The sequence below is a fragment of the Centroberyx gerrardi genome, chromosome 4 (assembly GCF_048128805.1).
Source record: "Centroberyx gerrardi isolate f3 chromosome 4, fCenGer3.hap1.cur.20231027, whole genome shotgun sequence".
Taxonomy (NCBI): Eukaryota; Metazoa; Chordata; class Actinopteri; order Beryciformes; family Berycidae; genus Centroberyx; species Centroberyx gerrardi.
Genome location: NC_136000.1, coordinates 32,005,080 through 32,111,417, shown reverse-complemented (window position 1 = coordinate 32,111,417; position 106,338 = coordinate 32,005,080). Strand labels below are relative to the sequence as shown.

Genomic DNA, 106,338 nt, shown 5'->3' with positions numbered 1-106,338 from the left:
TGATTATTTTGTTTGCTTCTGGTAAAGGTTTTGTGTCAGCCTGTGCTAGTTGGATTCCCTCTTTGTGAAGCTGTGTCATACATATGGTGTTTGACTGTGTTGCCAAGTCAAGGTTAGCCTGCTCTTTGCTACTTGGCTGTGTTGTGTGTTGGTTTTCTCTCTCTGATGGCAATTTGTTGTCAGTTTTACACGGTGCGTCTATCCGCGGCAACACTACAGCATCTGATTCTATTGACAATTCAATATTAGCTTGTTCTTTGCTAGTAAACTGTGTAGATTTAATGTGCGAATGTTCTGCGGGTGGGTTTTCTGTCTCAGCTGGTAATTTGGTGTCCAGTTCAGTCATTACTGTATGTGACTCAACTAATAGTTCACGATTAGCATGGTCTTCTCTGATCAGCTGTGTAGATTGTTGAGTATATGAATCTTCTGTAAGCTGGTTTACTGTCTCAGTTGGTACCTTGGTGTCCTGTGCTGATCGTGGATTGTTAGCTTGCTCTTTGCTAGTGGACTGTGTGTTTGCTAGCCGTTGGCTCAGTTCTATGTTGGCAATGGCTGATGCTATGGCTACAGTTACAACTGCTACCGCTGTGGCTGCTAGCTCTTCAGTGTAGCTCTGCCCTTTCTCTGTGTCTGTGAGGGGAAACTCCTCACATCTATTCTCCTCACTACGTCTAAGCACTTCCCTCCTCTCCTCTTTCTCTATGTGTGCGCAAGACAACTCGTTGCCTCGTTTCTCCCCACTCCCAATCTCTTCTTCCCTCTCTTTTTCTCCACTCCTCCTCTCCCAGCTCTCAGTATTTGTGGTTACTGGCACTTCGCTATGCCTGTATTGCCTCTCCTCCGTTTTCTTAGCGTCTCCCTTTTCCTCACCCATTTCCTCTTCACCCTCTCTCGATTCCTTTTTCTTTTCCTCACTGCTTCTCTCCTTGGTCTGCTGTTCTCCAAGGAACTCCGAGGCCAAACAATGTTCTAAATATTCCCTTGCAGTTGTCTCGGCGCTTCCTTCCTGTATTTGAAGTGGTGAAACATCCGCTGTACCTTCAAAAAGCAGACTGCTAGCTTCCAAAAGGTCTGTACGTCCCACAGCTTCTGCTGGTTGTACAGATCCCATAGATCCTATGGGTTTTCCCATAGACTCCAAACAGTCCATAGATTCTACAAGTTGTGTATTCTGTTCAGGAAATTCCAGAAGACCCAAATCCTCTGTGGATTTGGTAGGATCCAAATGTTTGAGAGGTTCCTTTCCTTTAGAAAGTTCCTTTAGATAGTTAGATTCCACCAGACCAGTCAGGTCCACTGATGCTATAGCTTCAACAGCAACAGTAAAACCCTCATTTTCTAATAATTCGGTAGACTCCATATTGTCCACTGGTGTTCTGAGATGGACAGGTTGGACCAGCCCCTTTGATTCCACAAGTTCTGTAGGGTCTGACAGCTCCTTTGTTTCTAATAGTTGCAAAGCTGTAACTTCAGTAATTTCCGTTTTTCTGATGTCCGTTTGACTAAGTTCTGATGCGATGCCACTAGAATCCAGGTTTGTAAGGTCACCATCAGGTCGATGAGAGTCCATGCTCTTGTCCTCTGATAATTCCTTTGTTTCTAATGGCTGTAAAGCTGTAAGTTCTGGAATTTCTGTTCTCCCGAGGTCTGTTTGATTAAGTTCTGGAGCGGTATCACCAGAATTTGGGTTTGTAATGTCACAGACAGTTCCATGAGAGTCCCTGCTCTCACCCTCTGTCTGGCTGGGCAGACGCATGGTGCCCTTGTCAGCTTCCTTTCTCCAGACTGGCTCAGAAGCACTAGGAGACTGGACGTCAGCCCTTCCTGTTTCAGCCTTGGCTTCTCCCTGCGTATCCGACTGTCTTTCTGTTTCTGACTGCGTATTTTGTTCTGCCACTTTCTCTCTTTGCGGCTGTATCTCTATCTGGATCTGGGACTCTGTGCTGGAGCTAGAGCTAAGCTTGACCTCCGCGCCTCCCCTCTTCCCCCTCTTTTTCCTCCTTTTCTTCTTGCCCTTCTCTCCTTTCTCTTCACTCCCTTGCCTCTCGTCTTCTCTCCCTTCGGTCTCTGCTCTTTCGCCGCTCTCTCCGTAGTTAGACTTCTCTCTGTTAACAAACTCCTCTCCCTCCACTGCTCCCTCCTTCCACTCCTCCCCTACTTCCTCCTCCTGCTGTGATCTATGTACTTCCCGTCTTTGTGCACCAGGCCCATGTGACGGCAGTGGCTGTATTCCAACGGCATGGGACTGACAAAGAGCTGATGACAGTTGACAAAAACTAAGACCCTGTTCTAACAGCTGTGGAGGACTAAGACCAGAAGCTGGCGGCGAGCTCAGAACACGTTCTTTATGCTCTCTCATTCCCTGCTCTAGCTGTCCATTTTTTGTCGGATCTGTTGTGTCATTGTCATACCAAACTGTCTGCGAGACTTGCTCCTTTCCTCCCGAGTCTATTCTGGTTCCCTCATTTGGACTCTGGTCTGACTTTTCATCCTGATACCACACTGTATTAGGGACTATTTCTGATCCATGTGGGGCCGATCCGATTCCAGTTCCGATCCAGCCTCCGTCCCGCCACAGCACTCTCTGGGGTTTCCTCTCCATGGGGCTTGGGGACTTGGGGCTGCCCCTGTGACCAAGCTGAGGGCTCTGGTCCCTGGAGTCAGGTTGGCCAGGCTCCCCTGGGTCTGACTGGCTGTCCTGGGGGTCCTGGGATTGTTCCTGGCCCATGGTTGCTGAAAGAAGAGGGAGGATATGATTAAATGAAGTTTGTAGTCCACAGAAGAAAGTCATTTTTTAATGTATTTTTATTTTTATTTTGTATTTTGTTCTGTTTGAATTACTGCCTGTTGTATTTGGTGTAATGTACAGCTCAAGTGCCATTAACCACCAAAGTGAAACAGAAATGGGAAAGTGAACCAAAGCTAATGCTTTTCACCAGTGTGATATGGATATATCACACGTGATTATGAAGCAATACAACTGACTAACATTCTGAGTCATTATTGGCCTCCATATTAAAACATATTACTACAGTAACACTAGCAAAAAAGATGGTGTTGCACAGTGTCCCTGTACTTAGTCTTTTGACTAGAACTGCCCAATAAATTGAAAACATACTGAATACTGATATTGATTTCACAATCCTATTTCCACATCACAGGAAGGTGATTTTTTTCTTGTGGGTAAAGGAGTATCAGATTACATCATGAACTAGGTAGTTTAGTGCTGGGAAAAATCCCTGGCTTTCAATTTAAGTTGAGTGGCAAAACGTTTCATTTTATCGAAACTGAGAAAATTCTAAACATTAGCATCACATTCCCATCCACTCCCGTACCCTCCAATATTTTGAGCATATTTTGAACCACTGAAAAATTCCATGTTACAACACATTACAACACATGAATTTTCAATACTCAGCAATAAATCTGTCAATATAGTGCAGCCCTACATAGGGCTGCACGATTATGGCTAAAATGATAATCACGATTATTTTGCTCGATATTGTGATCACGATTATTTATCATGATTATTCATCCATTTTGTTTTATTGCACTTAGTTAACCGAAATGCCTTCACATTCATAATGTATTTTATAAACCTATAAATAAAAAAACATTCAAATGTACAAATCTTTGAACCTGTGATTCCGGTGCACCGGGTCCGTTGTTTTTTTTTCCGGGACCATCACCTCTGTAGCCTTAGTTTTTGGGCATTTGTATTCTAAGACACTTATTTTGTAAGAAGTCTATTTGGGTGTTTGTGGGCTTTTATTTTGAAGTTTCCCATAAGGACCCGCGGGAGAATTAGTGTAAATAAGGAAGTAGTACGTTTGCCTGTGTACTGCTTCTCTGGTCGGAGATTAAAAAGGAAATATTTTACCCCGTAACCCGTGCTTCATTGTATACTACACTTGGATCCAAGCTAATGGAAGAGTTTATACGCACTTTGAAAGGTCAGCGGCAAACTGGGTCAAAATTCAAGTAATTTGAGTTTTGATTACGTTGACTAACTGTTGCAGCCCTACACCAGAGCAAGCTAAACCCAGCGTGAATAATCGCCCGCGGCCACAATCAATTAATTGTGGAAGCCAATATCGACATCGCGATTAATATACGATTAATTGTGCAGCCCTAGCCCTACATTTGACAGTATAATAAAAACTCACCTGTTTTTTCTGTTAATGATCCAGAAGCTAAGTCCGAGTATCTTTGCTTTGTCTCTGTCAGTGTCTCTCTCTCTACCTCTCTGTCACACGTCTCCAGGTCAACTTCCCAGTTCGCTCCTTCCTGTTTTTCTACTGCGGTGGTAACCACTGCAACTGCACCGTTGCCAGCCCACTTCCCCTCACCACCAGGCCCAGACAGCGGCTTTATGGGTAATGGAGTCCCTTCTCTTCCAGGACTACTTGGATTTTTTGTGGATTCCCCCTTGCCAAACGTAGACGCCGCCACTGGTTTTACGGGTAACAGGGTTCCTTCTGTCCCTGGTCTGCTTCCTGTTGTCTTTGTGGGTTTCCTTGCAGTTCCTTCAACAGCCTCTGCGGTAGTTTTGTTATTTCCTGGAGTTTTTGTTGCATGTGCTCTGGCTTTTGCAGTTCTTTTTTTGTTTTTTCTGTTACGAACAGCATGCCAGTTGGCAGCAGGTGTACCTTCCTGCTCTCCTCCTGCTTCCTGGCTGTGACAAAGACTTCCTGTGGTACAGGATGTGTGACTGACAACAGCGGAATCCTCCCCTTGCCTTCTGTCCTCCAATGAGGGGGGACTTCCTTGTTCCTCCGCTGCTTTGCCACAGTTCTCTATGACTGCCACGGCCAGACCTGCGGCGTCCTTGCTCTCTGGTTGGCCATTAGAGCAAGGCCACGCCCAACAGGCAGGGCTGCCGAATTCATGGTTGGAGGGGAGGGGTGGGGAGGCAGGTGTTGGTGTGATGATACCACCAAAATCTGAGTTTCCCTGAGAAGAGAAATCAAGATCCAACATGTTATAGAAAAATGATATACACAACCACCTTATTAGCAGATGTCTCTCCAAGTAGTCTCTCCAAGTATTATCCATCAATGCTCTGTATCAATTACTAGTCATTTGGGAAGGAAATTAATGGTATCCTATTTATCTGGACATAATGATTTATTTTGGTGTCACAGTTAATGAAATTATTCATTATAATCCTCTCTGGACAAAAATCTCCACCAGCATTCTCAAGGGCAATGTATATTATATTAGAAAATGACCATACATTTTCTACATATTACAAAATGACTGTAAGGCAATTTTTGGGCTTATCTTATTGGTGCATTATCTATAGAACAAATGACAAGTCCGATATATTTGGGAAAGGCCAACATCAGCCAATAATGCTAGTATCTATCTGTATGCGCTATTATCCAGCAGCAGAAAATACGTGCTGCCATAGAATAAGTCAGCATTTGTGAATCTCACATTCCACAATCATAACTGAAAATAAAACAGAGTTAAAAGCAGAGTGAGATGGCACCTGTTATCAACAGTGGGGGTAACACATTACTCTGTAACGTGTTAGAGTACTCAGATTACTTTTTTGTGGTAACAAACGCGTTCGTTTTTCAATGTATGTAATCGGTTATTAATGACTTTCTCAAACGTACTTTTATTTTCCTTTCAAATGGTTACATTGTTGGTGCAAATTAAAAAGAAAAAAGTATTACATTACATGATGCTATTAAAGCAGACTATGCAGTAGGCTGCGGTTGGCACGTGGTGGAGGCTTGTAGGCTCTGACTAGCTTTCAGAATAGATACAACAATATTCTGCCGAACTTATATATTCGCATATTACATTACATATTCTCACTACTTTGAACTGATTGAAAAAAGGATAAGAACATTATTGTTAACTATAAGCTTACCATTCACTATAATAATGAAGATTGAAATATTGAAATCACTTGCCAATGTGTTGTGAGCACAATCTGCAGTTTATTTTGAGACCAGACATGATCAATTAAGATACTTACTATAAATAGTAACTATAATCAAATAAATGAAAGCTACCTTGCCTTTCAGAGGTTGAAGTTTTCTTTAGGTAACAGTAGAGTGTGTACTCAGTGATGATTTCTATACAGTAAGAGTGAGGACATCACCAGAAGACATATTTTAAAGGCATGTTTTTAAGTGGGTAACTTGAAAGTACTCTAGTGAGACTAACTTAAAGTAAAGTAACTAGTTACTATTTAGGACCAGTAAAGTAACTAAGTAGTTAGAAAAGTAATGTCCCCCAACACTGGTTATCAACATTAGGTGTTAGTAATCTACATGGCAGGTGACTGCCATGACAGCCAATCTCAAGGGTTATAACCCTTGAGATTACAGCTGCTGAACAAAATGAATTACAATTACTTAGTGGATACGGTGATTGCATATTAAATGAAGCAGATTGGAAGTTTAGTTAAACATTTCTCTGAGGCAGAGCTGCTCTAGAGGCAGAAAAATAAGTTAAACTTTAATGGGCGGAGCCAAAGAACCAGTTCTTTTCAGAGCGCACATTAGCTGACTCACAAACTTAAATGGCAAAGAAGAAAGTCAAAATACAATCAAAATCAAATAAGAAAATATAAATGGCAATGACTTCATTTTTAATTCATTCATGAACGTAGTAGTCACCATCTTGGAAGATCAGCAGGCTAGCCAACTACTGTAAGTTGTAGCTATGGCTAGTTTGAACTTGGCCAACTAGTTAACCATTTAATATGACTAGACTGTATTTTATCAGTTATTAGCAAGAGCGCTGGGCTTCATAATATTAGTTGCCAACTCTCTCCTAAGGAAAGTCCTTAGAAGTCCTCAGATGACACCAATGCTAATTTGCACATGAATGCATTTGCTAGACCAATCCTGCTCTCCTCCTGCTCTTACTGAAGGAGCATCAGCTGTACCAATTTGTTATTGATGAGTCAGTCAAATTTATTTCTGAAGTTGAAAAAAGTCCTTAGATTTGTCGCTACTCACTGAAAAATTAAGTCACCAACGGGGTCTGAAAAGATGCTAAATCTAGCGGCAAATTTGCCAAGTTGACAACAGTGTATTTAGCCAGAAGATTTGTGTTTCTTTGCCTCCGGGTCACTGAGATTTAACTCAACCAATAAGGTTATTTCTGCGTCCATAGCAGCTCTGCCGCTGAGAAATGTTTGTAGAACTAAAACTCCAGTCTGCTTAAATAGTGCAGCTGCAGATCTACTCCAAGATCAGTAAAAAAGTTATCAGTTGTTATTGACTACTAATCGACAGGTACCATTTAATTTACAGTCACAGTGTCCACTAACCACATTCATTACAGTTATTAATGGACTGTCTAAAGGGCTACTCCACAGCCAAACCACAAGCAGTGTTTACAGCTGTGTAATACAAATCCATGGAACTTTGTTAGAATGCTATGAATAGGGAAACAGCTGTTTAAGTGACTCCAGGCGGGGGAAAGTACAAGACTAACCATTTGAGCTGGTGAAAGAGGGTAAAAGAGTAAATTACAGGTGCAAGAGACTCATTCTTCAACAAATGTGTCTTTGATGCATATTCCTGAACTCTATCTAAATTTAAAAGGCAGGGCATTAACAAAATAATAACACTATTCATTGGAGGTTTTCTTGTCTATTATTTATGGACATAACTTGGCTACATTAACAGCTATGTATTACACAATAGGGTACATTCTGCCAAGGACACAGTCACGCGTCAACAAGATCACACAGAATCATGGAAATGATCGCTGTTGACTTGCACCTAGCCATTTAAAAGATACACCTTAATTAACTAAGCATCCATTTAATTAAATAAGGTTTACATAAAATCTTAAACCCATACCTCAGAATTTTTAGTTTTTTAGAATGAGAATTACAGTTTTTGAGTGTACCAACTATAGATATGTAAACAAAGATTCTTCAACTGGCTGCTGGAAAATTATGTCTTTCCCACAACAGTAACTCCGTCATCTGTCCAAAAAAAAATCTACAAACAAAATCCACTGGACTTAAAATGAAGAATGAAAGAATCGTGAGTTTTCACACCTTCGACCGATGTATTGCATGACACGATTGAAAATTTCACTCTAAAACAACCCAGAATAAATGTGAGTAACACCCTTCCCCTGCGTTAAAATGTAAGCTATTTGGAGGATTATATACATGTTGAATTTATCAGAACACCCTACCAGTTAGTAAAAAAGTCTCATGTGATATTTCCAATGTATGTTTTCTGTCGATGAGCAAGGCAGAAATAAACTGCCAGATTTTTTAACAGAACTTGGCCTGACATTCTCTCTGCAAGCTGCACGGAGGCTTTAGCCGTAACAAAGGCTAACACTGACCAATAACAAAATAATGAATTAGAAAACATGGACATTTTTCTAGGCTAGCTAACATATTCAGTAATGATGTAACTGTTATAAGCCACTTGTTGTTGCTACTGGTTAGCTAGAGGGCTAACTTGTCGAGATAGCTGCTTAGATAAGAATGGCGATAACACGGCAAAAAGGCCACGCCTACAAAGTGCGGTACAAATGCAAAACTCTATTCAATTTCTATGAGCAAAATAGTAAATCAAGACTTTCTTTGTTTACGTTTTCTGTGTAATATGTTACCTTTTCATGGCTGTCAAACAACAGCAAGATCATTAAAATGTTTTTTTCTTCAAGTCTCAAAATGCTAGCATGACTCCTCTCTTGAACGGACGTTTGCACGGAAGTTTGCTAGCTTGTATAGAGATAGAGTGGGGCATATCACTTGTACTGCACTTTGTGGGCATGGCCCAATTGAAACGTCGCGCTATTCTTGGCGGGGGTGGGGGTAGGGGGGGGTGTACAACACTGTGGTAGGAGGGCCTTCAAACAACAACAACCACACAGCCTCGCCCCGCTCCTGTGTTTTTGAATGCAGAAGTCTAGCATTAATTCTTTAGTTTTGTTTCACAGTGTTAATATATTGGATTATTACTCCTAATGTGTATATATATATATTTTATACTTATCATAGAGTTCAACATTTTGAGCCCTGTAAAGCATAGAGACTTAGGTAGGTTCCAGCTTACCTTCTTGCTTCTGTGAAGCTGAATGAGTCCTCTTAGCTCTTTCACCTCTTCCTGTAAGCAACAGCTTATACTGCTCTCTGTTTCGCCTCCTCCCACACTCTCCTGGTGGCCAGGGAGTGTTAGAGTATAGGTACCGAGACTTGGGTGGTGTTGAAATGCTCGGCCTCCTGGGTAAATGTGCAGCCGATCCTCCGGCTCCGCTTGGAGATCTGGGGATGACGTCTCATACCTGCGATGAAACAAATGCACGCCTGTCTGAGAAACACTGAAACTGTAGGACACACACACACACAAACACACGGAGACAAAGACACGGATTCAAACACTCAACATGTACAAGCATATTTTAAGACACACATACACACACGCACCACTCCATAGGGCTGTAACTTTCCTGTCTTTGTCACAAATAGATACACATCCTTATAACTCACCTCCTTACAAACATGCACGCATATTGTAGAAAAAAAATCTGAAATACTTGTTGAATTCATCTCAAACACACACACGCACACTTGACCTCTTAAAGACGTGGTGACAGTTCAAAGAAGCTCATCTTAAAACATTTTCTCACCCGTTTGCCTTGTGAGTCAATCTAAGGGAAAAATGATCACTGCTGTCTGTGAACACTGCCAGTGAGTCTGATTAATAAAAATCTAGAATTTTGAATGTTCTTACTTGTTTACTGAATGCCCAGAAGCTAAAGCAGAAGCAGGAGTGACTTATTAGAACCAAAAGAAGAAGCCGAGATTCAAAAATTCCCTGTAAAACCCAAATATAGCACTAACCTGTATGCCGGAATGGACAAGAGGCAAACCCTGGCAAGCATACAACACATAAACAAGTCTGACACACACACACACACACACACACACACACCCCGTTGTGGTGGATGACATCACATCACTCATCCAGACTTTCTAACCACGCCCTCCTCAAATCCACCCACACCCTAAGCTAGGATCAACTGAGCTGCCAATCAAATGAACTGAAACTCATTTTGCCCAACATGCCACAACATAATGTTGGTAGTGTAGCTCTCTGGTACACACCTGTGGTTTGTCAAGTACTTCCACCTGAATTAGCAACAAAAGAAACACAAACAAAAGAGCCACATCCCATCGATAGTTGGCTCTTATACTGTGCACTGTACAGACATTTTCTCACTCACTCACTCACTCACTCACACACACAAACACCTCCCCAACCACCAATGTCTGTTGTAAACCGGTTTGACTTCATAGTCACGGCATTAACACTGCAGTGATGAACATACACTAAATCACAATTGAAGAAATATACCAAGTTTCTGTTAGATGTTAGATTGTCCTGTTGGTCAATTTCTCTGTTAATTTATGAGAACATAGACACCAAAATCATACACGTCCCCGGTAGATCATTGGCTCCAGTGCTCCATGCTAACACTTTAGCATACACCATGTTGAGTGATAGTAGGCTCCATGCTAACACTTTAGCTTATACTATGTTGAGTGATAGTAGGCTCCATGCTAATAAAGCATGCACTATGTTGAGTGATAGTAGGCCACTAGCATTATCCAAAGTAGGATGAATTGTCCTATTACACCACATTTTGGCATTTCACTAGCCTGATATTCAGACTGAATGGCCATTTCGTTCCCACTCCATTATTCAGTCTGACATTGCTTCCATGTTAGCCGTTTTCTGTTCCCCGAACCAATCACAAGTGACTGATGTTTCCAGTCGCTCTGATGTTATTTTCAGTTACACTGGTACTGGGTGTATATTTATTAACTTTACCAAGAATGTCGGTCGTTTTTGACAAAAATATTGTCTTTGCAAAGACAATATGTTGGTTAAGGAATGATTTCCACAAATATTATTATGCTGAAATGGCAATGAAAAAAATGTTGCACGAACGATTCAAACTTACGTCCCGCCCACAAAGGCACTAATTGGCCCGATCGTTTTTCCGATCGAAAAATCGCCTTTGAATAAAGCAACACCAGACTCTCTGAAATGCTTGACCAAATCTGAAGAGATGTGGTCTTGCTTTCGAATTCTTGATATATTTGGGAAATTTTTGGAGGAAATTTTCTCTTAAAAATTCTATATTATTCAGATTTCACCTTAGGGTCTCTCTCTATGAATAAGACCAACACCCCTCTATCTGCCTGTGTGTAATGTCTCTCTCTTTTGGATAACAGCTATATCTAACAGCATTGTTGTGACTGTGAAGGACTGGTTTATCTATCTATTCATCTTTCCTCACAATTCCCCACCCCCTTTTTTTTTCCTTCCCCCAGTGAAGGAAACTGACCGGAAACTGGCTCAGTGCCTGTGATGTCATCAGTGTGAGACAAGGAAAGGAGGGGAAGAGGAAGGAGAGGGAGGGTAAGAGGCTATAATCCCCTCTGTCTATGAGATGACTCAGTATCTCCACTATTAGATTAGCACACACACCTCAGAACACACACATAAAGACATTTGTATAACTATACTTGGGAGGGCCTTCCATTGACTACATTCATTCCCTAACCCTAAACTAAGCTTAACCCTTACCCTAACCTAAACGTCTTAATCTAACCATAACCCTAAACCCAAGTCCTAACCACACACACACAAGCACATCACATCACAGAGCTAATCAACCTCTATACTCTGGGAATCATACTATCAACATGTGACTAGTCACTGATAGCAGCACAATGGACCATGAATTAGTCAGTATCCTTGAGGGCTGTAATCACCATCTCATTAATATGTCAAACAATCAGTCTGTTCATTTCTTTAATAATGCTATGCGGTACAAAAAGCCTGGAAAGTAACGTTGATTCAGTTCTGGATCTTTTTTGAGTGTATATGCAGCTATACTGAGAATATACCCTTCACATACCACATCACCGCTGCAGTTTACCCATCTCCCCTCTGCCTTATATAACCTCATCAACTACCACTATGCCATTGGGTCATCATTCATAGAGAACATGACTAGTCTGGCCGCAGGGGGTTAAAATGCGGCTCAGCACCAAATAGAGGTTTCATGTTTCATGGGGGAACAGAGATTTGTTCTTCAGCTCTGGAGCTGGTCGACTATCAGCTCCATGTTTTTTTCTCTAAGCCCTTTGCTATACCGACAACTTGGCCTTCAAGTCAAGTTTATTTATACAGCCCTTCATCACAAGCCTGCCTCAAAGGACTTTACATAGAACAAGCCAAACTAGATCTATCTATCTACAAAACAAAGTGATGCAATACAGTAGGCAACAAAATAAAACACAAGGGAAAAAACCCAAAGTCCCAAACTCCCAAGAAAAATGTATTAGATTAAAAAAAACCCGGAAGAAACCTTGGGTGGGCCAATTCAAAGAGTGATCCCCCACCAGGACAGCTGAGCATGCAATAGCTGCCGAGACAAAACAATAAAAATGGACAATAACATGGACAATGAGATAAGAAAGCCAAAAATATGATATGATCTCTACATTTGACACCAGATACAACCATTGTGGCATTATTCTAGATAGGCTGCAGGCTGCAGAGAGTTGTGTGAGGCAGGAGTAAAGGGAGTTAGGGAGTAAGGATCAATTTTTAAATAATTCTTCTTTGCAGAAAGCATGACTGCACAACCCTTTCAACCTGTTTGTCAGAAGTTAACATGGAATCAAGAAACACCCCTAGGTTCTTTACTACGGGTTTCACATTAGAAGCAGATCAAATTCTGAGGATCTAGGCAACCAAAAAGAACAATTTCAGATTTACTGTCATCAAGTTGAAGGACGTTCTTGAACATACATACTGCAACCATGCAGACTCTCAAGACAGTTAGGGTTGCTGGGCTTTCAAGGGAGGCAAAGCTGGATGTCTTCCGCATAGCAAGGAAGGACACATTATGCTGGTGGATAATATGACCAAGGAGGAGCGTGTATAAGGAGAATAGGATGGGGCTTAGAATAGAACCCTGTGGGACCCCACAGGTTGTATCTTAGGAGGATGTGGAAGAACTACCTATTGAGACATTGGATCTTATATTAGGCAGATAAGAGTCTAGGTGCTGTGAGACAGTTGAGCAGAATTGATCAATCCACTGTTGCAACCAGATCTAAATAACTAAAATTGCAGTCTCATGCATCGATTGTTAAAAAGTAATTTGTGACCTTCAGGAAAGCAGTCTCAGTACTACGAAGTAGTCTAAAACTAGATTGGACTTTTTCTAATATATTATTAAAATTCAAAAAGTAAAACATTAGTTGAGAGAATATACAATTCTCAACAAATTTAGACAGAAAAGGAAGTTTTGGAAAGGGGTTGAACCAGCATGTGCTTAAAACTGGATGGGAAAATTCCAGAGGTGCAGACACAGCTGCTAAAATGTGAGGTCCCACAACGTTGAAAACGTCTTTGAGTAGTTTGTAGTGACAATATCAAGAGGGCAGGTGATAGAGATGCTCCCAAATCCGAATACCATATTCGGCAAAGCACAAATAATGTGTTTGACCCAAATATTTTCCACCATCCACCATCCCCCTGCCCCCGCAATGTTTTTATATGAAATCTACATTACACTGTAGATGTGTCAACAATAAAAAAAAACGTTAGACCAACATTAGTGCAATGTCCCAATGCTTAGACTATTGACTGCATATAATAATACATTTCCACTGTGTAGTTTCCTCTGTGTATTTCCTCCTGAATTTCCCCAAGGGGATTAATAAAGTGCCATCTTATCTTAGTACTTCCTCAATATTGTTTGAGATTCATATTTATCAAATAAACAAATTTGGCAGATGGTGAAACTTTACTGTTGCAGTGTAATGTCCAAACAAAGTTAGACGCATGTTTCGAGTGTATTACTTGTAGTGTTGTGGTGTGTGTGTGTGTGTGTGTGTGTGTATCAGATTCTGTCCTTGAGACTCGATCTAATCAGTGTTACACTTGGCACCCCACACATACAGTATTTCAACATCAGCACATAGGCACAAATGCACTCTGCTCACATTCCCATAAGACAGACAAGCATTAATTGTAGTGAAGAGTTGCTCATACATCATCGCCTATACAGTTAAATACAGCTGACATTTTGACAGCACATCATTTGGTTGTCAGACTATTGTCAATGATGTAACTCTCCCTGACATAAATACAGTTCTGACAACACTGTGTCCCACATAACACTTTCGGTAACACTTTGTATATGGATGTATAACAGTGTAGTTTACATGGTAGGCCTACTATACAAGTAGCGAGTATGAAAAGCATTCACACGCATGACAAAAAATAAATAAAATGCTGAAACAAGTACCTGCAATTACACATTTCCACGCATCATTATACTATTACATTTCGTTTAATATAGATCTTGAGAAAAGAGAAGGAAGGTAAATTGCAAATTTTGTTCTAAAGAAGAGCAAAAAATTTAATTATTTTCTTCTAATGTTATGGCATCATTGAAGTATTTATTTAAGGACCTAGTAGACTTTAACACATCAAAAGGTTCTGATTAAAGCATTTCAGTGACACAAACATCTTAATTTTAATTTAGAACTCTAATAAAACGATGGTTTTGAATAGAGTGTTGCCATCATTTTTTAATGGTACCACCTCTAATCTAGTTGTTTGAGCACAAACTTTCTCCTTGAAGCTACATCACATGTCCAACTACAGAAATTATTCCAGTGGTGGAGGATTTTCCTCAACAGTCTGTAAAACCTGCAATGAAACCTGCCTCACCCTAACTTAAAATAGCTGCTAACCCACCTAAAATAATTTCAATAGTATGGCTTTCAATAGAGAGTTTTAGTGTCCCATGAATAAATAAATGCTAGTAATAAATGCTGTTTCAGAGGCTTTTCAACCCTGAAAAGATATTCAATACTGGGAAAAAAACTATTGGTTCATCAGTTTGACCCATATCAGTGGAACCCTAGTATCAAGTACTCACTCTGTGAAGAGCTCTGACACCTGCTGGTGTCCCTTTGTCTTTGCCAGACATGCTGGAGTTTGTCCCCGAGCGTCAGTGAGCCTCAGCGCCTCCCTCCCTCCCGGCTGCTGGAGGAGAAACAACGCCACTCTCCTTAGGCCGCGACTGGCTGCCAAGTGGAGCAGGGTGGACTGCTGCTGGCACTGGGATAGATCTGGACAGGAGGAGAAAAAAAGGAGGTGAGGGGGGAGGAGCCAAAAGATAAGTTAGAATGGAACAACGTGGACACCTCCTGGTGAAGAGAGAAATGTGGGAGAAAGGAGAGGACACAACAGGTAAGTTAGAGTAGAAGAAATCCTAGGTCAGACTAGGGTTTGACCAATGTTTGGTCAAACCCTATGATTTGATGTTATATCAGCCCGATATTGACCTTTCATTATATATCGGGTATCGGCCAGTTATGTGGTCTACTAGCGATATTATGGAGGTTCCTCCCTGACCACAGCTACATACAAAACAGTCAGTAATTCTTTATTTTCTTTGCACAATTGCTCATTTCATTGTTGAAATCTATTTTTGTAAATTAATTAAAGCCCAAATGTATCCCAGAGTTTCCACTACCACTGAGTAGGTGGGGTGGGTCATCTTGCCTTAGATTGATTGATTGATTGAGTTTATTCAATGAAATCTTAAAAAGCACAGTACATGAATATATAGGATTCAGCCAGAAAATAAATTCAAGTACAGTTTAAAAAGAAAAAAAAAAACATCAAGGATAACACAATAGCTTTACTGAGAGCTGCTAACCCTAAAATAATAGTTTCAATAGAGAGTTTTAGTGTCATATAAATGTCTAAATGCAACACTGAATACTTTTTTTGGCATGAAAAATGGTCAAATTTAAAGGTATTAAATATGTGCCATTCAAAAATTTGTGCCATTCAAAAATATTTTCCCATTCGGCCAGAGCAGTTGACTGTAAATACAATTACAAGGATAACTTTGACGTAGAATTTTGTGTGAGCTGTCCAGTATTTTTCTATTTTATGAGATTTATTCCTATATAAAACCTTATCAAGAGTGGAGCAAGTGGAGTTTACAATCTCTACTGGTAAACTATGTACGTGTAACGGCCGTCAATGTAAGTCATTACCGTTCCAGTCCTTAAGAGGGAGTGATTGACTGTTTTCTAGCTAAAGTGTATGTCATAGTTGATATGTCTCTCTAAGTCCATAATACACCTACTAAATAGTTTGCAGTAGAAACAGACAAAACCTATCAACACAGTACAGAAATACACAAAGCAGATCACTCCAAAACAAAAGAAAACTTTCAACACATACAATCAGTTTCATATACAGTCGCCTCAGATTTAATAAAATCTCCCCCTCTTCCTCTCAATAGCATCACAAATCTCGTCCGTCCACTCTAGATGTGCAGAACTGCATGTCCAATGTCTTGTTCTGCGGTGCTCCAAAAAGGACATTTGAATGATCGACAATACCGCGAAAAGTGGAAAGCAAGAAACAAATCTCAAAGTTGCCCAGCTGTGCGATATATCCATCAGCACTGTGCATAGAATTGTCGTCATATTCGTCATAATGTTCTAATATGTGTTCAAATAGCTCCTCAAGGGCATCTCTCTTCTCAGCTACAGTGCCGACCCATCTAGAGCAGTGGTCCTCAACGTGGGGTCCAGGGACCACCGGGCGTCCTTGAGGGGATCCAGGGGGTCCCAAGCAAATTGATGAATTGTTAAACTTCACCATTAATAACACAATTAGAGAATGAAGAACAATGACTATTTTGGTCATAGTTTCACTGTTATCTCTCTACCTACAATACAGATAGTCATGGAGTTCTGGACAAAATCATATCTAACAATAAAAATATTCTCAGATTTGCATCCAATCTCATCAAATGGGGGTCTGCGGCCCTAATGTGTACTAAATTATGGGTCTTTGATATGACAAAGGTTGAGAATCAGTGATCTAGAGGTATAAAGCCGCCTTGTTGGTGCCACACAAGGTAGTATACAAATTTCATCTGGCAGCTGGGTGCACTTAGGGGATCTTGGAAAAAAAATGCAGCTAGGCCATTGAGAGTGAAGAAAAATATCTTGCATTCTCTAATCTTGGAGGTATCCTTCCGTGCTTTGGCGTCTAGCCATTGCCCTGCATACACAGGCCAAGGTGTGTAGGAAACCCACCCAACTCAACAAAAATTGGTTAAAAATGTTCGGTGTAACAATATCACACAGAGGCATTGAGAGATTGAAGGAGAGAATCTCTGAGAATCAAGAGCTGCTGGACAATCAGATTTGTCAGTGTTTTTCTCATCTCTTCTTCCCTTCACCCCACATTTTCCCTCATTAACACTCTCCTTTCTCACTTCTCATTCCCTCATTACCCCTCTCTCTCTTTTCTCTCCTCCTTCCTCTCCCTTAATCCCCTCACTACCCTTCTTGTTCTTCTTTGTTGTCACCAGTTATTAGTTAGTTAGCTATCCAAGGAGAAGCTCCAGCAGTATCTGTTCTGCTGGGAGCAACTTGGTCATGGTCTCAGTATAAGACTGTTGCAGACCACAATACACGAAGGAAACACCACTCAATTTAAGTTTCACTCCTGTTCCCTCTTACTACATAAGAGGCTTTCGGCCAAATGCAATGCCACTGCACACTGACCATCACAAATAAATAACTTCCTGTGTGTTACATCATCATAATACAAGCTCTAATTTGCTTTTCAGATATTACTAGATTTAATAAAAATAAAGAATCTTTTCACTCGGCCCACACTTTGGACAGCCCAACTTTTAACTTGTCTCAATTTTTCATTACAGAACAGAGGAGAACAGCTGGCCTCAGCCGTCAATAAGGGGAGAGAATGATGTGAGCAGGAGCTTCCTCAAGGAGAGGATGCATGCAGAGAGAGAGAGAGATGGGAGGGAGTAGTCTAACTGAAAATGTAATACTGCTACCACCTGTTGTACTCTATAGAAGGTGACATCACCTGGCACCAAAGACCAGCCAATAACAGATGGCCAGTGCAGTACCCTACTTTTCACCATTAGATGTCAGGCTTCACCACAGATTTGGGTTTGGGGTTCAGTTACTCTTTAAACTTAGCACTGGTATCTAAGTCAAAATTCTGGTATCTCAACAACACTAGACAAACGGATGGATAGACAGAGTGCTGCCTTTCCTGACCACAACACTGGACCACTCAGAGTCTTACAACCTAATACTTGTATTGCAGGAACATATCTTATCTCAAAGGATAGCATAGGAAGCCAAAACAATCAAAGCAGTCTGACAAAACCATATAAGCCCATTTTGAAATGAACAGCGAAGGAACTTGTAATTGCCCAAAGAGGACACAACCTCCACTGTTACATTTTAGCAAACATTGAAAATGCACTTCCTATACTTAGGAAAGGGTATGAGCACAGTCAAAAACATTTTACCACCAACATTAGGTCAGTCATACTGAGTTCAAGACCTTCTTGAGCTTCATTCTTGCTAGAATAGTTTCATATGCTGTATATTTCTCCCCTTCTCTCCATACTTATTTTCCTCCTCTGTCTCCCCGTTTTTCTGGCAGCACTGATATTTTTAGGGTCCAACAGAAACAATTAACAACACTGATACCAAACCATCACCTTCATCACAATTCTCTCCAGACATTTCAGCCAGTCAGCTATGTTAGCAAGTCGGCAGCATCTCCCAGCATTATACAATGATCGCATAAACAGGGGAAAATTGCCAAGCTGGAAATTGAGTGGGAAAGTTTGTTTTTGGCATATTTGACATAGCTTTTCCTGACTTTATATGGCTGCCGATTGCGGAGATGAAAACAGAGGGGAGAAGAGGATGAGAGAGAAAAAGAGAAAGACAAAGTCGAAGACAGATTAAGAGAGACGGAGAATTCATGCAAACATTTAAGCGCTTCAGAGACAGGACACAGGCATTAAACACGGTAGGTGCCAAGGAGAATCAAGGCTTTCCATGGACCATAACAGTGGTCAAATCAAGACACTTGGCCAAATCCAGACGTAGGCTAGCTGAAATACTTCCAGCATATATATAAGTTGCAACTTAAAACTTACACCACCCCCTACTAAGTCTTCTATAAAATAGCTGTTGGCATGGAGCGTCGATTTGATCCAGAGGAACAAATACAACTCAAATTACATCGGTAATGATGAAGAACCAAAACACTATTTTTTCTACTTATAAAATAATGTTTTTCCACCCATGTATTGATAGGGAATTGCATTAAGACTAACTAGATAGCTTTTACCCTGGTGAAATTAATAATTCCACCAATTGATGTCAATATTGTTGTCTACATTAGTTATATCTAATACCTATTTGCTAACATATGGTGATGTTAAATTAGCTAGGATTATCCTCTTTTTTCAAGTTAGCTGTATTAACTTAGGCTACCATTAATTGGGGCAGGAGAAATTGATTATGGCATGCACATTATTGGCCACAGAAGGTGAACACATCACTGTCAGCATAAGCATTTTGGTTAGTGGTCCCTTTACATGTTACTAGTTCAGATGTACCTTAAGTCTCCATGGTGCAACTAAACAAAGAGACAACTTTAGTGTCAAACTAATTAGTTTCAACCAGAGGTGTGACCAAGTCACCTTTGCTCAGGTCCCAAGTCATTCTCAAGTCTTGAGGCACAAGTCTGAAGTCAAGTCCCAAGTCTAAATGTAGAACACCAAGTCAAGTCAGAACAAATCAAGAGTCCAGTATCAATTTAATATCTTAAAGAAAACTAAATATCTAGGACTTTTCAATGCAATATGGTTTTAATAGGATAAAAACTTGGTAAGAGCATCATGAGTTTGATTTCTATAATCAGTTTCAACTTCAACATATTCAATCATTCCACACAAAAGAAAACAGAATTTAAATTCAGTCGTCTGCTGGAACAAATCTCATCACTTTCAATCTAAGTCATTTACACAAACACAAGATCTCAAGTCAAGACTTTAGAAACCTTTTCAAGTCATCAAAGTACAAGTCAAAGTCAAGTCCCAAGTCACTAGAACCCAAGTCAAGTCAAGTCTCAAGTCTTCTCTTCATGCAGCAAGTCAAGTCTCAAACAATTAAAACTGTGACTCAACTTGAATCCAAGTCATGTGACTTGAGTCCCCACCTCTGGTTTCAACGTAACATTTAGTGTAGACTTTACACCCTAACTTACCATCGCATGCATGTCCAGCTGGTGCAACAGGCTGCTGGTCTATTAACTGAAATTTTTGGAAGCGCTTCTTGCCGAAAGGCAAATGATGTGAAATCATATGTATTTGAGAAGATATCAAAGATTGACTGTTAAGATTTGGCCACTGTAACATTAGTGCAGGGAACAGAGTGATATTCAAAATGAAATAATTTCAACTCATTCTCAGACTCACCGATGCCGTTCTCTAGCTGTGTGGAGCCGTCCATCCATATATTCAGGTGTGTTTCTATCTGTTCAACATGGTGTCTGTCTATGCCAATGTGTGTATTTGTATCCGTTGCTGTATCAGTTTGTGCGACTGTTTGCTTATCCATCTGTCGGCCCATGTGTGTGTCTATGTGAGCTTTCAGGTGCACATCTGTCTCTGTGCGTGTGCTACTGAGTGTGTGTGTAATATGTGCATCTGTGTGCGTGTGTGTGTGTGGTTCTGAGGGTGTTCCCGGTGCAGTCCGTCGGCAGGGCAGGGTGAGGTGTTTCAAGGCCAGCGCGAGGCTCTGGTCCAATCTCTCACACTCTTTCAATGGAACCTGACAAACAGACAAATATGGAAAGGTCGAACCGCTGCCAGTCTTCTTGTCACACGTCGTTAAAGTTGATCGTACGATATCGTTTGCCAAAAAAGGACATCTAAACCAGCATTTCAGCGCTTGTGTAACACCACTGATGGGAGTTAACTCAGGCTGGGGACACACTACACAACTTTTAGGCCGATTATAGCCACAATTTAGCATCATGAGCAGCATGTAGTGAGTCCCCAGCCTAAGTAAAATCCATCCCACTATCCCCTCACTGTGGCCCCTCCCCCTTACCTGCTGGTCATCCAACAGCAGAGCTTCCTGTGGCGTTGTGTTGTTAAGCAGGAAGTGGGCCATGTCCAGAGCTAAGTCCTAAACACAATGCACACAATAATACTGACATCAATGTCCTGAAAAACACAAAGCCTTTTCAGACAAACTTGGAATAAAATGTCCACAGAAATCTTCCAGGCACACTGCACTTTTTATTGTTATTACAAAGATTATAAATCTCTTCACAGGAAGAAGAATAATGCTCAGCGCTCTCAATCTTGTGGGAAACTAACTTTTTCATCCAAAATACACAAGCTTTTTTCACAATATGACCAGTCAAGCATGGTTTTAGAAATAGTTAAGGCAATCCATACAATGGCTGGTTACCGGTCAAAGTGGCTGGTAGAGTAGACTAACTTACCAGCCACTTCACCTATTTTGCCAGCCAACTAGATGTTTGGAATGGAGCAGGACTCCAAATGATGGTTGGTTACCTAACTTACCAGACACACACAAAAGTTAGTGGTGATTTCCCTGTTTTCAATTGTGTTCTATCAATCGATCAAAACTGCTCTACATTCATCTACAGCTGTACATCACAGATAAAAACATTTTATCTGAGCAAAGCCCTACACTTTACATGGAAATGACATATGGGGAGTTCTGCTGCCATCTGACGAAGCGCATCATCTCACTAAGCGTTAGCTGACTGACTGACTGACTTGATCAGTTACTGTCTGCAAATGGATTAAGGCACATATGATGTAGCCCAGTGATTCTCAACCTTTTTCATATCAAGGATCCCTAATTTAGTCCACATTTGGGCCCCGGACCCCCATTTGATAAGATTTTGTCTCTCAGACCCAAATCTGAGAATATTTTTTATTGTTAGATATGATTTCGTCTAGAATTCCATGACTATCTGTATTGTAGGTAGAGAGACAACAGTGAAACTATGATCTAAACAGTCATTCTTCTACATTCTATAATTGTTTTAACTTCTTGTAAATTAAATAATGGTGAAGTTTAACAATTAATCAATTTGCTGGGGACCCCCTGGAACCCCCTCAAGGACCCCTGGTGGTCTCCAGACCCCACGTTGAGAACCACTGATGTAGCCTACTCACAATATCATGGCTTTTCCTCCAATCATAACCTTTCTTACATGTCATGTCCCTCTATTTCTATACTATCTAATGAGGCACAAATGTTGCAATTAGTCTACACAAGGCTGACCTAAAACTACGACAGAGTGCCCTTTTTTACTGCAATAAAAGGCTGGTGTTGGTACCTGTACAAAGCAGAAGCTCTCCTGTGAATGCGGGTCCACCGGTCCACCGGGCCGAGCTGAACATAGCGTTACCAGGACCTGCTCACAGACATCATGGGCTGGACAGACGGGGAGACAGGGAAAGACTTTTTATGTTGTCTGATGAAACATCTAACGACACAGAGGGAAAAGTCACTAAAAACTCCTAAACTCTCCTAAACAGCAGTGAGCAGCACTCTGTCCAGAGAAAGCTGAACTCAACATTACATCTTTTTCCTCTCTTGCCTCTTTGGTATCTTTGGTATAAAGCATCACAGACCAGCCAGGTTGGTAAGCATGAGCGTGCCGTGTGCAGTTTACTGACATCACCTTACAGGATTTCTGGGTACAGAAGTCCTTTCATTTCAAACAGTTAACGTCTCGCTGCTATTTGTGGCTGCCAACCTGCGAAAATTTCAGGGTGCAGCTTTAATTTCCATTGCTAACACACAGGCCCAAATGGAATCTGCTGACATTTCTTCTATTTTTCTACGGTTATCTTTGGCTGAAAATCTGCGGAAAAATGTGTGAATCCTAAGAAATGTGGCTCATTATTTTTATTTTTAAGAATACTACTATCATTTACTGACATGAAAAACATGACAGCAAATGGTTTAGTTAATAAGTTCATGAAAATGGAAATATGACCTCTATAACTGGAGCAGAGATGGATGGAGTAGCATGGTACCACACAAACACACACACATACTGTAAGCACAGACACAGAGTTTTAAAACAGATGCAGGCTTTATGAACATTAGAATTCATTTGATGACATGGGTGGATGTTCATCAAGAAAAATCGAAATCTGCATCTCATTGTGTGTGTGTGTGTGTGTGTGTGTGTGTGTGTGTGTGTGTGTGTGTGTGTGTGTGTGAGTGTGTGAGTGTGTGTGCCTGTGTGCGTTTGTACCCAATGCTTTCAGGAGCTGTAAATGTTTAGGTCTCTCCATCCATCTAATCCATTACTGCGGAATGTGTTAGAACTTCAAACAGAGGCTGTTCTGCTCTTAAGACGCGAAGTGGAGCAGCAAGGTTCTGCTCTGGAGGAATCGAAGCGGGGGAGGCAGGGACAATGTGGACAATGTGGGTGGGAGACGTGAACAAGAAATGCCCTCCCTCCCTCCTCCTCTGCCTCCTTTTACACAATATCTGACAAGAGGACTGGCACCAAAATCATCTCTGTGTCTCTGGTAGATAGCTCTGTCCGGTGCGCTTTAGCATACAGTACGATAAGTAATCATCACATTATCCAAAGTATGAGGATAAATGGCCTGTAGATTCATAACAAAATCTCAGTCTTCATCATTAGCGGAGTCCATTATAAATCAACAGCGCAAAAAACTTAAACTAGTCTGGCTAATTTCACTCACTCCCCATGTAAACAAAACAAGTTATGCTAGTGCCTTCTTTTTGTTGCATTTTACCTCTGTTTTACCAATCCCCCAAACAAGCCTGGCAGGTTTAGACGTGTGTCATTTAAATGAACTGACCATCCAGCCTTAGAGCTGCTACAAGTTCTCATTTTCTCACTTTTAGGATAGGCTAACATACTGAATGCTAAAGCGTTAGCGTGTGCGGCGGACAGAGCTATCTGCCAGACACACAGACATGAGGATGATTTATGATTTTTTTTTTATCCTGCCTGTGCTGGAACCAAAACAGCTGTCTTTGATTCGTTGATGTTTTCTACCCGCCAGCTATGGCATCTATGTCTACGGTTGTACGCTAATTTAATGTAGCCTTACATTCACAAGAGGACTGCACCTGTCAAAACTTCTCAGTTGACTCACGTTGTTGGTATTTGCGCGGCGGCTACATTAGCTAACAGAGAGGAGACAACATCCCGGGCCTTTAATCTACCACAAAGCGTCTTAAATCAGCAATGTGGGAGCATTTTCTATAGCCTACCTCAAAAATGACCAGAGGGTTGGTGAAGAAGATTGATATCCAATTTGCAAAATCAAGTCAAGGTAATTCAAGAAAGCTGAAACGTGTTTAGCTTGGTGGCGAGTTGCTTAATGAAACGTAAAGCTGATGGGGAATTAAATATATCATAGTAGCGGAGAGTAGAGTTAAAGTCAATGAAGAGGGAACAGGAGTATTGTATTGTCCATCAGTTGCTTTGCGTTTTACAAAGCTCATCAAAACGGCTGTTATCTAGTGCACTAAGTCCAATCCATTATTTTCTGTTTTCAAAAGGCAGCTACTGTGAATTCAAAAGGCAAAAACATAGCTACTACTACTTTTTCCGACATACATTTTTTCAATATAGAGTATGTGTTTTTTTTTTTTTACCATTTGATGCTCAAAATAGTAAATTAGGTAATGAACAACAAAGTAATTCATGAATATATATATTTATTATAATACATTTTCAATGATTTTATTGGTTGAATGATATGGGGACAGTGTAGCGCAATGAATAATTTCAGATGGGATATAAAAAAGATGGAAGTAGTGGACTATCAAACTAGTTATATTAAGACAATCAAATTTTTTAAGTGGTCCAGCTCCTCAATTTAGTCAATGGCCTTAGTGCCCCAGCAGATGGCCTTAATGTCCTAAAAAAAGGTGAACTTCAAGTCCAAATGGCCTTGCCCCCAACATGATGAAACTTGAGGCCTGGTGTGAGCTTGTTGGCCATATTTCGTGCTGTTGAAAGATGAAAACAGAGAAAGGCAATATTCTAATTCTAACTAATGGTTAAACAACCATGACAGAAATTTAGACATTTTAGAAACAACACGTATGATATTCTGATGTACCAACTAATGGTTATCCACCACTATGGAGACTTACATATGTTAGAATCAACACACATGATATTCTAATGATCTAATGATTCTTGTGATGTTAAGGAAACCTTATCAAAATCTGCCATATTTGCCACTTTTTTTCTAATTCAATACGTCACAATTTGCATGCAGTCACTTGGATAGAAACCCAGCTAATGATGATTGAACATTGCTGTTTGGGTGTGCGCGTGTGTGTGAGAGTTTGTATGTGTTATACCTGGGCACATAGCCTGCAGCGTCACATGGCTGACTCGTAGCGTGCTGGTGAGATGCCGCTGGCTCGATCCTGAGAAGAGAAGGTAAAACTCCACCTCCTCTTCCTCTTCCTCTCCCTCGGCACAACACGCTTCGTCATCGTCGAGGTGAACGGTCAACACGCACTCTCCCTGGAGAGGGACAGAGGTAGAGCGTTATTAACATTTAACACACACACACATCAATTATTTTTATATTATAAATATAGCTGTATTTCTATCTATTCTTATGCCAAAGTCCCCACATGAGTTAATAACGCATACAACAGCGAAAATAGTGTGTGATACTACACACACTATTTTTTTATATGATGTATATGATCTCGTATGTGATGTAGTATATGATGTATGGTATGTATATTATGTAGTAAACAATGTATATGATGTACAGTATATGACCTAGTATAGGATGTACAGGATGGATATATACAGTTTATGTAGTATGTATATGATATGATATGATGTATATGATGTAGTACGGTATATGATGGTATGCAAAGCCCTTTGAGACTTGACTGTGATAAAGGGCTATATAAATAAACAAGACTATAGACTGAACTTTGATTTGTTTTTTCTTCACCAGAAAAGATTTAATATTTGTTCCTTAGCTTGCCGCTGGCTGTGCCCCTTGCTTTAGATTAAGAATATTAAAAATGCTAAGAAGACATTTCGGGAGCCTATACGGTGTGTATTGCTCTGTTCGCAGCTGATTTCCTTCTATTCATGCCCCGCCCCTCTATGAAACAAGATACACCGCATACACACACGATTTGCTGAACACGCAGTTACAAGCCTGTTAAAAACCCCACCCACACAAACACACGCACACACACAAACACACAGTCTAACAATAGCACACAGGAATGTTTCAGATCACTCGCACTCACGCAACCAACGCGCACACACATCCAGAGAGACAAGCCATTCCCTGATACACACAATTCAGATGGCCACGCAGATTATTACCATTAAACTCATTCTTGTTCTTTCCCTCTTCCCTCTCCCTCTCTCTTTCTCTCTCTCACCTACGCACACAGCGATAAAGTGAAGATAGGCATGGTTCATATTTCCTGCTTGAGCAGTTACAGATGCTTGGCTGCTTGTGAATAGAGGAACATTCAGACTAAACCAACACAGTCAACTTTGTATTCAGCTCAGGTGCTCTGCAGGGGGAAGATGAGGACAAATTTAAAGCGGACCCGCTGACGATAGATGAAAAGCTCAGAAAAATCTCTCTGTCCCTCTCTCCTAGATATATGTACATTCCTGTAAAATCCTTAACTGTCGGGACGGCAACCCACTCCATGTTTTGAGTGCGGCTGAAAAAACAGACCTAAAGAGTCTGTCTATGTTCATGGTTTGCAGAGTTTCAGGAATGCATGTACAAATATAAAAAGACAATTTTAAATGATGGATTACGTTAGTCAAGGCAGCAGTATGTCTCTGGGCTGTTTGTTATGGATTCTTGAAAACTATGGGAGCCCATGACTTCCGGAAGGTATTGCAAACCTGCAGCAGAATAGACAGTTGCAGCTTCTGACTAATAATAATAGACGAATAATGGCAAAAAATTAATTCACACTGGTATTATCCTTTAAATCTGGGGATCCAATATCATTGAACAATTATTACCCTATCTCTGTCGTTTCATGTTTCTAAAAGATTTTCGAGTGTACAACAGAATGCTGAACATCAGTATGGATTCAGGAAAAACTACTCTACAGATATGGTTGACATGGTTAATAAAATTCACACTGCTTTTAACAACAATGAATGTGCCTTAGGAATATTTCTTGACTTATCCAAAGCATTTGACACACTGTAAATCATGACATTCTACTCCTTAAAGTGTCACACTATGGTTTTAATGGACTCACTCATAATGGCTTCTTAATTATATTGACCGACAGCGATTTGTAACTGCAAATGGGTGGACATAGGGCCATAAGAGCATGCGGTGTCCCGCAGGGTTCCATTCTCGGGCCCCTTCTATTCCTCATTTACATCAATGACCTGGCTCTCGCCCGACTGTTCAGCTTTGGTCCCGGATAACGATACCATGCTCCCATGGTCCAGCTCCATCACCACTGGAGGTGAACCGATTCCCACTGCTGCCTTCCCGACCCTAAAGGATGACGTTTGGCCCAGCCTTGGGGCTAAACCCAAGACTCAAGCCTGCTCTACTCCCTCCATCGCAGAGCCCTGGGTCCTGGTGAAAAAAAAAAACTCAGCCTCCAGAGGCACACTCCTGAAAGTCCTTCAACTGGGGAACAAATTCCAAGCCCTGGAAGAATTGAACTGTCCACCATCTCCAGTACATCCCATTCCGATTGGCTGTCTTTCTTCTACCTCACCTGCTGCCCCCGGTTTGTCCAGCTCTTCCCACTTTGCTGTAACTGGCGATGCTGTTGCACCGCAGCCTGCTAAGCCCGGTCTCAGGGTCACCACCATGCAGCGAGTACAGGTCCGCTCTCTGCCACATTCTGCCACCCAGGTGCCCGTGTCCAGGACATAAACACCACTGTTCCTCGACTCTATGGCAATACCACTCTTTTGGTGAAGTAAAGTTTAGCTGTCTGCGCCAACTTCACATTTGGCTTAATGGCTACTGCAACCAGTCTGAACTTTTCAAACATGACAGTCTTCACCCTTATCAAAAAGGATCATCAGCATCAAACTGCCTCTACCCTCCTGTAGGTCTCTCTGACTCCCCCACTGTCCTAGCCAATGAGCCTGCAATATAAAAATGCAATATAAATAAAGCTTTACTTATACTTTACTTACTTAAAGGCTTAGCTGATGAAGACTGTGATATACACAGATGGTTTGACTACTGTTGTCAAGATGCACTTATTGTAAGTCGCTTTGGACAAAAGTGTCTGCTAAACGATGTAATGTAATGTAATGTAACGTCATAGTGTATACTAAAGTGTTAGCATGGAACCTACAATCACTCAACATAGTGTCTGCTAAAGTGTTAGCATTGGGGACTAGAGCCAACGATCTACCAGGGACACATGATTTTGCCAAGTGATTTTGCTGTCCATGTTCTCAACAGGAAAATCTAGCAAAAATTGCTGTATTATGTCATTTCAGAGTATAGACCCAAAACATATATTAAAATAAATGCAGAACTATGCAAACAATTTTGTATTTCTATATTTAATGGAGAACATGCAGTCTGTATAGCCTCTAGGAATGGCGCTGTTTTGTGTTCCTTCATTGAAATATCCCATCAATATGGTGCTGTGTAATTTTCATGTGACCAAAACAGCTTCTTTAATTAATGGTTGAAAAGAACCACAAATATGTTGTCATTTTCTGCTCTGACTTCAGCAGCATGTCCACACACACACACACACACACACACACAGAAAAAATACTTGTGGACTCATCGGGGTATGGAGAGATGAAACTTGAGCGGATGTTGAAATGTCCTCCTGTTGTCCACACATTGTGACATGTATCCCAAAGTTAAAGATGGTGCAGTAATCCATTTAGCTAATTTCAATCACTGGTTCTCAAAGTAGGGTCCGCGGAACCCCAAGGGTCCTAGAGGGAGCTCCAGGGTGAGGGGTCCTCAGCAAAATGTGGAATAGTTTCAATTTTGCTATAATTTAAGTCATTAGAAATTATCCCAATTGTAGAATGTATAAGAATGATTATTTTAATCATAGGTTTTACTCTCACTACTCTCATTTCAATGTACACAATTCAACACCAAATCAACAACTACAATCTTCCCATACGGGTCCCTGGGACTAAATCTTATCAAGTAGGGTCCATGGGTCCCTAATGTGTGTCTATTTGGGGGTCCTTTATGTGAAAACATTTGAGAACCCCTGAATTAGAGTTGTCTAGCATCCTCAATGTGAGAGAAGAAAGAAAATTGTTCTGCTTTAGTTTCTGACATGTAAAACAAAGTTCCTAGAAGTGGATTTTGAATATCAGATACCCTGTTTTTGCCGGGTATTGCCCTGTTTCTCTATAGCAGCTGATAGCAGTATCATTACCAATGCGTACCTACTTGTACATACCTGTATGCATCACAAGTCGGGTTAGACCAATATGTTGGGCCGATATTGGCTTTGTGTTAAAAATCATATACACTGGTTGTCTATGGGAGGCCAAACTGATCCTAATGTGACATTTTGATGAGATTCCACAAGTATGCATGTAGTAATAGTAATAGTAGCAATAACAATAGTAATAGTAGTAATAGTAGTAATAGTAATAGTAATAATAGTAGTAATAGCAATAGTAATAGTAGTAATAGCAATAGTAATAGTAATAATAATAGTAGTAATAATAGTAATAGTAATAACAGAAATAGTAATAATAGTAATAATAATAGTAGTAATAGTAGTAATTATTGTTGTTGTTAATTTTCATAAGCTGTTATTAATTTGATCAAATTTAAAGATACTTAATATTGGCACACTGATATCGTCTATCAGCAGCTTCAATCCAAAAACATTAGTATCTCTGCCTTGAAAAACCCATATTGGTTGAACCCTCATCACAAGTAAACTACTGAATCCAAGATGCCCTATAACTGGACACTGTTGAACTCCTGTATCTCCCACTGTTTAGGCTAACTTATCATCTGCCCCACATCTCTCCAAAAACAAACTCATGCATGTTGCCCACTCTCTGATGCTGCAATGTTTTACTCTCAGTGCAGCTTGGCAGATTGAAAGACAGAGAACAAAACAACAGTTAGGATGAATTACCATTTAAATTTCCAGGCAAGGTTCAGCTCGTGGTAATGTTTACCCGCAAAAAAACAGAATAAAAGCAAAAGAAAACAGCTGTTATGGCAGTAATGGAGTCAACGTTCCCCACCCTGCAGTAGGCCATCGCATAGTGTGGAGCTGAAGAAAATCACCAACTTCTATATACCGACCACACCTAGGTAAAAAACCCATGTAAATGCAATGCACCTGGAGAATACGGGTTATTATGGCGCTGTGAGATAATGGGAGATACTTACATAGAGTGGAGCTTGTTGGGGATTCAGTTTCATGGCTCTGGACTCTGGGAAGAAATGAGAGGGTGAGAGAAAGAGATGTGAGCATTCGTTCCACAGGAGTAAATATGTAAGGGATAGGGTTAGGGTTGTAAAGCGAGCCGGTCATCATCGCAAAGTATAAGTCCCGACAGTGTAGAGTTTACAATTTAGGTATTTGGATAAGAGCAGATGCTCCTCGGAACGCCTTTACTGGCCAGTCAGAATTAAGAATTCAACAAAGCTGTGTGTTCAATCAAAATAGTAATTACCCCCAAAAAACTGTTGAAGGCCCTGATTAGGAGAGGTTGAGCTCTTATTTACAAGGTGAGGAAGCTTTCATCCATTGTGCCTTCCACTACCATCAGTGCATGTGTTTTCAGCACGGCTAGAAGAATGTCTGCTTTTACTTAGCTGCCAAGGAATCCTTCGCCGGAAACGGAGATTCACAACAAGACGCTGCATAATCGCTGCAAGACGAGGCATCTCATGTGCGTAAATCACCCGCGGGTATAATTGGCTCACTGTTTAAATGACATTCTAATTAGAGAGATGTCACGCAGACTGTGATCTAGGGTCACAACCACGCTATTGTAAATGCTGTGATGTGGTTGGTCCATTCACAGGCAGGAAACAGGAAGTCGGAGGAAAACAGAGGAGCCTAACAAGTCTGGCTGACGCACACACACACACAGACGGATAGAGCCAGACAGAAGCACACCCAAACACACAGTCAGATGGGCATATGCCTGTTTGAGTTGCTTTAATGCATCTATGCATATACATGAGTTGAGGGGGTTTTAACAGCACATCGTCTAAATGCTGGATCACAAAATTCATTGACTTTGGTTTTAATGGAAATGGTCATCCGCTACAGCAAGAGAACATGTCTCTCTGCTGTACACTTTGCATTTTGTAACAGTGAGATATAATCTCTGTATCGCTGATGTAAGAGACAGAAACAGACACCCATTCACTGTGTGTGTGTGTGTGTGTGTATATGTCATTCTTTGGAATTGCACACTGGGCTGTGAAGCACTGTGCCCACTCGCACCTGGGTGTTGCTCTGTTCTAACCAATGCGCATGACTACACACACGCACACACACACACAGATGTTGGCTCTGTGGCTTGCTGCTCTATGGCTTGCTGCACGTTTATGTTCATTGCTGCTACCACAACGGCCTTGTTCAACACACACCCACACACATACATGCACGGCTGCACAGACACGTGATGCGTTATGTTGATGTGGAGTATCGTGATTATTTTGCATGATGCTCTTGAAAATGTTTTTTGAAAGAGTGCATAGAGGTCTCAAAATTGCATCTTACAAATGATTCATAGCTTTTTAGTCTAACTGATTTTGGCATTTGATCACCCTAAGTCTGTAGGTGTTCATTCCAGCAAAACACTACAGCAGCTGATTTCACTGATTAGCACAGCTTCAGCCAGAGAGGATGAACTAATCAGTAGTCTTTGGTGGAATAAAAACCTGCAAAATCTTGGCACTCCATGGCACACGACTGCCTATCACTGCTGTAGACATTCAAACGCCATGCAAAACTCATTACATGTCTTCACTCTCACTTGCTGTCAGTCTTTGTATCAACGCTGACCGTGGAGCAACAGGGGAGCGCTATACTGCAAGAATACAAGCAAGAAGGTTCAGTAAAAATAACTAAAAGAAAAGTGTGTTCAAGAACATTAAGCATGAGGCAATACATTCACAAGAGTTTATAGCATCTGATCCTCTTGTCCTGCTGTCTGTCTGGCTGTGGAGGTAATCCCCACCCACCTGGTATAATGCATGTGTGTGTGTGTGTGTGTGTATATGCATGTGTATGTGTGCATGCTTCTTAGCCCAACCCCCAACACCCCTCATCCCTCAACAGGGGTTCAGTTTAAACCAATCTGCTTAACAAAGCCCATTTACACAATTGAGACCCTGCAGTCCAGCAGGAGCATAAGAAAACACAGCAGTCACAGCCTTGTCTCATGAAATGTTGTGAAATGATCACAATGGGCCTCATTTATCAATCATTTTGTAAATGTGGAAGTTTCCTCATGCAATACACTAGGGATCAAACCAGCAACTACTAGGCTGCCTCCCTAACCAACCTGTTGCAACACCTCAAAAAGACTTAAAAAAACTTCAAAACATCACTTGAATAGCTCAAACTCAATGAAACACGCAGAGCCGTTTGATGTGATGTTATATTAAAGAGGTGTGTAGAGAGTCTCAAAATCCCATGTTTGAGTCACAAGCGAGTCTCGCTTCTGTAATTGGACATATTTCCGCTTGCAACAGAATGTTCAGGCAGGACATAATACAGGAACGAACTCAAAAATGGGCAGGTTAGACCAGAACAAACCTGGAAAGTCCTTTAATAATCTTAAAATCTAAATTCTGGATTCTTCAGAATGAATAAAAAAACATCTGCGATGTATTACTGGTTGGAATTTTTACAGTATGTACGTCTACTGGTACGCCATGAAGTAACCACTAAAAGCATAGCATTTTCCACAAAGTAAAAGTACCGTGATTTTGATATGAATATATAAGAAAATATTTTTAGGGGACATTTTTTTGCAATTTTTGTTGAAAAGGTGTACATTATGATATGGAGAGTTCACCTAACAAGGTGAAAAAGTCATTTTTCTCATTATGACTTAAAAGGTGTCCCTAAGTGACACCAAGTTAAGTGGCCACATGACAAAAGCATCAGTAGCTTTTAATGAGTCTGGATCCTGGTTGGAAAAAGCTGAAAGCCAGTAACAGTGTCAGTGTTTCAATAGGAGGCACTATATAACAGTTGCTGACTGCAGCTTTAATATTGATGCTGATTAAGCCTCAAAAATTGACAGTCTGTTCCTTTGCCCAATAATCACCATTTAAGTGACAAAAAGAAGAGACAATATTTAGCTCCAAAGAAACTGACCAAATACTTTGGCTACTAAACTGCATGTGTCATGGCTTAAGGCTGATTTATAGTTCTGTGTCGAAGTATCCGGTTGATATCCACCGATAGCGAAGACAATGGAGCAGATCGAAGAGAGACTAGCTGAGGAGATTTGCAGATATATTCATTTGTACGACACCTAATCTCCAAATACTAAAGACTACCAGATGTCACTGAAATATCCCAGAACATGAGTTTCAGAGAATGTAAACACTACTAGTTCTATTGTGTTTTCACAATTACTTCCGTGTTAACAAAGCAGGTACAAGGAGTGGCTGACGGAGCAAAAATATGTTATTGCTTTTTGGTTTTCTATATCAGCACACCAAAGGCTATCTTGTGATATTAGCTGACTACTAAACAAGAACACTATCAGTTTAGAGTTTATGAGCTTCTTCTCTTTTTGGATCTGAGTCTAACAGCTGTCTGGCCGGCGATGTTACCATGCAGCCAAAACGGAGACAGCCCTGACACCAGCAGTAACCATGGAGGAAACAACAGTTGCTATGTATCCAGAAGGATTAGGATTTTTACTATATGGGAACAGAATTACAGACAGAATGAATGGAAGTCAATCAGCACAACACAAACCTTAAAGAGCAACTAAACCCCAAACCCAAATCTGTGGTGAAGCCTGACATCTAATGGTGAAAAGTAGGGTACTGCACTGGCCATCTGCTATTGGCTGATCTTTGGGGCCAGGTGATGTCACCTTCTATAGAGTACAACAGGTGGTGACATCACCTGGCCCCAAAGATCAGCCAATAACAGATGGCCAGTTCAGTACCCTACTTCACCACAGATTTGGGTTTGGGGTATGGTTACTCTTTAACTTCAAATGGTAAATATTTCAACATCTGTTATTAATATCAGCTAGGTAGTTTATTGACACTTTGACACTTTCCTCAACTGTTCGCTTAGCTCCAATACGCAACGTTCTCTCTCTTATATTGAGAGAAAGTGATGCTAAACTCCATCTAAGACTCTTGTATTGACGCCTTTTTCATTGGATATGGATACGATGCAGCTTGATTACACAGAGGCTTTGCATTTGCATCACAAATCTCCTAGCAAAACACGTCTGGTGCCATCATAGAGGTCCAGTAGAGAATTTGGCACAAAAATGCATGTCAAATTTAAAGATATTGACTACCGGCACAAAATATCAGCTGTCAGCATCTTCAATCAAAAAATATCAGTATTGGCCTTCAAAAATCCATATCAGCTGAACCTTGATGTAAATATCTACAAGTGTCTCTATATGACTGTCACCCTGCCAACCGGCCAGTCTGTCTGTGCCTGTGTTTCATTCAGAGTGACAGTAGATGGGATGTTGGCATATTTGCTGTGTCAGTTGTTTTCTTATAACTGTGACAACACTGGGAGCACAAGCTGCACTTGTCCAGGGAAAGACATAGACAGCACAGCAGTCAGTAGTCATTAGTCAGCATTTAGCTTTCATTGATAGCAAGGTGACTTAAAGCTGCACTGGGCAACTTTGCATGCAGACTTCACCTTCAAATCCTGTAAGGTGATGTCAGTAAACTGCACATAGTACACTCATCACCGACCCTGCTGGTCTGTGATGCTTTATATCAAAATTATACCAAAAGGGATGAGAGGGGCAAAAGATCTAACATTGGTGAGTCCAGCTTTCTCTGGACAGAGTGCAAAGCAATGGGCCCTACATTTCTAGAAAGATTATTGTTCTAAGCCAGGCAAGCAAAAGCAATGAGACAGATACACAGACAGACAGACAGACAGACAGACAGACACGAGTCCAACAGAAATAGCTTTAACAGCTCAGACTCTAAATCTAGAGCTGTAAAGGACTATAAAGGGGCCCTTCTCAGTGTTGTGTGCAAGTTAGAGGGGCAAAAATGTTTTCCCATTTCTTTTTATAAATGGGGGACAAGGTGGTATGAGGTTAGGAGGGAGAGATAAAAAAAAGAAGAGTCAGATGGTAAAACAGTAGGGGAGAGGTGAAAGGTAGGGCTGCACAATATTGACAAAAGAATCGCTCTGATTTGTATGTTAGACATTGCGATTGCTAAAGCTTATTTTTCAGCGCTTCCAAAAAGTTCAAAATAAGGTTCATATTTTACTGAACTTTTACATGATGTGCTGTTGTTAGTAGAAGATCTGGGTAAAACATATACTTTCAGACTGTTACAACATTATCGGCCCCAAAAATCCTGATCAGATGGCAAAACGCACACATATGTCAAACACATACTTTACATTTTTACCTATGTGGGATGGGATGTAATTAGGCTCATAGTAGGGATAGGACAATATCAAAATTCAATATTTCGCAATACAAAAATGTGACAATAAGTATCGTGTGGCAGAAAATGAATTGCGATATTAGCTACATTTTATTCTGCTGTAGAAATCTTAAATGAGATGGCTTGCTCTCCATCAAAATTATATTATTTGCACTTTGTAATGACATTTTTACATTGTTGCTGTTACATACTGGCAAGCCAATCCCATTGCTAGAAAAATGTGTGACTTAGAAATAAACAATTCTACCGCAGTCAGACTTTGTTGTCATTTTATTTATTACATCGTATTGAGTTTGTATTGAATCGTGAACCCCATATCGCGTATCGAATCACATCGTGAGATAAGCATATCCCCTCCCTAGCTGATAGGGTGGTGAACGCTACAGTATATGGCCCACTGGCACCTCATCAGTAAACATGGTTTCAGAAAACACTGCTTGACATTTAGCCTAAGCCTGCCATTACCAACCTTAACTCTCTGTCCCGATGCGAGAAGCAGGTGGACGACTACCACACAAGGACACAGAAAGGCTACACAGCAGGCCATCTGAAGTGTGTGTGTGTGTGTGTGTGTGTGTGTGTGTGTGTGCAAATGTACTAGTGCAACTGCAATTATGTGTGTTTGTGTGTTGGCATCTGCATGCGAGAGCTAAGTAAACTCCAGGGCAGCTAAAGTGGCACGATAACAGGCGGGCCACTTGAGATGGCGCTGCCCATCGCCTCAGCGGAGAGACAGGTACTTAAGATAGCCTGGAGAGAAATGAGCTGGAGAGGAGGAGGAGAGGCTTCACTTCAGCTTTTGCACGCATGTGGAGCAAACTGTGGTTCAATACTTAGATATTACAGGATGGATACAAATACAAATAAACTTCCACAAACAATATGATTTACCCGGTAATTTGATCAAATGCAGATTAAACACTTTTTATCACATTTTTGGGGCTAAAAATATATTATGAAAAAATATGTAAATACACTTCAACAAGACACAGGCTGCTGCTGGGAACAAACCTGAGCCCTTCCGGTTACGGGACGGTCTGTCTAGCCTCTATACAACACTTCTGCCCTACTGCAACAGGACAGTGAATAGTCATGCCGAATAGAATAGACACACACCACCATTATATGTCTGGCGTACACATGCACACACACGCGTGCACTGACTGGCACACACATACACACATACACGCACACACTCAGTTGCGGTCAGAAGAGCAGAGAGGGGGGCTATGTTTCCACAACTTGTTGTAATTATGTGTTCTACAACTAAATGCTGACATTGGCTGTTCTTATACGGAGAACTACAGCAAGAACCTGGAGACTAACTCAGCTGGTCATAAGATATGTCTGGTATGGAAGGAATGAGAGAGAGAGAGAGAGAGAGAGAGAGAGTGAGAGAGGGTGAGATGGAAACGGAGAAAGGCAGAAAGACAGAGCTACAGAGAGGAAGATAAGGGGAAGTACAGAAAGAGATAGAGGAACAGAGTGAGAAGGGGCTCGAGCGGGGAGACAGAGAGGCGCAGCGGCAGCTAATCCAAACCGACCTCATGGGTTAGTTCTTGCATAGCAGCCGTTCTGCTCTGCTGCACAGAGAGCTGCAGTGTCATTCACTTCCATTGGCTGCACACATGAAGCGGCAGAAGGCTCTGGCCTTGTCAAAACAAGCCACTGCAGCTAGAGGCGTGGTAAAGCTATTGTTGGTTTACAGCGGTGGCCATGGTAGAAGACCCCGATCCTGCATCTACTCTTTCTACTACAGTGGCATCTGTATGGGAATTCTTCCTTGAATGTTATACACTAGTATTGTCACAATACCAGTATTTTGACTGCAATACAAACACTAAGTTTAAAGGAAAAATCCTCCCTAAAACCCTTTAACACTGTTTGAAAACAGCTATTGGCGATGTACCATGCATTTATGGTCCCATTTTGGTGTTTGGTGTATTTTTCTTATACCCGCAGATAGGCTAACTGACCAAACATAGACAACGTGACATCTATCATATTAGGCCATTCCCAGCACAGCTACAATGGAGTTTGAAAGCAGAAAATGTTTCAGCTATCTAAAACATCAACAGTGTCAGTCCCTCAGAATCAAAGAGTGAGGGGTTCTCTCGAGAGCGGCCATTTTGCACTGACGTTCAATAATCATACAGGGAGAAATCCATCGTAGAAGAAGCAGAGAGACCAATTTCTCCACAAACAGTAGTCTCAACAGACCAGAATGCAATGCAGCCACAGCTTGCTTTTTTGCAGATCTGTGGTCAATAGCGTGTGAAATACAACGCGCTCGTCAACAGCTTTCTATAATTTGGACAACCAGCCAAACTGTCCTCTCTCCACTCTCACTTTTATTCGACTGGAGAAACATACTACGCAATTGCGCTTGCTCTCTCCACCTACACATATACAGTACAGAGAAACTCTTTCTCTGGGAGTTATCGAAAGGCATTCTGGGAAAAGTGTTCACTAACTGAAGTAAAAGCAGACGAGGCAGGTTGAGGGAAAGTGGGTACATCAAAAAAAAAAATTACAACACTTCATCACAAAGTAACTCCTGGAATGCACTGAACATCACAAATTGATGATATCTCACAGTAGTAGTATAGGAGTATCTGTGGGTGTATTTTTGCTTTATTATCAAAAAATGTAATACTACTACGATACCACAGAAAACAAAAGAAAACGCAAACAATGCGATACCACACTTCACCTCTGAGCTTTGTAGCAACTTTTGCGTAGGAGTTTTGATCTTGGTTGGGTGTCCATCTTTATTTACGCAATTTTGGTTACTGTGACGGGGTTAGCCCCTAACCCTAACCCGAACAATTATACATCAGGTCAAAGCCAAAGTTGTGTAACACAAAACCCATGTCTCTCCAACTGTTGGTTGTCAAGTCCAACCTACAAAACAACCAAATTTGAATTTTGAATTCTCAGGTGGAGCAACAGTGCAGCAATAGTGCAGTGTACATAGGGTTTAAAGTAGTACCAAGGCTACGTCTGGACTGAACGTCTGTACTTTTTCATTACTATTGTGTAGTAAGTCCAAAGGCCAAATCTGTAGACCCCTGGCCTCATGTTTGTGGAACCTACTGTTCATATCCTGTCATAGCCCAAGGCAAAGCCCATTTCTCTTGTCCTTAGTTGTGGACCAGAAATGTCTAGGGCAGTGGTTTTCAGGCATCGAGTTGAGGTCTCTTTCTCTTATTATTTATTACCTTCAATTTGTTAGAAAATCCAATTACATTTTTTTTGCCTAATATTCTGACCCCATGTTCTTACTCTGAGCAACTTGGTTGATGGATCACTCTATTCTGACTGTGTGCAGTACGAGAGGCTCCGACTGCATCTATCTAGTGGCAGGGCTCAAGAGTGCAACCATTTAGTCGGCCACTAGGGGTCAGATAGGCTAACCATGAGGATTTGAGTGAGCAAGTTGCTTTACAGGTCCATGAGTTGCTTCGCATCTAAAAATAAACAAGAAGAAAAGACCTTCTGAGTCGTTCAGTAGAACACTGAGGCATCACTAGTCGCTCACTGAATGAGCTTCTGAGTCCGTTAAAAACACTGTGTAATGGATGGCCTTCAAAATACAGAACTGTTTTTAGTTTGGCCCTTGTTCTCTTTTCTACAGTGACCTCAAGTGAGTCTGGGGTAAGGCCAATCACTGGCTTAAATTACTCTATGGGATAAAATTACTCTATACAGCTCTTGCAGCATAATCCAAGTCTCCTGAAGCCAACGATCGCAACGTGAGTGAAAAAGACTGATATCGACACCATTATTTATACCAAATCTTCACTACAGCCACTTCACTTCTCTCAGACTTAACGTTACCTTTTTGGTCTTTGGTCTGTTTCCTAGCTGTTGTAGCTTCTCTCCCCAGCGCCGATATTTAAAAAATGATCTGAGTGAGAGGTCTTCCCAGATGGTTCAACAGAGAGAAGTCTGTGAGACTCCGTGACCGGGCATCATTGCAGAATACAACTTTTCACAACGATCCGGCTAATGCCTGGATGTCAATTTCTCCGCTAAATCCTTACGTGTAGTCCGGCTGTGTAATGAACCGTCTCCTCAGAGGATTACCGTCCAAACGTCCAGGGAAGAAAAGTGGAATTACCGCTTCTGAAGCTGACTGCTGTGTACGACGCGTGTGTTTACACTGGGGGGAAACACGGAAGTGGAGGACATTCACAGCTGCAAACGGCAGCAACCGTTTTTCGCAATTCTCCCCTCCGCCTCGGCATTGAACCACCAGAGCCCGCAGTTGAGTCATTTGTGCCTTTATGGCCGCCAGAATTGTGTCAACTTTAGCATCAATAACCTTCGTGATGTTATCGGATATTCTGTCCATTGCCTGAAGAATATTCGGGTGGATGTTACTGCTAGCATCTTCACGACCGGTCACTTCCACGATGTCAGCATTCTGCAGTCCCTTGTCTTTAGGGATAGTCTTGGTCGAGTTTTTCTTGACTATGGGCATATTCTCGGGTGTTTTCGAGAAATAGTTGTCAGGAGTCATTGTAGAGTTACTCCCGTGGTTAATGATGATACTTTCGCCAAGCGAATAAGTAAAATAATCAGATAAATTGACAAATCTCACCGGAGCTCCATGAAGTGTGGTGTCCGCTCTACGACAGCATCTTTCCACCTCTTTTCATAGATTTTGACATTGTCAGGTGGAACTATTGTTCATGAAATGAAATCACATCGGTAGGGAAACAAGGAAGCGTGTAAATCTGATTGGCTGTTGAAGGCCGATGACTGTGAAGACTTCAGCTGTTGCCAGCTTTTCTTGGCCAACAAGCATGTTGGCTGTCCACACATCACCCGAGTTTCCCTGGTCACTCAGGTCTATAGGAAATGAATGGACCTCTGGTGACTTGTTGATTGTGTTGCTCATGAACGCATGGTTACTGTTTCCTAACTAAATGATATTACAGTTTACTCCTTGGCCAGGAGGTCCTTGTATGCATTGCCTTCTTCTCGTATGATCACAGTAGGCTTTACAGCAGTGGTTTCCAAGTATGTGCCACCAAGAGCCATGTGCATGCAGGTTTTTATTCGAACCAAACCACCAGCTGATTTCACTGATCAACACACAGGGAAACAGAAATCAGTTGCCAGTGTTTGGTTGGAATGAAAACCTACATGGCTTTCGTTGGGACATGGTTGGACAACACTGCTTTGCAGTATGTGACATTATGTGACATGATTCTACAGTCTGTAATTTTTTTGTATATTTTATTATCTTTATTTTATTTATCTATTTTATTCTGTTATATTTACTGCACTTTAAAACCATGTTGTTCTGTTGTGTTTGCTCCATTTTTGTAAAGCACTTTGCAACTCTGTTTTTGAAAAGTGCTATAGAAATAAAGAAAAAAAGTTTATTTCAGTGATTCAGTGTTTCTCAGATTGAATAGTTGAGTCTCATTTACTGGAGGTATAATACAGCATTAAAAACGTTGAACCACTTCTCTCAGCCCATCTTCCTGTCTGTCTCTGTGCCAGTGGCGGTCGTTGTGATTTTAGGGCTGTCAGAATGGGTTTGGTAGCAGACAATAGAGATATAATCTCTCTGTCTCTCTCTCTACCTCTCTCTCTCTTCCCTTCTCATTGGACCCACATCATTTTTTTGCCTGACATTTCTGTGTTGTGAATTAAGTGGGACAAGACAAACTTTGTGTTGCACAGTGATTGCACAAGGATTGCACTGGCTTTCAATCCTGCTCCTGTAATGCTGTCATTTTTCTCTCTATCACATGTACTAAGGACACTGCTGACAGTGACCAACATTAAATTCATGGCTCGCCTATCAAGGGCTGGTAAGCTAAAAAAAAATGTAATCATTTTTACCGTCCAAAATACCATCCAAAATATTTTGTATACATTTTTCACAGAAATAGCCTATGTTACCATACCTGTTTTCAATGCTATTTCATATATAGAATCAGGTACTCTGTTTATTCAAAACTTGCCCGCTCACTTAATTCATCATGAAGAGCAACAGAAGCAACAGAAAGATTTGATTTCCTGCGGGTCAGAGAGAGTGTACAGTGTTCACCAGGGACAAAGTTTCAGAACAGGTAGGGACTACAGACTGGATATAAATGAGGCATTCAAATGTTAACAAAGTCACCAGCCAGTGTGCAGGTGACTTATTGATTTATCAACCAAAGCATTTCTTTTCCCACATTAGGCACTTGGGGGCGGTTTTAATTTCGGACCCTGAGGACCGACATGAGTTCATGCTAAACGTCATGACTACCAATCTGATGTGCTATTTACTTTCATTGAACAATTATAGACTTACATTTGTTTTTGGTCACTGCCAAAAAGGATGACTGAGGTATAATGCATTTTCTCCATGACGGTGATCTATGATCCTTCTACGACATGGAATCTTTGATATCTAAAATGTTAGGCTACTTACTGGATTTTAGTATTAGGAAACTTCCCAGATGCCAATGCCCTTTGTCAGCCTTATATATACTCACTGTACAGCGCAAAACCCAAGGGATGACGACACTCCCTGGAAAGTTTGAGCAGGTTTCTATGTATTACCTCATGAAGACAGAAGACATAACAAGCAGTGTGATAAGCTTAATAAGTAGAGCAATGCACTAACAAATAGGCTAGCTGCGGTTTCTCTGGTTGGAATGTGTATACTCTTTCTGTGCACGCTCGCCCATTTGACAGAAGCGACGTTTACTGTTTTCTGGGAGAATTTTAATCATTGTATGCAAAACAAAACGTCTGTTGCTGACACTTTTGGATAAAACTGTTGCAAAAAGAACAGCAGTAAACTCTTGACACAGGTCCATCTTAAATACATAAGCCCATGTTAGAGTGCTGGCTTCTATATTTTGCACATATTAGGAACTTTTATTCTGATTACATACTGTGGAGCATGTAAAGCACCCATGCAATCCTTTTATTTAGCACTCATGTAAACACTTGTGGGGGAATCGTCAATCAAAATGATTTCACTCAGAATGAAAAAATATGGCTCATGTAACAGCAGCTAGTGTTAGGAGTTCAATTCAATGTGTAGCTCAATGGGTAGAGCGAGGCACCAACACTGCCAGGGATAGGGGTTCAGTTCCCACTGGGGCCACCCATTCTAGAAATCTATACAATCACAGTAGTATAAAGTACTTTGGATAAAGCTGTCAACCAACCATACTATATAATGCTGTTCTTATACGACGTTCTGCCCCAGTGTGCTACCACAGGGGACATGCTGTAAACCCTCTGTTATCTAACATCTTCTACAGACAGGAGAGGAGAAAAGATATCATTAGCACTGTAGGAAGCACTTAATCTCTTATCTGTCACATTCACAAAGCTGAACAATCCCTGTTCAGCGACAATCCTAAACCTAGGGTCGTAAAACGACGCGGTGGTATTGCCGTCTCTTACCTGAAAAAGAGCGCCGGCCAAAGGAAATAATGCTGTCATACTGTAAAAAGATCCCATCTCTACCCATTATATGCCGTCATTAGCCTGTTCTTGTTCAACATAATGTACAATCTTAGCCATAATAACTAGAATACAGACAAGAGAATGACTAACACCTTCCCCTCACTCAACAGCTACTGCTGTGGTGCCACTAAAACCCCAACTGCACCAGTGGAGTGGCTTAATCCAAGAGTAGAAGACTGTGGTTGTGAATGTGTGGACCTGTGTGAATGTGAAGCAGGGTGGTGATGAAAAAGGCCATATGTGCTCAGTCAAGCTTTCCTGGGTAAATAAAGGTTCAAATAAGAGTAAAACACGAAGACTGTTGATGAGAGAAAAGAACGGTCTTATCATCTCTAGGAAGCCGGCTATCGCTGGTGCCGTCCGACTCATAACAAGGTCTATTGTACAGAAAGGAGACACTGTGCAGAATCAATATTTGTTTTCCTCTTTACTCAGCACTTATTCAGCATGGTCAGACTGAGCAAGATCGGTGCACGAACAACTGCTGCCAATAACTGCTGTTAAGTTATTTTTCCCCTCTGAAATTCATCCATTCTATACAGCGAGACATCCAGCACACACTATGTAAATAGAGGGCAGTTAAGAGGAAAAACTAATATTGATTGGACACACACAGTCTCTCCTGTGTGTGTGCCATGTGCCTGTCTGAGACTGATCAATACCAGTGGCTGCAGATAATGTGGAATGGATTACTAAATCAGTGGTGAGGAATAATGGTGCATTGGTCCTAGTGGTGGACAGTTTTTCATCTTTTGAATACATATTTGTGCTTTTGTTATGTTGGGACCGTAGACTGTAAAAAATAATGTCACAGTTGACTCATTTCAGTCAAATTTGATTTTTGGGGGAAACCAACGGCCCTAATTGTCAGTAACAGTTTTTAACAGTGTTTAAGTGTTTTAGAGAGAGAGAAGAAAAATGGATAGAGAGATCTAGCCATTCAGCCAAAACAGCCTTTGTACTTCCAGAAGGAGTGTTTACAGTAGATGGTGATATGCCACGCAATTACTGCTGCAAACAGAGTTACACACACACACAAGTCCCTGTGGGATGTGACTAATCGCTGAAAGCATCTGACAGCAGCCCCATGGTCCATGAAATAGTCCCCACAATTACAGATAATTGCCGACAAAGCCAGTGGCAAGAATGGCACTGCGCTGCTCACTCTTCTCGGCTACAAAAATGTAACAATGCTCTCCATAACATTACCACGGTGAGACATTATGAAAAAACTAGAAAAGGCTAAATTTTCTAAAGAAAATTTAAGTGTGCTTGCCGCCCTTGCAATGCCCCTGCCCTTAGACTTGGCGTTCACTAGCTTTGCTAAGCGGTGCAGCATTGCAATTGTTAGCATTTTGACAGACTAGACTCAGTAAACAGAGCCAGTTGCGTTCAAAGGCACTGGGAAACTTTTCTCATCACTGCACAGCAACATGTTTGGTATCGAACGAACCTACAGATTCCCAGCTTTCCAAGGATCCTAAACGCATCACAAAGTCGGTGCCGAGGCTGACAGAAAGCCCATGTGGGGAACTCATGGTCTCTGTCGCCATCTGCTGGCTGTGTCGAAGCACTGACATGAATGAGCTCGACCATTTCATTTCATGTCATTTTATACAGTAAGGTCAAGTTATAAAAAATGCTGTCATCACATTGAAATGGTTACTATGAGGCCATATTTAATCACACATGAATGCAATTGGGCTCTTTGGATTCACAAGAGTCTCAGCTTTGTAGCCATACCCAATTTCTACAATTCCATGACTGTTTAGGTACCACAGTGTGCAGAAATAGGGAAAGAAAAAAAGGCGAGAATAACATCTTTTCACTGCATGCAGAACACTGTGTCTTTAGTACCCTGGAGCTCATATACCCTATGTAGCTGACATATGTCAGATATGGCTGTAAAGCTAAGACTCTTGCGGTTCTAATGAGCCATTCAGATATCTTGATGTGAGAGGTCAAGGGACCCGTTTGAAAATAGTCATGCCCATTTACCTTTGTCAAAAACTTCGCCGACTTTGGAGCTATGTTACATAACATGGCTGGTACCTACGTATTCATCTGGATGTCTAGTTTCCGCTAATAAAAAAAGCTCCGCTCTAGCTTAAAAACTGAGCTCGTGAGAAGCTCCGTTAAGCGTCGGCCGACGCGCAGAAACCACGATACTCTGTGTGTGTACCTTAGCTTCAGTTAGATTCAGCTACTGTGTGCTAACGTACCTCCCGATCTCCGCAGCGCGGTCCGTCTGTCCCAAATGCATCAAGCCAGCCTGCTGTAGACTTTTAATATACAGAATAAAAGGCCAAATACATCCATACTGATCTGATTCTACCTTAGCTTCAGCTACTGTGTTGGAGCCTCCCGATCTCCGCGGAGAAACAAGGACAAAACCAAACTTCAATTTCTGGCTCTGTGATCCTGTGATTGAGTCCACACGGTTCTCAGGTTCTCATCCTTTTACAATGGGTGTGTATTGCGTCTAAAAATGCCATTTAATCATTCATATCTCAAAGAGCTTATGATGGATCTCTTAGAAAAGTAATAGCACACGATTCCTCAATGAGCCGCACATTTTGATGTCTAATATGTCTATGTACTGTAAAAACTGTAGGAGGAGATGCATCCTAAACTTTTGTCCATAAGAAGAATAAGAATAAAAAGAATAATAAGTATGCAAGATAGTAAGAGTGTGCTCTGCCTACGGCAAGCACACTAATGACAAAACACTTCATTTGTACCATACCATCACAGAGCAGGATTGTGGAGCTAAAATGGCAAACATTAAACAAACTTTCGATGGCTGGGAATGAGAGCAAACAATCTTACATTTCTAAACAGCAGACAAAGCACTGACATACCCAGCAAACAGCTTTTTTTTCAGCAAAAGGAAGTGAAATGCGGGCAGAAAGACACACATTTATCCCCAGTGTGAAGAGAGTCTGGTTAAGAGAAAAAGCTATTCCCCCTAACAATCAAAATGTCAACATTTCCATCGAAGGCTGTGAAACATAACAGCGATTAACCAAATCACAAGAAACAGTCTATTTGAATTTAAACATTTCTTAGGATTTACATGTAGGCTATATGCCAAATAATTTTATGGTATGCCACTAGAAACAGCGTGTTGTTGCTTTGTTCATTTTTCCCATTCACAAAATGGAACGAATCCTTGCGTCAGTCATCAGGAATTGTATCTAGACGAATCTTGCTGCTTGCTGCCATTGGACACAACAATGCAGCCAGTGTAGCAGAGTGTAACAAATTACTGCTCCCAAGGAATAAGTAAAGTAATAATATTACTTTTGAAATGAGTAATATAACGACTAATGAGTAATATATTATTAGGATTAGTATTAGTATTCTTGGACATAAGAAATGTATGTAATCAATGTCAAGTGCTGAGGCATCTGTGAAGCAATATTGCCCTTGCACGTTGCCCAGTGTGTCACAGTTCAGGGGGCAATGATACATAAGCAGCATTTTGAGACAACATAGATAGGCAAAATTGCCTTCAGTGGGATGGGGACTCGTAATTCAGAGTTCAACCAATATGAGTTTTTGAAGGCCAATAAATACCAATATTTTTGGAATGAAGCTGCCGATATGTATATTACTCTCGTAAGGGTGGAAAAGCCTTGGAAACAGGATTTAGGCTATCATGGGACACAAACTCTCCATTGAAAGCCAGACTAATGAAATTGCTTTAGGTGGGTTAGCAGCACCTTAAGACAGGTTAAGGCAGGTACCATTACAGGTTTTCTTGGAAAACCGTTAAGGCTGAATGAAAACAAGTATGTGCAATTGATTTCTGTTGAGCCATGGAATCTGAGGGAAAAAAGAGTTACTGGCTACAAAATGTAAAGTTACACATTGCAGCACCACCATCTGGCTGATTGTGATTGGCTGTCCGCCATCTGGCTGATCCTGGCCAAACAGTTGGCCTTGATGAAAGCCGATCTGTGAAATCTGAGGCATGATGTATGCAGCTCTATCATGTTGTGTGCAAAACGTGGTGTAAAACTTGACTGACTCAAGTTTGTTGGAGAAATTCTATTTATTGCTAAGGTTGGCCTGAAGGTGGTGCTATGGAGCACAATCAAATGCGGTCTGTCACACCTCGGGGTTAATCCCAAATATGTATCTGGCATTTGCTCTAGCATCAAGCGTTAAGGAATTAGGTGATATCACATGATAGCTGTAGGAAATACATATAGACAGAATTTGATTGAGATTGGGTCGCAGGAGAAATAGAAAAAAATAGGTTTTACATAACATTCAATTGTCAGAAAAACTAGTATATATATACGATGGATTTATCTTGAGAGAAGGAACCAGAAGAAAAAAAATATATATATTCTTCTTCTTATATTCTAGCCTGGCTCCAGATTTTGTCAAGCGATTCAGAGAGTCTGGTGTTGCTCGTCATCGGCAGAACAGATTTGTTGAAATCACCCCGTTAACCAACATCTCGCTCTCTCTCTCTGATGCTCAGCTGTCTAGGCAGCTTCCTGCTCATGACTCGACAGGACTCTGAATAGAGAACAGAATGCAAAAGGATGTCAGAGATACAACTTTCTATACCATTTCTTATCAAAGTAGTGGGAATTGGTCCACCAAGGGAAAGTCGTCTTTTCTACCATTTCTCATCAAAGTAGTGGGAATACTTCCACCCAGAGAAAATCAACTTTTTTGCCTTTTCCAATCTAAGCAGCTCAGTGTGAGGCAAAGGAATTGAGGAATGGTGGTGGAATATAGTTTTTGGATAACTCAAGTTAAATGCGATATTTATTGCGGAGGACAGCAAAACTCGTAGTCTGTTGATTGGTAACTGTAACATCTTTACTGAAATTGAAATACTAATTCATAACCCTTCTCATTACTGGTTAAAGTAATATTACTGTAATGCGTTCCCATACAGGACTCCTACTAGAGTCCTGTTGTCTCCTAGCAGAGCAGAGTACAATACTTAGCATATTAACTCAGCGACAGAGCAGAACAGAGGAACACATTGTCAAGCCTACAACGAATCGCTGGGCAAAATCTGACAGGGCAAGTGAATGCATTCTCTCTCCTCCCTCAATAACTAGCTAACTGAATAATCTCCAGCTTTTTCATATCAATAAATGTCCGTTTTACGACTCTCTATGGACTATTGACACCATACAATAGTGATTCAACCTATATCCAGTTCATTTACATTTGCTCTTGTGACTGCAACCTCCCAAGAAGGGGCATGAACTTGTTCCAATCAGTTGTGGAGAGAGCAATAAAGATAACATAGTAAGAACCAGAGAGCAAGTTTTTCACGCCCCTTACTCAAAACACGTCTTGTGGCTGCATTGCATTCTGGTCTATTGAGGCTACTGCCGGTGGAGAAATTGGCTTCTCTGCCTCTTGAATGATTGATAGGGTTAGGGTGACGATGTTGAAGGTCGATGCAAAATGGTGGCTCTAGAAAGAAGCCTAACTATTAGTCAACAGATTCAGAACGTTGTATAAACAGTTGTGTCTTTTTAACTAGGTCGACTTAAACTAAAACTAATAACCTTGAAATCAGACAAATTAACACCATTTACACATGTGAATGGTGAGGTACTGGACTTAGCTGTGCATGGCATCGTGCTCAAACAGAGGTGGTTTTGTAACCTAAGTGGGATATAACTCATACATGATGTATTATGTATCCTGTCGTGATTGTTAGGTTCCCCATTTTCTGATCACTGACTGTCAGCTGTGTGTTGCACTCATCATTTCCCCTTGGGCATTCTTTGTTATTTAGAACTTGGGCCGGGTAATTCTTCACCCCCCACTGGCTGCATTTATGCAGGTATGATGATTGTTTGGTTACACTGGGTAAGGAGTGGGTGCCAGTGCCACGCTGTATTTACAGTGGTAGGTTTATTTTATCTTTTCCTTCTTTTCTAGAACAAGGTAGGCAGTTTTCAAAAAACCCCACTGACAGAAAGATTGTTTTGGTCCATTCCTATATGAAGATCCCTCATTGTAAATTTTGTGAGTCATATGAATATTCTGCCATCTGCCTTGGATTTGAGTTCATGTTATCACCTTTTATTTGAGCTGAGGTCCATCCCAGCAGCAGGGGTTCTGTTCTCTTTACACGTCAGCCATTTTTATTTATTTATGTGGTAGCATGCAGTTAAGTCGTGAATATATCTTTCTACTTGAAAATCTAAAGTTTAAGTATCCAAGTAATTATTTTTGTTTTATTTTGTTTAATTTATTTTATTTAAACAAAACTATTAGGCTGCAAATTAAAAAGAAAAACTCAACACCTGATTAACGCTGCTGCTAGAACTTGAGCCTCTTTATTTTAGGTAAGAAAAATATATAATAAACATATATTACAACTAATAACATTTTATTTTTGGATTTATGCCGAGATAGAATCTCTGTGTAAAGATATCTTAGAGTTCCAAAAAGGGCAAAAAAATCATAAAATTACTCCAAACAGCTTGTGCAGCATAATCCAAGTGTTCTGAAGCCAAACGATTGCACTGTGGGTCCAATATTTACCTCATTATCTCTTAGATTTTCTGCACTTGTTCTACACTGCCAATCCGCCACACAGTCACTACAGTACCAAGCCAATACTGCCTTCAAATGCTATCGGAAATACTTTAATTAGGAGTAGAGCGTGCTTGAAAGACCCAATAAAGTGATAAATACAAAGTCGCATTTTACATTTACACGATGGCCAAGATGCCAAGATATGATATTCTCACTCTGTTGAAATTTTAGGTGTCCTACATATACAACTTTTAGCCAATAAACTTATTAAAATATCAAATACAAAACTGATGCAAATATTTTCCATAATTGTCATTGCAGCACAAAGTAGCTCTGTACAACTTGGTTTCTAAAATAGTCAGAAAAAAGCTACTTTTGTTTCAGGGTCCGTTTAGTTATATCTTGAATACACAATGAGTTGCATTTACAACTGTCAAACTCAGAAGTACGAGCTTATGAGGAGGACATGAAGGCAGCAAGACTCTTCCATCAGATCGCTTACAGCCAACAGGAATGCAAAAAATATTTTTTTCTGTTGACTCGACTGTAAATAAAATGCATTTGTTGGATCATTACATTCGGTTTGTATTGTTTATTCCTATTTAAATGTATTCTAGCCTATTTAAAACATGTGTCCAGTAAATGTTCTCCTATCTTACCAGCCATGTTGGCGGAAACCCTGCAATGATGTTCAGTGTTTTTGAATGGGTCTTGTCTGCTGTATGTTTAGCTTTGCTGTTCTTTCTTTTCTTACTGCTGTCCTCCATTGTTGTTGTTGTTGTTGTTGTTATGACTTCCCTGCTCTGTGGTCGCTAGTCTCACCTTGATAGCCACAACCAGCTCACTGTTGACCACACCCGACCCGCCTACAGCAAATGGTATACACCCCAAAACGTCCCGACATCATTGAAAAGCCAATTTCAGGCAAAAGGGGGGATTTAGGCATGAACACACAGGGTCACAGACACACACAGATTGATAATGTGTTGTGTATTTGCCATTTTAATGTCAAAAAGTTGCACAGCTTTAAGCCCCCAGTGGATCAACAAGAAGTAACGTTACAAATCAAGAAAGTACACACAACACAGAAGAAATGGTAGCAGAGAGAGACAGAGAGAGCATGACTCAACACTAAAACATCCAACATTGGTTAGCCCCCGCATACCACTGCTTATTGCTGTGTGTGAGTGTGTGTGTGTGTGTGTGTGTGTGTGAGAGAGAGAGAGAGAGAGAGAGAGAGAGAGAGAGAGAGAGAGAGAGAGAGACACAGACAGACAGAATTAGGAGGAAGAGAAAGACAGGAGAATAGAGGGTGTGTGTACGTACATGTCGGTGTGTGTTTCTGCCTTACAAAGAGACCAAGAGACGTGAGATAAGAGAGAGAGAGCTATAAATAAATGTGTTTGACAACTTCCATGTTTTCACCGTTGCCTGTCCATCTCCCCCTCCCAATCTCTCTCTCTGTCTACATGTCTGGTGGTCCTGGTGTTATTGTTCTTCGGTACAGGAAATGTGTTCTGTCCTAACCACAGTTCTTTCTTTCTCTCTAAACATAGTTCTCTCCCTTTTTCACATTCCCTTTTCCTTTTAACGCTGGATCCTGAAACGATCACACACATCCTGAAAATCAGGCTGTGTGGATTTTTGTCCTAACTCAGTCCTTCACACAGTTTAACAATATAGTAGCCAAGCAAAAGCTCACAGTCCCTTCTTTGGCCTCATAGTCAACCAAGCATCCGTTTCCATCCAACTGTCAAGCGAATTTTAAACACGTTTTTGAAATGTTGCAAAAAGTGAAATGCTAATTTGGTGCATTTCCATCAGCTGGAATGAGGTGAATAAGTCAGCATCCTGGTTATAAAACTACAACAACAACAACAACAACAAAAACATTCACCCCCCAAAAATGGAAAGGGTCTTTCAAGAATGATTAGTATCTTTAGATGTCAGCTAATAATGGCCATATTTCATGCAAAAACAAAGAAATTGCACTTTGCAGTATTCTAATGTACCAACTAATGGTCATACAACCACAATGAAGAATTCTACGTTAGAAACAATACTTATGATATTCTAATGTACCAACTAATGGTCATACAGTCACAATGCAGACACACTGTATATGTTAGAAGCGTCACGTATGAAATTCTAATGTATGGTCATATGTTCATACAACCACTTATACATGGATGTGACAGTGGGTGCTTATCTGAATGACAGAGTGACTGTTGGCTATGACTGATTAGCCAGCTGGACGATTGGCTCCCTGAAACTATTGAACTAACTGATCGACTAATTGGCTGACTGCCTGTTGTCTGGTTAAATCTCTGGCTGGCTGGTTTGCTGAGTGGCTAGTATGAATAGCAAACATCTTCTCTCTCTTTCCAAGCCTTTGAAACAGGAAAAGCTGGTATGATTGGAATTATGACCAGGCTGACAAAGCAGCAAAACCACAGAGAGAGAGAGAGAGAGAGAGAGAGAGAGAGAGAGAGAGAGAGAGAAAAGGAAACAGCTGGGCAGAAAAGAAGCAGATTTCCAGCATCTCTCTCTCTCTCTCTCTCTCTCTCTCTCGCATCAGGACACTTAAAGGGACAGTTTGGTTTTTGGGGAATTTATCTATTTTTCCTATTTACCCAGAGTCAGACAAACTTGTGGATGCCTTTTTTATGTCTCTGCATGCAGTTTGAAGGTATGGGAACAGTTAGCTTAGCTCAATTGCTGGAAGTCTAGGGGATCAAGTAGCGGTTCCTCTCAATAGACCTTTTAGATTATTATTATTATATTATTATACATTATATCAACTTTCTCATTCCGGGCCGGACTTCTGGTACGTTAAAGACAACTGGGAACTGCGCTTCCGAACAGGAAAAATCCATTTGAGCGGCCCTCCACCTTGTAATTCCTTGGTAGAAACTCAGGACTCTTCTCTGAGCTCAGGTTCCCGCAAATATAATACTTCCATGGTTCCCATCTCAGCAACTTGAATGCTCTGAGGTGGGAAGTACGAAATTCCAAGTGGTAAGCTTCCCAGCTCCCAGTTGTCTTAAACGAATTAGCCATGTAGCCATCGGTCTTTGCGATCAAAAGTTAGCATAGGCTAATCATGTCAGTCTTTGAGGAAGACCAGTATGTTTCATATTTATTTGAGCCTGAATATACTGAGCAGGTCTATTTCCCTACTTTTGAAAGCAGCTGCTACTTCAATCCTGTAGACTTCCAGCAATTGAGCTATGCTAACCATTCCCATTCCTTCAAACTACATGCAGAGATATAAAAAAGGCATCCACGAGTTTGTCTGGGTGAGTAGGAAAAATAGCTAAATTCCCCAAAAACCAAACCATCCCTTTAAGGCCATGCTATACTTGCTGTGGAAACAAATTTCATCATGTTCATATGGACAGAAGGACTCATTTGCAAAAAAAAAAAAAAATGAAGCGCTGCATTGGCTTTGGTTGTGTTGCCTAGTGGAAAAATGTCTCCATTTCCTTTTCCAGTTCATTGCCTTTGTTTCCATCTCCATGCTAACATCTCATGGTCAAATCCACCTTGATGATTCAGGGTTCCCACATTCACTTGGACGTCAAATTCAAGAACTTTTCAATAACTTTCACTCAAAATTGGCATGTTTTTTTTTTTGTGGGGAAAGACATGACATTGGTCAAAATTAGACATCAGAGGGGCCTCATTGTTTACTCGTGATCTTGTCATGTCAAGAAATCCCCACCTGGTGAAATAATTCACCACCTACTGCTGTGTCAACTCAAATCTCCATCACAGGGTTTTCCTCAAGATATGAAGCGTTGATAGGATGGAGAGAGATCCAGAGAGCTGAGACTAGCTGTTTTAATTTAAACAATCAAGGACTTTCAAGGCTATCTATGGATTTTCAAAAACTTTAAAAGGCCTTGTCATTTTTTCTCTAATCCACAAACGTTCAAGGATTCTCAAAGCCTGTGGGAACTCTGGTGACTGATCAAACAGCTTCTAAATCCTCCGATTCCCTCAGCCACCTTTGTCGGTCTTTCACCCATTTCAGCCATTGCTGTTGTTGCCTGAGTTTTTGTCATTTCCGGTCTCCCCATGTTACAGTTACATCTTTAATCTTCATGCACCCCCACTGGCGTGGATTGTGAATAAACGAACACAATACAAAGCCGCAGGAAGTATACACACATTCGAAAGCTGTGATGCGTTTGACTGTGTTTCTATTAAGTTTCAACTTCGTTATCAGTACACTGCCTACCTTTAAAAATGATGTGGGCATAAACCAGTTTCTCTCACTTTCCGAAAAGATGAATTTTCACAGCGACAGTGTTTCTACAGGACACCGATGCTCGGTGTGTTTGGAGGAGGAAGGGAGGGTGGGGTCCCGAACTTGTACCCAGGAATTTGTATGTTATGACTATTTCATGGCTGTTAATAATGTTCACTCTCTACTCATTTCATGCTAAAGCGGAAACACTGTAAGTGAGGAAAAAATGTTTAACATGCACGTGCTAGTAAGAGAGAACAAGCAAGAGAGAAAGAGAGAGAAATATACAACCCAAACAATGTGTGTTGCATGTATGTGTTACTACCATGTTCTATGTATGCAAGGTAGAGCAAGGCACTAACACTGCCAGGGTGAGGGGTTCAATTCTCATAGACCATCCAGCAAATGCCTATTATATAATGTTGTATTTATATAATGTTCTGCCCCACTGTACAGTGCTAAACCTAAGTCTAAGTCTTCTTTTTTAAAACCTAAAGTCCTAAACCTAAGTCTAAGTCTTCTTTTTTAAAACCTAAACTCCTAAACCTAAGTGTAAGTCTTCTTTTTTAAAGTCCTACACCTAAGTCTAAGCCTTTTTTAAGATCCTATGTTTAGATTTCTGAAAATCAACGGTCCCTCCTAGTGTTTGAACCAAGCAGAGAGCCAAGATTTCCCTGATGAAATCATCAAGGCGAGACCAACTTTGTTGAAACGCTGACAGAACCATGGCCGGTATTCCTTAGATATGAAGACATGGATACATTTTCTGGTTCATGACCGCCAGCGCTACAGTGAAATAATGCTAATCTGGATGTCAAGTTAGTCTCCATTGCCAATAGAGCAGCTGTATACTTGCTGTGGAAGCGAATTTCAGCAGGTCCATAAGCACAAAGGGACGCTTTGGCAGAACTAGTTGAGTTCTTCATGCACACAGCCCTCAGTGACCATCTACAGTTGACCTGTCACGTGATTGGTTGCCTTGTGGAGAAGCGTCTCCATTTCCCTTTCATTGCTTTTGTTTCCATCTCCATGCTAACATCTCATGGTCAGCTCTTCACAGTGAATGGTTTGGAGGCTTGCTGAGCTTGTCAGAGGATATCTGCACCTTTGTGTTCAATCAAACGCCATCTTAATCCTCATATTCCCTCAGCTGTCTCCGTTGCTCTTGCCACCACTATTTCCGGTCTCCCTCAGTTAAAGTTTTCCTCTGGCGTGGAGTGGAAATAAACAAACAATATGAAATTTGAGTGTGGCGCCGTGTTCAACTGTGTTTCTATATATGAAATTTGAGCGAGGTGCCATGTTGGACTGTGTTCTATTTCAGGCAAGTTCAACTTTGTTATTAGTATGCTGCTCCCTGAGGGTGATGTCATGCTGTAAGAAGTAACCTGACAGGAGATCAGCCAGTCTGTCCCATTCTACTGGAATTGAGATATTGGGATCCAACTGGGGGGGCGAAGAGGTCAAAATCCACCTTGTTGGCAGATATTGTCAAAGGCACTCCCCTGCTTTAACTGCATGTTAACGTCCTGTGTGAGAGGTAAAAGGTCTAGCTGCCCACCATTCTCTTATCAAACCAGTGGTTATATACCACAGAAATCACAGACAAGCCAGACTACTCCACCAGACTACAGTAGCTGTGCTTCACATGTAAGCACGGAAGCACCTGAACTCAGTTTACCCACCTTTTTATTAAGGTGATAGATATTACCCACTGTTATAGCCTGAAATAAATATTTATGAACCAAATTAATGGTATACCCTTGTGAAAAAAGTACTTTCATAAAATGAATAATGATAGCATAAAAATACAACGACAAAAATATGTCACTATTGCACCAGACAGACTTTAAGTTCCTACAGGAATACTATAGGGAGCATTATAGTAATAACATAGGATATAAAAAATAGCAGAAAGGCCATTATAAACTCACTACTTAGTAACAGAGACATTATAAGTCCCTATAGAAATATTATATGATTTTCGTTAGGATACATCATAGTAAGTAGCATCAAACTGGTAAGTTATATCGACCAATACATCACTGACTAGAGTAAAACGAACTTTCCCAAACTCAGACTCGTGTTGTTTGTAGCTGCTACGTTGTAACACATTCTTGCACCACATAAAAAATTAAACAGATAAAAGGGAAGAGCAAAAGCCTGCTGTTATCGAAGTCTTGCTACAGTAACTATCAGACTGGAAATAAGTGGTAAAATATTTTTTGTCGTTTTTTGTCTTCTTACCTCCTAGTACTGACTTCTAGTAGTGAGTGCACTCCTTTTCTCCATGCATTCCCTTCCTCTGTTTCACACCAAGTGACGCCAAGTAAAGCTTCCAGGATTTCTAAAGCACATCTCCCCTTCTCCAAACGCGTAACCGTGATTAAAAAAACTGTTACATATTTCTTTTCTTCACACAGAAATCCTTTTTCGGCGTAATTAGCTGGTTATACTAAGTCCATGCTGAGAGTCAGTCTGAATCACAAACGTCAAGCTAGCCAGAATTATAAAACGACACTTCCGGTCAACATCGTAAAAACAAAACCCTTATTGACAAACACAATTGCGTCGCATGCTGAGTAGCACCAAAGTGAAAAAAACAAAAAAACAATATATTCAAGGAATATTATTTAATAATATTTTATAAACCCCAACACGTAATTATTCAATTTTTTCTAATGTGGCAAATTTTATGCCTTTATTTTGAAGGTAAAATCGCCGTACTTTCGGTATTATTCTGGCTAACTCTGGCATGCTTGACGCAGTTGGATGAAGGGGCGGGCTCTATAGGAAATATGACTCTTGAGTGGACTATTTTCCCCATCGTCTCTCGTGTGAGGTCTAAATAGCTGTCAATCACTCGGCGCAGTGGAGCCTTTCAAATTTTTGTTTTTAGTTTAGTTTAAGTTAAGGTTAGTTTTAGCGGTAATGCACCTACGCTGGATGTCAGCTGCCTTAAAAACTAAAGAAGAGGAAGAAGAAGAAGAAGAAGAAGAGGAAGAAGAAGAAGAAGAAGAAGAAGAATGGTTTCAGTTCAGATTATTGTAGTTTTATTTAGTTCAGTTCAGTAGTAGGCAATTCCTAAACCCAAACACAGACCAACATTAGTTTTGGCTGCATGTGCAATTGAAATTTTAATGATAAAGCTGCTGATTTGTTTCTGCAGTCAGCATATTGCAAACAAATCATGCCTTCATTGATTATCACTTTCTGCTGGTGAGATAATGCAGCCAAATCTCCATGCCAAGAATCTATTCTATTGTATGTTGGACTTAGTGGTTAAAAGGGAGGAGGGTGACCTCTAGTGCACCAAGAGGAAAGTACAGCCTAAAGCAGCACCAGTGAAGCTCCTGAAGATAAATTAGAAGTCCATCATATTTCTTAAAAAAGAAAAAAAAAAAGTGTTGCTATAGGAGAGCTGGATTCATGAGAGCTAAAAGAAGTGGTATATTATTTATTTCTGTGTCCTAATTTAAACAAAGCCATCTTTCCAAGTACAGTGGACAGCTTAAATCTCACCTTTGGAAGATTTTAGAATATTCTTTACTTGTGGGCAGTGGAGTATAATAGGAGGAGCTACGCCTCACTACCCACAGTGTGAGTTTTACTCTACAGCAGTATCTCCACTGAGAGCCTAAACACCATCGATAAACCAAACGCCTTGTAAAAGACTTTTGTTACTTCCCTGTCTGTGTCTCTCCAGCGATTATCTTTTACCTTTTCAATCGTTTTTTCCTGTCTTTTTATACACTGTGTCCCAACCCCCTAATGTATTTGGTATATTGTGTTTTTATATGTGTAGTTTTCACAGACTTTCTCTAGCATTAAAGGACTACAATATCCGGGTGATGTTATGTCATTTCACCAGGTGTTCACAGGTGCATATGGCTAATTACATGATTGGGAGGTATGGCTGTGCTATACTTGATGTTCTTGATGTGTTGATGTAGTGCAGATCAGGCACTTCCAGGTTCTTTTTGACCACTAATTTGAAACCAGCAGCAAAATGACTAAAATCATGTGTTTGCCAGTGCAAGTAGAAGTTTTTTTTCTGAAGCAGGCAAAAAAAAAAGCCTGAAGCCTGAAGAGGCTGATGATTGGAATTGGGAAAGACAGGACGACTATTAAATAACTGTTTGCGGAAGACACTGTCACAAGTAAGTAAGTAAGTTAGTCCTCCTCTCATATAGTCCTAACAGTTCCTCACATAATCAAATAATGAATATTCATGTGAAATAATGAAAAGCCAAGCATCAAAAAATGAATATTCACATCAAATAATGAAAGCCAACCATAAAATAACAACATGGATTAACAGCTTTATCCAATTTTTATGTTAAGGTGTGAGTCTACTGTTCACCGCTAGATGTCATGATTTCATTATTTGACACTTATTTGATGCTGTGCACCTGTCAACTGTCAGTGGTGGGCGAGCTGAAAACACACACACAGAGCCTGCACCACGTAGTGAAATGAGTGATAATTTATATATTTGTATTTTAGACACAGTTGTAATGCTGTACACCCTTTGCCCAGTAACGTTAACGTTAGCTTTCTGACAATGCTCTAGTAACATTAGCAGGCAAGTTCATACTAGCAAAGACTTCTATCTAGTAACGAAGCACAAGTCAACTGAATTACGTTACAAATACAAAGTACGAAGTTGTTACAACACATTTTTATAACAAAAACTTCATATCAAGTAAAATCAAGTTTTATTAAAGGTCCCATATTATGCTCTTTTTAGCAGTTTAAAACATTTCCCAGTGGTCTTTAAAACAAGGTTTTAAATTCTGTTGCAAAAAAACACACCAATCCAGCCTCTGTGGTGCCTCTCCAGCCTCCCAGTTTCTCTATGCGCTGTTCTGAGTGGGTGGGGATGCTATGATAATGAGGCGCTGCTCTGATTGACCACCTGATCAGCTGGTTCAGGGGGGAGGGTGCAGACCATAGACTGTAAAAAAAAGATGGACGTAGTGAGTGTGACGTCACCCATTTCTGAAGGGCTGTTTTGAAGCCAAAAGTTACGGTTCACGAGCGCCGCCATGTTGACATTTTTTGGAGCCGGAGCAGCCAGAGCGAAGCCGGGGGTTTCCCGCAGCGCCGCCTGCTATTGGTCCGTAATCGGCGACCTGTTGATCACTGGACAGGCAACCTGTCAATCAACTCATATCCCGTTAATGATGCAAATATTTTGAAAATCGCCATACGGACATATACTAGAAGAAGTAAAATTAGCTACTGAGACCATAATCTCTTGTCGAAAAAAATTATTGACTTGAATGGAGTTGGGCAGGATTTGGAGTCTTTTTGGAGCTGACCTAGTGGACATTAGAGGAACTGCAGCTGTCAGCCACTTCCTTATTGGCTTCAACAACAAACAAACAAACAAAGAACAATACTCTGTGACAGAACATGTAAGACCGTACATGTTTGAGCTGGAATCTGACAACTAAAGAAGAGGAGGCAGCTGCCGAAGTTTTACAGACACAGTAGATATTTTTGGGTGAACTATTCCTTTATTAGTGCAAACAACGCAATATAACGTATACTACCATGACTGTGTAGGTCTTGCTGCCACTTCCGCGCAACTTTCAACAATGGGTAGCTACTTTCACTCTTCATGGGCCTGGAAGGATGAGACCATAGCATTTCCAGCCAGTGAGCGCCATGAAAACTCAAGTATTGTGCTCCTGTATTTCTATGGTATGGAATATCCAAACATGAATATCGACAGCTATTCGTCAGAGACACGTTTTTTTCAGACAAAGCATGCTAAGCAATGCATAAACTCAAGAGTAGAAGCCTGCTGCCAGCGAGCGACGTAAATTATATGCGCCGAAGTGTTTAGCTTGTTGCTAGCAACAATACTGCTTAGATTTAAAAACGGTTACAGAAATCAACGAACCCAGTGCCATTAGAGATAAATATACGTGTGGTAAAAATGGTCAACCTTTGAAAATCATGCATTAAATGTAGACAGTGACATGTGAAAACCCCATTCATTTTCCCCATAGAGAATTTGCTGTGGAAGCATAAGTTTATATTTGGGCAAGGCTGAGTCATTCAACTTACGAGGTCTATAGTTATAACTGTGTCCAAACTGTGCTGATACACCTTGATGAGAGCAGGCTGAAGTTAGCATTGGTGATGAACAACTTGAATTTCCTTACTTTTGAGGTTTTTGAGAAATGCTAACTCTTCACTTAAAAAATATTTTTTTGTCATTCATTTTGTTAATTTTTACACCTGCAGGTGAACTTCTATTATTTGGTAGATATTTCATTATTATGAATAAACTTGTTGTGTAAGGAAGCCAGTTATGTTCCCCACTGCACAAGACTGTTCATCAGGAAGGAGCCACATTCAGGTCAGTCAACCGGTGTTAGGTAGTTATGGCTTTGCAACTGTGGTAGCTAATCTATGTGTGACAAAAAATATATTATTTTTGCTGGTGTACCAGATGCGTGTTGCACTGTTACATTCAAATCTGAAACCTGCCTAAAGCACTGGTGCCAGTTCAATGTAAAATGTATTTAGAGTTATTTCAATGTTTCAATGTCTATTATGGTTTCCATGGTTGCTTCTAGGTTAAATAGCTGAACACTGGGGAAACAAGCCACACCGGGGTTGTATCCCCCAGGTGAGTCTATAGTAGTCTACCCATAGTCACTATAAATCTATTTAAAATCACCATGTATTGTATAATGATATTGTGTTTGTGAATGATAGAAAACATGTTTACTTTTGATTGAGGATCAGCCGTTAGCTACTGCAACATTTGTAACCGTTATTTTCCATTATTCCATATTACTTGTGTATCATTTGTAATCTAAGACTGAATATTTATTTGAGACCTTTGGCTATCACTATCAGCTTCATGAACTGACCGCAGAGGAGACAGATGAAACACTTTAATTCTGTGACCTTCCATTACACTGACGAATGTTTTAGTTACAACTACATTGACCTAACAGAACTGTTTTGCATAAAAGGTTTGGAATTGATTAAATTTGGCCAATGCTAAGCAGCCAGAGCTCGCTCTCTCCGTGTAAAGTGAACCTATCTTGACCAACCTCCGTCTCATAATCAATGTGTTTTGACTAATCTATGCTGATAAAATCTATTATTGCTGGCAAATGTTTTATTTACAGCTAGATTGAGCTGGCAGAACTATATTTTAAATAAAATATTTGAATTTATTAAATTTGCCCCAGCTTTAAAGTCGAGATGAAACGGCATGTCGAGAGTATCTAACTTCCGTATCGTGACGTATTTCCGAGTGAAACAGGAAAGACAGGCGGGACATAACGTTGGGAGGAATTTGATTTGAACGTTGAAAAGTGGGTGTGTCATAACACCCGAAGACACACCGAAGTACTAATTTTCACAGGGGTCCACAAAAAAAATTACTCAACATAATTGTACCAAACACTCAAATGCTGATATTTTGCCAATAATAAGGGAGTATATTCTCCAGCTAATCAAATTAGCAAACACTTTGGTCCTCAAAGACTGGAGTTGTGCAGTGGACCTCTGCTCCATATGGATTCCAGTGAGTGAGAAGTGAAGACCTGAGCTAAAAAAAAAAAATTGACATTGAGCATGAAATGTTTTGTGACTCATGTCACGTGCAAGTGTTGGATTTATTATTACGATATAACGATTAATGGTCATGCTCATCAAAAAACCAAGCCATAATCTAAAAGTTGCACATGAATTGAAAGTCACAAAACAGCATAGATAATCAGATTAAGAACAGGGGGTACAGATTTTGCTTAACAAAATGTGATGTTTTATAGAAAACTGGTGTTTTGGCCAATTATTTTGGCCAGTGAGCGTACATTTACATCACTGTACTTTACGTTTTCAGCTACTTAACATTAAAAATATATTTGCTAAAGCAAAGTAATACCCTGTCATACACAGGTGACCACTAGGGACGGGACAATATGCTTATCTCGCGATACGATACGAGATATGGGGGTCACGATTCAATACAACCACAATACGATGTAATGAATAATAGCTCAATCAATCAATCAATCAATCAATCAATCAATCAATCGGACTTTATTTGTATAGCACTTTTCATACAAACAAAGTGCTTCACAGACTAAAACTTGTTAAGACACAATAAAACTAAGGACACTTCACAGATGAGAACTTGGTAGGACACAGTAAAACTAAGGAAACACCAGAGACAAGATTAAAACAAATAAAACAAGATAATAACAAGATACGGGTAAAAACATTAAAAAATAACTAAATAAATAAAAAATAAAAATAAATAAAATCCTAAAATGTTCTGATTAAGATATAAAAGCTAGACTAAAAAGGTAGGTCTTGAGTTTGCTTTTAAAAATGTCAACACCCTCAGCAGCCCTCAGGTCTTCTGGCAGGCTGTTCCAGAGGCGAGGACCATAGAAACTAAAAGATGCCTCACCGTGGGTTTTTGTTTTGACTTTCGGAATGATTAAAAGGCCGCTGCCGGAAGACCTGAGGGTTCTGGTTGGTTCGTAGGCTAAGAGAAGGTCTGATAAATAGTTGGGTGCAAGGCTATTAAGAGCTTTAAAAACCAGTAAAAGGATCTTAAAATCAATTCTGAAACTAACAGGCAGCCAATGCAGAGACTTTAAAACTAGTGTAATGTGTGCTCTCCTTCTGGTCCTGGTCAATACATGAGCAGCTGAGTTTTGTATTAATTGTAACTGACCAATTTTCTTTTTGGGCAGACCAGAGAGGAGAGCATTGCAGTAGTTGATCCTGGAGGTGATAAAAGCGTGCATTAATGTCTCTGTGTTAGCTTGAGAGAGAAATGGCCGAACTTTGGCAATGTTCTTAAGATGATAAAATGCAGTCTTGGATATAATAATATGCGGCTCAAAATTTAGGTCTGAATCAAAAATAACTCCTAAGTTTTTTTACCTGATGACAGGGTTTTAAATCCAGTGACTGCAATTTTCTCTCTCTGAGCCTCAGGATCAATAACCAAAACTTCAGTTTTGTCCTGGCTGAGCTGTAGAAAATTCTGGGCCATCCATAATTTGATATCTAAAATACAGTTAAAAAGAGCATCGATTGGCTCTGTGTCATCAGGAGACACGGCAATATAGAGCTGTGTGTCATCAGCATAGCTGTTAAAATGTATGCCATGCTTCCTGATGACACTCCCAAGCGGAAGCATGTAAAGATTAAAAAGTACCTAAGGACCTAAAATTGAACCTTGAGGGACACTGCATGTCATTTTGTACCTCTTAGATGAGTGTTCATTAATAGTCACAAGAAATTCTCTGTCGGTGAGGTAACATCTAAACCAGTTAAAAACAGTACCAGAGAGGCCAACCAAGCTGCAAAGTCTTTCTAAAAGAATTGAGTGATCGACCGTGTCAAAGGCTGCACTTAAATCAAGAAGAACTAGTACAGAGAGTTTTTTAGCGTCCAGGTTGGACCTTAGGTCGTTTACAACCTTGACTAGGGCCGTCTTAGTACTATGGTTGGCCCGAAAGCCAGATTGGTATTTTTCAAGAATGTTATGTGAATTCATAAAATCATTTAGCTGACTAAAAACAAGTTTCTCTAAAATTTTACTTAAAAATGGAAGATTGATCCTTTGCATGACCACGGTCATGATTTTATGATACTGTGACTGTACTATGGCTTAAAGGTGGTAACAACAGATATGGTACTTACTGGATGTACTTATTTATTTATTTAATTTTTTTGCTATCTTTACGATAACGGCTGTACATTATTTTTCTTTCATTTGGTAGGACCTTGTATTTTGGTCCTGTCCTCTCCTCATAAGTTTCTTAGGTCCTGTCTCCTGTTTTGTTAATCTGTTTGTTGTTGTGGTATTTTTGTATATCTGAAAATCTGAAAATAAAGTTTACAAAAAAAAAAAAAAAAAAAAATGGAAGATTGGATACTGGTCTATAACTGTTGAGAGCTGAAGTGTCTAAATTAATTTTCTTCAGAAGGGGTTTAACTATAGAGGTTTTAAGAGCGGTGGGGAAAACACCCATCTGAAGAGAATAGTTCACAATATTAAGTAAGTCCTCATCCATAGAACTAAAAACTGATTTAAAAAAGGATGCAGGAATTGGATCTAAAGAGCAGGTTGACAGTTTCAGTTGGGATACAACTTTAGCCAGCATCTCAGTATCAACCAGGACAAATGCCTCCAGTGTTTCCTCATATAAAATCAATGGCTCTAGTGTATTAAAATGTACAGTGTTGTCTTGGCATAAACCTGATCTAATGGTGTCTATTTTATCTCTGAAGTGGGCTGCAAACTCTTCACATTTTGATGTGGAGGATAAATCTCTAGGCATAGTAAAAACAGGGTTAATTAAACGATCAATAGTGGAAAAGAGCACTTTTGGATTATTGCGGTTGTCGGTTATCAGTTTAGAAAAATGTGATTGTCTTGAATGCTTAATTGCCTTATTATAAATAATCAGCTGCTCACGAAGAATTTGATTGTGGACAAGTAACTTAGTTTTTCTCCACCTCCTTTCAGCTACTCGACAGTTGTTTAATTTGACAACAAAGTATGATTACAGATCTTTCTAGCAATGGCATTGGCTTGCTGGAATGTAAACAATTAAAAAAATGTTATTACAACGTGCAAATAATTGGATTGAGAGCTTGTGAAATTGTGATGGTCAAGCCGTCTCATTTGTGATTACTGCAGCAGAATAAAATGGAGCTAATATCATGATACATTTTTCTGCCCCACGAAACAGATTGTCACATTTTTGTATTGCGATATATTGAATTTTGATATATCGTCCCATCCCAAGTGACAGAACATTCCATAGGGAACGTTCTCAATGTCACCAAATCAGACATGTTTTTCAGAAAGAACAGTTATGCTTAGCACAGAGTTTAAGAAAATCCAAACCTCCAAGGCTCCTGTAGAAGATGCTGAATTGACAGTCACTGCGGACCATCTCCTGAATGAAAAGATGTGTTATGTGTGGGAGGTTATGATCACATCCATATAAGATGAAGTAAATTCAGAGAGGAGAGATGGCTAAACTAGTTAGTTCTCATGTAGGTTGAGGTTGAGAAAACTCTGTCAAGAGTGTGGCCTTGACACGGGAGGCTCAAGAATGGACCTTGTACTCAGATTGAAAGAGGAGATGAATTCACAACACTCTTTTGACAAGATGTTTAAAAAAATATATAGGGTGAATCAGGTTAGGGTATTACAATCTTTTTCCGAATTTGTTCTTCCAGCTGTACGCAGCTTAGGAATTTTTTGTTCTGTTTTTTTTCTCTGTAGGAGGTTGGGCAGCAGTACTGTGTCCTTGTGGCATTGTATATAGTTTGAACGTGCTCCTTAGGGCTGAAAGCCCAAGAGATTATGCCAATCTTTTGCTTTCATGGGAACACATTCCCTATATAGTCATATATGACTTTGCAAGCGGCCTGGCGAAGCACATGAACTTGAATGGCACCAGAGAGCATTCCCTTCGCTCCACATGAGGGAAGACTGTTGGCTCCAACAACAGAGAACATTAACAGGGCAAATGATGGCAGCCTCAAAGTTAACCTGACATGGTTGACTGAGAAAAAGAACCCACCTGATGAACAATCCCATCCACAGACAGGCTCATCAGAACACTACGCTTTGAGTGACACATTTCATGAAAATAATACAAGAGACCCTAAAAATGTCCTGAGATGTGGTCCCTCCGCTGTCTGGCCAAATCAACACACGAGTAGTTGAACAATTCTTTGCCCAAATGAGGAAATGCAATTACTTCCTTAATATGGCTTTGCCGTCGACCAACATCTTTCTGTTGCGCAACATGTTATATCACAGAAATGTGAGGCAGAGCAAGCGCCAAAAATGTGGTGCGCAACGCAGACGACCAGACAGTATTAGGTTTGTAAAAGCACATGTTTTAACATCTGCAGGTAGTGAAGATTGCATTTTATACATCATCACTGTCCAGTGACCGCAGGTCTGCCATTTCAGCACATTTTAAATTTAATTTATAATGTTGTGATACTACTCTCCACATAGGCATCAACAAGAGGGAAATTCAGTCTGAGCCCGTAAGCAAAGGTGAGCTTCATAAACTTTCATGTGTTCACAGGTTGGAAATGCCTGCTTGCGCCTCGTTCAGGAGGTGACACAGATGCAGGTAAGTTTTGTAAGTTTTGAAATGGACTGAAGCATGTCATACATATTCCACTTACAGTACGAAATTCATTCTTTTGACAGGGGAAATCTGTTCACATAGTGGACCTTTTTGTGCCCCCAACATGGCTCCCACCCCGTCCTTTCGCTTTCAGTTAGTACATTTTCATACAGGATGTTTGCTTGATTTAAAAAAAAAAAAAAGTAAAGAGGATAACTGTAATATTAATTGGACATTTTCTTCAAGTTGACCCTCATCAAAAGGATGCCATCACTTTTCCTCTTTGGCTCCTGGGCATTACCTTTTGTGTATAAGTGATGAATGCAGTTTCCAGAGCCCTATCAATTATTTATTTTACATAACCATTTTCTTTAATGACTGCATTTTTGTTGTGTTGGTGTGCCTTGATTTTCAAGTTAGGGAGTTTATGCGTGGAGTACATGTCTTGTAGGTTATGAAACCTCTCCAGAAAGAAATTACTCTCTATATCACAGACAATCTGAATAGTGCCTTGCTCAAAACGCTTGACTCTGTCGCTCCTCTTACAACCAGAAAATGCACTCGGATGAAATCAGCGCCATGGTTTTCAGATGACACCCGTGCACTCAAACAGATTTGTAGAAAACTTGAACGCAGGTGGCGTATGACAAAACAAGAGATTTCTCGCCTTGCCTGGGTTGAGAGTTTTAAGAATTATAAACGTGCACTCTCAGCCGCTAGGACAGCATATTTCTCCCACTTGATTAACATTAATAAAAACTAGAAAAGGCTAAATTTTCTAAAGAAAATTTAAAGTGTGCTTGCCGCCCTTGCACTGCCCCTACCCTTAGACTTGGCGTTCACTAGTTTTGCTAAGCGGTGCAGCATTGCAATTGTTAGCATTTCGCTCCGTAAATATCTAAACCAATTGTATTTTGTCCAAACTGTGTCTGATCACAAAGAGTTTTAATAATAATGTCCTAAAATATTTTTTTTATTTCCTTTATTTAAACAGGTAAGTCCCATTGAGATCGAGATCTTGTTTGCAAGACAGACCTGTGTGTAACACAGTTCATTGACATGGGTTTAAAAGACAATTTTTCATCTAACCAGATACCTAGGTAATTGTAACACTGGCCCCTTTTAAATTTGACAGACAAGACTCAGTAAATAGAGCCAGTTGCGTTCAAAGGCACTGGGATACTTTTCTCATCACGCCACAACAACATGTTTGGTATCGAACGAACCTACAGATTCCCAGCTTTCCAAGGACCCTAAACGCATCACAATCCTAGAGCTAAACTTCGCCGACTTTGGAGCTATCTTACACCCGCTTCCCAGCGAGCTAGCATAACATGGCTGGTACCTACGTATTCGTCTGGATGTCTAGTTTCCGTTAATAAAAAAAGCTCCGCTCTAGCTTAAAAACTGAGCTCGTGAGAAGCTCCGTTAAGCGTCGGCCGACTCACAGAAACCACCATACTCTGTGTGTGTACCTTAGCTTCAGTTAGCTTCAGCTACTGTGTGTGAGAAACCAGCTAACGTACCTCCTATCTCCTCCTATCTCCGCGGCGCCGTCCGTCTGTCCCAAATGCATCAAGCCAGCCATTAAAAACTCTGCACTAGACTTTTAATATACAGAATAATAGGCCAAATACATCCACACTGATCTGATTCTACCTTAGCTTCAGTTAGCTTCAGCTACTGTGTGTGAGAAACCAGCTAACATACCTCCCGATCTCCGCGGCGCCGTCTGTCTGTCCCAAATGCATCAAGCCAGCCATTAAAAACTCTGCACTAGACTTTTAATATACAGAATAATAGGCCAAATACATCCATACTGATCTGATTCTACCTTAGCTTCAGTTAGCTTCAGCTACTGTGTGTGAGAAACCAGCTAACATACCTCCCGATCTCCGCGGCGCCGTCCGTCTGTCCCAAATGCATCAAGCCAGCCATTAAAAACTCTGCACTAGACTTTTAATATACAGAATAATAGGCCAAATACATCCATACTGATCTGATTCTACCTTAGCTTCAGTTAGCTTCAGCTACTGTGTGTGAGAAACCAGCTCACATACCTCCCGATCTCCGCGGCGCCGTCCGTCTGTCCCAAATGCATCAAGCCAGCCATTAAAAACTCTGCACTAGACTTTTAATATACAGAATAATAGGCCAGATACATCCATACTGATCTGATTCTACCTTAGCTTCAGTTAGCTTCAGCTACTGTGTGCTAACGTACCTCCCGATCTCCGCGGCGCAGTCCGTCTGTCCCAAATGCATCAAGCCAGCCATTAAAAACTCTGCACTAGACTTTTAATATACAGAATAAAAGGCCAAATACATCCATACTGATCTGATTCTACCTTAGCTTCAGCTACTGTGTGGGAGCCTCCCGATCTCCGCGGAGAAACAAGGACAAAACCAAACTTCAATTTCTGGCTCTGTGATCCTGTGATTGAGTCCACACGGTTCTCAGGTTCTCATCCTTTTACAATGTCCCAAATGCATCAAGCCAGCCCATGTGGGGAACTCATGGTCTCTGTCGCCATCTGCTGGCTGTGTCGAAGCACTGACATGAATGAGCTCGACCATTTCATTTGTATAGCCTAGTAAGCTCATGCTACTGTTGCTTGCTAGTTAGCTTCAGCTACTGTGTGCTAACGTACCTCCCGATCTCCGCGGCGCGATTCCCTCTGTCCCAAATGCATCAAGCCAGCCGGTAAACGGCCCCTCTGTCCCAAATGCATCAAGCCAGCCGGTAAAAAACTCCGCAGTAGACTTTTAATATACAGAATAAAAGTCCAAATACATCCACACTGATCTGATTCTACCTTAGCTTCAGTTAGCCTCCCGATCTCAGCGGAGAAAGAAGATGGCGGACAAAACGAAACTTAAATCGGACAAAACGAAACTTAAATTTCTGGCTCTGTGATCCTGTGATTGAGTCCACATGGTTCTCATTATTTTACAATGGGTGTGTATTGCGTCTAAAATGGCAAAATTGGCATTTAATCATTAATATCTCAAAGAGCTTATGAGGGATCTCTTAGAAAAGTAATAGCACACGATTCCTCAATGAGCCGCACGTTTTGATGTCTCACGTGTATGTACTGTAAAAACTGTAGTAGTGAGGAGGAGTAGCGTGCCAAACTTTTTGGGAAAAATAATAATAAGAAGAAGTATGCAAGATAATAAGAGTGTGCTCTGCCTACGGCAAGCACACTAACTAATAATCCATGGTTTCTGTTTAATACTGTTGCTAAACTCACACAGAATACCCCTGCTAAGAGCTCTTCATTCAAGGCTGATGATTTTCTGAACTTCTTTACAAATAAGATTGACTCAATTAGAGATAAAATCACTGGTCCACACTCTTCTCAGAATGATGGCTGTGAACTCTCCAATACTTTGATGGTTGCAGGCACTATGACTCGGACCAATTGCACTCTTTCACAGTTTGAAATAATTTCCCCCGAGGCCTTTACCAGCCTGGTAACTGCTTCCAAACCTACAACCTGCATATTAGACCCTATACCGTCTAATCTTTTTAAGGAACTGTTTCCTGTTTTTAAATAGTCCTATTCTTAATATTATCAATAAGTCACTTTCCGTGGGCTATGTGCCCTTAGCTTTTAAAACTGCCATTATTAAACCACTGCTCAAAAAACCTAACATTGATCCACAAATTCTAGACAATTATAGACCAATTTCCAATCTTCCTTTTATGTCGAAATTACTTGAAAGGGCTGTCGCTGATCAACTTACTGCCTACTTATCCAACAACAATCTTTTTGATAAATTTCAATCTGGCTTTCGGTCCCGTGATTCTACTGAAACTGCCTTGACCAGAGTAGTCAATGATCTACTAATTACTCTTGATTCTGACTTAACATCATTGCTGCTGCTTCTTGACTTGAGTGCAGCTTTTGACACCGTGGACCACAGCATACTTCTAAACCGCTTGGAGAAGCATATTGGTATCCAGGGGACGGTGCTTTCATGGTTTCATTCATATTTATCAAATAGAACTCAACGTGTAAGTTACAATAATACAATTTCTGAATTTTCTGAAGTAAAGTCTGGTGTACCCCAGGGATCGGTCCTTGGCCCTATGCTCTTTTCTATCTATATGCTTCCCCTTGGTGACATAATTTGCAAATACAGTGTTAATTTTCATTGCTACGCTGATGATACACAGCTATATGTACCTGTAAAGCCAAATGACCTCTCCCAACTCCTAAATTTTGAGGCATGTCTATCAGAAATAAAAAAATGGATGGGTTTGAACTTTTTGCTGTTAAATGCTGATAAAACAGAGTTATTAGCTGTTAGACCAGCCAAATATGGGCATTTGTTTGCGAATTTGAGTGTTAACATTGATGGCTGTATTATCTCTGAAAGCTCAACCATCAAAAACCTTGGAGTGATTTTTGATTCTCGTCTGACATTCCAGTCTCATATCAAGGCTATTACCAAGACAGCATTTTTTAATCTTCATAATATTGCTAAAATCCGACCTATTCTATCATTGCGTGATGCTGAAACTGTAATCCATGCATTTGTATCTTCCAGACTTGATTATTGTAATGCTCTTCTCTCTGGTCTTCCTAGTTGTGCTACTAGAAGTCTTCAGCTTGTTCAGAATGCTGCAGCTAGAATCTTGACAAAGACTAAAAAATTTGATCATATAACACCCATTCTGGCCTCTCTTCACTGGTTACCAGTGCAAGCTAGAGCTGATTTTAAGGTTCTTCTTTTAACTTATAAGGCTTTGCATGGACTTGCACCACCGTACTTATCTGAGCTAATTATACAATATATACCGGCACGCCCTCTTCGCTCTCTCAATGCTGGTCTCCTGGTCATTCCCTCAGCTAACAAAAAATCAGTTGGCTTCAGAGCATTTGCCTACTGTGCCCCTTATCTGTGGAATGGACTTCCATTACATGTTAAAGAAGCAAGCTCAGTTGAAATATTTAAATCAAGACTGAAAACCCACCTTTATTCGCTTCATTATAGCCTACCCTAGAATTACAACTTCAGTCAGGTCCATCACCTTTTTAAACATCCTTTTAATGTTGTTGTTTTTACTGTGGTTGTTTTACTTTAATATTCAAACATCCTTTTAACATTGATGTTTTCAATGTGGTTGTTTTATTTTAACTATTTTATTTTCTTGCTGTATGTTTTGTCCTATGTATTTTTTTTAATTGTAAAGTGTATTGGGACCATGCTTCATGGTGATTCTGCACTTAAATAAAATTGATTGATTGATTGATTGATCAGAGGAAGCTGCGAGGGTTTGGACATGACACTTATTGCAACATTTGAAAGGTCCCATATCGTGGAAAATGAGATTTCCCTTGCCTCTTTGATTATAAAGGAGTTGGATGTGCTATCTAAACATCATGAAAGTATCAAAACGCACGGTCGCCGACGAAATCCACACAATCCATAATAGAAAAGCGAGCCTCTAAACGAGCCGTTTGGACTTCCGTAACTTTGTGGCGTCACAAAGGTTCGCTCATTATCATTTTTGTAAGAAATAACAGACTAACAAAGTGTTTTTTTCAAAGTGGTAGTTTTCCCTACCTGTATCACCTGTAGCTGCCGGGCTGTGGTGTCTCATGTTTCACTCTTGAAACGGTTAGCCAATCAGAACAGAGGGGTCGTTAATGTTAATGAGCCTTAAAGACACAGCAACAGAAACAGCCTGTTCTTGGTAAGGCTCAGAGAGATGCTGGAAAATGAACGTGTCAAAATGGATTGAGAGTGTTTTTGGTACATGACACCACACACGCAGCTTTGAATGGACCTCGAGACACAAAACATAACAGTGGAAAGTATAGAATATGGAACCTTTAAGGTCCTACAGGGATATGTTAAATTGCCAGGTTGGCTTCAATGGTTCAATTGGTCAATGACGTTCCCTTGACTGCCTTTCTCTGTTAGAATTTACAACCAGAGTTGCGTTTTGTCCAATTGGGGAAATATTCACAGATTAAAACGTTGATGTATGAAAATATACTAATTCCCAATTTACTTTGCTGAGTGTAATCAGGTGATGATGATTCAAATGTTTTATGACCTATTTTGATATGTTTCACTTTCATGGTACAGGGACTCCCAGAACAAAAATATGGAAACGACTGTGGTGTCTTCATGGTAATGGTAATTTCACAGTCACATTTTGAGATGGACTGATAGAAATACTTTAAGGACTTGAGGCGATGACATACTGTGGTAAGTTTTGGGCTGTGTTTATGGGCACTTAAATTAATGCCGTAATATGCTGATGGTCAACAAATGGTAATATTACTGGCCTTTAATTGTGGTCACCTGAACCACTAAACCTACAACGTGAATGCTGTCACTAAATACTTGTCTCCATCACAGTATGCCTGGTACATTGCCACGGATGCCCCATTTGACTTCACTGTTGTAAGTAGAGACTTCAAAAAAGCAGAAATTGGAAATAATAAATATTATTATTATTAATTATTATTATTAATATTATTATTAATATATTAATAATACATTTTATTTGAATTCCTTATGAACAGTGTAGCATGAGACACCCCCAACACCCTTGCAATGGTAATCACAGGCAGTCCAGTTTCTAGTAGATGAGCAAGGTGTTTAACAGGTATTACTATCCTTGGCTGTCCACTTTCAGTTCGTCTTTCAACTTGACTGGAGGCGGCTCTTCACTCTCTGTGACTCTGAATTGAGTTATGTAGCTCAGTCCACCTTTCTGTAACATCCTGGGACACTTGAATGTGCTGTGACAGTGCATCAATAAAAACCATTTCCTGCCTACAGACAATTTCCAGATAATCAATATCCAGTGGTGTATGTTGTAGAGCATGTGTAACCCGTGCATGCTGTCTCTCCTTGATGTGCTGTTGCAGCAATTCCTGCAGAGAAATGGAAATGTTTGGTGAGAGACAATTACTACATAACAAGACTATGCATTAAACCTACATTAACCCATGTTTTCATGATAAAGTCTACAGTATACACATAGGCACCCTATTACGGAGAGCCTATTCTAGAGGAAAATCATAGAATAATGAAACCGTTGTACGTAAAAAAAATTTGGTAACACTTTCTATGACGCTCATGTCTATAATGCATTATAAACATACTTATAATGCGTTATAATCTGCTTACAGCACTGTATAATTATAGTTATAAGCACCCATAAATATTCATAATGCTTTATAACATTACATAACATGACTGCCTTTTTATTCTTGTATTCTCTTATATTGTCAATATATAGGCTAATATCAATAAAGGATCCCATTACCTGGATGGCTGAAAAATTATCTAATGTACTTCATTTTAAATAGTTCCATTTGTCAGACAAATAACTAACCTGTATATATCTAAAGTACTTTGTGTCAAAGATAACATAACTTAAAAATATAAACAGTGCTACACTGTTCTGTCTGTTGCTTGCTTTTGTCTACAAGGTGAAGAATAGAAATGAGACTCGTTTTACAGAGAAATCTGCTGTTCTGCCCCTCTGCCCTGCTACATCTCTCTGTGCTGTCAGTCTCTCCTGTATCTTTACATCGTTACATTACAGCCTTTGACATTATTATCTGCTCTGTTTTACTGCTCAGCTCCTCTGGTCCAGACTGTCCTGCTCCTCCTCAGGACGAGTCCTTTTCCTTCTTTGAAAATATTTTTCAATATTAATCTGGATTGTGGGAGCAAACATTCAGAGTCAGAGTTAAAAAGTTAATATTAACGTTATCAGTCCACTCAGTGGATACTGACTAGCAGCTAGGCTATACAGCGTGCTAATCTCGGAAACTCAGCTGTATTCCGAGTAACGTTAACTGTTAGTCCTTCTTTTCGGGAATTTAGTCGGCTGTCTTCTTGGCATGGAAAAAAAATATCCCTCACGTGTGTGCAGTGGGAGGCGAACAGACGGGTCCGGTGAGAGAGCGAGAGAGAGAGAGACAGAGACCGAACAACAGAGAGAGAGAGGGGGAGCAACAGAGAGAGAGAGCGAGAGAGAGAGATCACGTGGAGCAATTAGGGGCTGAGCGAATCAATGCTTTACACGCAGTTCTACGATTAAATTGTGAAAAAAAAGATAATTTGTGGCGGTCAGTGCTGATATTGTGGCGGCCCGCCACAAAGTTTTCTATGTGTGGGAAACCCTGGAGGGGTAACTTAGAGCGAGGGGAGATTGTCCACTAGTTAATCGATCGTGGATGTCGTCGTTCTCTCGGACGGATAAAAAAAAAAAAAAAAAAAAATGCTAAAATGGGTCGCCAAATATACTTTGGCGGCCGTTAATATACCTGGGCGGCCCGCCCAAGTAAAGTCTATGTATGGGAAACACTGTAAGCGGCAACAAAACGGGCTCTCTGTGAGCATATCACGTTACCAACTCACTTAGACAAAATACTATTAAACACTGACAGTTTAGACTCTGCGTCTGATTGTCTCTAGCGGCTTCTGACTCTCTTGTCTCAGCTCAACGCTCAGCCTCTACTTGCTCAGCCTCCGAACTCCGTCTCTCTCTCTGTCGCTCTCTCGCTGTCTGTCGGCCTCTCCTCAAACTCTAGCCTGCTCTCTCTGTAAGTCCCGCCTCCACCAATAGCATTACAGGAAAAAGGTAAGTGACTGTCATCTAACGAATAAAAGGCTGCATACATGGGAACAAGGTAGGTTGTACACATTTTTACACGTGCAAGCCATGCGTGCAAGGCATGTATGTTACTACCAAACTATACAACTCTTTGGAACTTTATCAAACTAGAATAAGGGGCAATAAACAAACTTCAACAGGGCTACACCCTCCCCCTTCTAACCGTCTAGATGTCCTCATCAGACTTCTTATACACAGGACTTGCACTATGTTCTTCAATGAATAATGAGCAAAGCAATTAGACTACATAGTCATGGGACACTGTCCGAAGGTAGGTCAGGGGTTTCCTTGGTCTGCAGATCATAGCTAATTTGTATCACCACAGAGAGCCTAAGTCCCTCCCCTTCCGGTGGACCACCATGGGACCTTATTTTGGAAAAAATATGTACGGTAGTCAACGGCGAGAGACAAATAATTGTTTGATCCCGTTTGAATTGTGCCATGAATTACACATATGTTTTTTCAATTTAAAAGATAATTTTGCAAGTCAAGAAAGTCGCAGTTTGTCGTAAACCTGTTGAAGTTATAGACTGTGAAAATACGTAATTAGAAAGACTACACACCCAGAAGTCGCGTAAGTGACGTCATAACTTTCTCTCTCCACAAGCTACCCAGAGCCGCTGAAGCTAAGTCCCTCTCAGATAGCAGTAGAAGGTAGACCATAAGAATGGATTTAAACTGGTTTAGGATAGTTTTAGTACAGTGGGGGCTAACGTTATTGTGATGCCTGTGTGTTTCGTTCCGGGATGTTGTCACACGAGCAGCGGGTCTTGCTCGTTCTTTCGCTTCCCGGCTGATAAAAGGACCAGAAGTCGCTGGATAAAACACATCAGGTAGGATACATTTGTGCGTGGAACATAGCTAAGTTACCTAGCTAGTAGCAAGCGATGAACATTAGCTAACATTACAGCGCTAGCCTTATCATTTTTATTACCCTTACCCGAAATGTTTAACAACAAGAGTTGTCATGAAGGTAGGAAGATTGGGTAACATGTATTTCATGAACCCTTTGAAGAGTACTGTCACACCAGTGTGATCATTCTAGAATACACCGTAACATTCTTGATTCTAACTGATGACACCACAAAGTGTGAATGAAAAGGTTCAGGTGAAAAGTTATGTTTTTTTTTGTTGTATGAAGTTAACATTAAACATTAAAAAGATCAGGCAGTTCAGGGAGAGTGGAAGGGAGGAAGGCAGCCTTGCATGACATTCTTCTGGACAACGTCTTTCATTATGGTGATGGGTGAGTCAGTCTCATTTTTGGCAAGATTGTAGTTTGATAATTACTGAGAGAGTGAATGAATGAGTCTGCTAGGGAGGAATTATGCAAAGTGTTGAAAGTGTAGTTACTGACCTTTTTGTCTTTTTGTACAAGTCATGTGAAATCATCTTTACACACTACAAACTGTAAGAGCTGCAACTTGTTTTGAAATTGAATTTTTAATATCCGATAATAAAGTTGATCTAATGTTTTCTTTATTCTTCTCTCTTCCCAGCTCCATCAGCATACCCTGTTCCTGCTGTCCAGCTTGCTAATCAATGCTCTTAATTTTTACGTAATTACAAATAAATTCAATTTATTGTATGACATGAAGTTGTGTTTCATTCTGAGTCTACAACCAATATTTGTGTTTCCAACATTCATTGAAGCTTGAAGTTTAAAGTGTATTACATGGCAGTCAATACATTAAATAAAACAATTTAAATGTGACGGGCATGGAGTGGAGGACGACAACACAACAGCACAGCACCAACATTGCTGGCTGTCAACCTGCCCTGCCTGTGCATCTGCCACAAAAAGAGAAAGATGATGGGGCCTCAAACTGGTGGTATGCAGGGTGGAGATCGGTTGACCTGTGGCACACACACAGGAAATGGCAAGAGGGAGGGGGAGAGATTGCATGATGTCCAATATTTGATATCAAAATCAACAAAAGTGTCGATTCACTTGAATGTTAATTCCCATTCATGATTGTATTACATTTAGATAAATTATGAAACAAGCACATTTCACTCTAAATATGAATCATCGTAGTTTAACAGAGTGGTTCCCAAACTTTTTTACCTGACCCAAACACAAGCAAGTTAAATCTGTGGGCCCCAATTCATTATAATTTTTATTAGGCCTACATTTTAATAATCAGATATTTGATTCAATGTAGAATGATTAGAAGATAAAGGGTTCTAGTAAGAACCTTTAATAGATGGTTAGCTAGAACCTTTTAATCTCCTGTTAGGAGCAGCACGGTCCCTAGCAGGGCTTTTAGACTCTTAGCCTTGTTGTGTTATTCATCGTTTTAAGCAGACTTATCAATGCCAAGAAACATTTCAAGCTGATCCAATGTTTTATATTGCCAGATACCATACAGTCTCTATAGTAAAGTTTTAAAACTTTTGAACCAGGGGGCAGAGACAAGTGAAGTGTCACTTCTGCGCTCTATTGCAGCTCTGCAAATGTAAACACATTTCTCTCTCCAACCTGCACAGTGCACATTTTAAAGGACCATGAAACCACCAAGTCCTAAAAAAAGAACCCAGCCAAACACCAAGATAAAGGTAGACCAACACGCTTCTCAAGGTGTGAAGATACGAAAACAACAAACTCCTTCACTTCTTGGAAACCGTTTTCAGCTGAACTTAAGGACTGAAAAAAACACACGCAACACAGCAGAGAGATGACTATCAATACACATCCCTGTGGTTTACAAGTTTTCAGGTAAACACTTTTTTCAAAACAACTTTTAGACCAACACTAATACTAATATTACTGTTACGTGGGGCTGCAGAACAGGTGAACCCAGGTGCAGACACAGATGAGGAGACAGGAATAAGGTAAAAAATATTTATTGCAGAGCATGGGGAAGATGGGCTGCAGGCTAGGGGAAGCTTGAGCTGGTAGCTGAGAGCCAGGAACTGAGGCTGGGGCAGGGGCAGTTAGGGACCGGGGAAGCAGGTCCAGAGTGGGATCCGAGGGGACTGAGTAATGCAAGGTTCCAGGGCAGAGCAGCAGGGCTGACCAGACGAGGGGCAGGAAACAAGGACCGGAGTCAGAACAGGCAGGACTATAAGGGAAACGGAGGACAGGATGAGTACTGGAGAACAGACAACAAGAACTAAATGCTGAATAGCAAAACTGGTAATAAATTTGGCTCGAAGCGTAGCAAACTGATGGGTAGCAGAGTCTACGATCAGGGCTGAGTATTTGTAGAGGCTTGATTACAGAGATGAGATGCAGCTGGTGTGGCTCTACTCTGACTCCGGCACACCTGCAGGCAATCACACACACACACACACACACACACACACACACAGAGGGGAGAGGGAGAGAGCCACTCAGGGAGTGGCAGCAGGTTAGAGAGGCACTGAATTTGAGGTAGACGGCGTGGCAGATGATGTCCCAGGGGCAGATGTAACAACTACTACTACTACTAGCCTACTACTAATACTACTAATTCTAATATTACTACTAATACTACTACTAATACTAATATTACTACTAATACTACTAATTCTAATATTACTACTAATACTAATACTAATATTACTACTAATACTACTAATTCTAATATTACTACTAATACTACTACTAAATAATAAACTTTATTTGTATAGCACTTTTCAAAATTAATGTTAAAAGTGCTTCACAAGATAAATAGAAGAGTGCACAGTGCAAAAAAAATGTCAGTGAGTGACCAGCAATTATGAAGTATTATGAGACTTGACCTTATAAGTCATTATAAAATGCTTTATAATGTGTTATGATTATTGTTATAAAGCATTATGAATATTTATGGGTGCTTATAACTATAATTATACAGTGCTATAAGCAGATTATAACGCATTATAAGTATGTTTATAATGCATTATAGACATGGGCGTCATAGAAAGTGTTACCAAAATTTTTTACCACTACATGCGCTATGATGCGCACTATGAAGAAGCCACTGCTCTGTTTTACCTGAGAGGAAGTAGCCACATTTACATGTGGATCAGTAGCTATTTGTGTGTGGATAGCACAGGAATAGCATGAAGATAGTCTCAAAATCAAAAAAATAGGGGAAGTCTGAAACTCACGTCACTGAATGTACGCGTCACTTGATCCGCAAATGCAGATTCAACGCTTCACAAGCCAATTTTTAGATTTGAGAATGCTCATTGCAAAATGGAAAATGGAAGTGATATTTGGGCATCCATTTGTATCCATTTATACTAATCATTGCACACTCATTTAAATGACAATTTAAATGAAATGACACGCGCACCCTGGCCTCAATGGGTAAGACTAGCTCGAATTAGCAGAAACAAGACTTCCGGTTTGGCCATTTAGCCTTCAAAATTTGAAAATAGGTAGAAATACTGTTTTTAACCAATTACTTTGTATTTAATCGACAAATTCAATAAGGGAGCACCCATATTAATGTTTGATGTCCACTTTAGTCTCCGTTCTGTATGTATTCTGCATAGTTAAAAATGGCACATTTTATGGCATTTTTCACTATTATTATGACATCAAACATTAATATGGGTGCTCACTTATTGAATTTGTAGATTAAATACAAAGTAATTGGTTACGTTAAAACTTTAAGTTGTCTTAACCACAGACCTTATTTTCAGGCTTTTAACCAAAACTCCATTCAAATTGTAATCATTTTTAAGCCGAGGGAACCCATGGCTCAAAAATGCTAACCCACTTAAGGGTTTTAGGAACTGGTTTTAGTGTACTGTGTGCATTTATCATGCATGCTACCCTCGTATCATTAGTTTAATACAGGTTATAAAATGCTGCTCTTGGGGCAGGAATAGTGTACTGTAGAATTGGACACGGCACAAATTGGGCACAGCATTTTCACCATTTTCATCTTTAAAGGATAAGGCTGGTGTTTTTTAATGCATTGCTTACCGTCAACAAATCCTGTGAAAATAACAAAATTAATTTGAAAATGAAAATGAAAAATAGCAATGATTTTGTTTTGTCAACAAGTCTTGTCCATGTAGCCGGTGCCCAATGAAGCCATGTCCCAGCAGCCATAGAACTCCATTGTATTAAAAAAAATATTAAAAACACGTCACAGAGCCATGCTGCTTCTCTGGGCAGCATATTTCATCATCATGATGCACCGGACCAGCCGACTTTTTCCTCAAACAACTTAATAAGCCGGCCGTAAACACTTTGCGATCTCAGGAAAGTAGTTCCGTAGCACCGAAAATAGTCCCCGGCGTAATGAAGAATTTGTTCCCATTTGAATTTGATTTGGTAATAACTACAACTTGTGAACATCATTGATCACAGAGCATGCTTAAATTGAACATACCATCAAAGCATAACTGAAATTGTTCCTGCATATCTAATTCCTATGTTCCTATGTAGAATACAGTATAGCCGTTATGTTTTGCCTTACACAAGGATAATGCAACATTAGGTTTAAAAATGAAAACAAGACGGGGAAAAAACAGCACACTAGTTATGTATTTACACTTTATTCTATTTACACCTTATTTTGTCTCTTACAGGAGAGGAGCAAAATCTATGCCACCCCCAACACCCATGTCCCTCTAGTACAGATCTATTTAGATCCATCGAAAGACATGCGCTTTGACTACCGCTTGTCTAGGCCATCTATTGAGGTACTGATGGCCCTTCTCAGGAGGGAGAAGACCCATGGCTGGGAGAAATATATGGAGGTCCTCCTGGTGGTCTACTGGCTGGCACATGGATTGTCTTACACCGTTGTCTCCCGGGTCTTTGATGTGCCAAAGACAACCATGTTTGACATTGTACATTGGATGTGTGACGCACTCCTGTCTCTCCTGGACAAAGTGGTCCACTTCCCCACACTGGCACAGTGTGCTGAAGTTGGCCATGGCTTCCAACACCTTGCCAACAGCCCAGCCTTCAGCCACTGTGTGGGAGCCATTGATGGATGCCACGTCCGCATCAAGGCTCCCCATGGTCCACATGCACAAGATTACCTGAACAGGAAACTCTTCCACTCTATCCAGCTTCAGGCAATCTGTGACAGCACTGGCAAATTTCTGGACATATTTGTTGGTTACCCTGGTTCAGTCCACGACACCAGGGTGCTACGAAATAGTCCAGTGTTTGTCAGGGGCTGTTACTCACCAGTTGGTTACTTCATCCTGGGGGATGGGGGATACCCATGTCTGACTGTACCAGTCAACCTCATTACCCCATACTGGGAACCAGTGAGGGGAAGAGTGGAGGCGCGCTTCAACGCTCACCATGCCAGAGCCCGATCCATTATAGAGAGGGCCTTTGGCATGATGAAGGCACGGTGGCGAGGGATCTTCTTCAAAGCCCTGGAAGTGGATCACACCTTTGCTCCAAATGTCATTTCAGTGTGTGCACTGCTCCATAACATCTGCATCACTGCTGGGGACATCCTGGAGCCGACTGAGGAAGAGGATCCAGTGCCACCACCACCCTTGCAAGGGGATGAACATGGAGGTCAGCATTACAGGGACAGACTGGCAGCACAAGTGTCAGCCCCAAACCAGTGTCCCTCACCTCTGCAAGATCACGACTTTCATTTTGTAAAGTGAATAAATGACTTTTCTGTTACATTTTGGTTTCAGTCAATAATTCAAGAACCTCTCTTCATTTTTGTTTGCACATTAATAAATCAAGAACTTTCACACAGTGTTTGTCATATTTATTACAATGGATCTTTCTGTGAGAGATGCAAAGACCATGGGCTGCCTAAGAAACACTTAAATCATTAACTCTGTAAAACCAGTGGTAAAGGGGCTTCCAACTGGTCAAATTTTTCTAAATAATAAATGTCGAGTGTCTGAATGTAAATGGAAGTATATAGTGAAAAGGACAACATGGTGGCTATGTCCTGCATTTATAGCCTACATGTGTTCCATTACTGCTAGACTCCTTTTTTCATCTGTGTGGTCATTATATTTAGCTTGTATATTTCACAGGAGTAGGTCGGTCACTTAGCATTCGGGTACTTCTACCTTTACTCACCAGGTACACCCTGGTGTTGAGAATTTCATCACAGTAAAGAACATACATTATGTTGCATGTACAGCAGAAATCTCATGTGTTTGAGGTGACAGTTATGAAAAAGGGGCTCCTGACATCTATTGCTATTGGCCATCTTGTAAGAGGTAATGTATTACATATTTTCATTTCATTTATTGAGATTCATTGATGCCACTGTCATGGACTTGAAATCATTTTTTTCCATGTGATACTGCCATTTGCTGGCGCAAATTGACGTTGCATATTTTATCGGTTGAGTTCTCGTGATTTAGAATGTCTTTAGAATCTGTTTCAGTTGCTACTGGCAGTCAAAGATGGATGCTTGTGTTGTGCTCGGCATTGTGATTATTTTAACAGTTATTCCCTCTTGATGTTAATGAGGACCATGTCCGTAAATTATGTTACATAATCATTATGTTTGATAATCATTTAATTTGTTTGTTACTAGTTGTAAAATGTATTTATTACTTTTTCCTTCCTCTGCGTAATTGCTACCGAAGTGTCTTTTCTGTTAGTAATGTTATACATTCTACACATACTAAGCTAATACGCTGTTACTTATTAACTAATAAGCCGCTACTTCTTACCTGTTATAGTGATTTATTTATACCAACCTTTTATACCTACTGAAATGTACATACATACATACCTTAGGATGTTGATAATTACCTAAATACCTACTCATATACTCTTGAAGTGCAACAGTTTCACAAAACATCTGAAGAGATTTGTAAGTCTCTCCTGGTGCCAGGATCTGCACTCATTTCTGAGAAGGTTTGATAAATGAGAGCCATCTGTGTATCCATTGCAGAGCAATCTGAGATTTTGGTTGTCATGGAGTACGAAATGACATGGAATGACCCCAGGGGAGCTTGAGATTGTCAGGTCGGTGTGCCAAAGCTGACACCTGTGAGGAGTCTGAAGTGATGTGCTATTTGTCATATATGTCTGGTATGTATGTGTCCATGTGTCTAGGGTTCGAGCAGACCAGGGCGTGGAAAATGTAGACATTGCAAGATTCATGTTTACTGTCTGTGGCTGTGGGAGAGGAAGTTTCATGTCAGGAAAGAGTGTTCACAATCAACGGTGCATATTATTACCTTGCTCCATAACATGGTGCTTTCTGTGTTGAACTTTCTTCCCAGTTTTGCCTTTTTGTGAAGATATGTTCTCATATCTATGGATCAATGAACAGCTTTTGCTTAAAGATAGGGCAGATAATTTGTGATGGGTTAAATTCAGGGTACCTTAATCTTAACCAATCAGGATAGCTCTCTGCGAAGAAGAGAAGGGCCGGGCGGGGGCTCATTTCTCTATCTTTAATCCACATAATGTATGTCTGTGGCAGAAAAACAAAATTTTCCTTTGTACACTTGTAGCTGAATACAAAACAGTTGAAAGTTAGACCAAGTATGTAGATACAGTGTGGATTTTTCTTATACTCTTTTGTTAGTCACAAAGGTTTTTTTGTTTTTTTTGATAACCCATAAAAATATTTCAGAAAATATATAAATTCATATCTTCATAATCTATCCTACGCTCATTTACAGCAAGGGCTTTTACCAGGTAAGTACATGAAGAAAAATCTGAATCTATTCCAGCAAAGACATTCATGAACATATGTGTTCATTCATTTGTACATTTACAGTATTCAGGGATGGGCAATATTTCTAATATATTTGAAATGGAAAATGCTATTTTGTAATTTAAACATCTCCATGTAATTTTTATAAAAATACTAAAGAGATTGATATTTCTCATGCAACCATTAACAGGGTAATACTAGAATGAGAGATACAGGTTACAGAATACAGGTGCTTCAGTGCATAGAATTGAACACGTGCCGTGGGTCTGCACAGGATCTGTGCTTGTTTTATTATCCTGTTTCATTATTTGTATGTAGACTGTTTTTTTTTTTTTATTATATCACAGCACCTTCAATTGTGACAATGACCAAATGAGAAAAAGTCTCCTCCACCCAGACTGTAGACTGTGTGTTTTTAGATGGAATAGTTGATTTTTATGTAAAGCACTTTGAGCTCCAATGTTGCATGAACTGTGCTATACAAATACAGTTGATTGATTGATATGTTTATAGTGATAATGTTACAATTTAGATTGCAGAATAGAAAGACTCTGGCGGGACATGCGGATGGCAGTGACAGGTACATACTACCACATTCTGCACAGTTTGGAAGAGGAGGGTTCACTGGACCCCACCAACAGCCTTCACCTCTTCTCGACCCACTTTGTGTTCCTACCCTGGCTCCAGGCAGACCTCAGCACATTCATCGATAGTTGGAATGATCATCCCCTCAGTACAGAGGAAAACCAGCTTTGGGAAATGGGATGGATACAGAATCCCATCACCTCTCCAGAGTATCCAGAGGTACTGCTGTTGTAAGAAATTTTATTCATAATTGGTTAGATCAAAGGTTTTCAAAGTCTGAGACGTCGGCCTCCCCTCTGACATAGATAATAAGAAACCCCCACCCTCCTTATGTCGCTCTTAAGGAAGGGGCATACCTTCTGGCTCTCAGTCAACTTTGAGCAGCAATTCAAGCTTAGCTGTAGAGGCTGGGTGGATTAGAGGGAACAGAGAGAGGGAGGTAAGGCAGGAACAGAGAGGTTTATTCAATGGACTGGAAGTCGATGTTGATATTTTTCAAACGTAGCCAAGTTTGAAAGCAGTTCACAGCCCATACTGTTTGTCTTGCAGTGTTTGCTTCATTTTTGTTTTTCTCTAATTCGTCAAGGTCTGCTGATGTAATATTAGCAAACCTGGAGGTTTGCACAGACGAATTCCGCTTACTTTCCTCCCCCTCGTCTTCCTCTGACGACCATTCATAATTTAGGTCAAATGTTATTTTCGGAAATATATCCATATTTGCGCTGTCGCTAGATGAGATGAGCTAGAATTTTGTGTAATCAAGGTTACATTAGAACACCTGTGAAGCGGAGTGACTCATACAGTACAGTGTCCCAGTAGCAGTAGCAGTAGTACGTAGCATATGTTTACCTCTTGTCCACTCATTGATGTTGTTGCTTTGCTCTTTGAGTAATACACACACTCACAACCTCAGTAAAATCTCAATGGAAAATGATTTCAAAAATAAAATGAAAATTTGAAAATGAAATTTTGAAATTGAAATTCAACTGAAACAAGTTAGAAAGAACCCATGTGTCAAAAGGGGTGTATGGTTCTTTAATACTGACAGAATCCACATGAAAACCATTAAAGACTAACTATGTTTATAACTTCATTTGTAACAGGAGTTTGACCAGAGTCCTGTCAGCCCTCAACATGAACCTGCTGGAATTGTGGTCCCACCTGTGGCATGCCCTCTCACAGACCAGACCCTGGCAGACCTCAGAGCTGCAATCTGTCCAACTGCAGCATCAGACCATTATGGACGAGAGCTGTACATTTCTGCTCTGAATTATGTACTGCTTCACAGCACTGTGTAGAATGCAAAGCAAAATCAAAAGTTGGTCAATGTATAGAAATTGATCCAAATGGATCTCTATTGCGCCTGATGTGCACATAACGTCATGTTGATGGCTATGTTCATGGTGATGATCAGCAGACCAGCAGCATTGTACTTAATCCAACAGAGTGTTGTTGTGAAAACAAAAATTAAATTTAACATTCCAGAGTTTGCTCCAGACTCTCCTGTGTTAGTAACATGGAAACAGTAACCTGATAACTGATCTGCTGCTGCCCTACACACTTTAAGGTAGGTAATTGTATTACCTTGTGATATTTATGTAGCGTTAGTGGACCTTTTGTTTTTTGTTGTTGTTTGTTTACTTCCTGTAGTGGCTGACCAGCCAAGCCATCCTGACTAATGATGGACAGGATTGAGTTTTAGGCAGAAAGTTTCAGCTGCACTTGATGGTTATAAAGAAGCATAAAGCATATAAAGAAATCTGCCTTTCAAGCTGAATGTTGATGGTTTTAATGTAAATGACTGGACTGTAGTTCACAGGGGAGTCTGTGTTTTCAATTAAAAACATACCATTAAACAGTAGTATTTGATTTCAAATATTCTTCCTTTGTCTTGGTTCTGCAGTAGTTTGGTGATTTAGTGATTAATTTGGTCATTCAAATATCTATGAATACAAGCTTCAGTCTTAAGGGAAAAAAACAGATTAATCACAGAATATTGTTAATTTTTTAATTGTTTCCCAGCCCTAATTTATTAATTTTGTGATAATGAACACATTCATTTTAAATGTTAAATGTGTTTGAAAGATTGACATAATTGACAGCATTGTTTTTTTTTTTTTTCCATGGCGCAGCTGGGGACAGCGGGCATCTGACAAAATCAAAAGTGGGTCAATGTATAGAAATGGCTATTGATAGCCTAATCTAGCTGTGCATGTAAGAATTTTTTTTAGTATTTTCCTGTTAAAATACACTACATATGTTCAACATGCCCTAAATTCATATAGAATCACACAAGGCCGAATACTGCTGGTCCACTGCCAACTATGTAGAGAAATTGTTGTGTCTTTATTCATTGCCGTTTCAAACTTCAATGACAGATTGGACAATGACCACTACTTTACCTGTTAAAATATTATTTCAATGTATTGAATCAAGTGTAAAAATGTCACTGTATTGAATCAAGTGTAAAAATTTCACTAAGAATAACATTTGCACTAGGAGTTGCATAGAGTTGTACGAAAGAGGCTTTATTTTAAGAAATTGAATGTACAAAGCTCAAAGATTAAAAGGAATACAAATACCTCACAGTTGTAGCAAAGAGGCTTCATTTTAAGAAACCACTGATTTGTTTGAAGTGAACTAAGGTAAGATTTACACAATCACAACTTTGGATTGGCCATTCAAAGCCATTTACTGGGGATTTTAACTATCTGAAATCAAACTGGTAAGAAAAAAAATGTTACAGTTTTTTCTGATTGCTTAGGCACTATCTTTGAATCTATAGGCTATTTTTGCAAAACTCTACACACTAACCACAAAACCTTACACCAAACCAGCAAAACATTTTAAAAAATTGTGTTTTTGCGTCAATACAGTACACACAAAACATCATTTGAATAAGCACACAAAGCACCAACTACGCACTGATAGTATAAATGAAAAACACTTGTGGCTTTTGCTTTTTCTGTGTGCAGGGCATAGCAGTTTGCAATAAAGTTTTGTCATACATGTAGTAAACACACATACACACAGGTATCCAAATGTGTATCCAAAAGTATGGATGTGTATTCCGAACATAACACACTATCAATACAAATAAGGGGAAAAAGTTTTTTTTTTTTCTTACTGTAAAATGTTCTACAGTAACACTCCTCAAACAACAAAAGCGCAGTAGAAGAAAACAAAAGCATTTGTGCTAGAAAAAGCTGCGATGTTGTCTTGAGCTAGGCAGCGTGGAAAGTATCGCCTAGAGTGCCGTATCCAGGCCTGGCATGACCCCTGATCGATGTCTCCACAAGCCTCCTCCATTGCCTGTAGAAGGGCTATGCGTTGGTGGGGCTGGCGATCATACGCCTTCCAACGCCATGCAGAGAAGAATTCTTCAATAGGATTCAAGAACGGAGAGTATGGGGGGAGATTGAATGCGATGAAAAGTGGGTGACCTGTGAACCAATTGCGGACCAAAGCAGCCCGGTGGAAACTAACATTGTCCCAGATGATAATGTACCTGGGCTGCTCTGGCCCCTGGTCATTAGGAATTAGTCTGTTGTGGAGGGTGTCCAGAAATGTGATAATGTGTGCGGTGTTGTATGGGCCTAGGATTGCATGATGGTGAAGGATGCCGTTTTGACTAATAGCCGCACACACTGTTATGTTGCCACCACGTTGTCCCGGGACGTTGATGATGGCACGGTGTCCGATGACATTTCTGCCGCGGCCCCTTGTTTTTGCAAGGTTGAAACCTGCTTCGTCCACATATATTAGCTCATGATGCACTGCATCTGCTTCTAGCTCCATGACTCTCTGAAAGAGACAAGACAAAACAATGTAGCACAGTACGAAAAGACAGGAATCAGTCAATATGATGTAGCACCATACACTTCCAGATCCAGTACCAACGATAGGATAGTATAGCTGACCTGCACATATTCATATCTCAGTTGTTTTACACGGTCTGAGTTTCTTTCGAAGGGGACTCTGTACAGCTGCTTCATCCTAATTCTACTGCGTTTCAGTAGACGAGACAGTGCAGAGAGACTAACTCTGTTGACGTTTTGGAATATGGTGTTATCTGCCATTATGTGGTCCTGCAGTTCTCTGAGTCTGATGCAGTTATTTGCAATGACCATATTTACAATGTGGGTCTCCTGCTCTGGGGTGAACAGTCGACCTCTTCCACCAGATACTGGTTTTCTTGCAGTTCTGTAAAAACATTCGAATGGTTTTAGTGATAGATCCTTCTCATTATGAAAGTACAGTACATATTACTGTACCAGTAAGAGTACAGCACTTAGTTACTTACCGGTTCTCATTTCGAAATATCCGGATGATACCTGCAACAGTATAGCGGCTCAGGTTTGGTTGAACCCGTTGCCCAGCCTCCCTCATGCTCATCCCATGGTTGACAACATGGTCAACCAAAGTCGCTCTGATTTCATCAGTTATTGTGTTCCTGACTCCCCTTCCTCTTCCCCGTCCTCTCCTTCTCCCCCGTCCTACTTCACCACTTCCTTCTCCTCCTCCTCCTCCTCCTCCTCCTCCTCCTCCTCTTACTTCTTCACCTCCTCGTCCTTCTCCTCCTCCTCTTACTTCACCTCCTCGTCCTCGTCCTTCTCCTCCTCCTCCTCTTACTTCTTCACCTCCTCGTCCTCGTCCTTCTCCTCCTCCTTACTTCTTCACCTCCTCGTCCTCGTCCTTCTCCTCCTCTTACTTCTTCACCTCCTCGTCCTCTTACTTCTTCACCTCCTCCTCCTCTTCCTCCTCGTCCTCCTCTAGTTCTCACCCCTCTTACTCTCTGTCCAATATTGGCCTCCATTGTTGTCCAAACCAAATGTTTACCTGTGGCCTATTTATAGTGCTCAAGCTCTGATTTGTAAGTGAACTCATTATCTAAAAGTGTTTTCACATGTGTCAATGTGGAAAGGCAATTGGCAAAATAGTGTAGCAATGTAGAGACCAATGTTTACAGTTTTGCTAGAAGTGTGTTATTAAATTGCAAACTGAGTGTAAAGCAGTGAGTTGTGTTTACAGTTTTGCAAAAAGTGTGTTATAAAATTACAAACTGAGTGTAAAGCAGAGAACGTGCATTCAGTTAATGGTTGTGGAAGTGGAAGTGTTAATGGTTTCAGAGATAGTGCTTCAAGAATCACTGTTAGTGTTTAAGCATTCAGAAAAAACTGTAAGTGGCCAGTACACACTAAATATGCATCTGACTGAATTTAAAACAGTACTGGAGTAAAAAATACTTAATCCTCAACATGGTGAACATGGCCTAAAAAAATCAATTTCTTGTGATTTCAGAACAGTGTTTTGTCAATTGATATGTTTAACATATCCTAAAATGTAAATTCATACAGAATCACACATGGCAGAAAACAGCTGATTCACTGCCATCTATGGGTTTAAACTTTGAAGCATGTTGCACTTCTGACCATCCCAATCAGTGATGTCTCAGATTGGGATGTGGTCAGAATTCCAACATGCCTTAAAGTCGTCCCCCTCCTCAAAAGAAAGGACGCGCAAAGGGGTGAGTCATTCTCAGAGCCTACATATCAGCCCCTATGCAATCCTTCACCACATTTAATGGCAGTCACCAGGTTCAGTTTAAATTGTTGATTGTTGCAGAGGTGGGCTGTTGGAAATGTTACAGTTTGAGAACATGCACCTACAATCAGAAAACATAGTGTGTGATGTGGCATGTGCTCAACACAGTTATGGTCAGACAGACCACAATTTTAAGCTGTCCAGTCTCTCAGAGCAGGAGATGCCTGTGTGTCTGTCCTGTCAGCCACTGCATAACCTTGGGGACAGTCAGCCTTCATCTTCATCTTTGACAGACTCAGCATCTGGAAGAAAAGCATGGTTTATTTTGTTATAAATATACATCATTCATTCATCACGTTTTCTGATCAAGTCAGAGACTTATACAGCTGCCCGAGGATACCCATGCTGTTATTTAGTCACAAAGGAAAGGAGCATTTGGTTTGGCTTTTGGTTGCACTGACTGGCCAGTTACGTCCTTTTATCACTTCACTTACCCAGGGCAAATAAAGGCTGGGAAATGTGATAATAGATTTATAGTGCTGGGTGGGATCATTCACCAGCCTACCCACACACTAGGCAAAAAGCTAGCAAATGTTAGCTAGAAACTAAGTCATTCGTGTACCTAGCAATGACCTGTATAGTTTTGTTTTTGTCACCATAACAGGGCCGCCACTCCAGCAAATAGCCTAAGTTAGCGTTAGGCGCATATTCCTTGTTTTTCTTTTTTGCTTCTGTCATCTTTCTCCCCGGCATTTTACCTGGAGTCAGGGAGTTTTACAAACATTTTGCCCTGAGATTGATATAATATGTAGACATAAACAGCACAAACTGGAGCACTTATCGGAGCCCCATCTCCCTCCCTCGTCGCCGTCTTTGGGTTTGAATTTTCGAGCCGCGCTTTGATAGGCCAGAAGTCCATTCAACTGCATTCAGACTCGATTGCTTAGCCTGCCCTTGGTAGCCCGGATGTTACTGAACATGAATTTTTTCGACTTGAATTTTTGGATCTGAATTTGGCCGGTCGAATTTGAATGATGTTGCATTTGATTTTTTTTTTACCTGAATTTTTTTAACCGAATTTGACCAGTCGAATGTGAGCAACCTGAATATGTTTTTTTGAAATTCTGATACTTGAATTTTTGGATCTGAATTTGTGAACATTGAAAAAAAGCACATTTCAATTTCAGCTTTTGATATTTTAAGTTCAAAGAGGTGAATTCAGTACCAATAAATTCAGATACATGGTTTTCAAAGTAAATCTGTGACGACTTCCGTTGCGTAGAACCCAGAAGTGTGAAAAGGGTCTATAGGTAATATTTTAAAAGAACCACCCTAGCAACACCCTAGCAACCACATTACTTATGCTGTTATTACGAGCCCCCATGGGTCAGGTGTCAGCCTTGCTGTCAATTTGACATGGTGGCCAACGGTGGTACTGTAGCCTAAAATTCACCTGCGGCCCAAAAAGCGTTTTTCCCATAGACGGCCATTGTAAAAGACAGTCCTCTAAAACTGTTAAGAAGATACCTACAATACCACACAAGACCAAAAAACACTCTTTGAGTTATGTATTTTTTAATCATGAAGGCCGATTTTTTTAAAAATTACTCAGAGCCGTATAAAAGGCTGTTTTTTGTGTGTGACGTCACCTCAGGGTATGAGAAAGCACACGCCTCTGAGCTCTGCATCGGGGACGAGCCTCCTGCTTCCTCTGCTGCTCCGTCTGTCAGCTGTGTTCATACAGTCCGGCTTCGCTTTTATTAAGATATTAAGTATTTTACATGAGTAGCCCACCGGTATTTAATATGTACAGATAAGAACAGATCACCGAAAACGGAGGTTTGGGATTAGGTGTGTTTCTGTGCCTGTTCATGACATGGAGATGTAGACAGCAAGCTAACTATTAGCCTTGTTTTTAGCCTACTTGACATGCATTCCACAGGTCTGTCTGGCGAACCCAACCAGTCATGCCATTCATCATTTTTTTATTTCGTTGTGAATTAACTTACATTTTTTTAAATAACCGATTTTAAATAACTTGCCCTGTACGTGATTTCTAATTCAGTTTGACAGTATTGTATGGTGCTGTGTGGTTAACCTGCCTGCATGGTGGTGACTGTGAGTCTAGCTGCCAGTCAGAGTTAAACTGTGTTTCTAAACAGAAGCGTTTGTGGCTGCTGTGTAGGGAAGTCAACCAGGTCAACATTTAGTTTTTACAGATAAACTGACTGTACATCTTGTTAAACTACCATGGCAAAGTGCTGTAAATGCTTGAACAAGGATACAGAGCCAACTCATGATTTTCCATTACCTAGTTCTGCTAAGTAACTCAAATAAAATAGCAAGGAACTGAAGCTGCATTTAAATGTCAGAATGTAAAGTAATTTTCGATTGGATTAAGTCAGAGTACGCCTGTAGGAGTCGGAGATAACGGCTCCATCTTGTACATAACTTTCTAAATCCTCTTACAAAAGTTGAATAAGTTATTTACAAATAAAAAACTAAATTAGATCTACATGTTGACACTGAATGAACATTAAGAATTTACGAATATGAACTTTAGGAGATTCCTTCTCTCTCTACTCTGCTCTCACAGCCGCCCCTCCCCCACCAAACTGTCCGTTCCCACGCTCCCACCTGCAGCTCGCTCGCTCCCGACTTGCTCACTTGTATGAGGTGCCAAACTGGACAAAAGCCGAGCGAAAATTGCGAGAGGAAACGAATGTACGCGAGAGATGTTGAAGGACTGTTAAGGTGTGCGAGAGAGTACGAGTTACCGCGCGAGAGAGGATGAGTTCCACCACGCGAGAAGGATCGAGTATGTTAAGGTGCGCGAGAGAGAACGAGTTCCGCATGAGAGAGGTTGAAGGACCGTATAGTTCTTGTGAAGGGTGGAACAGCTGAACCTTAGCCATGAAGTGCCTCTGTTTACTCATTCTTCTATTTCACATGATACAATGCAATGATTTGCAGCAGTATTTATATATAGTACTTATTCTTTGAATTTTGAAAATAGATATGATGCTTTATGGTAACTCAACTTTATTATTTTATTTGAAGATTGATACATTTTTCATAACTAGATGAGGCTGTCAACCTGCTGGCAAAGAGGGAAGTAGGGAACTCTTATTTTGAAGGCGGCACAGCGGAAAAATAATTGACAGAGCGCAGTAACCAATCAGGAGCAAGCCCGCCCACAGGTGGAATAGTAATGGTACTAGTAACTAGTAATAGTAACTCGTCCTTTCTCGCACAGTATAACTCAGTCTCTCTCGCGCATTAACTCGTCCTTTCTCGCGCAGTATAACCCAGTCTCTCACACAGTAACTCGGTCTCTCTCGCGCACTAAATGGCAATTCAACCTCTCTCGCGCAGTAACTCGGTCTCTCTCGCGCATGTATCACCGTTTCCTCTCGCAATTTTCGCTCAGCTTTTGTCCGGTTTGGCGCCTCATACACTTGATGACGAGAGCGCGGCTGGGCTCGCTCGTGGGCGCATTACTTCTGGCGGGGGTACGTAAGCAGACACTACTGCGCATGCACCGTAGGCCACACATTAGGAAGTAAACCAGGAAGAAAAAAACTTTTTTGGCGTATGTGCTGGGTGAGCAGCTTACGTTCAAATGAATGGGTGGCCATTTTTCCGTTCATCCTCCAGTTAATATAGAACCTCCTTGGTACTGCAGCCTAAAATTCACCTGCGGCCCAAAAAGCGTTTTTCCCATAGACAGCCATTATAAAAGACAGTCCTCTAAAACTGTTAAGAAGATACCTACAATACCACACAAGACCAAAAAACACTCTTTGAGTTATGTATTTTTTAATTATGGAGGCTTTTTTTTTAAATCACTCAGAGCCATATAAAAGGCTGTTTTTTGTGTGTGACGTCACCTCAGGGTACAAGCAAAGCACGCACCTCTGAGCTCTGCTTCGGGTACGAGCGTCCTGCTTCCTCTGCTGCTCCGTCTGTCAGCTGTGTTCGTACAGTGCTGGCTTTGCTTTTATTAAGATATTAAGTATTTTACATGAGTAGCCCACCGGTATTTAATATGTACAGATAATAACAGATCACTGAAAACGGAGGTTTGGGATTAGGTGTGTTCTCTGTGCTTGTTCATGACATGGATCTGTATAGACAGCAAGCTAACTATTAGTCTTGTTTTTAGCCTACTTGACATGTATTCCACAGGTCTGTCTGGCGAATTCAACTAGTCTGACATTACATGCCATTCATCATTTTTGTATTTCGTTGTAAATTAACTTTATGTTCTTTCATTTTTTAAATAAACTATTTAATATAACTTACCCTGTACGCTAGTTCTAATTATATCCCCGAAATGAGTTTCAGGGATATTATGGATTCACCCCACCCACCGCTGCGTCCGCCGCATCGTCAGCCGCAGATCCTTCGTGTGAATGCGATAACTTGAACAGTTTTTATAAGAATCTTTTCAAATTTGGTATGGACATTGATGACCCCTAGAGGAAGAACTGTATTGATTTTGATATGTTTATGATTATAATAACTATTATTAATTAACTGATTAAATTAATTTCCATGCTATTTGGACCCATATCTCACCAATGGTGCATTATATTGTATTGAAATTTGTCAAGAGAATTATGGAGATTTGTATGAAGTTTGCACTTTCTGTGATTATTATTAATAAATTAATTTTTGTACTGCTACTTTTTTTTATTATTATTGTTTTTCTCTTTTGGCTCAATTTCCCATGAGATGGTAAATGCTAGAGCCATAAAATGTTGCACCGTGGTCTAGTACGGCTTCAATTAGACCAACAAGAAATATGACCCCCATCAGCCTGATGGTGGCGCTATAATTAAAGCTCAAAAATAAAAAGTTTAAAGGGCTATATCTCCCACACAGTTTGTCCGATTTACATGAAACTTGGTACACATCCACCTAATCGTACAAATTTACCATACGGGCCCTCAAGGTTAGCCTGGAAAATTTTTGAGATATTTTGAATTATTTGAAAAACAAATTTTTAACATCTCCTCCTACCCCGTTTGACCGATTACCACCAAAATCGGTCAGTAGCATCAATGGTCGTACGCTCTTTAAATTTTGTTCATAGATTGTTGATATATACTGTAGTTTTGAAGATATTAACTCTTAAAGTTGTGAATGGGGCGTGGCCTATAAACTAAATTGTTATAACTTTGTGATAGATGGTCCAATCATCATGAAACTTGGACAACATGTTCACATATAATGAATGAACATATGTGCAAAGCCATTTAAATATTGACTAATCCAATTGGTGAAATTGCACAAATTTTGGTAGACATGCTCTAGGACCATGTCCTAGTCAAAATCTGAAGTTTGGTCGTCATTAATGAAAGTGGGTGTGGCCTATGACATTTTGGCTTATAACTCAAACAGAATTTCACCAATCGCTATGCAATCTCGAAACTCATCGTCTATCGGTCTGACGACAATTAGACTCTGGGGGCGACGGCCAATATTTCGGGGTTTCCGGTATAGCCAGCGGACATCCGGGCCAAGACTTCCTCTTCCGTGCGCCGGTCATTGTTTACAGTCCGATTAGCAACTTGAGACGCGAGAATATACACACAATACACAAACATCGATACTTTTTGTAGGTGTTTTAGGTCCAGACGACATTTTGGCTCTATAAACAGATATCTGCATATGAGACGTCGTCTCTCAACTCCAACTCCATTCTCGCGTCTCAAGTAAATAATGATAATAAATAATAATATCTGTCAATCAGTCAGGTAGGGTGTCAGTCAGTCAGTCAGGTAGGGTGTCAGTCAGTCAGTCAGTCAGTCAGTCAGGTATGGTGTCAGTCACTCAGTCATTGGTACATTGAAAATCTAAGCAGTGCAGATTTAATTGATGCAATTACCTTTTTTCAGTCTGCCATCCTCACAGTCATCAATCATGCGCCTGAACTTCTCCTTCAGGGGACTCCACGAAACTTGAAGGACTCGAGGTGACACTTGCCTGTCAGTGGCAAAAACAAGCACTTTTAGTGGACGTACATTGACGGTGCGATTTGCCCCGTCGGATTACATTGCAGCTCGTTTCGCAGCTGCCAGCTGAAGCGATCTCGCTCAATACTGGACCAATTTCAAAATTGTTGTCCCCTTTAGTCACTTAGACACGAAAAGATGGGAAAATAGGGTCCAGGTTGAAAAATACCGAAGTTACCCTTTAAGATGAAGGCAAAGTAGAAAAGACATGTATTATAACAGGGTTTCTGCAGGTTTCAACAAGTTAAATTTAAGACTTTTTAAGACCTTTTTAAGACCATTATGAATGCAATTTAAGACCTATTTCACGTCCATACTGGCAAAAAAAGTACGAAGGATATGAGCATTTTTAACAATAAATAAATAAATATATAACAATAAATATTGGGGCAGCAGGATGGACTAGTGGTTAAAGACACCATCCTTAAACCAGATGATTTGTGCCCCATGTCAGCAAAAAACCAAAGTGTCCGTGAGCAAGTCAGTGAATCCCTAGCAGCTCACACACACATACAGTTATTTATTATATTTATTGTTTATTGCATTATAGGATATTATAGATCCGTGTGTAAAGTCCAGAGCACCTCCGCTTTTAATGTTGGCGTAGATCCAAACGCTGTCCAGAGGTCGCTTACCGGAGTTGCAGGAGTTGCATAGGTCGCGCTGGGGCCGGACTTTGATGCTCCCGATGTGAAACCAGAATATTGGGTGATGGCAGGCGTTTGCTGCTGGCTTTTTACGGCGGCTTTATGTTTTTCAGACTTCCCATGCGACTCTAATGCCTTTATACCCATCGTTCCTAATTTCAGCGTTTTCTTGCACAAGGTGCAGCGGGCTTCAAATGTGTTTTCAACCGGCTTCAACCAAGCACTAAATTCGCTGTTCTCGAGCCAGATCTCGTTGAACTTGCACTTGCCCATTTTAGATGAAAGTAACGTTAGCCCACACACCACATCGCGACACACTAGCTGGGTGTGCTCTGATAAATTCTGACCGGGCTGCACAGTTTGCATTAGTCGTTATTGGTTCCATGTTGGTTTCGTTTTGTAGTTTTGTTACAGCGTGATCAATACACATTTTTCCCAAAAACACATTTAATAACGAGACTGAAGTTAATGCAACTTTATAAAAGTAGCGTTAACTTCATAATGCAATCAATTTTTAAGACCTGTCAAAATCGTATTTAAGACATTTTAAGACATTTTAAGGCCTAAAATTCAGATTATTGGATTTGAGACTTTTTAAGACTTTTTAAGGACCCGCGGAAACCCTGTAAAATATAGTCATAACTCAATACAATTAAATAAGGAGGCAATTAACACACTACTGTACTTACCATTTTGGCCAGTCTGAAACACGGGAACTCAGAGAGAGTCTCCTCTGTGCTGTGGTTGGACACAAAATCTCTCCGGTAGCATTTTATCAGCGCCATCCTTTCTTTGAGGAGCTCTATGTTTGGTCGAAGCTTCTCTGTTTCCGCTTTCATTACTCGCAGATGTTCCCTGATGCTTCGTTCGTCTTCTCCTGCATCAACCTTTTGAGGTAGTTAAATTGTTAAAAATGGGGGCTGTCAGTAAAATGTGACAAAAAAACAAACGAGTTCCACAGATTCAAGGAAATCGTATAAAATTGCTGAAAAACGACAACATATGGGACCTTTAAGCATATCAGGATAAAAGGCCCAATGGTCATTCTGCACAGACTCGAGTTTTTAACTGTACAAAATATCAAGTACAGTTCTAGTTGTTATCCCATCATATTTATTTTCCACAATATACCTCAATATTTATTGGAGCACTGCTACAGGCCCCCCAGAATTCGGAATCCAGGATTGCCAGATTTTTTAGGGAAAACTACATGCACCACAGAAAAACAGAAATGGCAAGGAATCCTGAAGAATAATGTAATTCCAAAAAACCACCACCAATCACCAAGCAAGAACAGACAGATAAACAATTGTATCAGGGTTCGAAAATTAACTTTTTTTTTCACAGGGGTTTCTTTGCCTCCCTTAATTGATTTTCGGGGGCATTTTTTTGCATTTCGGGGGCACTGAAATTAGGGTTGGGTATCGTTTGGATTTTATCGATTCCAGTTCCGATTCTGCTTATCGAATCCGGTTCTTATCGATTCTCGGTTCCGATTCTCATATTTTTGGTGGGAGAGAAAATTAAATATCAAGAACAAAAACTAGTCTACCTTTTATTCTTAGCAGATTTAGGCTATAGTCAGTAAATTGTGAACCATGACATGAAGCTATCTTTTTCTCTTAATTTGCTGTACCCTTTAGTTATTGTCATATGTTTCTGATGCATTATGACAGAGATATATCAAAGGAGGCTTATTAAATCCATTAATATTGCTGTGGATAATAATGCATTTTGCTTAGCTAGTACATAAGGAAGGAGAAAACTGTTGCCAAGGGATGTAACCCGTTCACCATAAATCACTGCTCAGTGACATTCATCCACTCTTTCTGTGCTCATCTTCCCCTTCATAGCTTAAGTGAAAGGAGTTTTCTTTAATAGGGGGTCTCTGGGGATGAACCGGAGGTGGTAGGGTGCTCTGTGAACTTGCATCTAGGATCATCGTCGTTATACCGGTACTTCCAATACAAAAGATGAAGGTCAGCTGTCAGTATATTGCTACACTCGAGTGTCTCGCATAGCCAGACCTCTCTCCACACTACGTTAGCGCTGTGCCAGCACAGGAGATAACTCGAAGCGCTAACGTTGCTACCGCTAGCCAACTGTATCTGGGGATATGACCGCAACACGTCGAAAACGGTGCACGGAGGGTTGAAGCAAATGCTTTGTTATATTGGAGGTGCTTCCTTGCTTGCACAAAATACTCTTGCTACTCTTGCTACAGGTATTGCGTTTTGCTTTATTCCATCTTTTTTTGTGAAGCTCAGCCAAACTTCCTAGCGTTTGCTGCTGTCTGCCACGGTCCAGCAAGAGTAAACAAAAAGTCTCTGCTTTGCTAATGCAACCACGTAACCAGTGATGTAACGTGAGGTCCTCGCAACAGGTCCTGGAAGTTGAGTAGAATTTTTCGCTCAATGCAGTTCACTCATATGAGCATGACAGAAATACACTGTAGGAATCATTAAGGAGATTCGAAAATCACGTTTCTTATTGATTCCACAGTTCTTGGAACCATTTGGAAAAAAAAAAGAAAAATCTAAAATCTAATGAAACAGTCAAGGGCATTTTTTGCCCCCCCCCCCTTAAATGATTTTCGAGGGCATTTTTGCCCCAAGCCCCCGTTAATTCCGAACCCTGAATTGTATCTATCTTGCCAGCCAACCACCAAACAAGTAAAATTAATGCAAAAACAATCAAAATTCAACAGAGGCCTATACTACGAAGCCAGTTCAACATATGGCGCTTCTCCATTGACCAGCACGGCACGGTAGGACGGCATGCAATTGTATCCTACCCGTGCCGTGTTGCCTGTTGGCTTCTCCATTACACAACAGACCTGTGTAGCTAGTCGGGAAGGTAGGAGGAGCCGGCATGATTTTCCCACTACTGTCTGTGGCTTGCCTGGCTTGCGAAATTCAGATCAAACTGTCAAACTAGGCGTTGCAGATCAAATATGAATTAAGATCCAGCGATTGCATATCCTATTTCTCACAGCACAGTGCTAAGTTTCTCAATACTAAAGCGATCAGTGAAATTATGGCCTGTACCAGTCAACATTATGCCAGACAATGTTTAAATAGGGCCTGCGTTCAAAAAAGGTTAACAGGTCCTTTAATAGGTGGGTTTCAATTTAAAAGAATAAAAATTGCCTGCATGACATCATTTGTCAGAGGACAATCAATAATTCAACGGAATACACATTCACTTATTATTTCTATAAACCTTACATGATGATATGGCAGAAATGATAATCCAATTAATTTGCACATTAATGGGCTCGACAGATGGTAGACGACATCGCAAGAGTGCCATTCATTTTCAATGAAAAGAGGACGATAAGCGAACATTCACAGGTTCTCTGCCTGCGAAGTGACAAGTGATGCTCGATCTCGTGGAAATTTGCGCTGGTGCATGTTTACATGCACACACATGCTTGTGACGTGACTGCAGAGTAGAAAATAATTCAACATTTTGTTGCTTTGCAGCTGCAATTCCTGCATTGATTATACTACTGACAAGTATTTCATACCACTTTGTTAAAAAATCCGAACTATCCCTTTAAATCTACTGAAAAGTGTTTTCTCTGATGTCCATGGATTATTGCAGAAATTGCAATTTTACAATTGTGGAATTTAAAAAGTCTACTGCAGAATTTGAGATTTTTTACCGTGATGCTTGGATTAGCTTCAGCTGTCTGAAGAGGCCGCTTCCTTCCTGCCCATCTCTCTTTCATTCGTTGGATTTCATTGTTGGCCACAAGCGGCCGCCTTTCCTTCTTAAACTTATTCCTCAGTGATTCAAGCATGGAATCCTGTGAAACAAAAGGGGGGGAAAAAAGAGATTGTAGTTATTGATGAAACATTTACCTTCATGCTAACACAGTCAGCCACATTGCAGAACCTTTGGAGCAAGTTTGGGTTGTTGCTTACACTTTTTGACCATCTACATTTTGGGTACATGCATACTTGCAGTATGTTCTTGAAGAGTTTGACTTGTAGATGTAAAAACACACTTTTTAGAATTTTCTTAACGCATCATATAAAAATACAGAGCCCTGTTCCTCATAACTTGCTTAACTAGTCCTGGACAATATGACATCTGCTGTATTGGATTATCTAGCTAATTTGGATCTGGCTAGGGTAAGACGGTATTGAATTTTTCTTTTTCTTTACCGCAATTTTATTTATATTTATTTATATTTTTTCTTCTTCCCCAAAACCACCCCAGACACACAACATTTTATATTATTTATCTATATTATATTTTGTATTTTTCCGTGAAATGATAGAGGACAAGAGTTAAAAGTCCAGCATGCAAGTTGATTTTTTTGCTCAATAAACAATGTGGATAGGACCTAAGTGACGTTCAAGACGAGAAAAAAAATCAAGAAAATCGAGCATGTTAGAGCGCTACAATGTACTACGTCATTAGTTTATATGGCACGCGCTCTTTAGAAAGTGGATTGTCTTTTTATGAGACTATGATGTAGCACATGGTACTCTCTAAAAAAAAATTTTTTTAAATGGAATGAGATGCCATTCCAGAGTAGCCATTAACCTGAAAGTTGGCTAGCCTAGTTTGAGATATGGAGAGGAGCAAGCTTGCATAAACGGTGCTTCAGTCTAGTGAGCGTTGTGTGAGTGCTGGCTTCTCAACGGTTCGGATCTATCAAATTGAATTGCAGAGGTGGAAAGTAACAAATTACAATTACTCTCGTTACTGTAATTGAGTAGCTTTTTTGTGTACTTGTACTTTTTTGAGTAATTTTTAAAATCAGTAATTTTACTTTTACTTAAGTATATTTTGTTTGAAGTAATGTACTTCGCTACATTTTAAATCGCTTCCGTTACAGAGTAAAAGAAATCCAAAGTTTCCCCAAATTTTCTATGAACTGCGCGCCAGAAACTGTCCAGTCTATTGGCCCTGGCTAACTGCAGCGTCAGAAGGTGAACGACGGTCAGTCAGACAGCAACGAGAATACGTTGGCGCTTAATCACAAAGGAGATGGAGGCGGATGAGTTAGAAAACAATTCTGCAGACCTAAATCCAGCTGAAACCCCATCAGATCTGGTTGAAATTGAGGATGAACTTGAAGAAAATGAGGTGAATCCCTGGCCATATTTAAGGGACTTCTTCGACTTCAAGTGCAAGAACGGCAGCAGCCTTGTTATGCAGTGTAAGATTTGTTTGCCCTGAGAGATGCGGTTATCGGCTTACAAAAACTCTGCATCAAACCTGCGGAAGCATGTACAGATAAGATAACGTCACGTTAAGTTAAATAACTAGTTAGCTACCATTAATACTTCAATGTATCTATGGTAACGTTAATGTTAGCAACGCTAGCTTAGCTAACAATAGCAATCTATCCATGGTGGCAGCATGTCGTTAATGGTTTGCATCACCACTACCCTGGTTGAATAACGTTAGCGCGCTAGTTTTGCTAGCTAGCTAACTTGGTAGTAAACTTTGCTTGACAGACACAGAGATAGGAAAGACAACTGATCAACTGCCTGCGCTGTCAGTCCATGGCACGGCGCATTATATATGCGCCCGTTGACACCACCTTTTCTTGTGGGCTTTTTACTCCACCTCCTTATTCTCTCAGTCTTCAACCAGCATTATTACTTGGGGCCCAATAGTAAATAATCACTGCCAACCGCTCATGTGGATGTTGGCTTTCTCAGCATCTCCAACTATTTGATATGCTTGGATATAATCACTCACTAGCTGTATGACAATGTATTTTTAAATATTTGTCCCATTCGTCCAATGTCAGAGTGGGTAATCGAGAGCACAGGTACCCCCCCCCCCCTAACTGTCGTCATGCTTTCAGATATTTCCAATTGCTCGTTAATAAAGTCTTTATTCTGAACAAAATAAAGGTAGAAGTAATATCCATCAATTTGTCTGTTGCCAAATAGGTATTATATTGGTGAATGTTTCTCATTCAGTAATATGCAGGATCAAACGAACTGATCTGGGGGCCACACTTAAGGGGCCGCCAGTTGCCCATCCATGATGTAGTCTATAAATTACTCTAGTCTATAATTCTAACTCTGTATGTTTAATGAACACATGACATTGATTATTTATATAATGATGAAACATTTTTGTTCACAGAGGAAACATCCATCAAAGTTGAAGGCCTACATTGACCTCGTGGCAGCACGGAAGTGGACCCTGGAACCAGAAAAAAACCCAAGCAAGCAAGCAAAAATATGTGACCTGATGGCAGTGGGTGGAACCAGATGTGTGCCGCAAGCGAAGGATGACAAGGTCATGATTAACTTCATTTGCGCGGGTCTTCATCCATTTGCTGTGGTTGAACAACCTGCTTTTAAAGAACTTGTATCAACGCTGAATCCTCAATGCAAGGTCATTTCCAGACCCACTCTCCGGACCAGAATACAGGCAGCTTCCACTCAAATGAAGAGGACTGTGATGTCGCACCTCAGTGGAGTCAGCTATGTCGCCACTACCACTGATTGTTGGACAGCGCACCAGAGAAGTTACATCGGGGTCACCTGTCATTGGATAGATGAGGAAACCTTCGGGAGAAGATCCGCTGCACTTGCGTGCCAGAGGTTGAGAGGGTCCCACACCTTCGATGTGCTAGCAGGTGCCCTTGATGACGTTCACTGTCAGTACAGGATAAGGGGAAAAGTGGTAAGGACCACAACAGACAGCGGCTCAAACTTCATCAAAGCGTTCAGTGTGTTAGGTGAGCAGAGCCGTCCGAGGAAGCCGAGTCAGACCAAGACTCTACTGAAGAAGAGCCCCAAGCCAACCATCAGGACACATTCAACATCCTGGAAGAAGACAACGGTCTTGAGTACCAACTTCCTCCACATCAAAGGTGTGCGTGCCACCTGTTAAACTTAATCGCCGCAACAGATGCTGCCAAGGCAGAAGGGCAGAATGATACATACAAACGGCTATCATGTGCAGCCTTTGGGAAATGCCAAGCAATGTGGAACAAAACAGGTCAGTCATACATGGCTGCAGAAATCGTGGAAGATGAATGCAAGCTCCAGTTCATCCGGCCAAATCAAACTCGGTGGAACTTGACATACATGGCTGTGAAGAGGATCATACGAATCATACAAGAGGAGGGAGAGGGCGCCATCAGAAATGTCTGTGAAGAATTCAAGGTGAAAATGTGAGTATTCATTAAATAGGATATTCATATATTATGTAATCACTATTCAGTTTGGAATTATGACTGTTCCATCTCAGGGTTCCTACACATTTTCCATTACATTTTCAATTACACCTCTTTCCATATATAAAACATACAGGGTGAATAGTACATAAATACACACACCTTGAGCATACAGCCTGAATCGAACATGAGTGGACTTGTTATTCCGTATCATAAAAATGACCACAAAGTATCAATATTATCAGTAGTGAGATAGGTAAATAAAGCATCTGATTGCTGGAAATCCTTAGCACAGAGTTGTTTTGCTTTGGGGTGGTAACTTGAATTTCCTGTCTTTTGTGAATTTTGGTTGTGGCAAACTTCCCATTTAAAACATAGTTTTTATCTGTTGACATTTGCTTTATGTCATACAGGCTGAGTCCGGCTGAAATCGCCTTCTTGACCGAGTACTGCACTGTGGTGAAGGCATTAAACATCCTTCAGTCTGAGACAAACACACACATGGGATGGCTGCTGCCGGTGATCTTCCAGCTGCAAGCAAAACTCAGACGACTGGAAGCATCCTCCAAGGTGTGTCTACCACTGATCAGAGCCATTCAAGATGGTGTCCAAAAGCGCTTTGGTGGGATGATGGAAGACCCTGAACTGATCAGCAATCCTTCTGCCAAAGTTCAAGACCACTTGGACTGAGAAAGCTAATGTCACAGAAGCAGGTATGATTTCATTACTTAATATTATTGCTTAATAATATTGTTGTTCATATTTTTATTATTATTTATTATTAATCCCAATGCTGTCCACTGTGTTCCTACTCAGTACAATATCATACATGCAACAATATAATGAGCCTGTCTACATAAGTATGGAAAGCGTTTGGGTTACTGTAATGTCAACATTATGATGAATTATGTTGCCACATAAATTAAAGCCTAAATGTCAGATATACTCTATGTGTTGTGTGTGTGTTTGTCACTTTACAGGTTTGGCCTATGTGAAACATCACCTTGACCAAATGACAGAGGATGAGATGGAGCAAGTTGGCCAACACTCATCAGATGAAGAGGATTTCTTCTCGTCACTGAAGTCCAGAAAGTCACAAGGTACAGGGGAGCTGGATGGGTACCTTGCCTGTGTCTCAGACAAGATGGATCTACTGAACTCATTTCCTTACATCAAAAAGCTGTCTCTCAAACTCAACACTGGCCTGCCTGCCTCTGCCGCCTGTGAGCGCCTCTTCAGCTGTGCTGGACTGCTGTTCACTGCAAAGCGAGCTAGGATGAACTCTACTAATTTTGAAAACCAGCTCCTGCTCAAACTAAACAGCAAGTTCAGAGAGTAATGGTCTAAAGATTAAATAAAAAGAGGAACTGTAATCTGGATATAGATTAGGGGAGGGCAATATACCGATATATACCATTTATCTTCTGTCTGTATTACCGTATTGTGGGATTTTTTGATGTAATGAATCGTGATACACATTTTGTTGTCTAAATTAATGCTAAAACGTAGATATTATGTCAGATTTCTCACAACAATGATTTCAGAAATATTTGAGAAGGTTAATTTCGATACTGTATCACACTACCCATCACCAAGCAGTCCACTGTGATGAACATTGATTAGATTATCTTAAAGGGTCAGTTCAGAATTTTGGACCCCTGGCCCTATTTCCTACCTATCAATGATGTTGTCGATCGGTAGAGTCTTTTCTCAGCACAATCCATGCTGTTCTTCATACTAGATACCTGCAGCTCTGGCTAGTTAGCTTCAAACCAATGCAAATATAGCAGGTGGTTACTAGCTACTGGCAGGCACTTTGCACTGGGCACTTGTCACCGACCTGGCCTTGAACCGCCAACCCTCCGCTCACCAGCAGCACTTGACCACGCAAGTTAATACCATGGTCTTATCCAGTCCACCACCTGAAAAGGATCAAATTCAGGTAGCGAAGTAGAGGTATTTAACTTAGGAGTGAGTTTACCCAAGGGGCTACTACAACATGGTTTCAACTGCATTACACAAAGTCAACGGGGCCACTCTCCAATCTGTACAAGCCCTGAAATAAATGCTGAAACATACTTTGGGTGCACTGTGGAGTAGGTTTCAGCATTTATTTCAGGGCTTGTACAGACTGGAGAGTGGCCCCATTGACTTACTTTGCATTGGTTTGTGGGTAACTAGCCTGAGCTGCGGGTATCTAGTATGAAGAACAGCATGGATTGTCCAGAGAAAGGACTCTACTAATCGCCAACATCATTGGTAAGTAGGAAATAGGGCTAGGGGTCCAAAATTCTGAACTTGCCCTTTAACATGTGATTTTCCATAGCTAAGCAGATATCTATATACTGTATATCAATATCAAAAAAGTCCTTCTGAATATTGTGATACCCCCCCTTTCCCATCGCCTAGCCCTAACATACATACAGTGCAGTACTGTATACATAAATGGTGTAGTTTTGCAACAGCCGCACACCGAGAGCACAGTGATATCAGGCCTTCAGCTTTGATGGATGTTTCCTCTGTGAACAAAATTTGTTTTCATCATTGTATAATTAATCAATGTCATGTGTTCATTAAACATACAGTTAGCATTTTTTACATTCATAGATGCATACGAAGTTTTTGACATCCAGAATGTTTTGTCTTTTAGATTTGTTTAGATAACACACACACATTTCTTGCTTACAGAGATACCTGAAGATAGGAATGGTTGTGTTACTGGAAAATGTTTTATGGGATGATCTGTACTGACACAAGCACTATTACCTCTCATAATTGAATTGACATGTTTGACTCTGTTTACGCACTTTATTTTGCAAAGGTGTTCTTTAATAAAAAAAGAAGCTTTGAGCTTTATATATGTTTTTGTACTTTTTTATTGCATGGGAGAGATGATATAACAACCCCCCCAAGTAACTAAGTAACTTTTACTCTGAGTACATTTTAAATGAGCTACTTTTTACTTTTACTCAAGTAGATTTTTACACCAGTAATTTTACTTCTACTTAAGTAAAATTTCATCAAAGTAACAGTACTTCTACTAATTTTTTTTGTACTCTTTCCACCC

At 40.5% G+C, this 106,338-nt stretch overlaps 1 protein-coding gene across 1 annotated transcript; it reads right to left on the bottom strand.

The window, feature by feature from the left end:
• Positions 1-4,872: 4,872 nt before the first annotated feature.
• On the bottom strand, positions 4,873-77,238 carry LOC139927818 (A-kinase anchor protein 13; the record flags this gene model as incomplete). The annotated part of the gene is made up of 11 exons (XM_078283289.1): positions 77,229-77,238; positions 56,147-56,354; positions 30,361-30,404; positions 25,331-25,499; positions 22,299-22,396; positions 21,029-21,106; positions 20,679-20,746; positions 17,970-17,992; positions 14,980-15,172; positions 9,060-9,288; positions 4,873-4,956 (listed from the first exon to the last, which is right to left on the bottom strand). Coding segments are annotated over exons 3-11 (975 nt in total), but the record flags the coding sequence as incomplete, so codon positions are not given.
• Positions 77,239-106,338: the final 29,100 nt, after the last annotated feature.